The 105,971-nt window shown below is 41.4% G+C and overlaps 2 protein-coding genes across 3 annotated transcripts; one reads left to right on the forward strand and one right to left on the reverse strand.

Moving 5' to 3' along the window:
* Window positions 1-12,370: 12,370 nt before the first annotated feature.
* CSTPP1 (centriolar satellite-associated tubulin polyglutamylase complex regulator 1) lies at window positions 12,371-91,912 on the forward strand (the record flags this gene model as incomplete). The annotated part of the gene is made up of 9 exons (XM_080345110.1): window positions 12,371-12,416; window positions 21,934-22,036; window positions 39,028-39,158; window positions 77,182-77,266; window positions 82,726-82,811; window positions 85,311-85,506; window positions 87,069-87,178; window positions 91,391-91,454; window positions 91,732-91,912. The coding sequence occupies 9 exons, from the start codon at window positions 12,371-12,373 to the stop codon at window positions 91,910-91,912; spliced, it is 1,002 nt and encodes a 333-aa protein (XP_080201236.1).
* Window positions 91,913-94,553: 2,641 nt separating this feature from the next.
* ARFGAP2 (ARF GTPase activating protein 2) lies at window positions 94,554-105,101 on the reverse strand. 2 transcript variants are annotated; one of them, XM_080345444.1, is made up of 17 exons: window positions 104,838-105,101; window positions 104,470-104,588; window positions 103,503-103,575; window positions 102,858-102,989; window positions 102,688-102,768; window positions 101,780-101,882; window positions 101,099-101,155; window positions 100,482-100,526; window positions 99,327-99,379; window positions 98,777-98,913; window positions 98,121-98,252; window positions 97,499-97,627; window positions 97,290-97,418; window positions 96,777-96,903; window positions 96,576-96,666; window positions 96,339-96,457; window positions 94,554-94,667 (listed from the first exon to the last, which is right to left on the reverse strand). In XM_080345444.1, the coding sequence occupies exons 1-17, from the start codon at window positions 105,087-105,089 to the stop codon at window positions 94,647-94,649; spliced, it is 1,800 nt and encodes a 599-aa protein (XP_080201570.1). In that variant the 5' UTR covers window positions 105,090-105,101; the 3' UTR covers window positions 94,554-94,646. The 2 variants fall into 2 exon arrangements, with proteins under 2 accessions (XP_080201570.1, XP_080201571.1); XM_080345445.1 differs by lacking the exon at window positions 100,482-100,526.
* Window positions 105,102-105,971: the final 870 nt, after the last annotated feature.

A 105,971-nucleotide genomic window follows, 5' to 3' on the forward strand; every position in this document is an offset into this window, starting at 1 on the left:
ATTTTCCTGTGTTTGAAACAAAAGCCTCTTGAAAAATACTATCCTAAACACAAATAAATTCACTCGTTAGCTCTTCAGTTCTTCTCTCCCCAGGGAACAAATGTTTTTACCCACTTCCATTTGTTAAAGTGTGTTTACTAGTTCTCTGCATCTTGCACTATATTCTGGCAAATCCCTTTCCTCTCCAAGCTCTGTCTTATCTCTGTCTCATAATTTTGAAATCCCCGGTGAAATGTTAGAGGAGCACATAGTATTGCCTTTCACAACAATCTCCTAATTAGGTTGCAGTTGAGGAGATGGAAGTTTCAATTATAAACATCTCAGTTACCTACCTGTTGATACAATACTATTAATATAGTCCTGATTCCATGTAGGATCTTTGGGGAATAATTGTAAAGTAGATTTAAGCAGTGTAAAATAGATTTTTTTGCTGAAAGAAAACTAGAAGGGTTGCTAAATAATGCTGGCAAAATTGAACCATATGCTTAGGACTTGCCTCTTTCAGACCAAATAACTTTTAAAAAGACTACATAAATATCAGAATGCGCTTCAACCCATGCAGAAGATAGGCACTTGCTTTTACGCACAGCTATGAGGAAAGAACATTATTAAGTAACTTGTAGTAATTTATAGATCACTGATAAGTTATATATAACATAAGTATTGTAAGAAAGATGAGAAAGAAGTAATTAAAATATAATTAACAATTCATTTCTATGACAACATGCTTCATAAAAAACCACACCAGGCATTATAAAGGGAGCAGGGAGAAGATTATTATCATAATTACCATTTCAGGACATAATTCTCCCAGTTCTTCTCCAAACAGACACATTGAAGAAATAAACTAATTCCATGAGAGAAGATAACTACTATGAAATAATACTAAAAGTTAGCATCACTTTCAGAGTGATTTCAAATAGCAACCCTATGTCAGGAAAAACAATCAAGGGCATAATATCATTGGAAAAATAAGAAAGGAACCAGAAGAAGGTAGGATTACTAGCAAAAATACTATTCAACTATTTTAAAACCACTAAGACCTTAAGAAGAGGTTAAAAAAAAAAAAGGATGGGCAGATTTTGTCTTACTTGTCAAAGTATTTTTAATGTATTCAAATGGGAAGATATTTGTCCACACCTCAAGTGTCCTAGAAGAGAATGACAGATCAGATCGCTTAATTGCTATGTTCAGAAAACCTTGGAGCAATTGTGCTTCAAATATTTGAGATGGAATGAATTAATTTAATAGAACGGAAAAAAAAAGAGCACCTAGAAAATGGCAAAATGCGTTTGTGTTAAAACAGGTTCCCTTTTTTTATGTAACATTAAGCTCACTGGGTAAAAATAATGCAATAGACATGACACATCTTGTATGGCTTTTGGCACTGTCTCACAGGGCGCTTTCATAGAATGACATTTTAAATACAACTAGTGGAAGGTGTGGAGGCATTTGATAGGAGAAAACCACAGTGTTCATTAGTAGTTATTCATCAAAATGCAAAAGCATATCAGAAAGACACATTTCAAGGTCTGTCTTAAGCTCGCTTTTTTTTTAGTGTGGTCACTGGCAACTTAGACAATGCAATATTTATGCTTGTAAAATCTGTTCTAAAAACCACCTGATACTCTGAAAATAATGGCAGGGGGTGCAAACACTAGGAAGGATGAGATCAGACACCCCAAATGCTATAAATGCTATTGGCAAATTGGACAGGTTGTCCAAAAACCAACAAGTCAAAAAACAATAATGGGAAATGTAAAATATTATTTTTAGGAAACTGACGTCAATAAACAATGTGAATGCACAGCTAGACAGAAATACAGCAAAAACACATCTTAGGGTTGTAGGGATAGCGGGCAATATAAATCGCCAGTGTAGTGCCACTGCCAAAAAATGCATTTCATTCTGGAATGTGAACAGGTGTGTCACATCGAAGACAATTGAATTGATTTATTAACTTTGTGTGGTACCAAAGCCCCGAGTGGTACACAGTGTTTGGTCCTGGCTGAACACCTTAGAAATACAAACATGGCTGAAGAGAAAGAAGAAAATAACAACAAGAACAAGAAGTTTAGAAAACAAACCCTTTGAGAAAAAGCTGAAGGAATTAGATTTGCCTAGTCAAGAAAATAAAAGCTTCAAGTGAGATGCAGCTTTCCAATACATACAAGCTCATTAGGGAGATGTTGATCAGCATTTCTCTATGGCGTCAGTAGAAGGGCATGAGAAACACAACTTGATTTGAGACCAGAAATGCTTAAAAGATTTTGCTGATCATCATTCCAACTAAGGATTTTTGAACATTGAACAGACTGTCTAGGGGGCTGGGCAGTCTCCTCCACTGGAATTTTTTAAGAACAAAGTTTGATAAGCATGCTGGTACTAGCCTTGATATATTTGGTCTTGATGCAGTGTAGGCTGTACTGGGTGATCTTTTGGGACCCCTTCCAAACCTAAATTCCACAATGGATACAATTTAGAAAATTATAACTGGAAAGATCATTACAGTCTCTGTACCCTGGCTGATCAAATTTTCTGTATTACTAGTGAGCTTCACTAACTAAACAGAAAAGCCAGGAAAATAGCAAGTTGTTCCCAACAGAGCTCTAGGTCCAAGACAAAATCATGGGTTTTGTGCTACCAGATTATGAGATTTTCCAATGCCCCTTTTAATTTCTATAATTATTCCACCGTTACATTATCCACACCAGTTGCCTCTTCAGTATCACCAGTGAACCAAAGAGGTGTTAGCTTGGAATGCCAGGTAAGTTAAAAGATTTTACCCATAAACAGGAAGATGCAGTTATACAGTTGGGCTTTGGAATTTGCCGTTGGACATGTAAAGAAACAGTTTAATTTTCTGAAGAGCTGAGGGACCTACAGCTGCCGCAGCTGGTGACCTAGTTTGTAAATTATGGTGTCTGTGTTAAATACATTAAATGAAATTTTAGAATTGATTTATATTTTATGCTATCGCTTTTTCATTGTTGCCATCCCTGAAGTTTTCTAAATTTTGTCAGTTCAGAATGTTTCTCAAGTTACTGCCCATTTACTGTTATGAAAACATTAATCCATGTGCCGTCTTCTGCAGTGTTATCACAATTGTTTTCTTTTTCAATAAAATAATATTCAGGTTAACAAGTCAGAGCCTATGTGTTACTTCATTTTCTTCACCTTTCATTTATCTGCTGCCTTCTAAGCATTCCAATTGCACATTTATTTTGGGAAACTCTGTGACCATCACCATTAATTCTACTTTGCATTGCAGAACCTCAAAACTAAAGATTACATTAAATGGCTACACTCAGAAGCTGAGATATGACAAATCTTGCAAAAGCACCTTTGTAATTTAATGACCAAAGTTGTTAAGGAAGTTTTCTATTCCCTAACAAAGGTGGAGATTCATCTGAACCCCCTCCTTTTTGTGTGTGTGTGTCTGAAAGGTGGGACTGAAGCCAACCTGCCAGGCTGTTCAACCTTCTGCTCTGGGAAAAAACAAACAAACAAACAAACAACAAAAAACCCCAATGCTAAGTAAACTGACCCTCAAACTGGAGGGGCAGGGGGGAGAGAGAGGAGAACAAACAAACAAACACACACACAAATCTTTCTTCATCTTTTCTTTGAGATGGTAGTTCTTCCTGTGTGTCTTGCAAGCTGGTTCTTCTCCTTCATTTGCACGTTCCCTTACATCCTCCATGTAAAAATAATGCAGATGCACCCTCTTCTATTCCTGACGAGACTCCACCCATCAGTGAAATGGCAACTACCCAGGCCTTGCACAATGTCTTTATTGCAAAGGTAGCCTGTGGCTTAGCCTTGGGAACAGCACAGTTTAATACCTTGACTCTGGCACAGAAAAAAAGAAGAGAAAAGAAGAAGAGCATAAAAGGAAAATGTTCTTTTAAAAGTCAGCAGTAGAAGAATTCAGTTTGAAGACTGAAGCCTAACCACCTTTATTCTCCAAATACATTCAGATGGATAAACAGCAAGTTGTGGCTCCTAAATTAATTTTGACTGCATAGACAAGCATTTTCCAAAGAACTGAAGACCTGTGTCTTTCTTTCACTTCAAGCTATTAATGTAGTTTGTCATCAATAGTCTCTGTATTCACATAAAATGTTTGTAATAGAAACCAATCACATAATCAGGAAGAAAGGTGACCTTATGTCTCAGTATCCGGAATATCTCTGACGGGCTGTTTTCCTTTCTGAGAAAAATGTAATACATGAATTAGGCCTAAAAGAGAAACAAGTAGCCATGGGAAGAGATGTGGAAGACAGAAACAACTCCTTCCCTAAGCTCACAAACCTTTCTTGTTTGCAGAAGTCCCGCCACTATGGAGATGAGTGACATGTAAAAATGTAGACAGACAGATAAACAGCGCTCTCTTTCTTGAAGATGATTCAGTTCTAATGCTTTACTGGCATGATGGGTTAGGCAAGTACTGCCAGCACACACAAGATATAACCCTTGAGTCTTTCTGATAAGAGATACGGCATGTCAACCATTTGCTTTCCTATCAGGTGGCTGAATCAGAGACATCTCTCAACACCTCTCCCTCTCTCATCTTAGCTCTTGATAAATGTGAATGAGGGAACAAATTAATTGCTTCTTACCAGCACTGAGACCTGAATAAAGGCACAGGTAGGAGCAAGATCCAGCATTGCACACATCTTCCACATGAGTCTGAGATCAGCCACCCACACATATGCACACACATCCAACCTCCCTCCTAGCCACGTACACTCGTGTCCATGTCATTGTAATTTTAGGATTTTAGGGTACTTAAGCATATTAAAATAATATTAGCACTCTGAGAGTTCAAGGTAATGTGGGTTTGTGTATTGCATTTCCATTTATGCTTCATTCTAGATCAGTAGAGTGGGTGAAAACTTTATTGGTGACTTCAGCAAACAGAAACCCATGCTTTTAATGCATAGTGAAAACTTTGTCACAGAAACTGCTGGTTTCTTTTTTTCAAGTAACTTACAGCCCACTGAGTATGCTCAGTAAATACCAGACATGGACTCCAGTGACAGAGTTTGAGAGGAACTCTGATCTGCATCTGAACTTTAAGTGTTCAAGGAACAACTCTCTTTCACTAACACTGTGTAAAGTTTAACACACAAAGAGTTGGAACCTTAATGACATTTTCTTGCTATCTAACATGTTATTACAAGTTTCAAATATGCAATGGTCAATCTATTTTGCTGTGTTTCAGAAACTAGCATGATAAAGTTAACAAAGGAGAAATTTAAATAAGATTCCTCAGATAAAACTTAATATCTTAATTTGCTAGTATATTCTGGAAAATGTTCCATGTTCCCTCCATTCTGTTTAGAATTATTTGCCATGATCTTCATTTGCTGTCTCAGTCTCCCTTGATTTACCTCCTCAGTGATTTGCATTCTACCCTTTCCGTCTCCCAATCTCCCATGCATTACTCCTCAACTTATCTTCCTAAGCACTTCAACCATTATATCATCTTCTGGTCTCTGTCTTCTCTTCTAGTGACTCCACAAAGATGTTACTCTTGAAAACATGTTGAGTATTATGTAGCAGAAAGGAAAGAACATTCATCACTTTGTCATCTTACAGCATGAATGACTTGGACACCAATTTGTGCCTTCACACAAAAACAAAACAGAACAACTCACTGACTTCAGCTCTTGCACGGCTGCAGGGTTCTGCAGTGCTCTCTCATAACAGCCCTAATAAACACTCAGATTTTTGCCTATGTACCTAACAAGCAGAACTAAGAATGGTTTTGCAATAATTTCACAATTTTTATGAATCCGTGATCTCCTCTTCCTTCTTTTTTTTTCCTTGCTTCCACCATTTCCTTTTCCCTATAGGTATTGTAAGACAAAATACTTTCACAGTATTTTGCATGTGCTAAATCTCTGTACTGCACACAGAAAGTTATAAACCTTTCCTGTAAGAGCTGGCCAGTATAGCCATCAGAGTTACTGCTTCACGTCAGCCCAAGAAGCAATATCTCACTCCCACACAGATTTGCCTACTGTCTTGCACACACATAGAGCTATTTACTTATTATAATTTCCTCACATAGACACCTGGTCTAATAGATAACACACTCTGGCAGCTTCAGTTTGCAAGGAACATTCGATGAGCAGGAAGGAAGAATGAAAATTGCAGCCCTTCTTGGGTTACCCCCCAGGATGAGCTAAGCCTTGGCTGTCAGAAATGTTTCCCATGCCAGAATTTCATAGTGATATTTATTTTTACCAGGCATTTTAGACTTTTGTTGTTGTTTGGCATGAGAGATCCTGCAAACTCTGCCAGAAATGGCTGTTTTTCTTCTCTGCATCATTAATAGGGCGGCATTCCAACAGAGAAGGGTCACTCGCTTGGTACTTAAGTACTTTTAAAGATGTTGTTCTTTCCTTCCTGACGAGATAATGGGAACAAAAATTCAAGGAGAGTCCTTCAACAGCTTGCAGTTACAAAAAATAAAACAACTTTGCTTGCTAACACTTAGCTCAAAACTGACTAGAATTTGCACAGTGCATTTAATACATGCCAGGAATCTATCATACAACTTACAGCTACCCTTGATTTTAAAATGATGAGGCCACAGAACATATAATAATAATAATAATCACTCTTCTCATAAGCAGATAACCCAGAATTCAGAAGTACTCCTATGACTGAGGAGTACAAGAATGTTTCATGTTTGTTTTTTTTTTTTTTTTCTAACAGCTTGTATTTAAAATACAAGGATCTGAACTTGATTAGACTGAAATCCTCAGGTGAACATCAAGTTCATTAATATAGAGAGACATCAGAATTAGATCAGATCTCTACTTACTTTCTTTCTGTCCAAGGGGAAAAACAAAATTGCAGCAATTCAGATTAAAATGCAGCTGAACTAGTAATTAAATATGAATTGTGATGGCATAATGTTCACAGCACAGTTTCTTGTGTGCTTGTGACATCCTAACAGTTAAGTATATTCTTGACTTAAGACTCCTAGGAACAATTACAGGTGTCAAGTTTAAGCCCTTTAATGGTACAAATGCTGGCTACTTAAGAGGGCTGCTGCTGTCGTCACGTCCTATCACTAGCTGGAAGACACACAGTTGTTTCCAGACTTCATCTTGTAGCAGATGTTAGGAGTGAGAAACTTTGTAAATCTTATTTTTCTAAAGTCCAGTGATCTTAAAGAACAATATGAGTCCAATCTGGTTGTCTAGGTTTTACCTGAAGAGGTAAACTAGTATTAATACTGCATTATTATACTTGTTGTGTGAAACCACTGTGCTGCATGTGAACAAGATAAACAATTCATGAAGCTTGAGAAGGCTCAGATTATGATAAGCACTAGAAGTACTGGATCTTTCTCTGTAAATGTCTCCTGAGGAATCAACAATAAGATAATACAGATTTCATCACATAATTTCATTGTGATTTTGGCTGACCTTTTCATTTAAGATAATCTCATTTTTAGTGCATGTGTTTAGAGAGTTTGGTCATAATTCATAAAACTAATTATCAAATCAGAAGTTTAATAGGAGATTTTTATGGGTTTGCAACTGACTCATAAATGAATCACCCAGCTTCAACGCCATTGATTTTTAAAATGTCTTGCATAATAGAATCCTAATTTCACTTATGAGATTTCAATTGATTTACATAAATAATAGCATGTGCAGCTCTTATTTTCCAGTTCTTCAGCTCTGTCCTCAAAACTTATATCTTCTATGGTGCCCAAAATAATAGATTATCAATAAAGATTGACAACTGTTTAACTCAGCATTTTTCTTCTCTCAGTATGATTCGTGTTTCAGGTGTCTTAAGATAAAAATATTTTGTTATCACACCTGCAATTTCATTAATTCTCTTGTACTAGGTAAAGCTCAACTGGCAGATGTGTCGGAAGACTCCCCAAAAACAAAGCACCACTAAACCCCAAAAAGTTAAGTCCTGCATGAGACAGGCTTTTAGTTAACTGTTTTAAAATAGGACAAGGTTTGGACACTCAAAGGATGAAGAAAACCACACACACAGAATCACGGAATGGTTGGGGTTGGAAAGGACCTCTGGAGTCCAACCCAGCTGCTAAAGCAGGTTCAGCAGAGCAGATCACACAGGAATGTGTTCAGGTGGGTTTTGAATGTCTCCAGAGAAGGAGACTCCACAACCTCTCTGGGCAGCCTGTTCCTCAAAGTAAAAAAGTTTCTCCTCATGTTTAAATGGAACCTCCTGTGCTTCAGTCTGTGCCTGTTGCCTCGCATCCTATCATTAAGCACTGCTGAAAAGAGTCTGGTCCCATCCTCTTGACACCCACCCTTGAGATATTTATAAACATTGATGAGATCCTCTCTCAGCTTTCTCTTCTCCAGGCTGAACAGGCCCAGCTCTCCCAGTCCCTCCTCAAAAGAAAGACGCTCCAGACCCTCAATCATCTTCATAGCTCTCTGCTGGACTCCCTCCAGTAACTCCTTGTCCCTCTTAAACTGGGGAGCCCAGAACTGGACACAGACTCCAGATGTGGCTTCACCAGGGCAGAGTAGACAGGGGAGGAGTTCCTCCCTTGACCTGCTGGTCACACTCTTGCTAATGCACCCTAGATACCATTGGTCTTCTTGGCCGCAAGGACACATCGTTGACCCATGGTCAACCTGTTGTCCCCCAGGACTGCCAGGTCCTTCTCTGTAAAACAAGAAAGGCTAGCGACAGTTTCCTGGTCTTTCTGTGAAACTGGCTTACATTAATTTCACAGAAGTCAGATGGAACAGGACTGAAGGCTGTCCACAGTCTAGTTCTTTGCGCATTACAGCTGTAATGCTTAAAGCAATGGCATTTCCAACTGTCACCTGAAGAAAAAAAAAAGTTAACTCTCCTCCAGTACATCTAGGCTTTATTGTAACTACTTTAGCAATTCTAAGCAAATAAAACATTTCATTCCAAGAAAAAGTAATAGAAGCCAGACAAAATTCTCAGCCTGTTTAAAACAAGGCATTTCCTCTGGAATTTGTTGCTTGATATCTAGTCCTGTTTATTATTCTATATAATACTCTCTGAAAGAGGAGCCGTTTCTCAGGAAAGCTTTGTCTAATAAAAGGAAAATATTTCAGCTCAGTATTGATAATATCATTTAGGAAGGTGAACACAAAACCAGCAAGGAGTAAGCTAAGCAATTAACATAGTAGAGGCAGAGTATGTGGGAACGGAGGAAAACAGAAATCTGATTTAAACAAACTTGCTGAGAAACACTTATAAGAATGATGCAGAAAGGCGTTTTTCAGTCCATGCATCATAACATAATAAACAACTTTTCTTTAATGAGATAATTTGAATTATAGCACTGACTATTTTCAAACTTGTGGTCACATGGACTCTTATATAAATAAGTTAGCACAATTTACCTAAAGGTATGGTTACTGAAAGACTACTTAAACCACACTTTGAAGTGAATTAAGCTAAATCAAATCAAGGCCACTTTAACTCTGAGAGAGGGAGTGCACATAATATATCAATGTAGTCTAACCGATCCTTCTTGAAAGACTGATTTGGATTTCCAAATGTCCCTGATTGACAAAACCAGCAATTTTAGTTAAGAGAGGGAAGTACCACCATGAATTGGCACCACCAGAGCAATTGGCAACCCTAAAAGTGTACTCCACAGGTTTGCCCCGAAGTGAGACCTGTACTTCATAATCTAACCAAGGGTTGTGACAGAGAAAAATATCTTTTTTCACTGTCATTCTTCCAGCTGGATCCAAAAGAACATTAAGCTCTTGTTAGATTTGCCCCTCTTGGACTAGCTATTAAGCTTGCAGATGTTTTCCAGTGACGGAGAAAAAGACTTCTTAATTTACCAAAATGCACTGATCTATGGTTCTAAAATCAATATGGCAAAACAAACTTAATACCTATGGCCAAGCTGGCAGCATTTCTCCCTTTTCAGGTCATGAGTGTGAGAGAACAGGTGAGTCCTGCAGCTGATCTGTTATATCACCTAATCCTGGCTCTGGCAAGCCCAGAGAGTAAACAGGGAAGTCTATAAATGGCTCCAGAAATGACATCTTGATTTTATATAGTTTTCTTTGAGTTGTTAGCAGTCAGGCGCCACTACTACTGAAACTTATCATTATTACAACCACAAACAGGCTCAATGTCCAAAAGGATTCCCTTAGCTGGGTTAAAGGAAATGACAAAGTCCAACATGTAGAGACCAAACAGTAACAAGAAAAAAAATCCCAGAGAGAATGAAAAATAGAAATATTAGAACATAGTATTTAAAACTGGACTTTAAAGGCCTCTTGTAAATGAGTGCTCCAGATACTGATCAAGGATAAACTGTGGTTTACAGAATGGTTTAAACAACAAGAAATAAACAGTGCACAACCTGCGGAAGGCTCCTACCGGCTCAGCTGACCAGCAATATGGGAGGGGAATGCATGTATGTTTGGCTTTTGAACACCAGTGAATATACCTGGGTGATGGTAAAGGTCTGCTTGTGAAAACAGAGATCTTGACGCTAGTTTTAAAAGTATAGGAACTATGCTCTTAAACCTAATGATCACAGGGGGTCTATCAAATTTCATTTCTCCTCTCCAACAGTGGCCTAGAACCAGATACCTCACTGAAGTGCCAGAAACCCTAAAGTGAGTAGTCATGAAATAGACATTGTGTTAGGGAGAATGTTTTCCAAAACCCCATTAGTCAGATAATTGGCTTCATTGTGAAGCGGGATAATTCATATTCCTACAGATGAGGTGCTCTTTTTTTCCTTGTGTTTTTATATGTAACAATATAATCCTGTATTTTTTCATTCTGCATGAAAATATTTAGTTCCTTTCTAAATTCTGCTGAATTACTGGCCTAAAAAATATCTTGTGGCAATGTATTCTACAATCTAGGTGTATCTATTACCAAAAATTTGCCATCTGTAAATTTATAGCCTATAACCAAATGCATGAACTGCGAAACTGAACAAATACAAGTTTTTAACGAGCTTCATTACAGCACAAATCATTTTAGAAAACACAATTTTATATGTTATGCTTATCCTCTTTAACGCAATCTTCCGTTTTTTCCAATCATTCTTCACACTGGAATGTTTAACTGTCTGCTTCCTAAACTATTCTCTCTGCCCATCGTCAAAATATTATTATCTAAGCCTGATCCTTTGGAAGACAGAACAGGCCAAAGACAGTGGAGGGGTCCAGGAAATTGGGGGGAGCATGTAAGTAGGTGAGTTATAACATCCTCTTTGCCCTTTTTAACTGTGGCTGTCGTTTGAGTACAGATTCAAGTTGTGTTGCCAACAGTCACACTCAGCTCCTTCCTCCAGTGGAATAAGGGCAGGTTATATGCACACCCAAGTGTTTTATTTAATTTCTGTTCACTTACATTTCAGCAAAAACATAGACAACACTTCCAGTCCTTTTGTTTCGTTTGGAACTCCCAGGATTACATCTTGGGCTGGGATTTTTCTAATGATGATGCAATAAACTGAAAAGTAATTTGGGAATTTTAGCCCCATCGGCTCTGGGGGAGGTGGAGCCCAGCAGGGCTGTTTCAAGCCACGCAAAGAGCTCTGCCTGCCCTGTGTCCCCAGGACAAGTGCCATTCCCAGACAAGCTCCCTGACAAGAACAGAAGGAGGCCTGTGGCTCAGGGCTTTTCTGGTAGTTGCTACTTCCATGTGAACGAAGGCCAATTACCAATGCTGCCCACACCACCGTCTGCTGAGCACAAGGTTTGCAAAAATCAAGCACTGAGGAGTGGTACAGGCAGAAGGATACAGCAATGAAGGCACCTTGGTCACCGTGCCCAGGCCCTGCTCCCTGGGACAAGGGTGCCACACAAATGCACTTCATTAACCTACTAGGTTCACCTTCAAATTAGGCTCTTTCCCTCACAGCTGTAGTCCCAGCAGCCCCTGACATGAAGCACCTCCTTCTTTCCAACCCAAATCTGACCAGAATGCCTTTACTCGTGCCATTTTGGCTCTTCAGCTTCACCAGCTCCTCAGCCTCTCAGGCATCCTGCGGCCTCGAAGCAAGTGCCCAGGGCCTCCTCCACGGCCCACTCCCCATGGCCAGGCTGCCATGTCACCCCACTCCTCCACAGACCCTACTCCGACCGGTCGCTCACGTCCTCCCCGCCTTGCCCGCACCCCTGGGCTGCGCAGGCAGCGGGCTGCGGGAGAGAACCGCCGCCGCCGCGCTCGGGGCTGGCGGCGCGGGGGCTGAGGCCAGGAGACGTGCCCGCCCGGGCGGTTTAGGGCGCGGAACGCTGGCGGCGCGGGGCGTGTTCCCAGCCGGGGGGAGCGGCCGAGCAGCGTCGGGCGCCTTGGAAACGGACGGAAGCCGGGAGGGAGCGGCGGGAGGATGCTGAGTCCTGAGCGGCTCTCGCTGCCGGGGCCCGAGTACCTGGGTGAGGAGCGGGGCGGCGCCACGCCCCGAGGGCCCGGTCCCTGGGTGTGCTGTGGCTCCGCGGGGCTGGGGGTGGCTGTGGCCCGGCCCGGCCCGGCCTGGCCTGGCCTTCCCGGGGACAGCGACGAGCGGCCCCAGGCCCGCGGTGTGGCCCCGGCTAGGCCGGGCCGAGGCGAGTGGGGTGACTCCGTGTCCGCCCTCTCGGCTGGGAAGGGGCAGCTCCGGGGGTGACAGGCCGGGGGTGACATGCTGGGGCTGCAGAGTGCTGCTGCTCCGGGATCCCCCGGAGGCGGGAGGGCTGCGGCTCCTCTGGGGGGCCCTCGGGGTGATCCCCGCCCGGGCAGCGCCGGCCTGTGGAGGGTGAGCTGCGGGCTGCTCCCCGTCTCATTTGCACTGTGTGAGCGGTGGGAAGCAGCGTCCAAGCTGCACCATGGCAGACTGTAACCTCCTTTAGGCCATTACCAACCTGTTTTGCTTTCAAATCTGTGTGAGCAACCTTATTTTATGCTCATTTCCCATCACTCGTATGTTGTGAGGTGGTTTGAATGTCAACTTATCTTCTGAAATAAGGTAATGTTGCAATGTTTCCCACATAAAATGGAAATCTTATAAAGCAGCTGCTCCCTTGCAGACTACATCCTGTTACACTGGCTCTAACAGTTTGTGTTACTGCTTGATGTTCCAGGAAACTAAGGAGCAAAGAGATTCAGTGTTAACATGTCAAATAAAAATAATTAGAATGGAATAAAGTCAATATGACTTCATTTAATTGCTAAAGAGGAGATGAATTACAAGTAGTAAGCATTTGGAATGTATTCAACATGGTACTCTTGAAGTAAAACTCTTCAGCCATTACTTTCTAGGCCCAAGAGGCTGTTTGGTAATAACTGTTATAAAGGTATACATAATTTACTGTGGCTTTCTTGTACAAGGAAAGGTTAAAAATGGCATGGATTGGTTTGTGCAACTTGTTCCATGATTTGGCCATCTCTGATAAGTTAAAATGGAACAAGACTAGAGAAACACTGCTGGCTTCCAGTAAATGAAACACCTGTCCTTAAGGAAGGAGACTAAAAAAGCCGAGTTTGTTTAGCCTAGCAATAGTGTCAATGAGGAGGGACCTGACTGTTTTATCAAAGCACAGCACTAAAGAGAGATGAACTATTTAAGCAATGGAATGATCTAACTAGTCTCAGAGTAGAATCTCTGTGTTATTGCTGCCAGACTGTTGGTAGGATGCTTTGCGCATGCTTGCGCAACTGCAATGCTGTTCTGTGTTAGAGAAACTCAAGGTTGAAATAAGAGTTTAGTGCTCTGTTTGAGGTGATTCTTTGGAGACTGACTTTTCTGAAGTTCTTATTGCCGATTACAGTCCTGGAGCTAGTTCAGGTATTTGAGAACAGTGTTGCAGTGTGCCATGTAGATACACCCTTTGGTTTTGTGCTACGCTATCACACTACATCAGCATTTTCAACCTACACATTAATCGAGAGGCTCATAATTTTTCTACAGAGTTGCTCTAGGCTGAAACTTGCAATTTTTTTTTTCAATGAGCCAACATAGTTTTAGGTTAATTTAATTGTTTTTAATGAAATAAGCACTTAACTTTTACTTGTGTGAAACTTGTGAGTGAGAATTGAATCACTCAAAACAACCTAGGAAGCAGACTAAAAATTCTTAAAGTGTAAAAGTAAACAGTTTTTCTGTCTCCCATCTGAAGTTGAGAAATGTGACTTCTAAGAGATGTGCCAGGTTGTTTGGTGCAAGCAGCTTTATTAACCTACTTAAAGTGAGCCTTTTATCTCCATTCCACAGGCTGATATGCCATTCCCTTTTCATTTTGTAAAACCTTCTAAGTTATTCTGAGATGGGGTCACAAAAAGACATGTGTGAGCATGTCAAGTTGAGCAATAATTTGTATAAGAGCCTGTTCTGTTGATCACTTGGTATGTCCTTCTGTTTAGGTTGCAATATCTGTTGTCTGAGGGGAAAAGGTGTCTGCTACGTGACGGTATTGTTGTTAGCTGTAAATGTTACCAATAACAATGTTTTTTGTCTTAATGAGATTTTGTAATTTACCAAACTGCTCACAGATCCTACTTAATGAATTATTTATAAGCAGTAGGAAATTGGTTAAAAACCAACCAAACAAAACGCCAAAAAACTCAGCTGTCCCTCCTGCAAATAAATGCACCACCTCCCCACACATTTTCATAAGATGCTTTTATGTTTTCTGCATTGGCCTGGCCTTCTTAAATCACCATTATTTGTATTTGTTCTATTGTGTGCCTTTCCGTCTTGTTGATATAGTTGTCTGATGTGGGATTGTAAGCAACTGTGATAAGTTTCACTTTCTGTAATTTCATTCTGAAGTTGTGTTGCCCCAGGCTGCCACAGAAGGTATTCTTTGAGTCTCACAGATCATATGGCACTGTCTTTTCTGATCTGGAATGGGCAAACTTCATCTAACCTCTTTTTCTCCTTTTCAATACCAAAACCAGGCCAAAAAATAAAATGAGTGTCCAAAATAACATTACATGCTACTTGCTGCATTACTTTTCTTTTTTCTCATTTGAGATGATTCTTCCACATCCAGTTTTGATGCTAAGAGGGAAATAAAAGCAGAAGCAAAGAGGAAGAGAGTTAAGCATGCACTTAAGATGAAAAATAATTGCAAATCTTTGGTACAGCAGAGTTCCTAGGAAATAAAACTCGTGGCAACATGTCTCAATGCCACAATGATTGCGAGACAGTAGGTAGAAGAACAGACATGACTGATACTCAGTGAATAGGAAAGCAGATGAGGTCTGCAGTGCTGGCAGAAAGGCTACAGTGAAAATGTTACAAAAAGCAGGACATTTTAAACAGCATTTTCACTGAATAAACAACATTTAGTGGTTGGGGACAGTGATGAAAATGTGTTTCTCGTTTGATGGATGAGACTGGAACTACAGTAGGCAAAATGAGGCCTATTTGGGACACTTTTCCATGCGTTCCTCATTATGGTTTAATAACTGGTGATTGCTCAGTTATTTATAGCAGGCAATGGAGCACTTAGTGTATTGTTCTACTTATGCAGCTGTCTTCTGAAGCTTCAAATTTAATCCCTCGCTGCCCTCCCTTTTCTGTTTTGGAGAAAATGCAGTAGATTATTACAAATTTCTGAGCTTTTATTTTCCTCTGGATTCTGCCCTCCTCCATTCCCAAGCTCCAGGATGTGCTTTCTTTTCTTGCATTGCCAATATAAGATACATAAGAACATAAATACTCTGTTAGGGAAGTGCCTTACCAGTAAAGCGTGGGACAGAAATGTGATCGTGTTTCCTCACCTCTCTTGTAAGCGGACTTAGGCTTCATGATTAGAAAAAAGCATTCCCAGTATTGGTGCTTTTACAAACTGAGTAGCTCCCAGCAGAGAACTTCAGTTGCGTAGAGGCTTTGCAGATACCTGGGGTTTACGCTTCTTCTGAACAGTCTTAAGAAGTATTGAGTTGGAAAGTCCAAGTGCAATTGTTCTTTTTTAACAGCATAATCAGTGTATAGGTTATGTTGTTATCCAGACATCTCAGCTGACACCGAGTCACCTCTTTGTCTAGGTATTTGATGAGCTCCTGTGAGGCACTCTGGCTGGAAGAGCTTATGGTCCGAAAAGAGACTCATAGAATCAAGAGAATGCTTTTTTTTTTGTTTTGTTTTTTCTTTCCAATTTCTTGCTCTGTTATACAGATAGGAGAACTACAATGTGGAAGATGAATGACTTCCCCACTGACATGTAAGAATTTGCTTGTAGAAATGTTATTCAAGTTTGAATCTTCTTAGACTCAGTCTAGTACTTTCCCCAAAAGATGGAGGTTTCATTCCCAAACCTGCTGTTGCACTACAGGCCTTCCACCTTAACTTGAAAAGTAACAGGTGAAATCTGATTCTGATCTATGTAGATTTACAGAACTGGAGAGTACACAGTCCTTCTGTGTTTGAGTATGAATAGACAGGGAAACATTAGGCTACTTAATGCCTTATAGCAAGCTGGAATGACAGTTATGTCCATGAGGTTAGTAGTATGCTGCCTAAATTCAGATTATTTTTTTTCAAGATCAACGATTTTGCATTGGTGAGGTGGTGATTTCTAGCAGCTGTACAACATCTTGTAGGAAGTGGTCTGCTGGAGAGACTTGGACGATTAAATCAGTCTCTGCAGCTGCAGGAATGCAAACTGAAAGAGTACAATGTTGTGGTTTGTGATTAATGTACTGATTAATTGTTTGAAAAAATTTCCAGCTATGGTCAAGATTAAATTGTAAACTGAAACATTTCTTAATATTTTGTTGAAAGTGGTTGTGAAACCATGAGCATACAAAATACAATATAGTTGTGTTGTGTGGCCACTTAGCATGTTCCTGAGTAACAGTGCATGTCGTGCATTGCAGTGTTATCTCTGGTATGAAAAGGTTTACTTGTACTTCATTACATGTTCTGCCCTTCAAAAAAAAAAAAAAAAGTTTGAGGATTAATAGGAACTTACACTGTGAAGCTGTGCAAAGCTAGAAGGAACTACAGCTGTACAGTGATTTAGCTTTTAGGTTGATTATTTTGTTTCCATACTTCTCTTGCTCAGGCCATCCCTTAGTGATGTCTGAAAAGTTGAAAAAGAGCATCATGAAAGACAATTAGTGCTGGAAAAACTTCCAGAGATGACATGATTTCATTCTTGCAGTTTGTATCCTTACTAACTCCCTCTTGCATTATTATTATTTTGGTAATATTTGCATGAAATTAATCTTGTGTTAGTATAGATGTGTCTTTCCACTGTGTGTAATACGGTAGTGTCCTTAGCTAAGCTTCAGTTCAGAATCAATTCTGGAAGTGTATTTAGTTGTTACTTTATATACTTTGAGGGACTTTAATATATTTGGAATACTTATAGCATTTTAAAGTTTGTTATGCTGTTGAACTTCTGATAACTGAAATGAATCATAATGTTAATTGCACCAAGTAGTGTGTATTTTTGGCACTTCAGTTGAGGACGAGGCAAATAGTTAATAAAAGCTGGTCTTATTATCCAGGAATTCTCACTCCAGATTTTTCAACATATTCTGTTATGCCAGGAATGAATCAGCCACCAAACAAAATGCGCTGTTATGTGCATATAGTACAAATTGTTTTGATAATCAGCTCATGTTCCAGAAGAAGTCCTCTCTCATGAAGAGTTGAGCAATAATGTAGCTAGCTGATTTGATAATAATTTGATAAATACTTACCTCTGCACTAGGGCTCTGTTCTGCTGTTCCTTTTCAACAGGGTTTTGCTATCCAATAGCAATTTATTCTGATCATGCTTGTTTGGTGCACTTTATTTTTCTCTCGCAGCATCTGCTGCTATTTTTATGGCTATTCCTTTCAAGGATGATATGCAGCATTGCTTCTTGGTAAGTGTGCTGATATACTTCTCAGCTTTTCAGAGCAGGCAGACTTCTTGGAAAGAGAAGCTTCTTACTGATGTGGCATCAGGGAGATGTATCTCAGTTGTGAAACTAGGAAACTGAGGTGCAAAAGTAGTGTGGTTAATGGAATCGTTTTGCCAATATGTGCTGAAGTAGGTATTGCATAACAGACACAAATAGAACTGTGGCACTTCCAAGGTCTTACTCCTCTCCATTCCTGAGCGCTGCTGATAATACCAATATTACATATATGCAATATTGTTACTTAAAGATGAGGTTATTTCTTTACTTCCTCCTGAGTTTCTGGCTTTGAGAATTTCAGTGCATAAATTTTGTTGCATGCAGTGATATTATTTGCATTAAATTTCCTTTTCTTTCAAGATTTTTCAAGTATCAGAGCTTGTTCTTACAATATTTGCAATCAAACCTATGAATTAGTGGATTGTTTGTTTTCATAAGAAGATTGAAACAAGTCATTTGGTGGCTTATAAAAGGACTATTTTTACTCTTTTAAATACACATGCAAAAATGATTTGGTGCAGTTATGGCTAAATGGAATAAATTGCGATTGTGTAATCTGTTGTGAAGTCCGTAGAGATTGTGGATTGGTTGTGGATATATGTTTTGCCTTTGACTTGCAAGCTGGAGGAGATTTATATAACCTGCTCTGGCCATGCTTGAATTGAACAACCACTGTTCATCCCCAAATTCGGTTCTGAGCCAAGAGTGCATTGATTGCAAAATTCACATTGGGCATGTGAGTGATGGTGCAGTGTGAGCATGTCAGGATGGGGGCAACTCCAGCAGAGCCCATTCTCCTGGGTGTTGCAGTAGCCAACTCTGTAGGAGCTGTACTGTACAGTTTGCTACCGATTGGACAGAGGCTCTAAGTGTAACATCATTATTAGTGGTTCAGTTGTAAGAATTAAGATATTCTGTGCAAGGGTATCTACTTACCATCAGGTCATGGGTTGCCGGAAGGCTCCTCTGTGAACTTGCACTGTCAGATCTGTGAAAGCTGCCTGGTAGTTTTTAAAACTGACAACAAGGCATAGTGCTTACCAAATGAGTGTGGCAGGCACACTTGCTTACTCTTTGGGGTAATTGCATGGGATTTCAGGGAAGACTTAAGCATGAACCATTAACTTTGAAGGTTTTGTACAAGCAGGGGGGGAAACCTTTGTTGCAATAAGCCATAAATAAATAAATGCTGAGGATAACCTATTGCGATCCCTCCTGTGTGGAAGCTGCAGTGTACTGGAATTCTATCAGGAAGAAAATGAGTAGAGACAGCAAGCTCTAATAGCACAGTTGTGTGAGCATTTGAGCTTTACATTCTAATTTTGACTTGCTGCCTCATTGTTGCAAAGTGAGCCTCAAAATATAAGCAACATTTATACCAATACACCATTATCTCCATGAATTTTCAAAAAGTATTAAAATGTATGAATCATCTCATTTATTTTGCAAAGGACCTCACAGACTTTTAACTCTGCTGGCATAAATAGTTAATGTTCTAGTATGATTCCAGTGTTTGTTATGGAAAGTACCATTTCTATAAATTATGGAACTACTATTTTGCTATAACCAGACTCCTGGCACTTTATTTCGCCTCTCTGGCCTGCTAGGACCTGCCTGCAAATTAAATTTTATTCTATGACTTTTCTGTGTAAGGTAGAGTTGGTTGGGTTATAAAACATACTGCTTGTACCATTCCATGGAACTGGGCAGGCAGCGAGCAGGAAGCCAGAGCTGGAATTTGCCTTGGCACTGTGAGCTGTGCTACCTGGAAAACAGCACAGCAGCTGGAGAGCCAAAAAGAGGAACTTCTCAAGGGGATTGCAAATGCTGTTTTCTTGCAGCTTCTCCCTCACCAATTTCTTCCTCCCCCACACCTCTACCTACCTTCTGGGCAACAGGGAGAGAGGTTCTTTGCCAGGATCCTTAGGCCACGCAGCAAAAACTTAACAGAAATACCCTTTTACTATCAGCTGTATTCAACAGCGACCCGTATATATTTGTGTATGCTTTTAAGTGTGACAGGAATGTCTGAAATTCTGTGTTGAAAGTTAATTTATTCTCCAGGAGCAGACTCAAAGGTATTTGTTACAGAGGTCAGCCCCGTTGTGCTGCGGGACCGTGCCGGTCTATTCCCATAGGCTTTTAAGGGGAGAGGTTAATGACTCTAAAGAAGCAAAATAACAAATACATGTTTCATTGATAGGGGTTATTGTATGAAAGGAGGAGAGTATAGTTCCCCACAAAGTTTCGAGAATGGTTTTGCAATTGAGCAGAAGTTTATTGCAGGCTGAGTGGACTGTTCCCTTGCCTAATGAGATACCACTGACAGCTCAAGAGGGGCCTGGGCAGCCAGCTTCTAAGCATGAGATGGGAGATGGGCTGCAGAATGAAGACAGGGGAAGGATGGGCTGGAATAAAGTTACCCAGTTGCTGTTATCTTGAGCCTGTGACTGAGCTGCACGACTCATTCCTCCCTCAGGGGACACAGGTGCGCAGAGCTATTTTTCTTTAATCGCTCACATAAATTAAGTTTATTCCTTTGCATTAAAATAATTAAATAAAGCTACGCCCTGTATCTTTTAGTGCCAGATAATATCTTTGAACCTTTGGCTCACCATTTTGCTATCAGCTGCAAAGTATTTTCCAGGGTGTGCTTAACCAATTTTACCATTGTCCTGAAAAATGTTCTAGGCAGAGAAATCCCCTGATAGCAATCAATGTTCATGCTTACATACTTTTAATCACTGTATCCACTGGGAATAATCATTTCCGGGCCTCTCTTGAAGTCCACCTGCCCCACACTAAGATGAAAGGGACTTCCATGCTGTGTATCAAGTGGCGCGGGCTTGGTGCTTACCAGGATATTAAGCACAAATTAAAATGGTTTGAAGAATATTGATGTGGGTCTGAGGTTGGCCAGTTGCTGGTGATGGGTGATGCTGCCAAGTCTGGAGCAGATTGGCAAGGAGCAAGAACAGCTTTTGCCTTTCCTATATCCCCTAAGGGTTTTCTCCTGCTCTTTTTAGGACACGACACTACTTGCAAAGGTGCAGTAGCGTATGTGTTTAGGATGGAGGTGTGTGCTTTGGGAACAGGGTTTGTGTGCTTTCCAGGTTGGTTAGGAATGATTTTCCTGGGTTCGTTGTGACTTGTCTTCTGATTGTTGAACTTGTGGATTTGGAAAGCGTACTGCGTGGTAGCTGGCGCATCACCTCAGACTCGGTTCTTTGTTGCTTCAGCTTGGTTTCTATCCAAAAACATCAAAGGGGTTCAGTGGCAAATCTGTGTTGCTTCCTCCCTGGCAAATGCTTGATTCACATGAAGTCTGCCCCTTGCAGAAGCAGCAGAATGGTTTGTGTTGTACCAAACTATCTCTACTCAGAAGTCTTATAAGTGAGTGGCATCCTGTACCTGGGTACTGGCAGATCCACCACTTCTGAAATTTCCTTTTGTTTGGTTTAGGCAGTTATTTGAGACTGACTGTTGAGCAATATAAATCTCTCTTGGCATTGAGACCTGTTCCCCACCTGCCACTCCAAGAACATTCACTGATGCTTGTATGGAAGCAGATGTACTTTTATTTGCACCTTTAGGAAAAAAGCTTTACAGAACAACCTTAGAGCTGTTTGGCTTTGGTAAAAAGGGAAGGGCAGGTAATGCCTACAGCTCTGCAACAGCCCCATAGGTACGGCACTGACAGTCTGTATAGGAAAGATGGCTGTGGCTCAGCACAGAGATCAAGAACTCCTCTTGAGTAAACTTTTTCCAGTGGGACAGTCCCACTGTTCCTTCTCTTTCTTTACTTCTAGAATCTTGGGGGATTTTAAAAAAGGGACAGCACTTTTAATGACTAACGCTGTGTAGCGAGGAAAGGAAACAGGATTTAGGTCAGGAATTTTACTGTCCATATCTGGGAGACTGAAACCTCTACTCTTTAACTCAGAGAGCAAATGCTTGTAGGCTTCTTGTGTAAGGCACACAACTAGGTTGGTCTGGCTCTGGGCTTTGCAGGCCCCTTGTATTCTAATTTCTGTCTCTTACTGTCTTTTATTTGCAGCTCAAAGACATGTCCTCACGTACATGGAGGATGCAGTGAGCCAGCTGCTGGAGAACAGAGAAGATATTAGTCAGTATGGCATTGCCAGGTTCTTCACTGAATAGTAAGTACATCAGGATACTGCCAATAGGGCCAGCTTGAGGGGGGCTTTGGAAACAGGCAGGGTACATGGAGAATGAAACTGGACACATGCTGATTATGTTGTGAATGCTGGGTTTCACTGGGTTAGCCAAGGGCTGCCTGAGCGTGTTTCAGAAACGTGCACGGGTTTCATACAGTTCAGTACCTCTCCTATTACAGACATTCACGTGAAGCAGTCACTTTGCGGGGCAGAAAACCAAAATTCTGCTTGCCTTAATCAGGACTGTTAGTATCAAAAGCAGAGACTGCTTCTGGTTTCAGCAGCACTCATTCTTCCTTTTTCTGAGCACGAATATGAACTGTTTTGTCTCATGTGAATGTTCTCCTGTTAAATGTTTTAATGTAATTCCTCTTCCTCCCTTATAACCTGCGTAGTGAACATAATAATTAGGACAGGTCATCTCTTCCTACTAATTTGGAAAGATTTTTTGGAGAGGAAAAACTGTGTGCTGGTCTTTAGTGTTGTTGGTGTTGACTCAGCCGATTGCTGTATGTTTTGCCAACCTGATGATGTCTTGCACAATGCCTAAAACTCTTCCAGGCAGCTTCATTAAAGATCTGTTGGTAATGCATGTGCTTGCAGTGGTTGTATGTTTCTGTCTTTTGATGCCCATTTGAAAATCTTTCCTTGATTTGCCTCAGAAAAAGATAACAGGAAAGGAAGCAAGCAGTGTGCAGAATATTTCACAACAATCTCTGTACTACAGCAGTGGAAGAAGAACTGAAAACATAGGAATAGCTTGCTTTCTCAGTTGACAACAGTTTCAGGGGTTTTTGCATGTTTTTCTGTTTGGTTGTTTGTTTGTGTTTGGTGGTTTTTTTGTTTAAATTTTGTTACTAAATTTCATTTTTTCCTGCACATTAGAGTCCATCTAATCTCCAAACAAGATCTAACTTGCTAGTTACTTGATTGGACAGCTTGCATTACATTTTCTTACCCCATGAACATTTTTAACTTTTAAACAACTGAGATTGTCACTGGTAAATGAGTAACTAAGATAAAGTCTGAAAAGCTTGCTGCATTTTTTTTCTTTTTGAGATAAGGTAACTAGCAATTCAAGACTAGCATGGTTTTGACCATCTTGGCAGAGGAGGTAATATACAGACCATCTTCCTGCATCTCTTTATATAATGGATCTTTTAAGTAGATGGCATTATAACAAGAAAGCATGGTTTCTTGGTAATACCTTATCTCTTTTGCTCTCAACAGAGTACTTCCAGCTTTCACTTGGCATGAATCGTCCATGTTGCAAAATCTATGAGACCCATGCAAAACAGCAAAAAGGCAATTTTGCTAAAAGAATCAGTTCATTAGTTTTATTGTTAACATTTGTCTGTGGCTTAGTGTAACTAGAATGAATACTGACTTTAAAATAACTCAGAAATCTATTTTAGAAGCAAATAATACTTGTTACTACATGGATTTTATAAGGAGAGTGGTATTTTTTGTTGTCATTTATATGAAGTAGTGTAAACTCTCAAAATGCATTCCCTCTTTGTAGACTACCAAAGCTGAAAGATGCATAATATCAGGAATGAAACTCTTACTATACAAACCAATGAACCGTATACTTCCATGTTCTGAGCAAGTTGCAGTGGTCACTGTTAAGTTGCAGAGAATTAATCACCGCAAGTAAGTTTTGGAGACAAATGAAGGTACAACCTATGCACTTGATGTGACTGGCAATCATGATATTCCATCTGATATAAGTGAGTTTCCACAGAAAGTAATACTGAGATTAGTCAGCTGAGCAAATAGTCAGTAAACAAGAGCTTAAGGGAGATAAGGAGCATGACTACAATGACCTCCACCCACCAACGGGATTTCTTTACCAGGATTGAAGGCAAGGTGGCTCTGAAATACCCAGGTGAAATCGTCATTCAGGCATCTCTCCACATTGGATTTGTTTTGCACCTGCTTTCAAACTGTTACCTCAGAGCCTTTTCTAAACTTCTGATCATATACATTGAAAAAATTAAATGGAGAGTAAAGAGATCTTCCACACCTTTTGAAACTCCTCACATTGCTTCTCTATAGTACTACTGCATTGTGACATAACCACCTTCTTTTTCACTTCCTATTCTTCTTTTACCTTTGAAAGAATAAATAGTAATTCAAGATCATCATAACGAACAAAACTGTCAAGACAGAGCACAATCCTCTGATTGACTTAGGTGCTGGAGATCATGTTTTTCCCATTTATTTTCAAAGAAAGATGTGAATTTCTACAGTGGCTTTTTTTCCTTTTTTTTTTTTTTCTTTTATAGTGTGTCTGGAGTTTAGCAGATCAAACTGTGTCCCTGTACCAAAGTACAAACTGGTTTAGTAATTTTGAGAGCTGTGGAACTCTTAAGATTTGAAGTGTTGGATTCTTTATGTAGAGAATAAATTATTGGCAGTGTGGATGTAGGCAGACTCAAAATACAAAGTTTCCTATTATGTACATGTCATATGTTCTGGCTCTCAGAACTTAGTGTTGAGCCCTCACTGCCCAATAGATTTATTTTCATCCGAACAACCGTCAACATTTGTTCAGGCTATGCTTTGAAGGCTATGCTGGCTTTGTATTGCTCTGCCAAGCAAATAAACCAGATCTTGATTTTTATCTTTACTTTCATTATCTTCAAACTCAAAGATAACTTGTGAGATTCCAGGAGGTTTGTGTGCACTTGCCCAGTGTTTTCCTTGTTCTAGGTTATTCTAAGTGAGAGGATTGGCATGTGCATATTTTGAAGTGTGCTGCAGTGATTTGAGATGAAGGGCCTTGGTATTAGGGTGTCTAGTTTTTCACATTGTGCTTTCCCTATTTATGCTCACTTAAAATAAGAGACCAAGCCCAGGGTTTAGAAAGCTAGCAGGTAGGCCCAAGCAAGTGAGGTGGGGTTTGTTTGGTTGGTTGGTTTTGCGGATTTTTTTTTTGAGTGTCCATGGGATTAAAATAATGACTTCTGTAACTTTTCAGAAATAATGAAGTCAGTGTATCAAGGATGGGTGTTAGATATTCTCCAAACTCTTCCCAAAGAGCACACTTTTCAATAGAGTGCTGTTCCATGGGCTTCTCTTGCTGTATACACCACTGAAGAGCAATCATGGCCTTTCCATCACACATTGCACTTCAGATCTTTGTGCCCTTTATACCAACTATTTTTATGGGTAATTAAGAAAATGTTGTTGGGGTTTAACTTACCTTAGTGAAGTTTCAGAGATGAAAATTACAGGGTCATGTAGCTCTGTATGGATCAAGCATTAAGTGTTTTGCAGGCAATGAGTGTTTCTAGTTGTTTCTAGGAAATCAAGTTCAGCATGTATTTCATCGCTATCCACAGCCTAGCACCAGGACTGCTGATTGCAGAGGGCTGACCTTCATCTCTGCAGCTGTCCTTCTGGAATATTTTTAGTCTTCAAGAATACGTTTTCTCCTGTATTATTCCATTGTTCATTTGTCCCAATCAGCTGGACATCTGCTTTCAGTCTTGGGAGTTCCTTGAGGCTCCTCTCATCTGAGTCACTCCTGACTCTTACAGGAAAAGGAATCAATCACCATTCTGCCAATTAATCCACATCTTTTAGCTAAATGAGTAAATTATGTCTCTCTTAGGGCTAGTCTTGATTTTATAGATATGCTGAAATGCTACTGGTATTTGTTCATTACAAACCCAAGAAATCTCTGCTCTGCTTTTGAATCTCCATGAAATGCAGACTCTTGAAAGCCCTCTGTGTAATTATACACTAATGCTGCTTTACTTCTTCCAGCCTAACTTCTGTGCCAACATATCTTAAAGGGACATGTTCCTCCTATACATTATTTATCATCCTGTTTTCTTGATCTTCCTGTGCTGAAATAAAACAGAGCCCTCATGCTAAAGCATTTGATCACGCAGAGGGAACGTGCATAGCATCCCACTTTATATTTTCTGGGATCTTTAAGGGAGACTGCATGGCTTTTTTCACTTCAGCCTGAAGAAGTGGTTAAAAAAATTTGACCAAGAGACTTCTTACTCATAATTTTTGCATTTCTTCTGGGCTAACCATGTGCTTGAAACTTTTTCTTCCAGCTCACAGGTAGATGTGCTACTCTCTTTGAGACTCTTTGGAAAGCTCAGAAATATTACTCAGTGATAACTTAGCTCAGACAGGAAACTCTTCTTCCAATCATTTTTTTAGTTTGCTTGATAAACCAAACACAAGTGAACTAGAGACACAGGAAAAGGCTTTTTTTTTTTCAATCTGTGTTCTTCTCCCAAAACAGTTGTTGTTTTCATTTGTTTCTGGTGAAATCTCTCCCTGACCACCTGCCAGCTGGAACATGATTGAGAAAGACATCTTGCTTTTAGCTTGCAGGTGCATCACTACTTCCAGTGGGCTCTGCAAACTGATGTCTGAGATCTTCTTTTTTGCTGTAAAGGATGTTTCTGCTGGCTCTAACTTGAAGTGCCTTTGCTGGATCTTGTGTGACAGTTTGATAATATTTGTCTGAGAAGGTGTCTGTGATTTGTGTGTCTGGGGGGGCTTGGAGATCAGATACTGCTTTTACATCTGTTGTGTGCCTCACAATTCAAAATACCAGGTCTGTGCTGTGTAGAGCCCTGTTTTACACAAAGGAACATTTGCTTTGTTCAGAGTAGCCGAACTGCCAGTGCTATATAGTTTGAAATCCTTGGATAGGAAGATGTTATCATGGTGAGAAGTATCAACTTCTAGCAATGAAAATACCTCGTTTTCTCTTGTTGTCTGGATTGGCTGAAACAATTGGTGCAACTCATTCCTCAGGGACAAATATGATACTGCTCCCTGGCTTTCTCTGGCAATAGCAGTGACACAGGCTTTGGTATCAGAAAAACTTTTGGCTTGTTCAACCCTCTACTGCTATCCCACACTACCTAAATAAGTCTGCAGAGTCAACAATGTCCTCCTCTTTAAAATGGTCTCAGTGCCCTTGAGAGGGTTAGAGCGGGGGGAATGGCCAGGAATGGGACAGATGGGATGCCCATGAGAAATAAGCCACTACTGAACACAACCTTAATTGGCAACTGGAAATAAGCTGAATTATCTGCTTATACAGGGGAGAGATTCTTAGACCTAGCTTAGATCCATCAAATTTTTTTTAATCTCTGTGCATGTAGACCTTATCATTGACATCATCTTGCTGTCATCTGCTCTGCATCTTTCCCCTTTTCACAGTAACTTGTTCTGTCTTGTTCTCAAGGATAGTGTAAGTTCTTCAAGACAGAAATTATATTGTACTGCATGTGCTTTACAGCATCTAGCATTGTAGAATGTTGTCTCTGTGCTTTGTACAATTGTAGTATAAACAGCAAAAGCAGTAGTGAGAAGGTCCTTAGGGCTTTGACAAGTCGTGCCAGATTCCCTGTTGCAGAGGTGGAGTAATTCTGTAGGATTTCTCAGCAAGACTCTTTGGGGGAGGGGTGTTTAGTTTGGGGTTTTTTTAGTGTTAGTTCTGTTTGTATTGGTTTTGAGCAACTCAGTGGCCTCTGAGAGGTAACAATACTTTCAGGTTCTTTCAGAAAATGCTGATATTGTCTCTGATATAATCTTATGAGCAATTGCAAAAGTAGTATTTTATGTGTTCCTCAAATACTCTCAGGATTCTGATCTGGAGCGAAAAAGACAAAATGATCACACTCAATGCAAGACTGCACTGAGCCACGCAGTTGGGATGAAGCTGCTGCTGTCAGTGACCTAGCTGTGAAGTAGCCCTTTGGGCTGAAAATCTCAGCTGGGATAATGTGCTTGATGGTTCCTGTCAAGCTCTTACTTGGGATTCCTTGATCCCTAGGGCACTGCGTAAGAGTGCTGTCTGCCTCTTCTTTGCTCTTCAGTTTTCAGTGGAAAGAGAATTAATACATGCACTCAGGCTCAGCACTCATGCCAGAAGCTCCGAGGAGTAGATTTTGCAGCTAATGTGAATAAGTTGCTATGAGAAAGGCATTTTCAAAGTCTCTCTCCACAGAGTAGATGGATTTGCAGGACTGCATTTGTTGATAAATCTTTCAGTGGAAACTATAATAGTTGCATATTTCTCCACTTAGAGTGTTACTAATGGACACAAAACTTTTCTGTCTTACCTCTACAGAGAAGAGTTGTCAGAATGGCAGAGTCTCTTCCTTGTAATCTAAATTTCTCCAGCCATATTAGAAATGAGATTTCAATACCCCCAGTCCACTGTGCATGGGATACCCATTTTGTATGAGACCTATGGAAGATTCTGGGCGGGTGTGGATGACTTAGTCTTTGTGTGATTAAAATTACATTAATTTTGTTGAGAACCTGCAGATCTGCTACCTGAAGTGTGATGTTTTTATTACAGAATTGCTTGACAGCAGAAATGGTTTTTGTATCTAACAGGCAGGATCTACCAATTTCTGATTTTCCCAGAGTTGTTTCTTTGTAACAAACATTGCAACAAGTCCTAGCCTGACAAACACGCTGATTGGGATAACTGCTATTGAGTAAACAGCTGGAAAAAATGCATATATTAATGGGAATAACACGCTGATTCCCACTGTAGTTTGTACATGTTACCAATATATTAGAAAATGTAGTGTATTCTTTGCATATATTTGCGAATCTTACAGATGTGTGAGTACTCAGATGAATCCAGATCCTTGCAAAGAAATACGAGGTGGGGGAAGGTAAAAAAGCTTTTTGGTAGGCAAGACAATCTCAGGAGGCTTGTAGCTAAAGGAGCAACATAGAAGTGGACATGAAAGACAATGTTTACTGTTGATGCTGTGTGCAATAAGATATTCCATTCAGGAAACCTACAGTACTGTTTCATTGACACAAAAATCTAGAGAACTTGCCATAACATATGAATGTTAGCATTTTATATCAGCACCTCGTCAGCATGAGGTAGTTGTCTGTAGATAACCCTTCACTTTAGTACACACTGACTTGAGCTGCACTCTGCTCTTGCTGTTTGAGGAAACACAATCACAACTTTTATTATATACAGTGTGGTCAGATTATGATGCTTCAGTTATGTATTCACTGACATAGCAGTGCAATCTTTGCCCACTTCTTTCCTATTCCTTTATGTCATGGAAATTACTTATTTATTTTGTGGTCTTTGTCAGAATAGTTGCAGCAGAAGCAGACCAGCTACCTTATGGAGACCTTATGTAGTCAGGTATATAAGTATTCCTTCTTACAACCTTGAATGTTGAAATGCAACACGTTTGCCATGAAGCTGAGCTTCCTTTAATGATAGTTAAAGCCAGTTGCATATAGGCAGTGTTCATAGCTAATAAAACTGAAAAACAGACATTTAAAATTCTCCAAAAGCTGAAGTCCAGAAACTTGGCAAATGGTAGGTGTGTTAGGACTGTATGTGTCTGAGTTAACTGTGTTTATGCTGTTTCTCTGGGCTAGAGTTGGATATACTATCCTCTGTCTAGTTTTAATTCATAACTCTAGCATAATTCTTTTTATGCTTCCAATTTTTTTATTGCATCACAGTTGTTGTTGTTACTAGTACAAATTCAGAGATGTACACATGATCGTAGCTGGAATTTAAAATCAGCCTTTGTGACACACTTCAAATGGGTAAATTTATTCTTTAAACAAGTCTGAATAATTTAAGGGGAGGGAAAAGGACAAAACCCTATGGTTTACTGAAAATTTATCTCTCTGATCTAGGTTAGAAGGTAATAGAGAAGTAATTTTTCCTCAATTATGTGCATTTGTGGTACAGTTTTCCTACTCCCTAGTCCATCCCACTGTCTGCATTTGGCAGTACAACAAAATAGATATGCATGTCATTGCTGTTCCTAATAATATCTTTAAGGAACCTTCTGTATGTGTGCTCTTCATGGCTATTTTGCCATAACTCATTCCATCAGTTGAGTATTTCGTAGTGCTCATCATATCCTTTTGGGGATGCCTCAAAGTCCTTGTTTATGTTCTCCAACAGTCCACTTGTTTTTAATATGTGTGGTATTGGACCATTAGTTCCTCCTCCCTATTCTTGCATTTGTGATCACAAATCTCTGCTCTGTTTCAGTTTGTATTCTTCAGAAGTCAAAGGGCCCTCACATCAGAATTGGTGAACTGTGGCAATCTTATATCATCTGTCTTCCACTGAGGAAAGGTCTGCCATAGAGCTCACCTAAAGCAAAATAGATATTCAATGCTGAGATCACTGTTTGACAAGCATTTTTCTCCATCATTCTGGAAGACCACTCAGCTGTGTTTGCTGAGTCATTGTGATGGAATATATAGGAAAAAATGAGAAATATAAATAGTGACATATCCACAACAGATGTGGTGGGAGCATTTACAGTCTTTTGCATACAATTTGCAATGTGTATATAAAGCAGTAATCTCTTTTCATGCTTGGTCACATGTTGTAAGGATTGGATTTCCTGCAGCTTCTGTAAATGTTTTGAAGAAAACTGTTTCAGTAATGTGAAATTGGCACCTGGAATTCAGTAGAAATGCACTAGACAAAAAACGGCTTAGATGAAACATGATAGCATAGGAAGTTTGGCACCCATTGGTATTTTTCTCTTATAATGTGTGTGGTTTTTTATTCTTTTTGCAATTCACAAAGCGTAGTTTTATCTTTTTCTGTTAGGATTTTTTTTTTTTTAACATAGTGTTTCCTCCCATAAAGTTTTTGCTATCTCAAGCTGTAAGAGAACCACTGTTGAATACATGATAGCTTCATCAATGACTGTGCCTTTCTCTGTGTTACAAACTCATATGGTTTAGTTCTGGTTTTAATGTAGCATTTTGGCATGAGTCTAGACTACTTTTATATATGCACACAGGAGGTCAGTTTCAGAGGAGTTCTTGGCTTCCATCTATCTGAGCTTATAAGATTTTGTATTAAATTGGAATAAAGTAGTGTAAGCCTGAGGAACACTTTATTTTTCCCAGAAAGATCTTTAAGATGGATCAGGATTGAGGTTGGTGTGTAGGGTTTTTTTGGGGGGGTTTTGTTGTTGTTGTTTTTGTAGTTTTGTGGTGTTGGAACGAGTTTTGTATTCATTCTTAGGCTGTAAAATGTTGTGGTGTCACAGAAAATCTTGAGGAGCATTTCTAATTGCCTTGCTAGGAATACATGTGTTCTGATGTGGTCAAGGCCAACAAATGTAAAATTTCTCCTAAATTGGATATGCCAAGCTGTAAAAATCAGCAAATGCCTGCAGCAATGAGATGTGATGAGATCCCATAATAGGATTCCTTATCCTTTACAGGATAAAATCCCTTAACTGTCTCTGCATCCTCGTGAAGAGCAAATTGCCGAAAGTCTCATAGCTTGCCTGAAAAATGCATTTTTCAAACCTGGTTTATCTTCCTTTCCTTAACAAATCAAACAAACAAAACTAACAACAACAAAGAAGTCTAGTTTCTAGAAATCTGAATGTCTTCAGAGAACCTGAGGCTTCCTATGCTGTGTAGCATTGAAACCAGGCAGATTCCAGAATACATTAGCATTAGAGACTTGCAGTAACCTCCTGTCCTGCTAAATTAATCCTATTGTGTATGTTCAAATAAATGAGGCAAACTGTAGCTGGTCAACACTGTAGCCAGACAGTTGTAGTGAGCACAAAGTGGTTTAGCTAAGCAATCTCGGAATGCAGAGTTAGTGTTAATGTCAAATGATGAAGCTTCATCTATATTAAGGAATTCTGGCAAGGTTCATTTGTTGCTGTGATGGAAATACTGGAAGCTGCTCAGTCTTTGATGTGCTATAGTTCTTGCCAAGGCAACTGAATAAGTGCAAAAATGTTACTCGTAATTTTTTTATTTTTCTGAAATTTTCCAATCTAACTAAAACTGAAAAGAGCAAATAGGGGAGCTGAATGCATGGCACCAGTATTGAATCTCTTTAGAAGAGTCAGTAAGTTGTATTTTGGTAGTTCCTGGATCATCACAGTCGTAACATGATTGTGCTGCTACCTTTTAAAAGAATTAGAAGTCTAATTTATAAAACATGAAGCTGTCTAAAGAGATACAGGAGACTACGTGCAGAATGGAGCAAGCAGGCCCTTACTTGTGCTTATACTTTGGCCTCAGCCAAACTGAGAAGCCGGTTTGTGTTCATTGGCATTATGCTTTGATCTCAGCAGCACAAGATGAGTGCAGTTATTCAATAATTTTCAAATTCATATTCTTCCTTTGGTTGACATTGATATTTTGGTATCAAAATCTATCTCCAGCCAGTGTGAGTTCCATGGCTACTTCCAGAGTTGTTAGACTAGAGGAAATCTGAACAGTACTGTGTGTTGCTGGTATTTTTAATAGAAATTCTCTTCTTCGAGACATCCTCTTGCCCTTGTCACAGGTTCACTGCATGATTTCTGTGGTGTCTTGCAGCTAGTGAATGAATTTCACAGCATGACAGGGAGGGCAAAAGTACATCTGTTGGTTAATAAAGGAAATCAAAGAATGGAGATCATGGTTGTTTGATAATAAAGCTTATTGAGAACTTGAATCTACCATACCCTCAGCATATAGAAGGTTATAGAGCAGTTCAATAAGGAATTTACTTCTTGCCCCCAAATGTTTGGTTGGACCAGTTTGAACAAATACTAACTACATTAGCTAGAGAATTAGCATATTTCTTTGTGTAGTTATAATTCTGGAGATCTATTTTTGTTTTGGTTTTTTTTTAATATTTGGAGGGAAAAGGGCAAGGCTTTTTTTCTGGGAAGCTGGGTAGCAACTTGCAATGATCTCCATAAAACTATTTGTAGTGTTACTCATGCAGCTGTCTCTGTGGTGTACAACTCACTGTGTTTTCTACTGTAAAAACTAAGTTTCTGTTTATACCAGCAAGACATTTCCAGACTCACTGAAACACCATGTGATCTGAAACAGCACCTGATCACACTGAAAGAGCTACTCCAGGGTGACTGATTCTTATCTCCGATGGCTTCTTTACTTTTCCCTTAGCCACCTTGGAGGGCTTCTGCAGGGCTCTTTACCATCTTCCATTGTACACCCTTTCCCATCTTCCTGAATACTAGGTTTCCCAGCTCATAACTCTAAGCAGCAGCTTTATTTCAGAGTAGAAAGGGGCCCCAATATGTGGCCTATTATATCCATATCAGCTTGCTTACCCTTTTCAGACAGCTATTGTGTTTTAATAGGGCCCTGCCTAGCAGGGGGAGTCCTTAATTCCTACTATATAAGAATGGCCAGCTTGAGTTACAGCAAACTGCAGGATGCTGCTCTGATCAAAAGGCCTGTTTTTAGAGATTTCCCCCTCCACCCCCCCCTTTTTTTTTAAATCCTGGGCTAATAATTCAACACAGTAAGGTCATTTTAACTTTTGATTTGAAAGCTTCAAGGTGTTAAATTACTGACCTAGCATAGGAAAAAACAAGGGAGAGGGACTCTAAAAAAGATAAAGGGATTCCGGGTAATAAAGAGCAAGCACAGCAACTCCTTTAATCCTTTCCCTCTCCAGAATGTGCAGACTGGTCTCAGAGGGTTTGACTTGCTACAAAGCAACATAAGAAAGCTTGTTTGCTGCCTACTTTGAGCTGTGTCGCAGATGCTGTCGTTCATTTCCTTTCAAACAGTACTTGCAATAGTATCTGTACCACCTGTATTAACTCTGCCATGAATACAGAAATTCCGAAACCTGTACCAAGATGCCTAAAACCAAATCACTAAAATTCGTGTCACTGCTTTCCCTCTTTCCACACCCCTCAACTGAAATAGACTTGAGCGGGTGAGACAGAAAGTATCTAAAAAAAGCCAGTCTCTGTGTTTTCAGTGTTACATCACCTCGTCTTGTCAAAACGTTGAGTGCTAATTATTTCCTATCTGCCTGATTGTTAAAAAAGAATTTTTCCTTAAAGCCAGTCATCAGGAATAACTTTCAGCATCTGTTTCGTCTTAACACTGCTAACGTATTTCAGAGGAAGTGCCTAAAAGGCACTGCTAATTTCATTAGAGGAAGATGGTGATTTCCTTGAGGTTCATGTCATTGTCCCAAATGTTAGTATCTGTGGAATTTTGAAAAGCACTTGATACAGCAGTTTTGAATTGAGGAACGCTAATGCTCCCGTGCTACCATCCAAGAGGGATAGCTAAAAAAACAATCCAATGTTTGGTCTCAAACATTGTAAGTAGTGTAGTACACTTAAACCAATAGGTGAAGAATAGAATAATCTTAAATTAAACTATACTTCATCATAGTAGTGAAACTTGGATTGTTTTCCCAATGGTGCCTGCAGTTTTAAGTGTTCCCTCTCAGGGCTTGTTCTAGGCAAGGTAAACCTCACTTTGCTATTTCAGAGCATAGCCCTGGGGTAAGTGTGATTAGTCGCTTGGGGATGCTTTGTGTCTATATGAGTTATTTAACAACAGAAATTGCCTGGGTTTAAAAGCCTTTTGAATTCCAGTATTTTCTATTGCTAGAACTAGTTCTTTGTTACCCATTGTACCGTAGTCTCTAATCCTAATACTCCTGATTATCCCCACTTACTGTGCTTTGGTTCACACTATGAAGAAGTCTTGGAGCTTGTGACCTGGGTTCCTTTCAGATGAAACTAAACTGGAAGATGTGTTCCAACTGCAAATGAGCATTCAGCCCCTGGGACCAGACTAGAGCTAGTCCAGAGTGTGTTTCAAGAAAAAATAAACCCTAGGACACCTATAATGTTGACATCAGGTCCTCTGCAGTGTTTCTCTCTACAGATGTTTCAGTCTATACATAGCATCCAATGGCAACTAAGCATTTGACACTACCTTATTTTTGCTTAAGACAGTTCTCTTTTAGTGGCTTAGACACCTGTGTAATTGGGAAGAGAAGTAGTGTGTGTGGGGGAATTGTTCATGCTGGAGAAGCAGCATAAGCCTTCAAAGTACATATTTTTTCATCATGCTCTTGATGCAAAATGCAAGCAGTAATGCTGGAAGTTAAGGAATAACGGTCCTTGTTCCTTGTTTTTCATTTAGTAGAGGAAGGGTCCTGTGAACTCATTCAGCTCTTTGCATGGTAACCAGAGGTGGCACCTGCTAGGGGGACAGCAGGGTCCTGGCAAGCTCTTCTGTCCTTCTCAGGGACTTGGGGCTCTCACTGCATTGTGCGTTTGGCTTTGCCTGAGTTCAGCAGGCCGAGGCTCGCTGCTGTAGTGGGTTTCAATTGGGATGTTACCATAGCATCCTGGGACTTTTACAATCTATTTAGAAGTCCAAAGGTTTGAAAAGAGTGCTTGAAAGTTTCTGAATTCTGGCAAGTTGCCGAAATGTAATTACACAAAAGACAAAGCCGTACTGAAAGCAGCTCTGTTCAGAGAAGCAGCACCTGAGCGCTAGAGTTCCCAGCATAGCCATTTCTGAGAGCCGGGGCTGTTTTATCACAGTCTCCTCCCAAAACCTTTTTTCTTCCTCTCACGTGTACATGCCACCCCACAAGCGTAGACTGGATGTGCTGCAAGATGCAGCTTTCTCAGCAGTGGCGTTGGAAGAGATCCTGTTCTGTGGTTTGGCTGCTGTGGGGCATGTAAAGGAAAGGAGTGAAATTCAGGATCTTGAAGTCCCTACTGCAAAAGTTTCTTTAGATCTTCTCATCGAGTGAGAACCTTGCTTTATTTTTCTCTCATCTTTCTCCAGAATATTCTCACAAGTGAATGGGAAAAGCTTTCTTTTAATGTTGTATCCAGTTGCGTAACAATTCTTGTGTGAAATACGAGTGTTTGCAGGGAGCTCGTGTTAACTAATCAACATTTAGTTAAATTTCTAATCTCAGTTTCAGCAAGACAAATAAAATCACATAATTAGTAACTTTTGTTAATGTTTTAATTTGACTATTCTCTTTACCAGTAATGTAGATGGCCAGGACAACCATTAGGTTTGCAATAGGAGGCTTGGAGACTTGTGGAGTTGTTGAAAGCTTTATTATTGAAGGAATCTCTTGCAGATGGCTACACAAAATGCATAAAAGGGAGAAAGAAGTAGTTAACCAGAGAAGTGAAAAATTATTTTCCCTGGTTCTGCTTCTAGGTTCACAAACCCCTTTCTAAGTGATCGAGGACAAACTAATACCTTGTTGAGATACCCAGGTTTGTTCATAACTCTTTCTCTTACAAATGTGCTGATAAGCTCTGGTTACCTAACTTTGCTAAGGATATGGCTGTTTGGTGAGAGAAGAGCAGATAGAGGGAAGACTGAACAATTCTAAGGAAAGAATCTGAGCAGCTGTTATTCTTGCTGAGAATGTTTGAGCCAAGTTTGTTGCTTTGCTTAAGCCATTCTTCTGAGTCTGCAGCTTGTTTTATTTCCATGCTCAAAAGAAACTGGAAAAGACATCTGTTCACATGTATACAAAAATCATAGCTAACATGTTGGTCATATTCCCTACCTGCTGTTGGAATACCTGCAACAACTTTGAGTTGTCATCATTTCTTTTTCTTCCAGAAGGGTTTACCTGCAAGCCGGTACTACTTGACACATTAATGGTAACTTCACCTCTGGGCAGTTGTGAAGTTATTTTTGTACTGCCCATCTTACCCTTGATAAAGGAATTTCAAAATTTACAGCTTGTTCAAAATGTATAGTGTTCCTGTCTCTCATAGTGATCTTGACCCTGTGTGAGAATAGATCTGTTGCTTTGTCATTGGGCTGCTGACTGGAGAGCTCCACCATGGGCTGGCTGCTTCGAGCTCAACTTTTACAACTTATAAAAAGGTATTTGTAAATTAGGGTCTCTGAAATGCAGCATCTTAACTGGGACAAAATTCTGACTCCCATGCTTGCAGACTTGAGCTTTGGAAAAATCCTTCCCTTGTACAGCTAAACAAAATCTTATTGCAAGAAATGAGGAATGAAAGAAATATTGTGCCTCTTTTACTCAACTAGCTGGCAGCACTTGTCTGTCAGCAGATCCAGGTGTGCTAATGTTCCAACATATCCACCCACTCTCTTAACTGAGTAAGCAACAACAAATGATATCATAGCCTTCTGCCTCCTAGGTTTGGAGCCATCCCATGCTGAAAATGTGACTTGAGTTTTCACTTACTAGAACTAAGGAGTAATACAGTAGTACAGGCTGTCTGCTGTGAATTAATTTTTTAGCTTCATGTCTGGACCTTTCCATTACACTTGTGCCAAGATCTGCTTCCAGACATTGTATGTGCATTGTTCCGAGCAACATAATTTTGTACATTTAGTTGCACTGTTGTGCCTTCATCTTTTTCTTCCTAAATGTCTCCCCTAGGTGTGTCATCTTCCTGAAAGCTGCCTTCTCCTATTAGACCAAGTTCCTTATTTTTCATTTGTATCCCTCTTTTCTCCATCAGCTTGTCAAATCATCAGCAAAACAATGCAAATCAGAAATGAAAAAAGTCTTACAGGCTGTGGTTTGGGATGAGATCTGAAATCCCATTTCTAGCTTTGTCACAGGCATGTTGCGGGACTTTCTGCAAGTTACTTTCCCCTACCCTGATCTCATTCCCTCTAAGAGCTACAGCACTTTGTAATGATTGCTCTTTACCTACAATTATAGTCATGGGAGCCCTTTCCTGTAATTTTGCCATATTTTGATCAGGCACATGATTTATTTATTTACCTTAATCTCTTGGGACAATGGCTGAGCTTTCCTCTAATTTGTACAGCACTGGTGCATTAATAAGGTTTAAAAAATGTGAAATAATATATTTCTCCATGATATTTACAGAAAGAGTATTCCTAATTCAAGAGTCATGAGTGCTTCTTAATCATAAGGTGGTTGTACTTATTTTGAGTTGCCTTTCCTTCTGGGTAGGAGGGCCAGAAACAGTGTTCTGTACCTGTGTTTCAATATGTGACAAAAAATTCCATTTACTACCATTTACTAGCATGTCTTTGAGAACCAGGACAATAAGAAACAGAAATTTTGGTTCTTTTCTGAAAAATGGAATTGACTTGACACACACACCATTTGTTACATGACTTTTTAATTTTGCTTTACTCTGGTATAATTCTCTTTCAAATGTGAGACCATTTTCTATATACTCTGAAGGATAAAGTGATTTAAGCTATTTAAAGTTGCAAACTGAGAGGTCTCACACTGACCACTGGATTTTGTCTGTTGTGGAGATGCTGCCTATGGAGAGATTCTGCTGGGATGAAAGTAAATTTGTATCTTTTCATTAATTCTCTCCCATGTGGGAGAGTTAAGCTGCTGTCCCAAGTGAATGTTTTTAATGATCTCTCTGGAGTGCGTGGAAGTTTTGTCCCGCTTGCACAATTTGGAGTGAAATGCACAAAATCTGTCTTTTGAGGCAACCCTGTCATTATATCTTTTAGTATATAATGTTTGTATTTGCATTTCTATTGTTCTTGCATGTTGAGCTTTACCGTGCCCAAAGGAGAGCTGCTTACCCTTCAGAGAAACCTTTTAAAGACAAATGTTTACTATATAGTAAGTTAGCCTAAAGTGCTTACGACTCAAATATGAGAAATCTGCACTAAAATACAAGAATGTGAACATCAAATTGACTATCCATCATCACGTCCAGTTACTGTTTTCAAAAGTGCAAGGTGTCATTTAGTGAAGTGTCAATCTACTTTTCATGAAAGTAGATTTTATACATCCAATATAGTCAAGTGTCAGTACTGTGATAAAAATAGCAGTGAAGTTCAAATGGTACTAAAAGAAAGGGCACCTTCTGGGCAGATAAACAACTCTTACTCTTGGCCAGCCATTTTCCAATGGATTGGTTTCAAATAAGTGGCTCTTGGACACCCCTTGCTGGGTTTCTTTAGAATGAATTTTACTTTCACAGACCTCTGATTCCTATAATTAAGTTCCAATGTGCGGTTTTTGCAAACAGTCTTCTCTCTAGGGAACAGATGGGTATAAGCTTTGGAGATTTGGTTTCACAAAATGTAACTGCCAGCGGTTTTCTTGTTACTGTTTGAGCTGGCCCCGGAACATTCTTATCGGTTCAGCTTTCTAACGTTCTCTTGTTTTGATTTTATCTCCACAGTTTTAACAGCGTGCGCCAAGGAACACACATCTTGTTCCGTGAATTCAGCTTTGTCCAAGCTACTCCTCATAACAGGGCATCTTTTCTTCGGACCTTCTGGAGATGTTTCCGAACTGTGGGGAAAAATGGAGGCAAGTATTCCGGCATCTCCTGCTGTCCTGTTACCTTGACATTGAAATCCTTAGCCAGGCTATTAATGCAGTACAAATACTGACACCCCACACTGTGTCCTAATGTTCTAACATTTTTAATGGGAAGACCACATCACAGTTGCCTGTAGAATATTTTAAAAAATGCTCACAGCGTAAAGTAGCATAGGAGCACCTTGTTGGCAGTTCTGCATCCTTACAGAACAGCACATCAAGCAACAAGAGATCAGAGGGAGGACATTTGTGGGCCTGTGCATAGGGATGGATAGAGGGAAAAAAGAGAGTGCTGGGGGTCACTGGATGGGAGCAGGGTAGCAGACTAATCATGCATTTATACAGTCCTAAACTTACATTTTGCCCTTTGAAAGCAACCATGAGCCTGATGTGGCCCCTGGTGAAAAGGAGTTTGACACCCCTGTCCTAGATGATGTTGCAGGAGCTTGATGGCTGAAGAAGGAGGACCACTGACAACTGTGTGACCTCTTTCCCAACCCTACCCACAAGGAAAAAGCTCCAATGCCAAAATAACTCTTCAGCACTGTATCATCTTGTCTACCTATTCTTGTACAGCACTAGGTCTATTGGGTATTACAGAACTGGCCAGAGTTCAAAATAAACTCATGTAACTATATGCAACTAAAATTATGTTTTGTTTTAATTTAATATTTTAAGTAAAGAGACTGAATGTTGCTGTAAAAATATAGATTTTTGCGTGTGTTTTTTTGTTTTTGTTTGGTTGGTTTGGGTTTTTTTTTTAATTGTTTTGTTTTGTTTTTGCCATAAGTCTCCCTTGTTTCAGGCTATTCAGCATCACTTCAGTTGAAGGGAAGACTAGATATTTAAATATAGATAAAACCTCACCTTCTGGCTAAGCTTTGCAATACTTCCACTCATGATGAACAGAGTTTGCAAGACTATGAATAATGTTGTGACTTTTTTTGAAATATGTCATTTAGATCCCTAGAAATTGGACAATCATAGCTAAACATGACCAAATCTCTAATCTGAGGTAACTGAGTGCTCTGTCTGTAGCACCTTCTTCCCAGTTATAGGTAATTTGTTACATTCTAAATTATACATATTACTTCAGCAAAAATATTTTTAATATTTCAGGTAAATTGTATGGTACTAATCTAACCAGTATGCAGTGAGGACATACCTGGTTTGAGGTCAGGTCATAGTCAGGGAAGATAAAGTGTAGACTCCTAGAACATGTTTCTGCAGGAGAGTTAGAGATGATAGTGAAGAAGTCTTCCACCAGAACTGCAGCTGTCAGTGGTGAACCTTGTTGACAAATTGAGAAGGAGCTACTTGATGGAAAGTACCCATCGCTGTACTTTCAATGCAGGTTTTCATCAGGCTTCCTCTGTCTAGCATCAAACTTTGGCCAGATGATGGGCACCTAGATTTGGTGGAAAGAACCAAAGTTTTTAGGTACATAATATTTCCCTTCTCTTTTACTTTTAGCAGTTTTATGTGAATATGGAAAAGGTTGTGGAAGAAAATGTAATCACCAGGGTACTTTGAGGGGGAAGAGAGAGCATAGGAACGAAAGCTCAGGTGGATGTTAACTGTGCTCTGGTGTGGCCTTAAGAGAGTTCAATTTATATTTTTCTGGTGTATGGAGAGTTATTCATCAAATGCCTGTTTTATTTCAACATTTCTTTGTGCAGAAAAGGGTGAAAATATGCCCTTTGTCTTCTATAGCAAGATTCTACTCTGTCCCTGTTTTCTCTCCTGTGTTTGTTTCTGCGCAGGGATTGCTCTGTGCTTCAGCATTCTCATTGATTTATGTCTGTGAAGAACTATGAAGGCATCTTTTGTCTTCCTTTGTCAGAAGTATTATATTCACTAACTTCCATGTCTCCCAGGACATTATTATTCTTATTTATTCCTTTACCATAAAAGTGCTTTCTGCCATTTTCTCCTCTCATTTACTTTGTTTCATTCCAGATGTGAATTTCGATTTTAGGAGTGAGTGGTGGCTTTTTCTTACTTTTGTCCATCTGTGAAGGGTATCCCTGATAAACTGTTTAAAAGCCAGCTCTGTGAGGATGTAGGTCAATGTAATAAATGAGAACTTGCATCAAAGCTCACATCTGTCTGGAGGAAGCAAGGGAGAATAAAATTAAAGATGTAAGATGATGCAATTTCCAAGCTTACATGAACTCAAAAAACCCCAAACAAACCCCCCACCTTTCCACTTCTGAGTGTTTAGTTTAGAAAAGAAGATAGTTTCTCACAAATGAGTGAACTGATTGTTTAAAATGGCTGCTAGTTGCTCCTCCTTGATGCAGGGAAATTTACTGCTTTGTCTGTCAGTCTTGATTTGGAATATGTGGCTGGCTCACCCAGGCAGATACATCTAGCCATGAGTTCTCAAAAAAACAATATGGGAGAAATCTGTCTGAAAAGAAGCAGTACTTAAATATAATAACCTGTGTATGTACAGAACCATGTATACATTAATTGAAGTGCACTAACATTACTGTTTCTCTTGGGAAATTACCGTGGATATTGCTTTTATACTTAATTCCTTATCCTTTTGAATTACTGGAAAGTGGTTCCTCATGGAGAAACGTGGCAGCTTTTATGTTACATCTTTCTGTGTTAGCTCTGCTACTTGATGGGTGCTAGTTACAATGTCCTTCATAGATTTATTTTTCTTTTTGTCTCCAAATAGGAAGGAAAAATGGCTGGCTTCACTAAATGTAATAGTAACATAACACACTTCAAAAAGTAAAGCGAAAGTGCTGGGTGTTTTTTTGTTTTGTGGTTTTGTTTGGTTTTGTGTTTTGGTTGGTTTGTTGTTTTTTAAGAGGATTTTGTTTGGTGATATGCTGGATCTGCTTTTTTACAGGATTTCCTACTGTTTTTAGAAGATTAGCAAGATGCAGTGTTCTATTTCCAAGTATGTGTAAGAATATCTGGGATTTTATGCACTGGGGAAAAAAAGATAGGTTTATATTAGAATGTGATCCATTGTCAAGAAACTGGGGTGGACTTCATAAAATTTCTTCCCTCCCTCAAACACTTTCCAATGATGCACAACACCCACAGAGTGGTCAGAGGACAGCTAGCTTGTGTGTTGAGAAGCACAGAACATAATGCTCAGTTAGCAACAGATTTCTCCCAGAGGCAGGCAAAATGACCAGAAGTCTTGTTTTCCCTCTGCTTATGCTTAAATTGACCTCTTGGAATCTAGCTGACCTGCTCTTTTGAATTGTCTGTTCCTCAGGACTCTTTAATTAAAACTGTGCTTTCTCAGTTTAAACAGCCCCTGCAGAGTTCTGCTGTGAAGCTTCATAAGGTCAACATATGCCTCTCCCAGCCCCCATGGCTTTCATGTCTTGTTGGTTCTCTGTTTTTAATTAAAAAGATTTTTCCTTAAATGCTTTCCAGCCAATTAGAGAAATTTTGCACTGAGAAACTTGTTCCAGGCCTGATGCATTGAGAAGTGAACAGAAAGCTCAGTCAGGACCATTGGCACTTTTTTTCTAGAGACCCAGCTTTCTTTGGTGCTTTTCAACAGCCTTTTTTTTCCCCTCTTCGATTTAAAATTGCTTCCAGCAAAGACAGCTGCTGTTTGATACCTTAGATATAGCCCTGGAATGGTTCAACACCAGATAGAGGATCTTTTCCTTCCACTGAGGGCTTATTGTTGTTTTATTTAGATGCAGACACCACTGAAGCATAAAACTGCTGCAGAAAGCATGTTGGACTGTATTGGTTTAAGATCCTTTTTGCAGATTCTTACTGCCCCTTCAGACAAAAAGTACTGTTCCTGCCCATATTGAAATAAAATCATCTTCTAAACCTACCTTGTTTATTCACATTCATCATGTTGCACAATGGCTGCCTCTTTGCGCAGTCAAATTAGGAAACTGGAAGTTTAAGTACATTTGGAGCTTGTGGAAAGAAGGCTTACCACAGCATGCACACAATCTCTGTTTCAAAATGAGAAGAGCGCTATGTCTCCCTGACTAGTTCTTGTTGAGTTCACCAGGAAGGCTGGATTGCATACAGAAATTAAGCAAATGCCCTATCCATATGATTCATGTAGCCTGCAGATTGAGAAGCGCTAGAAGGACCAGCATTCTCCCAGATCTTTTTTGAAAGATTCTATTTTAATGCATATTCCTGACAAGATGACTTTCTTGAGGTTCCAAAACCCTTTCCTTTGCTAGTGTCATTTTAATGCTTCCACATGTAACTCTTTATATTAAATTCCTCCCTCTTTTTTCACTCCCTCCCTTGTAAGCTGTTGCACTATCTCCATTTGTAGCTTAGTCAGTCTCTGTTTAGTGACATATATAGAAAAGTACAGAAATTATCACAGCAAATGTCAGAATCTTTTGCCCTTCCTTTTATGTTATTAAAACCAAATCAGATCTTTATACCATGTTATTGTAGGAAAGTTCTTATGAATCAGTAAGGTTTTATAGCATGTCCTAAAGATAATGAAGCTATGGATTTTAAGACAGTATTCTGTGGAAGTTCATTCTGCAGTGAAATAGCCTTACGCGAAATGATTGATCTCCAGGCTTTATTCACTTTGCAGTTCCTTTTCCTACAGTTATAGCTGTTGTTATTTATGATTTATCAATGTAGTTCTGCCTGGAACCATTGACTCTGGAACATCAGGACAAAAGATTTCTTAAGCTGAGGAGAAACAAGTAGAGGATTACATTTTAGAGATTGTGAGATATACCTATAAGCATTCTAAGTAAAACCAGCTGTGTTACATAGATCTAAAATGCATTGCAGTAATAATTTGTAGAAGTAGTATCATGTGGGTCAGTGATGGAGTCTTCACCTAGTCTTTCCCTGAATTCAGTTCATACCATTCTGTCAATGCAGTTTGTGAAATTCAGTGCCTTAATAGTACACTGGAAGTCCTCCTTATCTAATCCAGTTCTTGGATTTTTTTCAGACCAATATTGCATTTCCTTTTCAGCTGTATCTCTGAATGTGCACCCACCAATCTTAATTTCCAAATGTGTTTTCAACATCATATTCTAGATGTATATCTCTCTAAATGCACTTTTTTTGAAAAACCAATAAGCTTTTCTCTTTGTTTTCTAAAGTTTTCTGGCTATATTGTGTCTTTTGACAGTTCTTCACCGATTGTGTCATAGGCAGATTAAATTAGTATATTCTTTACTTTTTGTCCCAGTTGAGTGAAACATTTAAATGAACTTATGTACAGTGATTGTTGTTGCATTCTGCTAAGCAATTATCCAAAATTCAACTGGTAATTATTATTACCATTTGCTTTGCAGTCTTTTGGCAAGTTTCCCATCCCTATGGCAGCATTCTTATTCAAACCAAGTGAAATGGATTTTTTCAATTAAGACTTTTTTAGGTTCCAACATTGGCCTGAAGACTTAGTATTCCAGATTGTGAGGAAGTTCCCTGGAATAAAATTCCTTCTAAATTGTGTGATCTGAGCTGGGATTTTGGATGCTCTATGTTTCTTCTATTAAATAAACTTGCTCTATCCTCTCACTTGTGAAAAGTCTTGAGAGAAGATCTGCACACTACTTATGCGTAAACGTGATCATCCAGTAAAGGTTTATGAAGCATTAGCTTCATTAACTAGTATATTTCATGATGTTTCTGGACTACTCTTCAGCAGCAGAGATACTAAAAGGGAGAGAGAGAGAGAGAGATGTAGAGAAAGGAAATTAAAATCTTATTTTCTCTTGAAACCTTATAGTATGGCTTTCTGCAAAGAGGTTGTAAAAAAGGAAGAGCCACTCTGAAGACCACGTCTGTCTGCAACCTGCTGTAGACTCTTAACCTACCCCGACATTTCAAGGTGCCTGAACTGCAGAAAGAATTGTCTTTGTCCCTTCTCTGTGAACCATAAAACATACTTCTCCCCATACTGTTGGCTTCAAGCATAAGTCTGTGCTGTATCATGCAATGTTTATAAAGACAATCTAAACTCAGAGTTGGCTTTTTAATATGGTATAGTTCTGCCCTGTCTCAAGATACTAGCTTGCGACCTGGAAGCTGCAGAGCTATACCTCTTCGACAGCAGCCTGACAGTAGTTGATCTATCTCAGCTGACATACAGGGAGTGTTGTGGTGCATCCATGTAGCTCATTGCTATATTAATTATTCAAAGTAGCCTAGGTGCTAAGAGATGTCATGATAAGTGAAGAGATATCTACCTTTTTAAAAATACCTCTTTTTTTTAAGTACTGTTGTCCAGCTGCACAGAAAGTCTCTGAACCAGTTGTCTTTGTGTGTGTATCCTCCCAGCTGCTTCTTACAGCTTTTCTGTCTGGTGGTCTTGTTATTCATAGTTCCCATCACCGCACATTCACTCCCTAGCTTTCCTAAGTTAATGCGATTGATTTACATAATGTGCTCCTGACTCTAGAATCTTATGTCTCCTATTGGGTCAAGCAGGCCAAACCTATATGTAGGAGTTTTTGCCTGTTTGTTAATTGTGATTATGGACAACTATAGATAGTCTCTCACCCCTTTTCTTCCACTTCCCTTATCAGTTATAATCACAAAAACTTCAAATTCAGTTATTCTGTTTAAAAAAAAAAAAAATAAAAATGAGAGCACCATTTATTTCTTTTGAGGAACTATTTTTAACCTGTGGTGTTGAAAGGGGTGAAATGAGCTGCATTTTTGTTTCTGTAATTATGTTACCAAACTCTTCCAGCAAACCTTTTCTTGTTAGGCAAGATAATTGGTGCCTACAAATTTATAATCTCTCAGGAAGTCCCTACTCTGCACTTCATTTTGAGGCCTTGGTGCCATTCAGTATGTCCATGTTTGACTAAAGGTGTGATTGTGAATTAGTTTAGCTGAACAGTACAGCTGTGCTTAGGTGTAGAAGTTCTTACATCACTTTAAAGTCGCCTTACTTCAATAAAATGTCTGCAAGTCTGCTTTAAATCAGTATGATCATGAATAAAGGTGTTGCATACGATTAGAAGGATTGTTGGTTTATGCTCTGTTACGCATCTTTCAAGAATTCTAGATGAGTATCAGTAGAAGTGATCTGCATGCATGATTAGTACTTTGATATGCGACTACTACTTTGTGAAATTGGGATAAGGTAGTACTATGGAAAACCTGTAATCTGCAAATGAGTTATGAAATGTAGTCAGTAATATTTATAAATTAAGCTTGATCCATTTTAAATTTGTCACAGGTACGTGATTCTGATAATGTACAGTCTGATACCTTCCTTCATTCTTAGTAAGAGCATAGAATGCAAATCCGTCTCAGATCAGCTTATGAATCTCATCACCTTCATGGGCACAATGGACTTGAGCTTGGCAGAGGGGATACTTGAGTATCAATGAGCTCTTCGAGACCCTCTTTTCTCCCTAGAGCCATATCCTATGGGATTCTTCCAAGCAAATCTCTGAAGAGATTGAAGTCCGCTTTCCTGAAATCCAGACCTGTGGTCCTGCTTTTTGCCAGGTAGATAAATTCCTGAAAGCTTCATGAAATGGTTTTTCAAGTCTAAAGACAAAGACCTTAGAAATGCTTCAGGCATAGGAAAAGCTTCCATAGAAGCTCACACCTTCCTAGACTTTAATGTCAGTTAGCCAAAACCCACAAACCTGTGGGATAAAAGCTTTGCTTGTTCTAGTGCTCACAGAGATACTTGTCAAATCTTGTCTTCTCTGAGGTTTTCCTGCATTAAGGTCTAGTTCCAGAAGCAGTCAAAATTTACATCAGATGTTTTAATAAACTGGTTTAGATTCCCCAGTCGAACTTGTATATTACTTATAATGGAGAAAATATGGTGTTGCTTAAGAGAAGGAGCACTAGTATCAAGGGGGGCTGAAGAGTACACAGAGTACATAATAAACTTAAAGGAAACTGAGCATTTGAGATTTTTTTTTTCTTTTGGAAAGTGCAAGTATGTCAGGTTCCAAAGTGTTACTAGTGTTCATTTTCATACGGGGAGGAGAGATGTCAGGAAAGGCAATATTCTCCTGAATGGGATTTGAACCCTTCCCCTTTTGTTTCTTTGGGGTGTAGGACAAACTTTAATTCTGAACTTTATTCACTCACTCCTCTAGTGAGCTTTTTACCTGCCCATTTTTTAATTATTCTGTATCATTATACTACCCTTATCCTGAGTTTATCTGTTTGATCATCCATTTCTCAAACATTTGTTTCCTTTTAGCCCTGGTGCCTGATTATCTATTACTACTTTTCTCCCTACTATTTCTGCTGGAGCTGTTGCATAATCAGAATTCTCATCTACGTTCCAGTCAAATTGCATTTATATAACACCCAGAATAGCTTATACATGATCTTAAAGAAAGTCAAGCTCTCAATGTATTTGGTGTGAACCTATCTCTGCATCACTATCTTATGTCAGAAGCAAATATTTTTCTTTATTTCCCATCCCCACTCTCCATGCTGCTAATAGATATTTCTTCATTTCTGCCCGCAGTGGCAAAGGAGTTGCTGTGCTGTGCAAAGTTACAATGGAAAGCAGATACTAGTGAACATGATTAGGATACTGAACAGTTAATATTGCAGCTTCTTCCTGAAACAATTTTAACTTTTCTGTCTACTCTGATTGGAAACTTATCAAACCCTTGAAATGACGGAGTGAGTGTAATTGTCTTAAAGGTGCTGAGAAGTGTTTAATGGTGTTCCTCTGTGATGGACAGAACCTCAGATGCAATGCCTTGATTTCAGAATGGTGATTAATGATGGCACTTCTCTTTACCTGTTGTCTGAGTATCTCCAGGTATTTTATAGCTATTAAAGAATGAAGATGCCCCAAAACCTTGACAATATTGTTTTCACTTTCCGGTTGCAGGAAGTGAGAAAGAGAAATGAAGTGACTAGCTGCAGTTCACATAGTCAGAGGTAAAATCAAGGTGTCTGGCTTTTTGGTATTATGAACTCAATTTTATATGCTAAAGTTGCATTTTTCTTACAGATATAGGAACAAGTAGGAAAAGACATGTTAGTATACAGCAATAACGTATAGATAAATTGTTTGTAGGAACCTGTCTTGTTTTCTATTTAAAGGTTTTGAGAGTTCTTGTTGCGCTAGAATAGTAGATCACTGTGCATGATGTACATGGGGTGATGTAGGATGTATTTTTAGTTCTTTTCAAGTTTAATGTGATAACCCCCTTCACTACTTGCTTTTCTAGACAAAGTCTTCAGAGCAAGATAGAAGGCAAGTTAGTCAACATATGTCATCATATCTATTGTAGGACCACATGCTCAGAACCACTTTCACAACAATCCTTCCCTTTCCATGGAGGGATAGAGGGGAGGGTAATTTCATGTGTATGCCCTAGCAATGTGTACCCTCTCTGAAAGTACCTTTGCTCATAAGCATTCTGGTATTTAGCTGACAACTGTATCACTTAGAAAGCAAATCTCCATGTATAGAAGATGCTAGCTTCTAACGTAAAATTGGCAAGAGATTTTCTCTTCTGAAGGAGCTCAAAATAGAAACTACTTTATATGCTGGAGTATCTTCTGTATTCATCTTCGCTCATTGTAAATTCAGAATATTTCCCTTTTATATAGAGGCTGCAGTCTTTTTGCTGTTTTTCCGTAGCTTCAAAGTACTATCTGGTACAGTCTTGTTCAAGCATGTTGTTCTTCAAGGGACCACCTTATGGAATAGTATACTGTGGTTTTTTCCCTTAGGTCCAGTCTGCTAGGCGAGTTACACATGTCTTGTGAAAAGATTTCCTAAACATATCTGTTCTTTGAAGGGCCATCTTCTGAGTTCTTTTATTGAAGCAACAAAGTGCAGCAGCCTAGAACCTGATCTGGCCATGTTACACCTTGTTATTTATCTGGAAATACAGAGTTAAAAGCCGAGCTTTAGATCTCAAGCCCAGCAAAGTGAGATTTTGGCATTTGCTCTAAAGAGGCTGCTGCCTGGGAAAGTTGAGTATGTGCACTGGTGCAGGTAAAGCCAAAACTAAAGAATTCCTGCTGGAGCTTGTCCCTTGGTGCAGCTTGTGTACATCATGTTTTGTCCTATGAGTATACAAGTTCGATGCTCAAACTAGAAATCTCGTTTTCACAGGCTGCTGTGATAGTCAACAGAGATTGCCTGATCCATAGGGCAGTTTTGAACAGTTCAGCTGGGATCCTGGCCATGAATCACCCTCTGGTAATCTTTCTCTGTATTAGTTATATTAGGAGTTTAGGTGGAACAGCCTTTTCATTGAAGACCTAAGTTTGGTGCATCAAAATTACTTTTGCACTCTGCATTTCAAATGTGTGCTGTTTTCCAGACTAATGTATTAAACCCTTAGTAATATGTCTTTCTAATGATGCTGTATAATTTTATTTTAGTTTGGCACTCACTTTTGTGTAACGCTCATGAATAAACCTTTTAGGAAAGTTTTGGTTCTGTGATACTTTTATGCCCTTATAAATCTTCCACGACTTTTATATTTAAAGTATCCCCTAAGCAAAGTGAATACCAAACAAAATCTTACTAGACTAGTGGAGTTAAGAAACAAATCAATAGTCACTGGAATCACATTTATTATCGCTTGAAGTATTTCCTTTGAATCCTAGCTAAGACATGTTGCAGAACTAATATTAAAGGAAAAAAAAAAATCTAGTGAAATGCTATTTATCTGTGTCTCAGAAAGTAAACACTGCCAGCTTTAGCAGATACAGCAATTAAATATGGTTACTAAGGAAGCAGGTTTTCATTAAGTAATACACCTACTGAAAACTTAATTTTTTGTTTCTTTTGGCTTTCTCTGTTAGAAAAAGATATCTGCAACATCCCTCTACACACCCTTGCATGCACGCACAGAGTCTGGAGCTTTTTTTTATAAGGTCTTATGCTGATTTCAAATAAATTAGATTAGTTCTTAGTTCAAAATATTATTTCTGGTAATCGGCTTGCTTTAGGTGTATGTAAAGTGAATCTGTAGGCAAATAGCAGATTCTGAATAGGGTGTTGGCAGGGTTTTTTTTGTTGATGCCAAGGGGAAGATGTAAGCATTTTCCTCCCTTCTCCACTCTCCTTGTTGTGCTTGGTCTGCTGGAGCAAATGTGGGACAAGCAAAGAAATTAAAACTGGCAACTCCTGAATCCTAATCCTGTTAATCTTTGTACTGGGCAAATCACTTAATCTCAATGTACCTTCATTTTTCTATTTATAACCTGGAGTTCCACCTGCTGGATTAAATTAAGTAGCCTTTGACATACAAGTTTTGGCTGGATAGGGAAAACTGAGACCACTTAGATGCCTGTATAGATCAAATTTGATGGTATTGAGGCCTTAATGAACCCTCACCTTTTTGTTAGGGGTAAGCAGTTAATTTTAGACAGATGCATGTAAACTTCCTTGCAGCTTCTTTCCATTAAACTAATTTAACTCTTCTTTAAATACACAAAAAAGAGTGACTAAAATAGTATAAGAGTTTGAAATTTAAAAACCTTTAAATCAGTCTTCCTTCTTTACTTCCCTCCCCCTAGTCAGACTCAGAAGTTTTTTCCTATGGGAAATTTTCTGCCTTTTAACAGTTCTTTGGATTATATTAAAATCAGTTCTGGAGGAAGGAAAGACTTGATGATAGTTAGAACTGGATTTCAAGAGCTATATCTATTCATGTGAAAACTAACCAAACCTGCAGAGAGGAAATATGCAAGTGGCAGCTCTGTTTGTTGTGGTTTGCTTGCAGAGAATTGTCACACGCAATGCACACAATCATCTTGAGCTCCTTCCGACTTAGCACAGTTTCAGCAGAGATGAGGGTGGGCCATTGATTTTAGCCAGATGGTTAAAAGTTGTTGCCTAGACACTTTTCTTCCTCTCTTTGAGCATTTGCTAAATGTTTAATGAAACATTAGGTCTTGGTCAAATACATCTGATACTTAATTTGTGGATATATGTATGATTCTATTTCTCCTGATTGTTACAAATGGAATGTATCAAAATGGAACTTAAAATCTCAGATTATGAAAGTGACATTGTACAAGCAAATCAGTCTTCTTAATTGCCTTTTCTTTTTGAGCATTTTGTATGTAATGTGCATATAAGTAAAGAAGAATTTTACTTTTTACTCATTTATGACTACTCTGGAAGGCACAGACCTCAGTATTCAATCACTTCTAAGGAATGGCTCTAAGGTATTTTGAAAAGAGGATTAGCGAAGTGTTAACTTTATCTAGTATTTTTAACAGCCCCAAAACACTTGATATTTGCTTGCTACTAAGTTAGCTCTCCTCAGAAAAATTATTTCTTTGACTTTTAAGACCATTTGCAGGCGACATAGCAAAAGGAATTTACATACCTCCTGAAGTTACACAGCAATGGTCAATTTGAAACCAGAGTGTAGTAGTAATTAATTGTAGAAGAGCCTGAATCATCAGGGATTTGACTGTGTCATCCAACATATTCCTTACAGCCTAGTCTGTGTGGAACATCATTGTTCAAGTTCTAGCCAGAAGTTATTATAAAATCTTGTTTTCAAATGATAGTAACTTTTTGAGGAAATACAAGTGAAAAATAAATAAATCCAGGATGAAATCTCTTGTATGTCCATGGAAGAGATGATTGAAATAAAATATTAAGAGCACTTTCTTTGAAATACTGAGTTTTTGAGTGTCATGGTTTAACCCAAATGGCAGCTAAGCACGACACAGCCACTTGCTCACGCCCGCCTGGTGGGCTGGGGTAGAGAACTGAAAGAGTAAAAATGATAAAACTTGTAGGCTGAGATAAAGGCAGTTTAACAGGTAAAGCAAAACAAGGGATTCATTCACCACTTCCCATGGGCAGGCAGGTGTTCAGCCATCTCTAGGGCAGCTGGGGCTCCATCACGCCTAACAGTGACTTTGGAAGACAAACACCATCACTCCGAATGTCCCTCCCTCCTCTTTCTTCCCCAGCTTTATCCACTGAGCATGGTGCCATATGGCACAGGATATCTCTTTGGTCAGTTGGGGTCAGCTGTCCTGGCTGTGTCTTCTCTCAAGCTTTGGTGACCCCCCAGCCGCACTGCTGGCAGGGTGGCGTGGGGAGCCAAAAGTCCTTGACTGCTTAGCAACAACTAAAACATTAGTGTGTTATCAATATTATTCTCATACTAAATCCAAAACGCAGCACTACCAGCTATTAGGAAGAAAATTAACTGTGTCCCAGCCAAAACCAAGGACACAGAGGTGTCCAGGAGTGACTTTCCTACTTTTCAGGAACTTTGTTCTAAAAAGGTTTGAACTTGAAATTCTTTCAAGGTAAATTCAGATATGACATATTATTATCTTTGAGTCCTAAAGAAAAATCAGCATTTCAGTTGCCTTCTTTGATGATTCTGAAGACAAACAAGACCAAATAAGTAAAATCAGCAACACTGAGAAATAATTGTAAGTGAAAACAACTCACAGAAAATACCTTAGATTTAGCATCTGAGACGAGATCTCATCTGCTGTAACCAGAAACACAATGATGAACTTCTTCGGGCTTTGAATGCAACTAGAGCAACATGTAGGCTCTGGATTTCTCTGCACAAGTATTTATTTTCCCTTTGCTAACTAAGGGATTATCCAGATAACCATCTATCCTTTCACTACTGTACTGAATTTTTTTGAGATTATTTTTAACTTGGATCAGCTTATAACAGAACCCCTCAAACAACTGATTTGGCAAACTGAAAGAGCAGTGAACTATGATGGGATCAGGTGGAGGTAAGGAACTGTCGAGTTTTCTACCAAATAAATAAATACTGGTATTCCACCTTCAGTTTACAAATTGAAATCTACCTGATGAAATATGCACATTTTTATTCTGCTGAATGCTATATGTGTTTTTCAGCTTATTCTTTTTAGAACTAGAAACATGACTGTTTCCAATTCTTGGCTATTTTTTTTAAACAAAAAAAAGTATTTGTATGAAATTTTATACCTGTCTCTAGTCCTGATACCTGTGTACCTTCATATAAAAGCAGGCAGCAAAATATAAATGTGATTCTAATTAATAATTTTTAAAAAATCATTCAATTATTTTAACTGACATACTCTCCTTGCCATGATAGTGATAAATAAAAATTAATTCTGGTTTATAACCCCCCTTTACCTACCAGACTAGGTTAAGTAGCTTTTGATGGATGTATGAAATATAATTAGCTTGTTCATTATGAAGATGAGTGTAGCAGAAAGTGAGGAAGCTTGGGCATAAGTGTCAGAATATGTTACTGACTAATTCACAATGCTGAAAAGATAATTAATAAATCAGGGAGGTAGGGGGAGAAACCTTGTGTGGTGTTTAACAAGCTGGATTTTGGGTGGGCTACCAATGTGAACCATCTCCCCACCCTCCATTCTTTCTCCTAAAACCACCAGAAGATGATCAGTGCTTACACATACTTCTCTTGAATCTTGCAGTGGATTAGACTCAATTGGATGAATAGGATAAATTGGAAATCAATTGGATGACTTTTTGTAAAATTCAGATCGCGCTTTAACTGAACGACCTCGGATTCCACTACAGTTAATATCCTAAAATCTAAATGCTCAGCAGCATTGAAATTTGTTGCAGAGTTTGTTCTCCCATTTCTGCATGTGCAACTATATTGGGGTTTTTTTCAGTCACACTAGTGTATAGGAGAGATACTGTGTCCTACAGTTTCAGCCTGGTCTGGAAGTTACTTCTACAAGAAATTCTTTGGTTCTCTTCTTTTACAGTTTTAGCATGGAACTTCCATGTTTGAATCCCAAAAGAAGTCTAGGGACCACTAAAACATCAAGGATAGTTCAATTGCTTTTTAACTTGATTGTGTATGCACTTTATTGCAGGCTTTGGATGCACTGAACAGATACCTTCTGATAAAACTACGGCATGCAATCCCCTTGCTTCCAAATAGTGTCAAGTGATTTGGAAAGGGCCAAATGCAGCGTTATGGATTGATCAGAACTTGGAAGACAGCAAAAGGGTTGCAAACGACTTCATTTTTGAAGAAATTTCCAAATTCTGAAGGATTTGAAGTTTTTCTTGTTGAGAAGCAAGTCCCAACCCAGCATGTTTTCCCTGGGCCACTGGTCAGTTTGAATAAGCTACCTGATAACTACATTCTGTGTGTAGACTTTGTCTAGCCCGGAGATGAAGGTGTTGTAGTAGAGTTGTTTTCCTTGTTTTAAGAGGTGGGAGGAAGCATAGAATATTGCATTATTTGTTGATGCAAGCATTTTCAGGTATAAATATGTAAGCAGGTTAGAGCACAGGGGAACACCTGTTCCCTGGTATTTTCTGGCAGTTGAGTGTCTAAGTGTGTACCTTTTGTTGATGGAACAGCTTAGTATCTGTGAGTTGAAATATCTGAATAACTGGCAGCTGGGTCTTCTCTCTGCAAAATTGCAGGCATTCTTCTCATATCATACTATCCTCCCTTGCATTCCCTCTGGTTGGCTTCAGTCCCTCCCCAAAATCTTCTATTTCAAGGGTAGAGTCTGCCAAGGGTGCATTGGCAAGAAGAACAAATTCTCCCTCTGAAGAGCTGGTGTCACTCATTAGCATGTAAGAAGAGTGGTTGTAAATAAACAGCAGATCATGTGGAGTTCTGTGTAGTATTAATTCTAGGAATGTATACAAGGACATGCAGCTGGCTGGATGAGGTAGAGATACCATTATTATTTAGAAAGAATTGATCCCTGCACCCAGTGAAATGCTTGCGACTTGATTCCAGAAGCCTTATTGTAACTACAACAACTGATACTGTTTTTATCTTAGCATTACCTCTGTTGTCCCTGTTTTTTGAGTTGATCTTAACAGGTGAAAGAGAACCAAGAAAGCATATGTGTGTGTTCTGTAGATTTGTCTAATATTCAGTTAAGCGCTGTCACCTGTAAGGCATTTTTTGATTCCACATTGTATCTTTAATATAAAAAAAGGGAATGTACTAGACTTTATGTTCCGCCATGCAGTATGAAGGGGTTGCTTAGGGCAAGATGGAATACTGCAAGTTGAAACCTGTTATTTTAGACATTGTGCTTTCATTACCTTGAAAGAAACATAATTCATCTTTCTTCACAATCAGTTTTTAAATGGCTTTTAAAGCAGATTACCATGCTTCATACAGCTATGAAACGTTAATAGTTGGTTTATTGTCTTTTGCAGTGGAAAAAGCTTCATCTCAGTATTAAGGAGAAGAATATCCCTGTGATACAGTTTCTTGTGGTAAGAGGTTAAGAGAAAAAAGAGACCTATTTCTGGTCAAATGGCTAAGATAAATCAGAAACTGAAGCTGTTGTCTTCTCTGAACGCATCCAAGAGTATACTAATGCCTTAATTAAAGCTGCTGTTCCATGTCAGCATAACCTGATCCAATTGCTGGCTAGCGAGATACTGCCTTCTCACATCGTTCTTATGGCAGCTCCAGCACTTGTCCGATCTTGTGCTGATCTGTCTCGGCATGCTGAACTGGCAGGAAACTATTCAGTACTTCTGCTGGTTGAGTTAGTTTTCCACTACCATAGCATGCTGAAACACGCCAGTGCGAGGTCACACACGGGGTGGGATGCAGAGGGTGGTTCTCTGCAGCCATGGCCGAACTCACACCACCGAGCAGTTTATAAGTGCAAAATCCCAGCGCTGGCAAACCTGGCCCTAAAATACAATCATATTGCTTTATGTTGACACTTGGCCCAGTCTAGTTTGATAATGTAATGCAATATACTCATACTCCGTTTTAAAACCTCCTTTGGAGAGTAATGCACTTGTCGAGTTTATAGCCAGCAAGCCATGTAGTCTGACCTGTATAGCACATCATTAAACTTCACTTAGTAACACCAGTATTGAGCCAAAACACTTTTGTCCAACTGAAAAATAATTTGCATATCTTCCAGAAGGGCATTCAGGTTTGATTAAGTCATGTGAAGCCTGAAGGGGCCGCAGGGCCCCTGGGAAAAATAGCAGGAGGAAGCAGTCAGCTGTGGGGGCTGCCAGAGCAATTAGGCTGGCCAGCAGCCCGGTCCCCATGCAGCGCTGAGCTCTCCTGGGAAGGAGCAGGAGAGCTGCTCAGGGTGGCCTGTGCTGGGCCACCTTCCCCATGTGCTCCCACTGCACCTGGGCAGAGCCCGGCCGGTGTGCAGGGCTTCCGCAGGGGTTCCGCAGGGCTGGCGGGCCCTCCTGCGCGCTCCACACTGCGGCTGCTGGGGAAAGAGTTGCTTGTGAAGGCTGCTGTTGATGATCGAAGGGGCAGGTGAGAAAGAAACTATCCTCGCAGGGAGGAAGGTTGTTTATGTGTTAACTTGTTTTGTTGGAAGTCAGAATTTACTAAGACTTGATTTTGAACAGTAAAGTGTCATTAGGGGCTAGTATAATCACAATCCTGAATATGCTACTGCAATTGCAGTTTGTGGCAGTATTTAATAATGTGATTATCTTCGCCTTAAAAAATATATTTTTTAAGTGTATGAAAATGATGTTATTTCAAGTATTTGAATGGTACGTTGAAGTCAATTTCTTATCCTTCTTTTTGATAAGCCAAGTAAATCATAACCTTGAGCTTCTCTCTGTGAGGCCTGTTTTGTAAGCACGTGATCGTTTTTGTAGCCCTTCTGACTCCTTTTCAATTCTCGACATCATTCCTGAGTTGTGGGTGTTTCAAATTGGTCAAATGCTGGTAGCTCAGCCTCTCTACTTGACATTGCCGTGTTTACTCATCTGAGGACCATATTGTTCTCCTGATTACATTATTCTGAGCATTTGTGGTCACCTTCCACTCCACTTGTCTTCACAGAAACTGTTTACCCAGGTGGAGCCCTCTACATTTTTTGTTTCTAGATATAGTGTTGAATATATAAGGATGCTCTAAGCAAGGTGTGAGCCAACTATGTCAATGAGGTTTTTCTGTGTTACTACTTATTCCTTTTACATTTTCAGTGTTTCATCAGTTTCTATATGGCTCACAAATGTTATTAATTCTTGTTCTTTTCTAGGCCATTTTATGAAAAATTGCTTCAGAATGTAGAACTAACAGGGTATTCTTGGGGATTCTGGGAGAAACGTACCTTCTAAGTAGTGATTCCTCATTCTTATTTTGAGATGTAACAGCTATTCCGTTAATGTGTTTAGATTTTTTTCAATAATTCAAATTTATTAGTCACAGCACTGTTCCGTATAAAGGGTAGGATCTCTCAAAGCTTTTTTACCTTTAGATTTCTGTTCCCCTTTGAAAAGATTACTTAATTCACCAATATTTTTTTTTTCATAGTTGATAGCTATTAGTTATTAACCAATGAAGTCCAGTACTTCCTGTTTGAATGTTTTGTTTGGGAGTATTATCAAACTGGCCATGGTACAGATGCCTGGGTTATCTCAGCTGGTGGTGGCACTTTAGGCCTTATTTCAGTTCCATCCTTGCATTCACTGGTACTCTGCATGCTCTTGTTGGGTAGCCATTTCAGTCAGAGTAAGCCCCCATCTTATCATTTTGAAGTGCTAATATGACTTCAGCTTTTTTCTTGTCCTATAAAATTTCCCAGGTGTTTCAGACTTTGCAAATCAATTCTCAGCAGTGCTGAGAGCTTGTCAGCCAAGTCTCTTCAAAATTGTGACAGAAATGATTAACATCTTCTTTTAATTTTTTAATATGTTAAGTACCACTCCACTACTGACATCTTCCCAAATTATCACTGAAATGGAAAATGTTTTTGATTATGCAGAAAAATAAGTATGATACATATTATATTAAATACAGCACACGTTTTTTCTGAGCACTACTTTATTTTCCCCCCCATGGAGCAAAATGTCAAGAGGCTTATCAATTACTACAGTTTTCTCCTGATATGCATATCATTATCTTCATCTTTTTGTCCCAATTTTTTTTTTTACCTGTTTCATTTTGTTTCTCTTTCCAATTTTCTGTGAATTCCTGGCTTCTTGCTATTATTCACTGCTGTCAGCAGATTCTTTTTTACATAGTATTATTTATTTTTATCCTATGTAGGAGGCTATGAAAGACATCTTTGCCAATACTAGGTGAGTTTTACTTGAATCTTCCAGTTGAAATATACCAGAAAGGTAGTTAAAATATGTCAGCGTTTGGCAGAGAACTGAATCTCTCATATTATCTCAATTTCATCTTGGGTAAATTGTGCACCTTTTGGACAGGGAAAAATGTGACATTCCATCCAATAAAATATGATGCAAAAATCTGTCAGTAAAAATGTTTGGCAACACTGTGGCAATGAAATTTGTATGAAGTATGCAAGAGTGATAGATGTTATTAAGAAACTAGGAAAAATGCTATAATAGTGTAATGCTTAAGAATACTATTTGCATAATGGTGGAAATGATGATATAACTTTTACAGACTTGAGGCAGGTAAAGTTTTCTGCGCGTTCCTAATGTTAGCATTTTATGACATTTACAATGGTTAGCCATACAAATATAATGCTGTATTACTGTCATGTTTTAAAATGGCTTTTCTTTGAGAGAAACAAGATTTTACTCTATTGAAATAATTAATTAATACTAATTGCCTTTCTATTCTGCATACTGAATGAATTCCATAGCAGATAGTTGTTCTTCGTTCATTTTATAACCTGTGCATGAAACTGGGTAACAGATTGGACAAAGCTTTGTTATATTCTTTGCACAACTTCGAAAACATGCAAAGGCGTAAATAGAGAAAATTTCAGTTGGAAACAGGAAATTGTAACAAGATTAAAATGTCAGTGCTTAGGCAATGCTCTGAAGTCTCTAAAAGGGTTATTATCTATAACTGGATTGATCTCTGCTCATCCTTATTTTATTCTGTTGAGTGGAAAAATAGATTTTTAAACTGTGAAGATGCAAAACCAGGTCTTTCAGTTTACTGAAGTTAAAGTCGTTTCTTGTAGTACTGTTTGCTCTTCATAAAGTTGAATAGTAAATCTTCTGAATAGCAATAGAAACTGTCAGCAAAGGCAAAATATGCCTTATGTTGGCATGTCAGTCCAAGTGTGGGTGGATTTTCAGAATTTTGAACTCCAGTTATTAATAACTTGCTCTCTGCAGTGAAGTCTAATCTGGTAATTTTAAAATTAATTATTACACTTTCAACCACCTGATAATCATGAGTAACTCTAAAAAAATGAAACAAAACAAAAAACAACAACAACAACAAAACCCCCAAACAAACAACAAAACCAACAAACTTCAAACAGATAGGTACTGCTATTACTAGGAAAGAAAACTGACTTGTTTGGTAAACCTTGAGGCAGACATGGCACTTTTGAAGGAGACGCACCTTTCCAAGTCAAATACAAATGCATAAGAGAGGGTGGAACTATCTGGATCTAATGATTTTTTTGCCCAGAGCAAGGGATGTTCCTGCCTTGTTAATAAACTCATTTAAAATGCAGCCTCTGAGTACCACAAAACAGAGGCCACCATTAGTACTTACCATTGCTGAGTACTAAAGGGACTGGTTAAAGATTCATTTGTCCTTAATTAAGATGACCCCAAATTTCTTCAGATGGTGGCTACTAGAAGATATAATTGGAGGCACCTGGCACTTTTTTGCTAACTTTACTTCAAGATTTTAGTCTTGTAAGAGATTCTTCAGTAGATAAATCCAGAATGATTTATCCCTTTAATTCTCTACCTTAAATAACCATAAATTATTTCCTTAATGATTTAGAATTGCGTGATGTAGGAGATAGTTAAACTTACTTTCCAAGAGATTAATTTCCTGCTTTTTCACTAGCATCAACTTTAAAAAAAGAAAAAAGTAATATTATGGATTTCATTTGCCAATTTATAAAGTATTTAAAATATTGCTTGCCACTCTATCCTGTTTGTTGTGGAAGTAGGAGCATTTTGAGGGCATTCTGAGGAAGGTGATGAATTGCTTTCAGACATTGGAAAAAGAAGAAGAGAGTTTTACTGGAGTCCTGTGGCGAGCTGTTCTACAAGGTGGCTTGCAAGGAAACTGCTTCTCCCCTGGGAAGACAGCTGAGGCTGTGGTTAGATAAGCACTTTTAGGTTGGCACTGGTGAGGGAAGGAATAGTCCTTGGCCTCCTCTCTGCTCCTGGTGTTCTTTGTGGGCTGCAGGTGGCTGTGTAGAGAAGACAGCACAGAGCTGATCCCAGTAAAAATAACCTGGAAAAAAATAAGTTACTTTTCAGTTGAATCATTTTCTTGTCCTAGTCACGGTGGGGTTGTACAGGCAGCTGTACTGGCATAATGGAAATGGGAATGAAAGGCAGGGAGGAGGGTAGGACTGCCCTTTTCAGTAGATGACCCAGTATAAAATCTATGTTTGTATTACAGCTTTAATTGTTGGTCATATAAAGGGCCTAGCAGGCCAGACTTGCTCTTAGCACCGTAAAACTTCTCTTCCTCAGAAAACAATTTATACATAACTTTAGATGTCTTGTTTACAACTGTAGCATAAGCTATCGACATCTTGCTAAATTTGTCTTGTCTGGCTTCAGCTGTGCTGAAGGATGGGAACAAAAGCAGAAAGATGACTAGTATATTGGCTCAAATAACATTGTACTGAAAATACCCTGGTTGCAGGTATTTCAAGCCTCTTCATGAACTTTCAATACAAAAAGTATTATGGATATGAATTCTGCTGTGGTATAGGTCTTGCCTTCTCAGTTTATGGCTCTTATGCTCATCCCAAAGTTATCAGAATATTTTTTCCACTTTTTCAAAAGCCCACTTATGTTACAGCCAGTGAAGCAGATTTTTTTCTTCTTCCTAACTTTGATGTCCATTTTAACTTGCTATACATAGTGTCAGTCAAACTCTTCTCTATGCATGTTTGACTCAAACCATGGATGTAGTGAAGCTGCTTTAACAAGCAACTTTAATATTTCTCTGCCCTTTTCAAGCTGTGAAAAAGGCTGTAGGGGAACCAAGAACGTTTGCCAAAACTGTTTAGCCAAATGCCTAAATGTGTCCTCCAACCATACTCATAGTGCTCAGGCACAGCAGACTCTGAGGCAGACTGACAGTGCTTGTAGAATAATTCTGTTTCAGATGTTAAAATTTGTGGATGGATAATGAAAGCACCTCTGCTGACTACAAATACATTAGAATAACAGAGCAAAGCACACCTCTCCAGACAGTCAGGAGACTAACATTAATCAAGGTGTTCACCTGTATTTTGTGTTGAAGCTTCCCAAAACAAACAAAACCACTGAAAACATTAATCAAGCTACTAGCAGTGGTTCCTTCATCTTGACAGTACCAGCTCAATTGAGAGCTGGTTAGCCTGAGGATTCTTGCTCTTTACGAAGTAATGCTATCTCTTGCACTCATCTTCTGAGCATATCCACTTGTATTAAAGTGCTTTCGTGTGGCAATACTTGAAAGCCTTCTTCAGAATTCATTGTGCCCTGTGTTTTGACTGAGCAATTTATATTAAAACAATTTCTGCTTCCCTTGCCTGTTCTCTGCCTTCCCTCTCCTCCCCCCTCCTTTTTCCTGAGTAACTGTAGGGTGAGAAAAGAAGCAGTTTTGCATTTCAGTACACTTAATGTAGCCAAGAGGTTTGTTCGTTGCCGCTTTGTACTTTCAGGCAAACGAGAAAATTTAGATTAATAGGTTGTTTATTCTTTTGCGTGTTCCTCAAATCAAAGGCATTGGATTGCATTATTAAAGAAGTTTTGTGTGGCAGGCTTGGAACTGTCCTCACTGAGCTGTACATGAAGAAAAACGATTGCTTTTCATCCCCCACTCATTATGCAGACTGGCACAGGAATGCTGTTAAATGCAGTATCATGTTCTTTCACTTAAAGACCTTCCTTCTGTACAGCTGATGTTGGGCTCCAATTTCACAGGATGATCTGTCTTGGAACAGACAAGGAAAACCCTAGAAATAGAAACACATATGTCCTTATACTTCGAAAATTTAAATATTAGCTGGTTTAATAGAGAGAGGTTTTGTTTAGAACACTAGTGACCCTGCTTCACAGTCTTCTCAGATCTCTTCATTGGGGATTCTCTTCATTTGTTTCTCTTCTCTTCAGTTAGCAATAACGCAGAAAAAGGCTTTCAGTGATAATCTGCCCAGACAAATTAATGAGGAAGATATTCAACATTATTTTGAGACTGGATCCAAAACTGAAGGGTCTAGCTAGTGTTGGGTAGCTGACTAAATACACGAATCTGTCCCCTGGATGTTTTGCACTGAATGGGTAACAGCTTATCTCTGGGATTACATCAGGTACTGTAATTCCCTTGGTGTTCTGTGACAGAACAGTCTCACTTGACCCAAGGCCTTCTGCTTTGAAAGTGAAAGGTCTGGGGGATGTATTTTAAGAGAAGAGGACAAGATTGTGCCTGTCTTATGTAAATAAGAGCAAAGAAGTTGCTTTGCCTTATAGGTACTACTTCAGCTCTAGCTAATGTTCAGGGCAAGAAAGGCAATTGCACATGCAGCACTGCAATTCCTCACCTTAATAAAGTGGAAGACCTCTGTTTTGTGCCACACGCCAGCATCACCAGGTGCTCGGTGGGAAGGGAGCAGTGTCACAGTTACCAGACTGGCTGAACTGCTGAACATCCCTTGTGGAGTTGTAGGTATTATTCTTCTTCAGGCTCAGACCTGATGCAGGATGGAATAATTATGATTTTTCTCATTGCATGCTGGCTTCCTGATTTTGTAGTCCCCTTCCCTGAATTAGAATCCTCTTGTTGGTCTGATGGAAACTCAGTTCCTGCATTTCCATTCCTTCTGAGGTACCAGTGCTGAGTTCTCCAAGTGTGCCTAGAGAAAAGTGTTTAGAGAAAGCTTTCTATGTAGGCCTGTTTATAAGGTGTACTGTCATCATCCACCTGAGGATCAAGCAGAGTTCCTCCAGCCACTTCCATGTTTCACTTCTTTATGTTAGTTTGCCTCTGTATCACAGATCACCATTTTTTTCCCTGACAAGTATCCATCCTCTTTTTTGAAGGGATCTTAACCCCTTTTGGGGAAATGAGAGTGCCAGTGCTTTGGGTTTTAGAGTCTTGTTTGTTTGTTTTCAGTCTCTGCATAGGAAAGTGGTGGTATCTTTTCCACCTGAAACATGCAAATGTACTAATGTCTTGTAACTGCTGTCCCAGATTTTTGGGGATAGTATCATCTTTGTTTGGTCTTTTCATAACTATTGAATACTGTAGATTGTTCATTCATGCCATGTTTTCTATTCCCATTAATGCTTGCAGGCTGTGATAGCCAAGTTCATAAAAGGATTACAGATCTCTATTTATAATGTTACATATCAACTTTTAACCTGTTATAAAGTGCCTCAAACACGAATAACTAGACCACTGTATTCTTCTGCTCTGTTACCAAGCAGGGGAAGAATTGTGACTGGATCCCAGACTTCTATGTGCAGCTAGTGCTGTTTGATCAGTGACTCAGCTGAACATTGTTACATTTCTGAGAAAATCACAAGTATTATTTTTCTTTCTCCTTAATAATTCTAGGTACTATTTCACCTGCTTTAATTTTAGCCCATCATTCAAAGATTTTTTTTCCTTATAGCTTTTGGACATTTTTGAGTCAGATATGGCCATTTGCTGATGTATCTAGTAGTTGTACAGTTTTCTTTTTGTTTCCTAATAGGTACAATAGAAATTGTTTTGATTGCTTCCTTTTAATGTCTAGAATAGTTAACGTTTTTACTCAGACATTGAAATTAGAATCTAATCTGTCTAACACTGAAAAGCTTTCAAATCTACACTATTCATGGAAAGACTTTAGAGTTCATACAGACAACAGTTCAAAACTGAAAGGAAATTAGAAGAAAAGCTCATTAAATTCCCACATAATTCACTGATTTGTTATTTCAAATATTAACTGCAAAGCAAGTAATGATGATCTTACTTGTGCTGTGGCAGTGGGTGCAGAACTGCGTGTCCTTCCTTCAGAAGTCTGTTCTGGTCACAGCTGTGTATACAAAGCTGCAACTGAAAATGAGATGTGCACATAAAGGCTCTCAGTCTATTTCCCTTTGCAGCACTCAGATCTATTTGTTCTTTACTAAACCCCAGAAAACATCCTTTTAAAATGAAAGAGCAAAAGTAAATAGGGAGTGTTTTTTTTTTCCCCTTGATAAACATGTCATGTAAAGTGACTTTCCAAACATATCCCATTTAGTGGAGATAATATAGGAACCTTGAACTTCAGCATTGTTTGTTGCCCACCAGCATGATCCTCAAGGCCCCTGTTCTTCCTGTCAGAGTTTCCAATTCCAGGAGCTGGTAAGTAGAGTCTTGTTTTGGCATGTGGGCCCAGGTTCTCAAGTCCAGAGAGTCACTTCTGTATTTCTCTAATAACTGAGAAGCTGTTTCTTGTAATTTGTATCTGTCTGCCGAACATCTCAGAGCTTTTTTGCAGGTGGGATATTTTTACTTTCATTTGGGATCCCCTATGTGTCAATAATTTTATTTAACCTTGAATCTCTTAAGAGCTAGCACTACTATTTTCAGAGCCCTTAGTACTGCATGTAGGTGTGGACTTGGAACAGCAAAACCTGAAACAGATCCAGACAGGAGATAACTCATGTGAAAGACAACTGGAAGGATGGATGTTACCTTTAAATGTGGGCAAAAGTGAGAGGAATATAAATTAATACATTTATGTAGCATCCCTTTTTCTTACCTCACATAGAATACTACTAAAATGCAGCTACATTTGATGTAGTGAGTGTAGATACAGTTCTTCTGCCAGAAACACCAGGAAGCAATCTTTTTCCCAACAGGGCAGCATTAAGAAACATTTACAATTGCATGGAGCAAATAGGACTTCAGTTTTTAAGCTCTGCTTTGAAAGATCCAGCACATTTCCTTTGAGTCAAGAACATATGCTGAAATACATTACATTTAAGTACTTCTTTTAGCTATATTGCTGTATGATTTGCACCATCTGATTTTCAGACTTGTTCCATAAGTCTCAACATCCAATGGGAAAAGAAGGGCAAATGTTGCAGCAAATAAAAGGAACATGTGTTTTGTAAGTCTTCAATGGCTGGAGATGCTTAAAGAGCAGCTTTCATCTTGACTCACACTCTGAGGGTTTATCATACTTGCATTTCCATGATGGCTTTTTTGCTGAACAGTCAGGATATTGTTGTTTAGGAGACAAAAAAATATAAGTGAAACCACAAAGAGTACAGTTGTCTTAGAACAGTGTAGCTGAGGCCCCAGCTGCTAGTAGAGGTTAATACAGTGTTACTCACTATGGATGGCCCATCTCACTGTTCTCATTAAATGAGTGAGTCGGCAGTAGCTGTATTTGGGGTTTTAGGACTGCTGCCATCTTTGATTCCAATTAAGGAGAGTCCTACATCTTTTAGAGATTATGTTTTGTTTCTTCTTTGCATTGTCTTCTCTGTAGCTCACATCACAGCAGCAATCCATGCAGCCATTTCCACAGAATACTGGTCATGCTTCCTTTAAGAGAAATCACTTGTGTATCAGACCTGGTCAAAATAATTTTCTCACTATGCTAAGCTATCATCCCACCGCTAATCAGTTAAATGATACTCCTTTTTATTGCTCTTGCCACAAAGATCCTTACAAAGATCCTGAAGAACTTGACCTCATTATGAGGCTGGAAAAGATTAAACAACTGAACTCTATTTTCAGTTTCTACAAGCCAGGATTACAGTATGGATTCATGTCTACATTTGTCCTCCAGTAGATGGCCTTTTTTTCCCCTCTAGAAAGCCCCGTGCAGCAACAAGAAAGTGTCCTTTTGATTTCCGCAACAAGAGTTGCTCTTTTGTCTAGTTTCTTACGCTTCCCTGATTACCATAAAATATGCATACCATCCATGTTAGGGCATAGTGCTGGAGGATTTAGGGCATTTGTCTGAACTTTCCTCCAGCAAAATATTCTTAAATTTTAGTCCATGGAGGATGGTCCTGTTAAACAGGTGGTATTGAAGTGAACTTTGACAAAGATGCATGATGTCCATGGGAAACTTTCAGGATTAATGAACGACTGAAGAGTTTAGAGCTTGCTGAGCTGAAGCTTAACGAATGTAAAAAAAAATAATAGCTTCGTTTCACTTTTAAAAAATTAGTATCTGTGTTAAATTCTTATCAAATGTCTGTATCCATGTGAAATACAGAAGAAACTAGCTAATTTCCTTCTCTCTCTTCCTCTCAATCTTTTTTAAAATTATTATTATTTTTTAAGACACACAGCTTACTAGAGTATTGTAAGAGTTAACATCAAGAGAAGTTACAGAACCTTAGCCAAAAGCATACTCTTAAAAAGGGGTAGTTGGATGCCTTGTTGTTTCAAGTTTCTCTTAGTGCATTCATCCTGTTCTGCATTCAGACTAGTTTGTAGTGGTGGTCATTTATAATCATTAATCTAGCTCATTCATATTGTAATGGGCTCCAAACATTCTCTGTGGAGCTTACATGCTCCACTGCATTTCCTTCTAAATAACTAATGATGACTTCTTCAGTCTTGTCATTAACCAGATTACCTTCCTCCAGCCAGTTCTCTTATTGATTTGTGTGGTTTTAGGCTCATTTTCTTCTTAAGTTTTTACACTCATAAAAGAGACTCCATATAGGTTTATTTGAGAGCATTTTACATGACTGAACATCACTGCTCGAGCATAGGTCCAGATACTGCAATACTTATTTTTATGAACAGACACTTTAACAGTTGATTCAGGTGCTCCTAAAAACAATGTCATTTCCTTTCAGACTGCTTTTCTCAGCATGATAATTTGTGAAAGAAAACTAGCCAATGGTCTGGGTGGCTTGTGATCATACTGCATAGCCTGTATACAAATCTATATATGAATATACTGTGTGGTGAAGTCAAAGAATGGCCAGGACTACGAATGGCTTTCAGTTCTTGGAAGATTCATGTTTAAGTTAGGTAGTCAAATTGTTCCAGGTGAACCCAAGTGCACAGAGAAAGATGTGCTAGACCATTCTGTGCTTTGCTCACAACCAGCTTCTTGAGTTTCAACCACAGTGAGCTGACTGCTTGCCATAATTGCATACTGGTGTCACCTTGGTGGCATGTGAGATTCTCCATTCTTCGCAAGCCTGAACTTGTCTTTCATGGTTGGGCTCATGATGGACACGTTTCACAGACAGTGTCAGAATGCCTGCTGTGATGACAGCTGCTGGTGGAGGTGCAGTTAACTGTTCAAAACTTTGCAATTGATTATTTAAGAGGGGGGGCAGGGGAAACACACAAAGCTATCTGCGATTGTTATCTAAATCATGCTGAAGTATTTTGTCTCTCTTCCGTGGAATGTTTGTTGCAACTGCACTGTTCCTTGGAAGCCTTTTCTGAACCAATCATTGAAAGAGTAAAGTCCAAACATTTCTGTTCCATTCATTGTTCTGAGAAAATTGCTGACTGTTGCACTTCATGCTTTTACATGCCACATTGAAGTAGGAAACACTTGGGAAATTCAAGGTATTTGAAAACACCTGATTCTACTGAAACTGGTTCACCAGAACCTTTCATTGGTGTTTCCTGGAAAGTTCAGACTAGAAAGAAACTGGAAGTCAAGGGGATCTTTGATGTGAGATTGCTACAGCAATCTGCAGTATTTCCAGAGTTCATGATGTGTCCTCCTTAACCTCTACCTCCTTTTCTTTTTAGGCCAATGTTGTAGCTTCTGCTCCCTGACCCTGTGTGCATGACACAGATGAGCTATCTGCCAGCTGACTGTATATCCTGGGGCTCCCAAAGCAAAAAGGAAATACCAAACAGCAACTGGAAACTCTGGGCCTTTCCCTGGCCATAGTCCCGTTATTGTCACTAGACCTAGTACATATCTGAGGGAGGAGGGGTTGGGTGTGGGGTCCTGTATTGCATGAGATGCAGCTGCATACCACCTGCACATTTAGTCTGCCCATCTCGTGATGCATAGCCATGAATTCTTTAGTTGTTTTGAAGATCTTAAGCTTAATGACAACTTGTTTTCTTGAATAGAGGCTGATCCACATCTTGTCTAAAGATTACTGTTTGAGAGCTTGGGGAAATGTTGATGTTCCCCTCCAGTGAAGTGTTGTGGCATTTCTGTACTTCACTATTAAGATTGCTGTGGGTCTCGTTTCAAGTGGTTGAGCAGTCTGCCCCCCAGATGGCCAGAACTCCAACAGGAACATTTACATCTTATTGTTTACAAGACCAGTTAGCTCTGGCACTGGATTGATTATTTTCTCTATGACCGACTGAAAACTCCTCAAAGTGAGGAAAAATCAACTTGAACAAGGTAGAAGCAGTCTAAATCTGTTAGTTTACTTATTGCTTGGAAGATCTGCTAGTTACATCTTTAATGATATTACAATGAAAGGAAAAAATAATTTTGTAGTCAACACATGCAAAGAATATAAAATGTCACAGCATTTCAGTTATAAATTACTCTCAGTCTGAAATTGTACATTATTTCTAGTTTGTCTGCCTCAGGAGCCAGTCTTGGGTTGGTTTGGTTTGGTTTTGCTATGCCTGTATTTGGTAGATTAAAGTGCCTGTGATGTAATTTCACTTGTAGCTACCTACAGACCGAGGATTACCAGGGGCGATCTCTGCTGTTCCACAGGCTTAAAGTTACCCAAGAATATGCAGTGTATTTATGATCACACTTTACTTCAGATGTTAGGACATCCTTAACATTTCTTACTTGGCTTTTTAATGCCTCTGAAACATGAAGGGAAATCATACATTTTCATACTGTAGTCCACAAAACAAGCCTCTTTGTTTGCTTCAGGCCTCTGTCCTTTGGAGAAGGCTGAATGTCCTTTTGCATCATACTCAATGAGCTGAGCATTTCTTTAGGATGATGCGTGCTTCAGAATATGCACAGAGTTATCTTTGCAAACATTAAAGAAAGCTTCATGGAGAAAACTGGGTGTCCGTGTAGTAAATAAAGTTTAAGCCACTATTTGGTTTCTGTAGTCAATCATGTACTCGAAAATTTAAACCAGGCTCTTTTGTTTTTCTTTTTCTACTTCTGGAAATACTGACAAAAAATGTGGCTGCTTCTCCCTTCTTATTGTTTGCTGTTCTTCCACTTCACGAACTGTGAATTCTTTAAGCTTCAACTTCATTCAAAGTCCCATCCTGTAGTTAAAACAAGGAATTAAAGAGTTAATATTGTCTTTAGCATTGCATTAGGTATAGTGCTAAGGTTCCCAAAGAAGGTGGAAAGTTCAAACTTAAGTCGTGTTTGAGGCTGTCTGTGGATTCAGGAATACTCCACTGCATCAGTTAAACTCCTCCACTAGTGGAATGTTTTCTTTACAGCCATGAGAGCTGAGAACTTTTCTGTGCTTCTAATGAAAGTTTAAATTTTTGGGTTTGTGGCTGTGCCATGCTAGCCACAGAGGCACGCCAGATGATAGCCTTGGGCTAGACCTTTGGCACAGCTCATCCTGCCCTGAGTAACATGCACTCAAAGCTGAAGTAATGCTGCCACATGAAACGTTTGATACTGAAGGATAATTATGGGGAATTTGAAAGGGACTAGACGATGATTAAAGTTTGTATAAACAGCAAGGTTCTGGATTTTTGAGATAGAATTGGAGCAGCTCTGTATAAATTCATTTTGTTTTTGTTAATCTAGCAAGTGGTTTATTGATAAAAGGGCGCAAGATCAAAGGGCAGTAAAACAATCATACCATCTAGAGCATTTTAGTCTTTAAAAACCTTTAGCTCACTCAAAATACCACGCTACTGGAGCTTTGCCCATAAGAAGACAACTTTTCAGTGAATTTACTGTTCATGTGAACTGTCCAGGTTCCCTCCAGAACAAATGAATTCATTCTTCTCATCAGCTGCAGCTGAATCTTTTCCTTTTTACCTGAGTGCCTCAAAACCGGCTTTCTGCTCAAACACAGCGCTAATCCCCTTTCACTGGTCTCTCTTGCAGCACTCCCCCAACAAATCTTTTCAGGTCAGTGTGCTTAGCTCTTCGCTATATTTGTCATGATTCTGACACAGGTTGTTCCAGGCAAATCTCACTAAATCTCTGTCACTCTTTGCTTTTTTCACATCATAAGTTGTTTCTTTCTATCTGTTGTCAACAGGAGTCATCTATCCAAGTATGCTGTTTGCAGCCATGCTCCCTTTGTAGAGTGCAAAACGTCTTGTTTGTGAAGACTACTTGCCTGCAGCAGCACCCTTATGTCTGGCAGGACTTTGCTGGTATTCTCGTAGGTCAGGAGAGACAATCTGGGGTGCAGCCAGTGCCGCAAGTGCCCTCCTGGAAGAAACCCCCTACAGTCCCAAACTTCAGCAACTCTGCATGTTCTTCAGTTAGCCCGTCTGCTTTTGCTGTCATGTCAGACACAAAGTCTTCTGGGTTCTTTTCCTGAGGATACCCCTGGGATCCCTTCTGGGAGGACCTAAATGGTATCAGTGGAAAGAGGCTTGTGAATAACCTGATCTGCCTGCTCGGATAGTAAGGGTGCTAAAAGTTCTGTCTTAAGAGTGTGTCTAGTAACAGTGTTCACAAACTGTCTTAGCAGGGATGGTGCAAGCACAGCCAGTAAAGCTGAGACGAGTTTTAATTATGAGGATCATTAGTCCTATGACAATGCCTTGCATACATCCTGAACTTTAAGAATTAAAACATCTGTGATACTGTGATCTTAAGCAGGGAATTACCTGAGCCTGTTCAACAGTTTATCTCTGCTCTTCCACAGCTTGCTTTGCATGAGCTTTCATCAGATATTTCTGAGAGTCAGTTCAAGTCACCAGCCCAGGAGAAAAGTTTCATTTTCTCAGCAAGGGGCCTGCTGAGTGCCAGGGGCAGTACGAGGGGCTGTTCAGAACTATGTGGCCATCAGCAAGTGAGAGGAAAGGACAGGAGAGAGAGGAGTGAGACCTGCCCCTTTCAGCAGGAGTAAGTTGTAGATGGCTTAGCTGCTTGTTGAACTTCACCATCAGGAAGGCAGAGGTGATGCATCCAGTTCTCAAAACTAAGAAAACAAATTTTTGTTAGTATCCAGTGAAATTGAGCTGGACATTGGTACAAAGCCAGAGAGTCTTTTAAAGCTGCTTATGTCCAAGACTCCATGTAAAGCACAGGTCCTTATGTTGATCCCTGAAACAGGTTTGACCCTCTTTAAACTATTCACTAGAAAAACTTCCTTTAAAAAATTAAGTTGGTTTTGAGATAATCTGGCAGAAATCTTTGCCTTCCAGTGCATTCTCCTGTGTCTTAACAGTAAGTTTCAGTTTTCTTTTAATTCTCCTACACTTTTAGGACTATTTTCTAAAGATTGTGGGAGCTGTCTGTACAGTTCAAGAACAGAATGAATCCTTGTCTTACATGAACATGCTTATACAACTACAGAGGAAAGTGCGTGAGTGCTTATTCTTTTTTATTTAGGCTAGCTTTATTTAACCTTCCATCTCAAATTGTGGGGATAATTAATGTGACTTGCTGTTTTGCATTTTGTTTGTTTGAAAAATAAGGAAAATTAATTTTTAAAATTGAACAAATGCATATTCAGGATCTGGTTTCTGTTTATTTTATATCTCTCACTGTCAGTGGAAAAAGAAAACTAGTCAAAGAAGCAGGCTTTGAATGTTTTTATTTTGTTTCAAATTCTTATTTAAACAACCATTGTTGCAAGTAAGAAGAACAGATCTTTTTCATGATAGGTCATAAAATCTCTCAATGTAAAATTTTATAAAAGCTAAATTGAAAAGAAATTTTTTTTTTTAGAGTAGAAGGTGTTATGAGGAAAAAAGTGGAGTTTTCATGCAGCTGTATATTGTTGTTTAGGTCCTATACATGAATTAATTAGCACTATGTATATGGAGGAAATTAGGCTGAGTTTTTTGTAAAATCACAGCTCTTACAGGCAGCACAAGAACACCTAGACTTTTATTTTTAAGGGCTTTTGTTTATTTTTTGTTGTTTTCTACAAGATTGCACGCTTCCACAGACAGAGAGAGAATCCTGAGGATGTGATACTTAACTTATACCAAGAACATAGAAACTAAAAGGGCAGGAAAGACTTTAAAAAAACACTTAAATAAAAAAATTTTTAAAACATTATTTGTTAGGCTGTTCTCCTGTTATATTTCCAGGAGTCTGATGTACAGCTTTATGACTTTTTGCCTCTTGAATTAATTCATTACCACGTTAGAAAAGCAACCTGTGGAAATTGTGTGTCCTACCATGATCCAAAGGGGAAGGCTACATTGCCCAGGGCTCCAGCCTGTTTGGATGGTGGTTGTACATAGAAGATAGTGGGAACAGGGAACTTTAATGTACATTTGTCAGGGCAATCCTTTTGTTTCTGCGAAGTTACTAATGTGATTTTTTGAGGGCAGATTTCATGTACCAGCTGCAGTAAATATTCTCCTACTGCTTTGGGCATATTTATAGCTGACACAGTGTTGTGACAGCATTGCAGATAGCTACTTCTTGTGACGAAATCAGCCTAGATACAGCAGCAATAATTGCAATTCAGGCTAAGTCCTAGGTATTTATTGGCTTCCTGGGTAGATTTTACAGCCTTCACTGAGCTTCTGTGGCCAGGCTGCTGTCAGTATGAAAGAGAACTAGTTTAAAGATAGCTCAGGTGTGTCTGCACTTCACACACTGACAGCAGCATAAATGCATCATCCAGCATTCCTGGAGTTCGCATCACATCAGGTGAAGTGCCACTGTCAGCCACATACAAACCAGAAATGAAGCAGGTAAAAACAATATGTGTTTTAAAAGCCAGGGAAATACAAAGCAGCTGCTTTTGTGTTTCTCAAAGGTAGGCCATTTTTATCCAGAAAGCAGTGTTTGTTTTCCAAGGCTGTACCTCATGGACAAACTTACTTCTCCATTATGGCTCTGAAACATGAGGAAGAGTTTGCCTCAGGCACCAAAAGACAATAAACTACTCACAGTTCTGTAGGGAAGAGTCAGGATTTTGCTAGTGGCATGGTAGCAGCAGCAGTACAGGCTGGGCGGGAGTTTGAAGACCAGTACAGCAAAAATTAAGACTGAACTGTTAAAGTACGTCCTGTGCAGCTCTAACCATACCACTTCACTTTTCTGTACTTATTCTGTTAAGCCTCCCAGCTCCTCCTTATTCTACTGCTGTTTTAAAAACACTTTGGAATTTACTATTAGTTGCTTTGCAATAGAAGAGTGAAGTGCTATGTTCATCTATAAATGAATATGGTTTGCATGCAGATTGCAGTCTCTCTCCATCCTTAAACACGTGGTGTGACCAAGTTTGTTCCACTGCGAGGGCACAGAAGAGTGTGTATAGCCCTCTGCCCTGTGCTGTGGGGTCAGATTTGAACTCTCTGTGATTTGCTTCATTTGTTACTGGAACTTGAGATACAGCAATTTGTGGTAGCAACCAAAGTAGCAGTTGTGGATTCCAGTTTTCACTCATTCTGACTGGTACCTTCCTCCTTTTCTTTCTTTCTTCATCATGCAACATTGAGCACTATTTACTCAGCTGTGGCCTGGAGACAGGAAGGAGCAATGTGGTCGCGCACCAAAACTGCCCTTGTTTATTCCAAGCAGCTCTTGGCAGACAATATGGTACATGGGCAAATGTAATTTTCTGCATGGTCTTCACTGACCTTGCTGTAGAGAATAGGAAAACAGTCGTCACAGCAAATCATGGACACTTCCTAAGGTCTGTGGTGATCCCCCCTCCTGTGTAATAGGTACTCATCTCTAGGCCGAGAAATGGTTATGACTTATTGGTCGGACACCTGGGATGTCCACAGGCTGAGTTGTCTTATGGCCTGAAAGAGTCGGCCTGCAAGCTTCAGGGACTCATTTGGTGCCCTGTCTTCAGGCATAAGAAGCAAAGGGCTGCTTTCTTTAGAGAAGGAATGCCTCTGAGCCACTTAGGCTTTGTGTGCAGTTCCTATCTAAACAGACTGTTTGCTCCAAGTGCAAAACTGTTATTAATTCCACTTTTTTTGACAATGAACTTCACCCTCCGATGTGCTGGCTGGACAGGATCTTTGCTACCCTTTCCCAAAGCCTTTTTGAGCAGACTTCTGCTTTTGTTCTGTGTCATTTCGTTGTTTTGTGATGGAGGAGGAAGGATGATGCTCTGACTCGGTATGAAGAGGGAGGAGAAAAAGGCAACATAACATACTTTTAATACTTATAATAATTTACTTCTAGCAAGTGAGAGATCCCTATTTATGCCTCAGAACTAATGCTTGCTTAGGGCCCAGTTACCCTCTCCAGCTGGTTTTGTCTAGCAACTTGACTGGGACTGCGAACAAAGTGTGACTTTCTCAGGAAACCTCATCCTTCAAAAAAACCTTAAACTCCTTCACCTTCAGGGGGAGAAAAGAAGAGGCTAAGATTCGGGATTAAGGAAAAGGGGCTTCACTGATGAAAGTTGGCAGATTATCCTCCCAGAGCCTGTCTGTTCTGAATGCATGAGGGAAGCTTTGTGCACTGCTGGACACCACACTGTGAAAATCTGAAGGGGATCAAAGCAGAGTGAGAGATATGACTGGGCTGGGTAGGGAAGGGATGTAGAGGGTAAGATAAACAGACTTAACTTTAAATGTAGTTATCAGTTAAACAGATTGAATAAGATACAGAATGAAGAAAGGGTTATTATAATGATCTGTTGACAAATGAAAGGAAAAAATAATGTAAAGCAAGAGGTATAGAATGCATAAACAGGAATTTAAACTTAAACAAAGAAAAAATGCAAATTGAGTATTGCATAAAGCTTCCAGATGGTGTGACTCCTTCAGACCAACATGTAGACTTTTTAGACAAAGATTGGAAGTTTAATACCCAATGTTATTCAAAGCTAGATTTAGAAAGTGTTGAGTAGTTGTAAGAGATCCATACTATCCTCTTCAATTACGAGAAAGTGTCTGTTTCAAAAGAGCCTCTTTATGCCCAGCTTCTCTGTTTTTCTGTAACCCACTTCCTATGCTGAGCCTGTTGAAGATGACTTTTTGAAACTTGAATGTAGCTTACATGATCAGATAGTTTTCTAAGAACCTAGGACCAAAAAAATATCCATTGCTATAAATGACTGTTGATCTAACAAAGTAACAGAGAAGAAAATTTTATTTCCTTTGTGTAGTGTCATGAAAGAGAAATAGTAAGCTGAAGATTTGGTTAAAAATATGCATCTTCCTGCTCATGATAACTGGACTTTTTCAATCATATCTTTTTGCAGTGATACATAAAACTTGGTGATACTTTCCTTGATGACATTCAGGAAACTGATTAGATAACATTGCAGAAGAAAACCCCACCATTCCACTAGATACCGTCATTAACCCAAGCTCAGATTTACACTCACTGAGGGACCGAAGTAGTATCTGCAATAGAGAGCAGCCTCTGATTTGTGTTTTAGTAAGAAATGACAATACAAGACAGTTACAGTGCCCTCCATATTCTCCCAGAGATCTGTAATTTCAGTGCATTCACAGAAATTTAATACAGCTTAGCATTCAGGGTTTGGAAGAAGAGACATTCTGATGTAGTTGTCCATACAGTAAAACAGGTTGTACAAATCCTGCAAATGTTTTGTAGTTCTGCACAGGCTGGGACTTCCTTGTGTTTTAGCAGATTTCTGACTGCAGAGTTATTTTTTTCCAGAATAAAATCACCTTTTCATAGCATGACCCTAAACCTAAGGTGCTTCATTAGATAGAAAGCCCTCGCAAGAGCAGTGCAAAGTATAGTACTCTACAGAGTGTCTCTAATGGATGTCAAAGAAATTGACAGCAGTGTTTTTTCAGCTATAGGGTTTCCTGAAGCAAAGAGAAAAATAGGAGCTCTCTCCTCTCTTCCCTTTGCTTCCCTGGCTAATAATGTAGATAAAGGAGAAGTCTATAACTTGATTTTGGTGGCAGTATTTCTTTGGTCAGCATTTAAAATATTAATTTGGCTGGGTTGGATGTTGCAGTGAAATATCCCTTTGATACTGCATACCTGCTTCTTGCAACGTTTGTCAAAGGCATGGCGTTTTCCCTTTTTCTTGCTTTAGTCAATCTGCCAGGCTCTGAGGAGTTGTGGAGATATGGAGAAGTTGTGCCTATCATCTGAGACAAGGCTGATTATTTGGATGGGAGCCTAAGGAAGGCTAAGATGTGCCTGTGGCAAAAGAACTCACGCTCTGTACCTCAGTCCTAATGCCTGTGCCCTTTGGATCCCCTCCCTGGCTACTGCTTGGCTCTTCTTCCAGCCCTGGCTCTTTCTTCCATACTTTGCATTCTTCTGTATATAGAAGTACTGCAAAATTGCTGGTGTTCTCCCTGACTCCAATCCACAGCCTTTTGGACTGTGAACATACAATCATGTAGGGCCTTTTGATATTCAGTACATTTCCATCCCCTTGGGATCCCATAAGCTTCCCTAAGAGTCACCTCTTTTAGGCTTCTGCTGAACCACAGGGGCCTTTCTTGACCAGTCTTTCACAAAGCTGCTCTCTAAAACATGAATCATTTGATTGGTTTTCTTGTGTTTTTTGGATCTTTGTTCTATGCTTCCTATAATACAGTGACCAGATATGTACACATTATTCCAGAAGAGACCATCCAGCTGCCTTACCGAATGCCAAAGTAATAACGTCTGTGGTTTATACTCTGAAGCCTTCCATATACAACCCAAAAACCTTGTTTGCCTTTGTTACTGCTGCCAGATGTTCTGTGGATGGTTTTCAGGCATATTGTGGTGTTGTTACCATGCCAGTGAATTTCAGCAAATTTAAGCAACTTTGAAATTATTCCTTTTTCCACATGGTTATACTCAAGTCAAACCAAACTGTGTTCTCACTTGAAACTGGCCCGTTTTGGTTGCCTCTTTTTCACACTGAATCACTACCTGTTACCAGTTAATCTGCAGGAGCCTCCTCAGTGGGATTTCACCTTTATCAGGCCTTTTTCTCATTGTCTTTGCTGGCAGCTCCATCTGAAGAGCCCAGCTCCGAGGCTCTATGGGGCAGTTATATTGTCATTAGCACCCAGTCTACTTGAATTGAGAGAAGGGAATATGAGGGTTTTTTCCTAAAGAGGAAGCAAGGGGAGGGAAGAGCCTGTGAAAGAATTACAATGTTCTCACCTCTCTTTTCCTGCAGATTTGCTGACAGCACAGGAATACCACTGCCTGCTGCAGCTGCTGTGCCCTGACTTCCCAATGGAACTCACTCAGAAGGCAGCAAGGTGGGTTCTCATCCTCTCTTCTGGGGCAAGATCAGTCCTACACACACAGACTTAGGAACTGCATCTGTAGGTAAAGGTATAGACAGGGACATTGTGCTTTTAAGATTTTGAGGAAAAGATATACCATGTTTTGAGGTTAAAAACAGGGAGTTTTTCTAGGAGTGAAAAGGAGTGTATATTTAAGGTATGCAGGGACTGAAATACCAATGCAGAATGCTGCTGCTGGCTGTATATTCAGAAGATGAGTTGCATATAGAAGAATGTTAGCCAATGTGTTTTTAACTGACATTTCAAACACTGGGTACCATCTTTAAAATGGTTCCCCCTTATCCCAGTTTCCTCTGGTTATCACATTTAAAAGGTACTAACTTCTGAAGGATTGCCGGTGTTCTAAACTATGTTAGCAAAGAACACGGTAGCTAATCTATTTGAAACTTCATTTTAATCTAGACAAGGCCTAAAGCAGATAGATGGCTCAGGGCACTGATAACGTGATACGGAGTTTTTTACTGATAGTGCTTTCTGTTTCCGGTCCAGCCACAGTTGATTATTAACTATCTGATAGTGAAAATGAAATAAGGTGTATGGATCTGTTGGGATGGGAGGTCAGTTTAGATCTCAGCAGAAGGGCACACACATACATGTATAGTCACAACAAGCTTACTGAATAAATGCTCTCATTTCTAGCTGTCTCAGCAGAGAGGGCAAGGAACTTTAACTTTTTTCACGGACCTAGATACGACATTTGGAAACAGGATCCAGACACGTGATCAGGGTGTTAGCTGCTGCCTATGTTGTTCATGGCCTAAATAGTGAAAAGGTCTTAATATTCTATTTGTCATTCTGTTGTTTTTCTTTAGCATCAGAGTTCCATGAAAATTTTATTAAGAAAGGAAAGTAAAAAAGAGAAGTGTTATCCATCTGCTAGTGCTTCTGCTTGGCTGATTCTTTGGGTTCTTCCCTGGCTCATAATGTGCTGCTGTCCAATTTGAACTGCAGTTAAAGCTGTGTTGGTTCAATTAAAACTAAAAGTTGAGCACTGTTTTCCCTCTAGCTCATCAGTGGGCCTTTGGGGCTCCACAGAGTACAGTTTCTTGGCCTCCAATGCAGACTAAGAAATAATTCTGACCCTTTAACAGGGATATATTTGCTGCTTCCTTTCACAGAGGTACACGAGCACCAGTCCCATGCACTGGTGTGTATTTCATAGGGTTCCAGCTGAACTGAGCAGGATTTGTGATGCTGCATGAAAGGAGACTTCAGTACGTCTACACATATTATGATGTTTTTGTCAAGGAATTTAATCCACAAGGCTGTTGTAAACTAGAGGCCCTATTCAGGGCCCTGCTGCTCTCTTGTGCATGTGCTGTAGAGACAGACAGGCCGACGTTGGGAGCAGGTGTTGGAGAGAAATGAGACCTCTGTCCAGGGCACCCAGGTTCAGGTGGGGATGACCTCACTCCTACTTACGGCTGGCTAAAGATTTACTTACACATTGATATTATTGCGTTACAAGCTAATCTAATTGAATGATTTTAATAGAAGTTCTCATAATTCCAAACCATCCTTCTCTATCCTTCCAACTGTTGCTCACTCGCTTGTCCTTTTTCTGGTCTGCACTTCCCATTGTCCTCCTTGGTCTCTGCCAGTGAGAAGGGTGAACTCTGCAGGCTGCCTTCCCGCACCAGCTGACTGAGGCCTTGCAAACCATGAATGTCACAAGCAAACCCACTGACATTATTCCTCCTCCAGTCTGCATACCCCCAATGGTTTTGTTGCTAATTGGCTTGGGAAAGGAATTAAATAAAGTAGCAGCAGGAGTAGCCAGAGTATTCACTGATAGAGCCAGGACCTGTGTAATTATCGGCACTCTTGGGAAGAGAGCAGTTGTGGTTGTAGTCTCGGTGCTGCATGACTGAGATGATCTCACAGCACGGTGCACTCCACTCACCCAGGAGCTGTTGCTATGCACTGATAACAAACACTGGGATGAAGATCAGGAAATGTCAGAACAGAAGAACAGAGGCTACAACAGTATAGGTTTTATTAGCATGACGCCAGAGAGCTCTATTATTTCTGTTCCTGGTGCTACACAAATGCAGAAGTCATACCCAAAAAAGAACCAGGCTATCTATGTCTCTGGGATTTCTTGGATTTTTTTTTTTTCTTCAAAGGGTTATAGCCATTAGCAGATTGAAGATTTCAATCTGCAGAGATACCTTTGATCTTCAGAGACACATTTTGGCTGAGTCTTGAAAATGCAGGAAGACAGAAAATGAAGGAGTTTTTCTGGTTTGATGCCATGTTTCCAAGATCTGTACCTGAGCACTGACTTTTCTCTTGTAATGGAAATACAAGAAACTCTGTGCCCACATTTGAGTAGCAAGAGCTGAGTAGTTCACAGCTTCTATGCTGTTTTATGTGGGGTGTGGGAGCTCATGTTGCACTGATCAGTGCTAATGGAGGTAGGGCTTGCAAGTCTCTATCCCTGTTGTTAAGAGATTGGCTGAGAGTGCAGATCTTGACCTTTTTGTATGTTCCCGTTGTTTTTGCCTCCATCTATTAGTAAAGAAACCAAGTCCCTGAAGACTCATTTGAGCCAGCTGGGCCTTAAGACAGATTGTGTCAGTTAGCCTTTAATGGTAGCAAAGGACAGTAAAAGTCCTTTCAACTTGCCTGGTCTAGAGTTTGTCCTCGGGACATCCTATCTAGTCTGCATTTCTGAGATTTTAACCGCAATCAGTACATCATAAAATTTCCCCATTGGCACAGTAGCCAGGCTTTCCTGCCAGCCAAACCCGCTTGAACCCTGAAAGACCACTGTACCCTTTATGGGGGCCCTCAAGTGTAGGCATCTTTCTTCAGTCCTTTCCAGATTTTCCCTTTGATTTTCATTATTCATTGAGTGCTGACTATGAACTTTGTAAATAAGTCTGTACCCTTGAGGGCTTAAAGTCTAACTTGGACAAGAAAGAATGACAAAAGAATCTCTTGAAATATCAGCTGCCTGATGATGAACTATTTGGAGTTGCAGCTCAGACTTGCAGATTTTGTCCTCAATTTTGGTCCTACTCTCTGGGTTACAGTCCATGGCTAGGATTCTCTCCTTGCCAAATATTTCAAGGAAGAGGTGCAGATATGTTGCATATGATGCTGTCCCAGTTTCCCTGGTTGCTCAGTCAGCTGGCTATGTGGGGAGATAGCCAGCTGCAGTCTATCTCCTCATAAATGATTGTATTGGATTTAAAGACTTCTCAACATTTCCGGAGTGCAGACCCCTGCGCCAAGTGGAGTCAGTAATCCAGCACCAGAGTGCACCTGCTTCTGTTTAGACGCTCCTTTGTCACATATGTACAGACTTCCTTAGAGGCTCCTTGCTGTCTTTAACAGCAAGAAATGCCCAGCAAATTCTCAGACCTCTACCTGCTTCCTCATGGTCTCCTCTAAACAAGAGACTGGGACTTGGTGCTGCAGAGTGCAGCTATCAACCAGAGCTTTAAATTTAACAAATGAAACGAGTTGATTGTCATGAAGGTGATGTAATATTGTCTCTCTGCTTAACAAATATGCAAAACCTCTCCAGTGTTATTCTTTTGCATCTCCAGGATGGAGAAATGCACTGGCAAAAGCTGCAGAGCTTGTGCTTGGAGGGTATCTGGGAGACAGACCATAATTTCAAAGGAGGGAGTGCAGCTCATCAGCAATGTGGCCCATCGCATTTCCAGTGCTTAAATAGTGGCTGGAAGCTCCAGTGGCTGAGCAGCATTGCCTGAGAGATGAAGATGCTCTGCCTGCCAGCTTCAAAGCTATTTCCTTGATGTGGCCACTGACAATCTCAGTAACATGCTTATTAGTGAGAATTAAGAACTGAAGCTACTGCTGCTTTAGAGAGGAGGAGGAGACTTCTGGAACATAATAAATAAATCAGAAGCACTTTGACATCTTCAAAGGGTTTTGTTTTAAATACTGGCTTTTCTCCTGGGGACCCTCTTAGCCCCAGCCTTTCTTCTTTGAGATAATTAATTCAAGCTGTTCTACATGTTTGATTTTGCCACAGTGAACAGAACTGGTCTGAGTGGCAGGGAAGCCTTGTAAGATCCTATAACTCTTCTAGGTCAGCCTCCCACACAGCTCCCTGGAGCCTTTTACATGAGATAGAACAGTGTTTCCCCAGCAATGTGTTTAGACCATTGACGCTGCAGGAGTTGGTCTGTAGGTTGCATTTGGCCCCGTGCTCAAAAGGATGCTACTAGATGACCTGTACTTTGGCTATAATGAACTGGTAGTCCTTCTGGTATGACATGATGTGCCAGACACCAACTGTATAGGGTCAGTAGATGTGCACACAGTTGAAAAGAAGTACCAACTACCCTTCTCTAGCATCGTCCAAATATCTGTTGTGGTGTTTTGTTTTGTTTTTTCTCATCAAAGGGAGTGTTTCCTTCTGTTTTCCAGTCAGAGCTGTCATTCATGAGCCTAAGTTTGATTTTCTCCACTTAAGAGACTAAGCTGTTCATCCTTACGTAGTGACAGTGACCAGAGCATTGGTTTTGTTTTAATTTTTATGAACGTTTTTGCCCTAACTTACTTCTGGAATCCAGACCTTTTTCCTGAGAGGAGTTGAACTTTGCGATCACTTATTCTTCATCGTTACAGCCTGTTGCTGATCCTTTCCATATTCATGAAGTATGCTTCAAAATAGCGATGCATGTAGCTCCCTACATGCACCTGGGGCTTAGCAGAGAGAAAGACAACATTGTCTCTGGCCCAAGAAGTCTTCAATTTCCATGAAATTTGACCTGATAGTTCAAATGATAGACCTGATAGATATGAAAAGAGACTGATTCATTCATCAGGGAGGTTAGGATATTCACAGTACATCATTAGAAATCTGATTGTTGGTGCAACATTATTTCCTCTGTAGTCAAGTCAAGTTTGTCTGGGTATAGATTGGGAATGAATGATCGTTGTTATCCTTATCAATCTGAAAATATCCCCATTTGATGAACTCTGGTATACAGAGGTGTAGCATAAGTCTCGTTCTGCTTACATCAGTTTAATACTTGTGTAACTGTCTTCTCTGCAGCACAGTTACTCTTTGTGTAGCTGTGTGAACCAGCCTTGCAGGTTTTAGGCCAGTTTTCATTCCACCATGTCCACTAGGCTTTGAATGCTTGACATCCGTGTCACACTGCAGCTGAAGTGTTTGATAGCATCGACATTCAGGATCTTCTACTCGCCGCATGTTCTTAAGCCACCTGTATTTGATATTAGGATGTCCATATCCACACAGCAGTGGGTGTCCCCATTCCTCTCCTAACCTCTCATACTGGGCCAAGCCACGAGCAATCCTCAGCTGCACAGAGCTCCCTGGCTGCACTTTCTTTAGATCTAGGGTTCCTGGTTACTGCCTTCAGTTCTTTTCTAGATGCTGAAGTGTTTCTTTCATCTTATCCTAGGATTGTGCTGATGGACGATGCTATGGATTGCCTGATGTCTTTTTCTGATTTCCTCTTTGCTTTCCAGATCCAGTTCTACTACTCAGGTAAATGCCGGGAAACTGCTGGCTTCACCCACTAGCATAGCATCACAGCTTTACAGCTTCCCAAGCTCTGTGCTTTTTTTAAAACTTGTGAGGATATGGATTTTCACAGAAAATAGATAATGGAATCTACTGATGACAGGCATCACTGATGCCAAGAGATTAGGAGGCTTCCTAAGGAGGTTCCAAATTTTTGTGAATAACAAGATACTTGTAACTGTTATGGCTTATGCATGTGTTAGTCCTAGCCTTGAGAAATAAATTTCCAGCTTTATCTAGAGTATGTTAGCACCTAACAATTAGTTTTTACTACGAACGTTGGTTTCTTTTTTTCTGTTCCTTAATACCGCATTTCTGCCTCTGAAGTATTGGTCCCTGCTAGAGACAGGATAAGAAAAACCCACCACCTGGTGCCTTGAAAGGAAAAGGACCTGGACAAATGGATACAATTCTTCCCTCTAACACTGGCCCAACTGTGAGCTGGTTTCAGCTCGAATTGTTTCTGAACTGGATATAGTTTCTATTAGTTTGGGAACCCCCAGTGGACTCCTCTCCCAAGAATTTTTCCAGCCTCCCTTTGAAACCACATCAAATTGCAACCGCCAGAACACTTTTTGGCAAAGAGTTGCACAGGTCTGCCACCTGTCCCATGAAGAACCACCTCTTGCGTTTTATTTGAGAGCCCCTAGTTGGAAGGGAAAATGAATGGTCAATCCCCATCTACCTTCTTCATATCGCCAGTCATTTATCATATTCTACCCCTCTCCCCTAGTCTGAGTTTTAACTATACAAGGTACTTATTTTAAAATTCTTGTCAGAAAAAGTACAAATCAAATAATATTAGTTTGTGTGTGTGTATATTTCCATATGCTCACCCACACATACACATCTGTAAAAATACCCATTTTTTTTAAACCGAAGGTCAGGAGACAAGCAGGAAAAACTTGGATGAGCATGCAGGCGCTTGTTCTGTATAGGAAGACTGCTTTAAAATACAGTGGCCTGTTTGTCCTAGCCCCCCAAAAATGTGCTTGAGGAAAGGGAATCTCATTCAGAGAACTGCTTAAGTGTGCAAAAAGAGGGAAGCATTTGCTTTATCAAAGTTAGATGTGCTCCCAAGCACCAGGGACTGCTGGGGTGCCACTTACCTTCCAGCACAGAGCACTTTCTAAAGGCAACATAAGCTCATGGATTTCTGTCCACTCACACTTAAATAGCTCCCTCTGATGGACGTAGCTCACAGTTGGCCTCGACCAGGCAAAAGGGGCCAGGTTTGGGTACCAGGAGACACTGGCTAGAAGCTGTGGTCAGAGAGCAGACTTGGGTGGCCTGCTGATCTGATCCAACCTGTCAGTTCCCAGCTTTCTGGCAGTTAAGAGTCAGCTGCTATCCCTAATGCAAAAATTTCTCTTTCTCAGTAGTTCTTTGTAGAGACTTCCTCTCTAAGTCCCCTGTGCATATTGCAACATTATCTAGAACAATTAATTGAAGAAAAACAGTTCAAAATGGTGATTTTGGGTTGGGCAGAACCAGGCTTGTAATACCTTTAGCTGGGGACAAAAAATGTCTTTGGAAAGTTTTTCTCTGATGTAACAAACATTTCCACTGAGCTGCAGAACCTCAGCACAGCCCCAGGGCCCGCTGACATCCTGCCTTTCCTCTCTACCCGCTCACGCACAGCATTACACTTCCAGTCACTCGGGGCCTAAATGCCACTGGAGTCCCCGCAAGCCCGCCCTGGTGTCCCCACACGCCAACAGCCCAGCCTGGCCAGCGCACCCAGGCACAAGGCACACACGCAGCCTGTCATACGCTCTCCCACCAACCCACACACGTGGAAACCACTCCAAATGGAATCTAGATTTGTAAACTGCTGACCACATCCATAAACAAACTTGTTTAAAATTAGATTCTTGCAGTAAACAGTGGGTAGTATGAGGAGCCTGGGGAGAGGCTTTCTGCCAACTCTAGCCCTGACCTGCCCCAGCCCTTCCTCCAGATCCCGTGTTATATTTATTTTGGAGGAGCACAGAGACAAGCTGGGATACAGCCTGGAGCCCTGACTAAATCACTTCCTTTCCTCCTCTTGCAGTTCCATATAGTTTGTTCCCAACTTGGATGAGTTCTTAGTCAGTGGCAAGAAGGAAAACATTTTAGACTTTGCAAACTAGTTTAGTGTTCGATGTCAACTTTCAGGCTCTGCTGTTTTATCCATGTGCTACCCAGCCTCTGTTCCCTTGAGAACAATCTTGTTCAACAGAGTCAGTGGCCTCTCATCATCACCCTGACAGGAAGAAGCCAGCAACTTACATGGAAGTGGCTGTTTGTCCCTGCATAAAAGATGATCTGAATATGCAGGATGCCACAGTGTTGTGCTGTTTTCCTGTTGTTGCTACATACAACACAGAGCAGGGAATGACAGTTTAATCTCAGGTCTGTTTGGTCAGGAGGATGCTTTGCTGGTTATAACCCCGAGTTTTAAGTTGCCTTTGTTTTTTTCAGAGTTCCTGGAAAGTGTTGCAGTCATTTATCAAGATCTACTGGCTGGTAAGAATCCAAATACTGTGATTGTGCCAACATCATCCTCTGGGCAACATCGGCAGCGCCAACCCCCAAATGACTGCAGCCCGCTCGATGGGGTAGATGCATCTGTCTTCTACCAGTGCCTAGAGTCCTTGTGTGACAGATCAAAATACAGGTATGAACTGAGTCTAAACCACAGATTTGAAGTCTATGTCTCTGGAGACCCTTTGCAATGTTGGAGCTGTGAAGAAATACAGGACTTCGAACAAGCTGTAACTCCCAAATAGATCTCATTGGAGGAATATGAAGGGAGAGATCATAGCCAAACCACTTCAACCAAAGGAGGAGCGCAGTTTCATGTACCTAAGAAACATGAGGTTTGAGCTGATTCTTGAAGTAATGGATTGATTTGGGTCTCTGCTTTTCTCCTCTCTTCTGCATTGGCACTTTCATCAGGGAGGAGTCCATCTACCATCATGAGTTAACGAGATAAACACATTTGTGTTCTTGGATGTTGAAGCACAGGGAAGGCTCACTGGGGTGGATGGAGTCTGAAGCCTCAGTACCTAGACAAGGTCACCCTGCTGGTCTGTACCCCAGCCTGTGATGGAGCTGGAGTTATAGATCCCAGGTACAAGACTAGCCATAGTTCAGCAGGGAGTGGAGCAATACCAGACCTTACTGCATAGCTTTCACAGACACTTTCTTCATAGTTTCTTGCAAGTAGCGAGAACATGCCCTGCTAGAAGGTTATGGGCTAAATTCACAAAAAGACTCAGGACACAAGTTTCCCATGGTGCCTGAATCCAAATTTGTGATCCACAAAGTTACTGCTGAACTGCTGTCCAGCACTATAGACATCTAAGTGTGGAGATGCCAGGTTTGGTTCTTTTAATTTATACAAGTTCTGCATTCCCTGTGAGCCCTGAGAGCTTCAGCTGGGAAGGGTATTGAGAGCCCATCTGGTAGGTCAGGCTCTGCACAGCACTGTGAGGGGATCCATTCCCAGCCTTTCATCCCCGTTGCTCAGTAGTCAGACAGGCTTTAGTAACCACCCTTGCCTCAGAGATCACCAGCCCACACCCACGTCTCCCAGCAGTGCCACTACACCACGGACTGGTCAACACTTCCTCTTTATGAGGCAGTTTTATTTTGCATTAAACCCTTTAAGGAGCATTAGGCAAGAGCAAGAACCACTGTGATGATATTGCTTAGAAACCAGGGGTTAAGGTGAATATAGAAAAAGAGGACATGGGAATTTAATCCCCACCTAAATTTTGTTTTCTGACATATTTAGGCTACCACTTGAGGGGCTTTTCCTGCTCCTTGGATGACTATCACTGATAAAATGGAGATAGGACCATAACAACCCTTTTGAAAGTTTATGGTTGTGTAAAAGGAAGGATTTCCCCACTTGATTTTTGAAATAATGTGCTAAGATTTGGGGTGTGTATGCCTCTGAGTGAATCTAGGCTTTTGTCCCTGTCCTTGGAGTGGAGGTAGGTAAGACTGCTGCTAGGGATGTACCCCAGCTCAAACATCTCACTTAGCAAATGAGGAGCATATGCAATGCAAACAAGCAAGCTGGTGGCTATTTGTTTTTAACTGAGTCAGGAGAACTTGACAGGGCTAGAACAGGTAAAAGGACTTATTCCTCCAGTTTGAGCTGGGTCTTGGGGGGGAAAAAAAAAAAAGATAACTTAAAAGACAAGATGACCTCTTTATCTCTTTTCCAAGCTGTCCACCTTCTGCTCTTGTGAAAGAAATGTTGAGTAGTGCACAGAGACTGACCTTCTATGGATTCCTTATGGCACTTGCAAAGGATCAGGGGATCAACAGAGCCCTAGGTAAGAGTCCTGTGAGTGGTGCAGCTCTAGAGTTTGTCATTCTCCTTTACTGTGGAATTTCCCCTGTAATTATGCCCCAAGTTTTATACCATCATGAAGTGAGAGAAAATTTTTCCGTCTTTTTGTTGATGGATTAAACTTTAAAAACTTAACACTGTACTTTACTGTTTGCTTGAAGCTGTGGAGCTTCATCAGTGCTAAAATTAGATATGAAGTGCTGCCTGTGGTGGGTTGACCCTGGCTGGACACCAGGTGCCCACTAAAGCTGCTCTATCATTCCTCCTCCTCAGCTGGACAGTGGAGAGGAAAAATAACAAAAGGCTTATGAGTTGAGGTAAGGACAGGGACATCACTCAGCAATTATACCGTCACAGGCAATTAATAAATATTAATTTACAGGCAATTAATAAATATTAATTTATTACCAATCAAATCAGAGTAGAATAATGAGAAAAAAACTAAATCTTAAAATGCCTTCTCTCCACCCCTCCCTTCTTCCTGGGCTTAACTTTACTCTCAGATTCTCTGCCTCCCCCACTTAAGCAGTGCAGGCGAACGGGGATTAGGAGTTGCAGCCAGTTCATCACCCATTGTTGTTGCTGCTCCTTCCTCTTTAGGGGGAGGACTCCTCACACTCTTCTCCTGCTCCAGCAGCAGGTCCCTCCTATGGGATCTCAAGTCCTGCCAGCAAACCTGCTCCAGCCTGGGCTCCTCTCTTTATGGGTCCACAAGTCCCGCCTGGTGCCTGCTCCAGCATGGGCTCTACACGGGGTCACAGCTTCCATTGGGCATCCACCTGCTCCGGTGTGAGGTCCTCCATGGGCTGCAGGTGGATCTCTACTCCATCATGGACCTCCATGGACTGCAGTGGTCAGCCAGCCTCACCATGGTCTGCACCACAGGCTGCAGGGGAATCTCCAGTGTCTGAAGCACCTGCTCCCCTCCTTGTTCACTGATGTTGGAGTCTGCAGGGTTGTTTCTCTCATATCTTCTCACTCCTCTCTCCGTTGCTGTTGCTGCACAGCAGTTTTTTTCCCCTTCTTAACTATGTTATCACAGAGGCGCTACCGCCATCACTGATGGGTTCAGCCTTGGCCAGTGGCAGGTCCATCTTGGAGCTGGCTGGTACTGGTTCTGTTGGACATACGGGGAAGTTTCTGGCAGCTTCTCACGGAAGTCACCTCTTTAGCACCCCTGCTGCCAAAACCTTGCCATGCAAACCCAATACACTGCCCTAAAATAGCAGTGTTTTACCTCTTCACTAGCTGATCATTTTAGCAGAACTATGGTTTTAACATGTTTGGCTATAAAGGTTGAACAGAGATGGCCAGGAGACAAGGCAGCTGACTGCAGGTAGGCGATAATGAAGTCCTGTCTTGTGTTTAGCCTTTCATTCTCCCACAGATTTAAATGACTGCTCTCATCCACAAGATGAGGAGGCACACCTAATGGAAAAACCTCTGCTGCCTCCTTGCCTGAAGACTTGAAGCCCAGTCTTTCCGAGCTCTTCCCCATCTTCTCTCAAGGCAACGTGATCTCACTAGTATATTAATCTATGGCCTACGGAAAATCTGGTGTTCTCATAGAACACAAATTGCTACACAATTCTGTGGAAACCAAGGGGATTAAAAAGCAGTATCTCATTGCTCATTTCTATGTGGTGCTGGTCAATATTGTTGTAGAGTAGGAAAGCAAAATGTTGCACTGGCAAAGGACAGTAGGTAATCCATACATCTTTCAGATTACTCATACTTCCATGTTGCCCCCATATTGTGCTCTTGCTTGTGCTCTTCCTTCTCTTGCAAAGGGAAACAGAAATGGCTTTGTGTGTTTGACAAGGCTTTAATCAACGAGGTATGTCTAAATGTGTGGAGGCCCAAACGCTCATCTCCACTCAGCAAATCATTTGGTCAGTGAGCCTTTTCTGTCTTTAGGTAGATATTCTCTCCCTCTACTTTTAGGCTTGAGCATTTGCCAGTCCCTGTGTTACAAAGAAGAACCGCAGTGAAAAGGTGTACCTTGCCTGAGGGCTTGTTCTCTTGCACAGGTGTGTGTCATAGTAGAGTAAAAGTGTCCCCTCCCTGGTTTGAGCCCCTTACAGCAACCATTTAAGCTGCTAATGCTCCTCTGGGGCAGGGCTGCTTACCCAGCAACATAGAGATTATACATCAAAGGTGCATTAATACAGCCCTGCAATCCCCTCTGCAAACAGGCTTAGGAAGCTGTGTACTCACTAGGCAAGGTGATTCCTGGATTGCACCAAGCAAAATATTTTTTTCTTTGCCCTATGAAATCCACTTTCAGTTGAATGCAAAGAAAACAGATGAGCAGGAAAAAAAATTCCTGCCCACAGCTTCCATTGTGCCATCTACAAAGCACGTGGGTTTTCATTCCCATTCATGTGGGCCCGTCCCCTGGCCCTCTGCCAGCCTCCTGCTGAGGCCTCTCACTGAGGAGGGGCAGCAGCCACAAGTCTGACAGGTGCTAGCATCTTGGCAAGGAAAGGAGGATTCTTTTCCTGGTGTCTTTTCATCTCTCCTGAAGGGTGACTTCAATAGTCCTTGGTCTGCAGGGGATCACAAGTTCCCGAAAGCCCTTCAGCAAGAGCGGTTTCAGGCAAAGGAGCTTTCGGTGAGGATGCTGCCTTCTCTCTGGTCTCACAAAACCAGTACCCGTGTTGAGGAACAGGGGTAGGGATTAGAGCGGTTGGCTCAGGCTGGGACAGCGCTGTTGAGTTTGTCAGGCAGCCTAACTCCAGTGTCAGTGTTGATTTGTGAGTCCTGTTAAGTGTTATTTACTGACTCTCCTAAGTAATTCTTGTGCCCTGGAGACCTCATTGTGCATTCTACAAATGCAGAAACAAGTTAAGCTTTAGCTGCTTATTCTTTTGATTAAGCCCATGACAGGGAGTGGGTTGGGACACTTCACTAGACCTCCTGACATTCTATGTTGCAATGCCAGGCTTTCCTGTTCATTTGCAGGATGGGAAGATCAGAACTGGAAGAAGAAGGGGAGTCAGTTCTGGTCTAATCTGGTTCTAATTTTTGGGCACTTGTTGCTATGTTTTTGATGACTGCTGCCAGCTTGCCTGTGTGAGGCAGGTGGTTCTCCAGCCCCTCCTGTAAGAGTAAGGTGCTAGGAGCAGAAACCAGATCTGTGTCCTCACAGGGAGTACAAAGCCCCTTCCCAAAGATACTGAGTGTAGCACCCAGGTATGCTGAAAAACAAGAGCATTCCTCACTGTGCTACCAAGTGTATCTTTCCTGGTGTGCAGTGGCACTATCCAGGTTATGGTAAGCAAGTCCTGTCATTTCTGTGCTGTCTGATTCCGCCCCCCCGTGACTGCTTGTACAAGGTGTAGTTTGTTAAAGAATTAGGAAGGAGGGGTGTCCTAAATGCCTCATTTTGCTTTCTGGGCTCTTCCTGAGGTGTCAGTGTCCTTTCAGAGAATGGCAAGGATATCAGCCAGCTGTTCCAGTCCTGAACTATACCCAAGTCCTTCATCCGAAACAGGTTTTCAGATGTGAAAAGGAGCATCTGACCTTATGCTGAGAGAGGGTACCTGATTACTGGCCCAGCCTTTCATGCTCTTACCCAGACAGCAAGCAACGCTAGAGCACAGTCCATCCACACTTACTCCTGTGGACTTAATGTGCACCAGAGTCAGGCCTGACTTTCCTGAATTGCAGGAAAGCAACAGTCTCATACTTGTGGCGTGTTTTGATCCCTAAGTTCAGCACACCACAAGAAAGGCAGGTGGCACAGAAGTAAATGTCTCCCTGGGTGGTATAATAGTGCGTGCTTCAGGCTGTGGCACAGACAACAACATATGTATTGCTTTGATAGGATCTAGGATGGGTGACTATATAAGGCAATTAACAGAGGCCTGAAGTTGACAGGCTGTCATCTCTCTAACAGTCAGTAGTTTTGTATAGTGAATGGAAGCTGCCAATCTTCAAGTTCTCTGAGAGGTGAGACTACTGAGAGTGCACCTCCCATTTAGTCTGAGCTCAACTAGTCTGCATGAAGGACACAGAATATGGACCATCATTCTTCATCTGTCCATGATCCTCAGCCTTCAGTGTCCATTTCTCTAATAGGTGCAAGGAAGAGTCTTCTCTGTCTCGCAGGACAGGATTTCGGATGCTGCTATGGCTTGAGCACTTTAAGAATGAATAGCCTAACTCTCCTTTCCATTGTTTATTTTTACAGGGGCTTTGCCTGATAAAGGAGATTTGTTTGTGGACCCTGAAATGGATCAGGAACTTGAGAAAATGTAAGTGGAGTTGCCTGAAGTAAGAGGTAAAGCAACAGATTAAAGATGGTAGCATGCTAAGGAAGACTTAAGTATGAAGTACTGTCCCTATTCCTTTGCTCTACTGTAAAACAGAGGAACTAACAGAGCAGCCTGAGCAGAGGCCTCCTTCTTTGGGGTGCCTTGGTGCAGCTAAGAAAATCCTAGAAAAGGCTTCAGAAACAGCACTCTAGAACTACTATGGTAAAGGCTGGAGATAACAAGTTAGGCTGCCTAGCCTTTGTCTTGTCTCTTTCAGGGTAGCTCAGGTTTCAGGGCTTTCCATCTCCGGTCCCACCAGCTCCAGCGGGGACACAGCAAATTTGCCTGTCCGTAACTCACCCAGGATTAACTCTCCCTGGAAGCCTCTACACCATTGGCGAAAAATGGATGCTGAGAGTGAAGGTTCCAATGAAGAGACAGACTCCTCTGAAAACTGAAGGTTGTGAAGATGGGCACTATTCCCACCTTGGGTTTCTCCAGAACCCACTGGAGGAACAGCACCTCCTCCCAGAGCATCTGCTCTGACATGGGATTCTGCCCATATCACTAGTGTGTGTGCAGCTGTGCCAGTCCCCATCACCAGGTCCACCTGTCTCTTCCCAGGAAGAACTCTGCCTTTTTCCTAGCTCCAAATTTGTGCAGGAAGAGCTCCTTTGCAGAAGCCATTTTCAGCTGCAGAGTTCTGCTACCCTCTGGTGGCAGGCAAGCCAAAACAGGAGGCCCCAGCTCAGCTTCCACCTGGAAACAGTGGGGTGTTGTCTTACCAAGGCTCTCCCTCGTGTTTCAGCAGGTGCTGAGCAGTGGGAGCGCTACTGCAGGCTGCTTGCCAGTGTTCTGTTGTGTAGTTGTGTTCAGACTTGGCCTAGACAATAGAGTGGTTAAATTGCCAGCGGCAGCTCTGCGCTCAGGCTCCATTATAATTATTCCCAGTAAAGCTGCACCTGCATATGATCAAAGGTAGAGAAATTCCTGAAGTTCCTAGAAAAGAATGGTGTAGGTATTGCCATGCCACCTGCCTCAGCTTCTTCCTCCATATGTCCAAGACTTGCCAAAGCAAATAAGCTAGACTGCAGTCAATGCTGCATGATGCTGTCTGTTCCTCTGCTGAACTGAGATCCCTTCTGGGAGGCCTCCTGCTGCCTCTAACAGCAAATTAAAGTCACTTGGAAAAGCAAGCTTCACAGGGGCTGAAGGGGAGAGAGAAATAGTCTTTAAAAGTCCTTGGCCATGGGTGGTGTGGCTTGGAAAGATAGAGAGCATCTACTAGGGTTGGGTGGGCAGCACTAGGGGAAAAGGAAGCAGTTATCAAACAAGTCCCAGGTATTATTTACTGAATACTGTCATTGTGGCACCATAGCATAGCCCTTACAACTACAAAAGGAAGTAACATCTTATTTTGTTAGTGGTAACTGACTCAGCAGTTTGGCCTCCACAGTCCTGAAAAGGGTGTCTAGCCCAGCTCCGGTGCCTCAGGTTGCAGAGACTGCTTATTTCCTGGGGATCTTCAGTTTCTCTTGCTTCTTTGGGAGCCTCCTTGCTCCTCCTGTGCATAAAATGCTGCAGCATGGGCTACTCGGAACGGCTAACCCAAAGCTTACAAGCAGCCCTGAGTGGATTCAACCCATGCTGGACCTATTTTAACACTAGTTCCAAAACTACTGCTAAGTCTGTACCCCAGTCCCACCTCTGGAGATAGAAAAAAGGGTTATTTATTTATTGTAAATTATTGTATTTATTAACGTGCTTGCTAACTGCGCTTTCCCTCCCAGCCATCAGTGACTGTGACACCTTAGCAATAAAGCACACTCTGTAAGACCACTGCTCCGTCTGGGGTTTTCTGGGCTGCACCAGCCCCTCCTCAGGGTGCTGCCAGGGGTAGTGGTGGTACTCACCAGCTTCAGCTGCCTTTTGAGGGGCCACAACAGACCCTCACCTCGGCTGAGGGGAGACCACAGCACCCCCGGGTGCATCCCACTCACCCTCCCGCCTGGGCAGCAGCTGCCAGTCCGCTCCCAGAGCCCCCATGCAGGCACACTTACCCCCAGCAACACCATGGGTCTTGTGATGGAGCAACAGCACTGGGGCACCAAGGGCAATGCCGTAAGAAAGCTGGACCTACAATCTCCTACCTGCCCCACTGCAGCAGCCCAGGATGGCAAAACATCTGCACAAAGGGGCAAAGTAACCCTTTCCCTCCCACCCCCAGCCCTGCAGCTACCTTAGCCCCTTGAGCCTGTTAACAGCCCTCGAGAAAGGGTGCCCAACGGAAACTTCAGAACATCCCCATCCCCTCCTTTTGCTAATAGTGTGTAACAAGCTCTTTTCCCCACTTTTTCTTACTACTCAGTTCTCAACACCATAGTCCAAGGAAGAGAAAACATATGGTCTTGTTAAAACCAGAGTCAGGAGCAGAGAGTCAAGTTGAACAGGAGTAAAATGACAGTCCTCAGTCACTGCTGCGCTTCAGAAGTTCACCTCATCGTGAAGTCAGAGGCTCAGGACTTGGATCTCAATCCAAAGATGGGCAATAAAACAACCAGGGACACAGTAAATATCTTTACAGCACTTCTTTACCCGGGCCTTTTTTGCTTATGATGTAATTAGAAGCTAAAAAAATAATCTTTGCTTTTTGTCTCCTGCATCAATATATGCTGGTTTACCAGACAGTAAAAAGGATTATCCCATGGTAAAAGTCAAACACCCTGCAGATACAGAGGATTCCACAGCACCATGGATTGGGAGCACTGAGCAGAACAAAAACAGTCGTGTCCATAGGAAGCAGGTAACATGATGTTCAGAAAAACAGCATTCCCCTTTCTTCTGTCACTTGGTGAGCTAAGGTATGGACCAAGAGGGACAGGAGCACTGATGAGGGCAGCCCAGGAGTTCCTGTCATTTTTTACAGCAGTGAGGTTGACCCTGTAAGAAGGCCTGTCTCCACTGGCTAGTAGATAGCAGTGGGTATGAGGGCACATTGAATTTTAATAAGAGTGGAATCCAGAGATATTTGGAAAGCATCCTAGGCACAACCATGTCCTGAACCCCTCTGCTTACCTTCTCCCCTTCCCACCCACCCCAGACAAACTAAGACAGTCCTGGAGAGTTTATTCCAGACAAAGGTGACATCAGTGCCTCTTGCTGGCTTCCCTTTGAGTTGCAGTCCCTGGGTCATCAATATGAGCCGTAACGATCCTGGGGAGGAAACACACCAAGACACCATGTTGCAACACTTCATGCAAACTCCAGAGATAGATAACAAGTTCTTGAGGTGTTTGTGACTGGAATGCAGCACAAGGTTACCTACAAAAGGCACTATGCAATGGCAGGACATAAAATGACCTTAATGTTTTAAGTTCTGCCTGGGACTTGGGGAAAGGCATATCAGACGTAACAAGGCATCCTGTCCACCAGAAGAGTAAGGTTAGCCAAGGGGAGTTAAATGGCCACCAAGAATTGCTCAGCTATTGTAGCACACTCATCAGCTACAAAAGACAGGTTTCTACCTGGGATTTTCCAGCAATTTGAGAAGACAATGATAATTCGACTAGAAGCCCAGATATAGTGAAAGCCCCTGAGCACAACAGCAGCTTAGAATCACACAATCATAAAATCATTTCAGTTGGAAAAGACCCTCAGGATCACCAAGTCCACCCATAACCTAAGTAGCACTAAACCATGTCACTAACAACCTCATCTAAACACCTTTAAACACCTCCAGGGATGGTGACTCCACCACTTCCCTGGGCAGCCTGTTCCAACACCTGATACCATGTTCCATTAAGAACTTTTTCCTAATATCCAATCTGAACCTTCCCTGGCACAACTTGAGGCCATTCCCCCTTGTCCAATCACTTGCTACTTGGGAAAAGAGACCAACACCCTCCATGCTACAACCTCCTTTCAGGTAGTTGTAGACAGCAATAAGGTCTCCCCTCAGCCTCCTTTTCTCCAGGCTAAACAGCCCCAGCTCCCTCAGCTGCTCCTCAGACTTGTGCTCCAGGCCTCACCAGCTTCGTCACCCTCCTCTGCACTCTCTCTAGTACCTCAATGTCCTTCTTATGATGAGGGACCCAAAACTGAACACAGGATTCAAGGTGTGGCCTGACCAGTGCTGAGTACAGTGGCACAATCACTTCCGTAGTCCTGCTGGCCACACTACTCCTGATACAAACCAGGATGCTGTTGGCCTTTTTGGCCACCCGGGCACACTGCTGGCTCATGTTCAGCCAGTTGTCGGCCAGCACCTCCAGATCCTTTTCCACCAGGCAGCTTTCCAGCCACTCTTCCCTGAGCCTCCAGCGCTGCCTGGGGTTGTTGTGACCCAAGTGCAGGACCCGGCACTTGGCCTTGTTGAACCTCATAAAACTGGCCTCAGCCCAATGATCCAGCAAGTCCAGATCCCTCTGTATGGCCTTCCTATCCTACAGCAAATCAACACTCACACCCAGCTTGGTGTCATCTGCAAACTTAGTGAGGGTGCACTCAATCCCCTCATCCAGATCACTGATAAAGAGATTAAACAGAACTGGACCCAGTACTGAGCCCTGGGGAACACCACTCATGACTGGCTGCCAACTGGATTTGGCTCCATTCACTATAACTCTGGGCCCAGCCCTCCAGCCAGTTCTTTATCCATCACAGAGTACACCCATTCAGGCCATGAGCTGCCAGCTACTCCAGGAGAATGCTGTGGGATACAGTGTCAAAGGCTTTACTGAAGTCTAAGTACATAACATCCACAGCCTTTCCCTCATCTACTAGGTGGGTCATCGTGTCATAGAAGGAGATCAGGTTGGTCAAACAGGACCTGTCTTTCATAAACCCATGCTGACTAAGCCTGAATGTGCCACAGTGTAACCTCACCTGGAGGGAGCTCATCACTCCATTGGCTAGGACAGCCATCTTGCCAGCAACTGATTTCACTCCTTGCTTGAACTGTGCAATGTCAGCTGTAGGCAGGACATTTCCAATTGACACACCACCTGTGAGAACCAGCAGGAGTTAGGCTGGAGTCCCCCAGCTCCAGAGAGCACCCCAACCCCCTCCAGTCTAGGTCCTCCAAAGCCGTCCCCTTCTGCAAACTGCTGAGTGCTCACAAACCTGAGTGCACATTCTCAGCCTCTCCAAACAGGTCTGCAGAGCTGATGGCGCTGCTGCCCGAGAGCTGCTGCAGTCGGGATCTGGCTTCATACTGCAGCAAACAGAACAGTTATAAAAGAAGTGAACAAAGTAGAACCTGAGCAAACAGGAAAAAAATGAAGACAGAGCTGTACCAGCTTAAGCACTGCAGATTGCATCTACCTCAGCATCTGCCTCCCGGCCAAAGAACATATCTGAAGATATAGCTTTAGCCCCTGCAAACTTCTGACGAGCTTCATTAGATTCCACAACGGATGTCCTGTTCTCTGTCTCCCGCCTACTGGTGGGTCTACAGAAAAAAAAAAAAAAAAAGAGAAGAGATACCTCTCCTTAAGCTCACCAACACATGAAAGAAACAGACTTCTCTCTCAGACCCCATCCGATCAAAGGAAAGCAACAAACTCGCCAGTGCTAGCTACCATCAGGGTCCTCCTCTCCCCACCTCAGGACAGCCAGCACTCAGGACTGTTAGACCATATCAAACTTAGGGACACGACAGGAAAAGAAGTGCCTAAGCCTCTTTCATTGAAGGACCTTTTGCTTGGGCTTGTTCACATGTGTTGTCTTCTGCAGCACAAAGCTCCTGCTATAACACAGCAGCATCTCTCTCCCCACAGCTCCTAGACCCATCCCTTTGTCCCCCACACAAGGTAAGTACAGCAGCAGGCACTTTACCTCTCTGAAACTGGCCGAATACTGGAGATGGTCACCTCAGGTTCCTCTTCTTTGTCCATACCCCATGAAGAGTCAGTTTCCCACCGCGAGCCAAATGCATCTTCAAATGAGAAGGGACTGTATTTGTACCTACATAGCCAAAACAGGTAATTCAGGCCAGACATTAAATTCAGGAATAAGTCAAAGACTACACTGAAGCTGAGTCTTACTTGGGGGGTCCAGATGTGAAGCTTCCAGCATCTTCAAACAAGTCCAATTGTGAGCGGGAAGATTTTGCAGCCAGCGGTGTCTCCTGCTCAATCACTTGCATCTCAGACATCACTGAGTGTGAAACAGAACTGGCACAACAGAGAGGCAGTCAGGGCTGATGGGTCTGACAGATCCAGCCCCTACCACCAGTCTTTCTCAAAACTGAATTCAGCCTTCATAGGCAGGGCAGGTGCCACAAGTCTCAAGGGAGAATTTGGGATGCCAGCCCCCTTCACCACTTAGCCAGCTTATCCTGACTCCCTCACAAGTCTTGAGCTACCTTCTTAAGGACATATTCTGCAGGGGGATATCTTGCCAGACAGCAGGGTTCTAGGGCTAGACACTGATAAGCCACACACATCTTTGGAAAAGCTCGAATGAGAACCAGAACCCCTGAGCATTCTTTCTGGGACCTGAAGCATTTTTAGACAGTCCAGCATATAAGCACTTTAAATCAGCTCCTTATCTGTTACAAGAGCAGCAAGTAACTGCCTTCAGGAAACCTTTCCAGAGTGGGGTGCTTCCAAGGCACCTGTCTGTCCTTTGCCACCAGTCTGTCCTTTGCAACCCACAGCCAACTACCTTCTGGACACCAAGCCCATGCCCAGCCTCTCCGCTTGTTCACGCTTCTTCCCTTCGAGGTTCTGAAGTTTCTTCTCTTCCTTCTTCCGATCAAGCTGCAGTTCCTGATAAGCCAGTCGCATTGAGGTGACTCTGAAGAAGAGAACTGTGGTGGGTACTAGCGCATTACTCCTCCCCCCAGCCCATGCTGTGGAGGGCCAAGGGGGAGAGTAACTCTGACAACCCCTCAAAACACCCATGTTCACAACAGCTCTGCCAAAAATCCTTACAGAGAACGTACTACTTGTCTTCCCATCTCATTTCCACTGGGATTCAGCTCTTTTTTTCGCTAACCATGACTGCAAGCACTGTCCCTCCACCCCCCGACAGAATGCATCACCCAGTTCTGTCTTTACCTTTTTCAGTCCTGTCCAAAGGTGAACAGAAGCACAAAATACTTCCATATCTGCTCCTTAGACTCTTTCAGGGACATGCGAATATGAATAAAATCTGGCAGTATAATTTGTGCCCTGCTGTAAGGACTACTGCTACTGGCTACTGCTTGTGATATCATGCAGCATGTTCTGTACTCACATTAGGTCTAGGGTGAACAGCATTGACCTCGTATTACTCCTGCCTTATAAATGCAAGGTATTCAGCCCAAACAGGGCACTTACATGGACTCCTCAGCTTGTTTCCTGGACTCCACTGCCTGCTGCTCTCTCAGCTGCTCTGCCACCTGGGCTTGCCGCTCAATCTCACTGAAGCTCTGGCTGCTCACTTTCTGGGCTCCAAGACCTTTTTTTGCACCCAACTTGAAAAATGAAACAAACAAACAAAAAAGTGAGTTCTTCACCCTAGATTGTTCATCATGGAAGAAAAAACAGAATCCTACTTCTGGCTGCACTGATCAGGCCTTCAGTCTCCCCATGTAGTCACAATGTACAGACTCAATGGAGCTTGCAACAGAGAGAATGGAAGAAGGCTCAAAAGTCAACCCACCAGTGCCAAGAGATCAGCCACACATGCTTCAGACCATACCAAGTAATGATCCAAAGCCTAATGCCATCTTTCAAAATATGCAGATATAATCAAAGCTCTTTCTTCCCCAAATGGATCTCTCAGTACACAGCTTGGTTAAGGGCAGAAAGCAAGGGCCAGCAAAAGGACAGCAGTAACATGAGACAGGCTCTACCTTGCCTCCATAAAACAAGAGCTCAAACATACCCCTTTCTTAGCAGCTCCTGGCTTCTTCTTTCCAATGATGGAGGATTTAAGTTCTGCAAGAGGAGGGAAGCAGCAAATAAGCAGAAATTAATTAATTTAAGAAGCTAAAATTAGTCAGCAACCCACATGAACATCTACCACAGTCCAGCTGCTACAGAGTCCAGGACACACCATGCAGCTTCACATCAGAAGCCTGGGTGGCTTCACCCAGTTAAGGAAGATGCACTTAGAAGCTCCATAATTGCAGGCTGGTGGCCTAGAGAAGCATGTCTATCACTGGAGAAACTTGTTAAGTGAATTAAGGCCTTTGAATAGCTCCTCCAGTGTCATGCAGTTGGTGACCCTGTCCACTAGGATCAGGGTAGCCAGAGAAAGGCTAGATTTATTCCATTCCAAGAAAAAGTAGGTTCAGGGCCGTATGAAAGTACATGCCTCACCAACGTCTTAGGGACAAAGAAGCAGGAACCCTAAAGTCACGTTTACATGAACAGACCAACAACAAAATGAACCTAAAGTGCAGCGAGCTGTAAAAGCAACAGGTTCCCCAACACCTTGCACCAGGAACCTGTCAGTCAAAGGGCATGACATGTGCCACACTTGTAAAACAAGCCAAGGTACAGCCAAGCAGCAGATGCCTGGGGAAAAGTGTAAGAACACAGCAAACAAAGGACTGCCCAGGACATTTTCCCAACTTCCAGCACGTAGCTCCAAGATCTTTTATTGCCCTTTATGGGTTTTTCTTCCACAGAAGTGTCTCCTCACTTTCTACACCCACATGAAGTTTGTCAACCCATCCTTTTGAACATTCTTGATAGCATTTGTGTATCTTTTCTAGTCTTACCATAAGTTTTTGAAATGAGGGGCTTCCAAACATTTGCACTATCCAAGCCTATTTTCAGCTTCCTGTTTCTAACATTTGATTTGGGGTTGTTTGGTTTGCTTTTTACTGTCAGTAAACATTTAACAGAAATGTCCATAAGATCCCCTTCCAGATATGGAATAGCTGCTTTATATCCCAATACGATACATGAAAGCTTTGGCTCATTCTCTCCGTCCAAGCACAGGAAGCTAAAGTTAGATTTAAAGGCAGAATCACAGAAGGGGCAGGCAGAGCTGTCACAAGCAGCCAGCGCAGGCCAGCTGCTGGCCAGTTACCTCTGGCAGGAGCAGGCCCTTGTGTTGATAGATACATGGACATGTCTGAGGAAGAGACATAAAACACGGGGAATGAAGAGACACTTGAGGATGCAGGCTTTCCACCCAGGATGAACCCACTGTGGGCTAGGAGCACACTCTCAATAAGAAGCTCCAGCTAGATGCTATGTGTGCATCCAGGACAGTAATGGTAGTGGAGAATCAGATACAAATCCTTATTACTCTAGAAGATAAAAATTAATTTGCCTCCAAAGCTTCTGGAGGGGTGTGGTGAACCATATACACCAACAAACACCACAGTCATGTGGCCTTGATCAGCCAAGTTCTAGATATGCAAATCTAGATACACAAACTTTGCCCAAAGCTCAAAAAATTAAAACAAGCTTTTGGGAAGGTGACAGCTTTGAGCTTGACCAACCAATAGAGGAGGAAACCTCCAGGAAACTGTGGCTTGGTTTTGGGGTTTAGGGAGATCCTCAGTATTGGCTCCAGAGCAAGATAAGCTCCTTTAGATATTCTGGAGATTGGCTCATCAGTTCCAGCTCCACTGGTCTTACTACTGAACAACAGGTGTAAGAGCAAGATTGATCTGAGAGACAGCAGAGAGTCTTACTTACCCAGAGGAGCTTTAGGAGATGTGCTCAACAAGTCAATAGAGGGGCCCTGGCTGGAATCTGTGGGCACAAACACAGAAGAGAATATTCAGCAGAGATATGCTCAACCCCTTCCTTTTCAGCGTGCTCACAGTCCTACTTTTTTACCACCTCTACCCCCACCCCAAACAAGCTAAGTTACAGTCTGAAAAGTACAAGTTCCCAAGCAGAACAACTTCGCATCAACACAGAGCAAGTTATTCCCTTCGCAGTGTTCTTAACACATTAAAAGAAAGCAAACACTCTGCAGAGGAATACACAAAGCCATTTCAAATTATAGCTGCGCCCACAGATTCTTGGTTTCCTTGTCATTCACTGTAGAACAGTTTTTTGCTTTATATTCATAAATCATTTCCAGACCTATTGAATTCAGAAAAGAGTCTTTAAACAAATAGTTACATCTGCAAGCAGGGAAACAGGACAGCTAACCCCCAACACAGTTTTGTGGGCATTTCAGGAAAAGCAGAGAACTGATCCCAAACAGAGCAGTGTCTAATTTAACTAAACATCATAGAGTGCACAGAGCTTCCACTCCTTCAAGCCTGAACCAAAGCAAAAGCTCAGCCCTTCCAACTGCAGTAGGAAAGTGTATGCTTCTGGAAATGAAGTCGGGTTCTTGGAAAAGTTATTCAGCAGGGAACTCACCCGACACTTCGCTGCCTTCTGATGATTTCACTGCTTTTTCCACCTCTGGGGAAGACTGTGCAGGATTCTGGCTGGCATCTGCTACATCCCAGGTACTGGAAGACTGCAAGGAGACACTCATTCCAGTGATTTGCAGAAGATGAATAAAACAAACAATCCTGAACCTACTTCAGGTTTAGTGACCTGTATTCAGTTTTAGGCCAAAGGAAATGTGTTCCAAACTCCATACTATGCCTTCAGTGAAGATAACATATGGACAAGTCCACATTGCCTTAACGGGGACAAAAACTAAAGAAAACAGAAGCTAAGCTGAATGGAAGGCCAGGAGGAACAACAGTATCACTCAACAGTAGTATCAGAGTTGGCTACTGTGAGGACTTGCCTGGTTAAAGAGATGACCTTAAATCTGGAAGGAAGAGTATGAATGAGTGGAAAAAAATAAACTCAGCTTCCTCTGTCTTTATTTCCATACAGCCAATTCTCACATTACTCTATTCACTTGAGAAAGTCCACCTGGCATTGTGAAAGCAGTTGTTCAAACCCACTTTACCAGGTTCTATGCACTGAAAAGCTAACTAAACCAGACATTCAAAGCCAGTCCTGGCTTTAACTGTCCAAAGAGACTGTGCATCAACGCAGCATACAAAGTGTTTTCCAGGAAGTAGCTGGTAGCTCTGAGTATTCCTTGAAGAAAAAGATGGTCTCAGAAACAAAATATTACAGGCCCCATGAGGGATTGCTTAGATCTGTGACTATGTCCCAGGCTGCTGACTGAATCTTAGTTCTTCTGTGTTAGTACTGAACAAGTACACAACTTAAAAGTCCCTCCAAATTAAGCAGTACTGCTGCTGGCTGAACAGCTGGCTACTGAAGAGCTGTTAAGCCTGTCTGGTTTATACAGTTCTCACCTGTGTGTGCTCCATAAAGAAATCAGCATCACTCTTGTCAGGGGAGTGCCCAGGGGCTCCACTCAGTCCATCTATAAGCAGCTGCAGAGAGAAGAGGGGAAAAAAGAAGACAACCTACAAGACAGCATCCAGCACTACACATCCAACAGTATAGAGCGGCTCAGACTTACATCAGTGCCGTACTTGGCCATGGCAGCACTTGCCAGCTGTCGGATCTTCTCCCTGTACATCTGGGCAGCTCGACTATTATACTTAGCGTTGGCATCTGTGGTGGTGCAGCCATGCTGGCGGAAGAAAGCAGTCTGAAAAGAAAAGAACATCCAGTCTCCTGACTGCGAGATTGTACTCAAGCATTAGACATAACTCAAACCCAACACAAAATGGAAGCTTCTCAGAGACAGGTGACTTAATACTGAGCACACAGCATGAACCACCTGTTCACAGATCAGCTTTCTCCAACAAGTCTCACTCCAGAACCCAGAGGGCTAAAAAACCATCCCTGTCCTCCACAGCAGGATGGTTCTGGGTCGCAATGGCGAGCATGAGCCTTCAAACTGATTCCTTTCCTTTAAGAGGACTATAACTCTCATTTAAATTAGATGTATGGAAATGACACGTCTGCACATCAGAACGCAACTCATTTAAAGGTCACGGTCTAATTTCCAAGCACACCTGACAACCACCTCCCCTCATTACACATTTCCAAAAAAATGGGGGGTTGGTACTCTGAAAGCCATGTAGCAGAAAGGGACAAGAAACAGAGGATGTGGGATGCAACAGGGAAAGCAAGCAAAATGCCTACAGAGGCTCCTCACCGCGTTGGCATTGCTGCCCACTTGCATACACCTCAGCTGGAACCAGTTCCAGTTTGAATCCAACTCTGTGGACCTATGTGAGAACAAATTATTTTTGTTAGTAACACGCTGGCATGCCAAATACAAAAGTAAGCTCTGAGCTAAAATGGTCAGGTATCCTGCTACTAGCCCAGACTATAGGAGGCAAAAGGAGACAGAACATCTTGGTAACTTCTTTGCTCCCACAGCAAATTAATTTGAACTTTTAAAGTAAGGAAAAAAAAACTAGTTTCAATCTCATGCCAAATAACACCGTCCAGCCTTAGAGGACCTCTCACTTGTATTGCTTAAGAGGGTGGAGCTTGAGCTAGGAAAGCACGGCCAACAACTTTCATTCCACATGTGGTCTCACCACAACATGAGAGACTCATGTTCAGCCCATCCCATGGATTAGGCCAGAACACATGACAAAGCAACTGAGAAAACAACTAAGTAAAGCCAAGTGACAGAGCATGTTTCATATTGGTTACTCAACTTAGCTCTGAGTAAGTAAAGGTCACAGTTCTGTTACTTAAAATGCTGTATTTTACAAGTACTGAAAATAGGAATAACAGGCTGAAAATCCAACATCATCTTCCCCACTAGGTTAATACAGAAAAGACTAGATAACATTCCTCTTTTTGCCTTGCTCAGCATTACAATAAAGACTTCCACGTTGCTGCTGTACTGACAAGATTCACCCACCACACTCAGCTTCTACAAACGGGAGCACAGACAACATTTCTGCAAGGCTAGCAGAAGGGACACGTTTACGTTCCACTGAAGCGCTTTGGGAACTCCATCTTGGGAGGGCTGAGTGACCCGCAACCTGCGGCAAGCAAGCCACGTAAAACCCGCGGCGATCACGCCGTGACAACGCGTCTCCATAACCGAGTCCCCGCGGCCGCTCCAGGGGAGCCCCGGACCGGCCCCTCCGGGCCGCACGCACCTGATGAAACTGAGGTGTACGCCCAGGGACCGGTGCACGCCAGAGCAGTCGATGCAGAGGAACACCCCGTAGGTGATGCTGGCCCAGCTCGGGTTCTTGGCGCCGCAGTCGAAGCACGACTGAAAGGAGGCAGAGGGACGGCCGGGCTGAGGCGGCGGCTCTGCCGCCTCGCCTCTCCTCTCCTCTCCTCTCCTCTCCTCTCCCCGCGCGACCCGCTGGTCCCGCTTCCCGCGGCCCGGCCGCTCTCCGCGAGCCCTCCCCGCGAACAAGCAGCCCCCTGCCCGGCCAGCCCGCCGCCCGGCCCGAGCCCAGGCAGCGGCCGCAGGGAAGCGGCCCAGCTCGGAAGGCGCCCGGCGCCTCCCCGCTACCTTGTTCGCCGGCGCCGCCCGGAGCCGCTTAAAGAGAGTCAGGATCTCCGTCTTGCTCGGCTCCACCGCCATGATCTCTCCTTCCCACACACCACTGCGGCGATGGGTGCCGGCCGGGCCCAATCGGCGCAGGCGTGGGGCCGCAGTACGGGTGCCGCCTGGGCCCATACCAGCCCGCGGACAAGTCACCGCGCTCCGCCACTCCCTGCCACTCCCTGCCCCCCCGCCATGGGCGCAGGGGCGCTCCGCCATTAATCGCTCCAACCGCCGGACCCGTTTGCTGGGAGTCTCCACCCTCCCGGGTCTCGGGGCGGCCCTGGTGCCCAGGGCTGGGCGTTTCGGGCCGGGGCCCCTCCTCGGCGCCTGGAGCCAGCCCCGCCATCATCCCATCCGCTGCGGAGGCGTCCCTGTCAGCTCTGCCTGCTCCCGGCGTCCCCTCAGCTCCCTCACGGCGGGAGCAGCGAGGCCGGGAGGCAGCGGGGGCCTTAGGCCAGCTGCCCTGAGGGGCACCACCTGCTGCGCCGTTAGACACCGGGCCTGGCGCACTAGCGCAGGCGAACCGGCTTGGGAATTATTTAGTCAGCTGGAGACTTCTCAAGAGCAGCAAACAGCCCTGCTTACCTCATCCTGGGCAGTAATGAAGGTGGGGAAGTTGTTATTTCAGAACAAAGATGGTGTCATGGCCTCAAAGTGCTGTATGACATGCCTGGAAGCAGCAAGGGGTGGACTAGAAAGTCACTCAGTTAGGGAAGACAAATATGGCTGTGCTTTGCACTAAACATCAATGGTCTATAGCCCATTTCATGGTTTAGCCTAGAAAAAAAGTGCAGAGTGATGAGAGGTTCAGAAGGACACCAAAGCTGATCAGCAGCACGTGTGGCAGATGCACTTGACTCCCCTCACCCAAACCAGCAGCAGTTTGGTCCAGGCTCCAGAGGAGGTAAAGGCCTGAGCTGTAGCTGAGCCAATAACTCCTTTTAGGAAACCCACAAGGCAGCAGAAGAACACACTGAACACCAAGAAGCTGTGGGTACCAGCAGTCTCATGCATATTTTCCCACTGTATGCAATGTGACTGTGAGCCAATCACTTTGTTCCATAAATGTGACAGCCTGAGCTCTCTCTGCTAGACAAG

The sequence above is a fragment of the Nesoenas mayeri genome (assembly GCF_963082525.1).
Source record: "Nesoenas mayeri genome assembly, chromosome: 5".
Lineage (NCBI taxonomy): Eukaryota > Metazoa > Chordata > Aves > Columbiformes > Columbidae > Nesoenas > Nesoenas mayeri.

Coding starts and splice junctions, on each gene's coding strand:
- ARFGAP2 (XM_080345444.1), bottom strand. CDS start 105,089: ATGGCGGAGCGCCCCTGCGCCCATGGCGGGGGGGCAGGGAGTGGCAGG. Junction 101,156..101,779: donor AGAAGGCAGCGAAGTGTCGG/GTGAGTTCCCTG, acceptor TTGTGCCCACAG/ATTCCAGCCAGGGCCCCTCT. Junction 96,667..96,776: donor GCCGGGAGGCAGATGCTGAG/GTAGATGCAATC, acceptor TGTTTGCTGCAG/TATGAAGCCAGATCCCGACT.